The sequence below is a fragment of the Electrona antarctica genome (genome assembly GCF_951216825.1).
Source record: "Electrona antarctica genome assembly, chromosome: 14".
Taxonomy (NCBI): Eukaryota; Metazoa; Chordata; class Actinopteri; order Myctophiformes; family Myctophidae; genus Electrona; species Electrona antarctica.
Window position 1 is genome coordinate 35,944,684 of NC_136795.1, and position 137,132 is coordinate 36,081,815.

A 137,132-nucleotide genomic window follows, 5' to 3' on the forward strand; every position below is an offset into this window, starting at 1 on the left:
TGTAGTTTCTGAGTTATTTAAGTTAAACGCCCAATGCATTCCCAATGGCAATAGCACAAACTTTGGCATGCTACTTCAGAATGGGGGTCAATGCAGATTTTGGCAAGTAAAGATTTGAGTGGGGTTTGAAGCCACAATCTCCAGGTCATGCAGCCAGTGTGCTAAGTCACTGATCTACTTGCTACCTGCCACAACACAGTCTGCTGTTCCCTTTGAGTACAACATTGATACAAAAATAAAATAACAGGAGATTTGTCTATTGTTTCTTTTGCTGTTGTTTATCTCTAGACGTTTGAATGTTTATGAACCACAATGGAAACAAGTCTCTGGCTCTTCTGTCATTATCTATTCTGCCTTTTAAGAACAGCATGCACAGTGGCTTACTGGGTACAGAGCCTGCCTGGGAATCAGGAGGCTGCAGGTTCAAGTCCTGTCTCTGACACAGTGTCCCAAAATCATGAAAATATGACAAACCATGGACTATAGTATGTCGTTTTTTCATGATTTTCATCTTTTTTTCAAATAGTCCAAAATCACGAAAAACGACATGCTATAGTATGCCGCCCGAAAAAAAATTATAACTTTGGCATGCTACTAGTCCTACATACTTACACCTAGAATCCCCATTCAAACCTATTTAGGTTCATCTTACGGTGGACATGTTTGCCTGAAAAGGAATCTTTGAAATGTTTCATAGTTTTAGAAATATAGTGCTTTAAACTTGAGAAATTTATAATGGCAGATAGTGGCACGTCAAAATCACTTTCACCTAGAAACTCCATTCACACTTTTTATAATTCAGCTTTCTGTGGAGACACATGCTGGAACTTTTTACTTTGAAATGTTTTGTAGTTTCTGAGTTATTTAAGTTAAACGCCCAATGCATTCCCAATGGCAATAGCACAAACTTTGGCATGCTACTAGTCCTACATACTTACACCTAGAAACCCCATTCAAACCTATTTAGGTTCATCTTACGGTGGACATGTTTGCCTGAAAAGGAATCTTTGAAATGTTTCATCGTTTTAGAAATATAGTGCTTTCAAATTTGAGACATTTACAATGGGGCTCAATGGCAGATATTGGCACGTCAAAAAAGCACTTTCACCTAGAAACTCCATTCACACTTTTTATAATTCAGCTTTCTGTGGAGATACATGCTGGAACTTTTTACTTTGAAATGTTTTGTAGTTTCTGAGTTATTTAAGTTAAACGCCCAATGCATTCCCAATGGCAATAGCACAAACTTTGGCATGCTACTAGTCCTACATACTTACACCTAGAAACCCCATTCAAACCTATTTAGGTTCATCTTACGGTGGACATGTTTGCCTGAAAAGGAATCTTTGAAATGTTTCATCGTTTTAGAAATATAGTGCTTTCAAATTTGAGACATTTACAATGGGGCTCAATGGCAGATACTGGCACGTCAAAAAAGCACTTTCACCTAGAAACTCCATTCACACTTTTTATAATTCAGCTTTCTGTGGAGACACATGCTGGAACATTTTACTTTGAAATGTTTTGTAGTTTCTGAGTTATTTAAGTTAAACGCCCAATGCATTCCCAATGGCAATAGCACAAACTTTGGCATGCTACTTCAGAATGGGGGTCAATGCAGATTTTGGCAAGTAAAGATTTGAGTGGGGTTTGAAGCCACAATCTCCAGGTCATGCAGCCAGTGTGCTAAGTCACTGATCTACTTGCTACCTGCCACAACACAGTCTGCTGTTCCCTTTGAGTACAACATTGATACAAAAATAAAATAACAGGAGATTTGTCTATTGTTTCTTTTGCTGTTGTTTATCTCTAGACGTTTTAATGTTTATGAACCACAATGGAAACAAGTCTCTGGCTCTTCTGTCATTATCTATTCTGCCTTTTAAGAACAGCATGCACAGTGGCTTACTGGGTACAGAGCCTGCCTGGGAATCAGGAGGCTGCAGGTTCAAGTCCTGTCTCTGACTCAGTGTCCCAAAATCATGAAAATATGTCGTTTTTTCATAATTTTCATCTTTTTTTCAAATAGTCCAAAATCACGAAAAACGACATGCTATAGAATGCCGCCCGGAAAAAAAAAATAACTTTGGCATGCTACTAGTCCTACATACTTACACCTAGAATCCCCATTCAAACCTATTTAGGTTCATCTTACGGTGGACATGTTTGCCTGAAAAGGAATCTTTGAAATGTTTCATAGTTTTAGAAATATAGTGCTTTAAACTTGAGAAATTTATAATGGCAGATAGTGGCACGTCAAAATCACTTTCACCTAGAAACTCCATTCACACGTTTTATAATTCAGCTTACTGTGGAGACACATGCTGGAACTTTTTACTTTGAAATGTTTTGTAGTTTCTGAGTTATTTAAGTTAAACGCCCAATGCATTCCCAATGGCAATAGCACAAACTTTGGCATGCTACTAGTCCTACATACTTACACCTAGAAACCCCATTCAAACCTATTTAGGTTCATCTTACGGTGGACATGTTTGCCTGAAAAGGAATCTTTGAAATGTTTCATCGTTTTAGAAATATAGTGCTTTCAAATTTGAGACATTTACAATGGGGCTCAATGGCAGATATTGGCACGTCAAAAAAGCACTTTCACCTAGAAACTCCATTCACACTTTTTATAATTCAGCTTTCTGTGGAGACACATGCTGGAACTTTTTACTTTGAAATGTTTTGTAGTTTCTGAGTTATTTAAGTTAAACGCCCAATGCATTCCCAATGGCAATAGCACAAACTTTGGCATGCTACTAGTCCCACATACTTACACCTAGAAACCCCATTCAAACCTATTTAGGTTCATCTTACGGTGGACATGTTTGCCTGAAAAGGAATCTTTGAAATGTTTCATCGTTTTAGAAATATAGTGCTTTCAAATTTTAGACATTTACAATGGGGCTCAATGGCAGATACTGGCACGTCAAAAAAGCACTTTCACCTAGAAACTCCATTCACACTTTTTATAATTCAGCTTTCTGTGGAGACACATGCTGGAACATTTTACTTTGAAATGTTTTGTAGTTTCTGAGTTATTTAAGTTAAACGCCCAATGCATTCCCAATGGCAATAGCACAAACTTTGGCATGCTACTTCAGAATGGGGGTCAATGCAGATTTTGGCAAGTAAAGATTTGAGTGGGGTTTGAAGCCACAATCTCCAGGTCATGCAGCCAGTGTGCTAAGTCACTGATCTACTTGCTACCTGCCACAACACAGTCTGCTGTTCCCTTTGAGTACAACATTGATACAAAAATAAAATAACAGGAGATTTGTCTATTGTTTCTTTTGCTGTTGTTTATCTCTAGACGTTTGAATGTTTATGAACCACAATGGAAACAAGTCTCTGGCTCTTCTGTCATTATCTATTCTGCCTTTTAAGAACAGCATGCACAGTGGCTTACTGGGTACAGAGCCTGCCTGGGAATCAGGAGGCTGCAGGTTCAAGTCCTGTCTCTGACACAGTGTCCCAAAATCATGAAAATATGACAAACCATGGACTATAGTATGTCGTTTTTTCATGATTTTCATCTTTTTTTCAAATAGTCCAAAATCACGAAAAACGACATGCTATAGTATGCCGCCCGAAAAAAAATTATAACTTTGGCATGCTACTAGTCCTACATACTTACACCTAGAATCCCCATTCAAACCTATTTAGGTTCATCTTACGGTGGACATGTTTGCCTGAAAAGGAATCTTTGAAATGTTTCATAGTTTTAGAAATATAGTGCTTTAAACTTGAGAAATTTATAATGGCAGATAGTGGCACGTCAAAATCACTTTCACCTAGAAACTCCATTCACACTTTTTATAATTCAGCTTTCTGTGGAGACACATGCTGGAACTTTTTACTTTGAAATGTTTTGTAGTTTCTGAGTTATTTAAGTTAAACGCCCAATGCATTCCCAATGGCAATAGCACAAACTTTGGCATGCTACTAGTCCTACATACTTACACCTAGAAACCCCATTCAAACCTATTTAGGTTCATCTTACGGTGGACATGTTTGCCTGAAAAGGAATCTTTGAAATGTTTCATCGTTTTAGAAATATAGTGCTTTCAAATTTGAGACATTTACAATGGGGCTCAATGGCAGATATTGGCACGTCAAAAAAGCACTTTCACCTAGAAACTCCATTCACACTTTTTATAATTCAGCTTTCTGTGGAGACACATGCTGGAACTTTTTACTTTGAAATGTTTTGTAGTTTCTGAGTTATTTAAGTTAAACGCCCAATGCATTCCCAATGGCAATAGCACAAACTTTGGCATGCTACTAGTCCTACATACTTACACCTAGAAACCCCATTCAAACCTATTTAGGTTCATCTTACGGTGGACATGTTTGCCTGAAAAGGAATCTTTGAAATGTTTCATCGTTTTAGAAATATAGTGCTTTCAAATTTGAGACATTTACAATGGGGCTCAATGGCAGATACTGGCACGTCAAAAAAGCACTTTCACCTAGAAACTCCATTCACACTTTTTATAATTCAGCTTTCTGTGGAGACACATGCTGGAACATTTTACTTTGAAATGTTTTGTAGTTTCTGAGTTATTTAAGTTAAACGCCCAATGCATTCCCAATGGCAATAGCACAAACTTTGGCATGCTACTTCAGAATGGGGGTCAATGCAGATTTTGGCAAGTAAAGATTTGAGTGGGGTTTGAAGCCACAATCTCCAGGTCATGCAGCCAGTGTGCTAAGTCACTGATCTACTTGCTACCTGCCACAACACAGTCTGCTGTTCCCTTTGAGTACAACATTGATACAAAAATAAAATAACAGGAGATTTGTCTATTGTTTCTTTTGCTGTTGTTTATCTCTAGACGTTTGAATGTTTATGAACCACAATGGAAACAAGTCTCTGGCTCTTCTGTCATTATCTATTCTGCCTTTTAAGAACAGCATGCACAGTGGCTTACTGGGTACAGAGCCTGCCTGGGAATCAGGAGGCTGCAGGTTCAAGTCCTGTCTCTGACTCAGTGTCCCAAAATCATGAAAATATGTCGTTTTTTCATGATTTTCATCTTTTTTTCAAATAGTCCAAAATCACGAAAAACGACATGCTATAGAATGCCGCCCGGAAAAAAAAAATAACTTTGGCATGCTACTAGTCCTACATACTTACACCTAGAATCCCCATTCAAACCTATTTAGGTTCATCTTACGGTGGACATGTTTGCCTGAAAAGGAATCTTTGAAATGTTTCATAGTTTTAGAAATATAGTGCTTTAAACTTGAGAAATTTATAATGGCAGATAGTGGCACGTCAAAATCACTTTCACCTAGAAACTCCATTCACACGTTTTATAATTCAGCTTACTGTGGAGACACATGCTGGAACTTTTTACTTTGAAATGTTTTGTAGTTTCTGAGTTATTTAAGTTAAACGCCCAATGCATTCCCAATGGCAATAGCACAAACTTTGGCATGCTACTAGTCCTACATACTTACACCTAGAAACCCCATTCAAACCTATTTAGGTTCATCTTACGGTGGACATGTTTGCCTGAAAAGGAATCTTTGAAATGTTTCATCGTTTTAGAAATATAGTGCTTTCAAATTTGAGACATTTACAATGGGGCTCAATGGCAGATATTGGCACGTCAAAAAAGCACTTTCACCTAGAAACTCCATTCACACTTTTTATAATTCAGCTTTCTGTGGAGACACATGCTGGAACTTTTTACTTTGAAATGTTTTGTAGTTTCTGAGTTATTTAAGTTAAACGCCCAATGCATTCCCAATGGCAATAGCACAAACTTTGGCATGCTACTAGTCCCACATACTTACACCTAGAAACCCCATTCAAACCTATTTAGGTTCATCTTACGGTGGACATGTTTGCCTGAAAAGGAATCTTTGAAATGTTTCATCGTTTTAGAAATATAGTGCTTTCAAATTTTAGACATTTACAATGGGGCTCAATGGCAGATACTGGCACGTCAAAAAAGCACTTTCACCTAGAAACTCCATTCACACTTTTTATAATTCAGCTTTCTGTGGAGACACATGCTGGAACATTTTACTTTGAAATGTTTTGTAGTTTCTGAGTTATTTAAGTTAAACGCCCAATGCATTCCCAATGGCAATAGCACAAACTTTGGCATGCTACTTCAGAATGGGGGTCAATGCAGATTTTGGCAAGTAAAGATTTGAGTGGGGTTTGAAGCCACAATCTCCAGGTCATGCAGCCAGTGTGCTAAGTCACTGATCTACTTGCTACCTGCCACAACACAGTCTGCTGTTCCCTTTGAGTACAACATTGATACAAAAATAAAATAACAGGAGATTTGTCTATTGTTTCTTTTGCTGTTGTTTATCTCTAGACGTTTGAATGTTTATGAACCACAATGGAAACAAGTCTCTGGCTCTTCTGTCATTATCTATTCTGCCTTTTAAGAACAGCATGCACAGTGGCTTACTGGGTACAGAGCCTGCCTGGGAATCAGGAGGCTGCAGGTTCAAGTCCTGTCTCTGACACAGTGTCCCAAAATCATGAAAATATGACAAACCATGGACTATAGTATGTCGTTTTTTCATGATTTTCATCTTTTTTTCAAATAGTCCAAAATCACGAAAAACGACATGCTATAGTATGCCGCCCGAAAAAAAATTATAACTTTGGCATGCTACTAGTCCTACATACTTACACCTAGAATCCCCATTCAAACCTATTTAGGTTCATCTTACGGTGGACATGTTTGCCTGAAAAGGAATCTTTGAAATGTTTCATAGTTTTAGAAATATAGTGCTTTAAACTTGAGAAATTTATAATGGCAGATAGTGGCACGTCAAAATCACTTTCACCTAGAAACTCCATTCACACGTTTTATAATTCAGCTTACTGTGGAGACACATGCTGGAACTTTTTACTTTGAAATGTTTTGTAGTTTCTGAGTTATTTAAGTTAAACGCCCAATGCATTACCAATGGCAATAGCACAAACTTTGGCATGCTACTAGTCCTACATACTTACACCTAGAAACCCCATTCAAACCTATTTAGGTTCATCTTACGGTGGACATGTTTGCCTGAAAAGGAATCTTTGAAATGTTTCATAGTTTTAGAAATATAGTGCTTTCAAATTTGAGACATTTACAATGGGGCTCAATGGCAGATATTTGCACGTCAAAAAAGCACTTTCACCTAGAAACTCCATTCACACTTTTTATAATTCAGCTTTCTGTGGAGACACATGCTGGAACTTTTTACTTTGAAATGTTTTGTAGTTTCTGAGTTATTTAAGTTAAACGCCCAATGCATTCCCAATGGCAATAGCACAAACTTTGGCATGCTACTAGTCCTACATACTTACACCTAGAAACCCCATTCAAACCTATTTAGGTTCATCTTACGGTGGACATGTTTGCCTGAAAAGGAATCTTTGAAATGTTTCATCGTTTTAGAAATATAGTGCTTTCAAATTTGAGACATTTACAATGGGGCTCAATGGCAGATATTGGCACGTCAAAAAAGCACTTTCACCTAGAAACTCCATTCACACTTTTTATAATTCAGCTTTCTGTGGAGACACATGCTGGAACTTTTTACTTTGAAATGTTTTGTAGTTTCTGAGTTATTTAAGTTAAACGCCCAATGCATTCCCAATGGCAATAGCACAAACTTTGGCATGCTACTAGTCCTACATACTTACACCTAGAAACCCCATTCAAACCTATTTAGGTTCATCTTACGGTGGACATGTTTGCCTGAAAAGGAATCTTTGAAATGTTTCATCGTTTTAGAAATATAGTGCTTTCAAATTTGAGACATTTACAATGGGGCTCAATGGCAGATACTGGCACGTCAAAAAAGCACTTTCACCTAGAAACTCCATTCACACTTTTTATAATTCAGCTTTCTGTGGAGACACATGCTGGAACTTTTTACTTTGAAATGTTTTGTAGTTTCTGAGTTATTTAAGTTAAACGCCCAATGCATTCCCAATGGCAATAGCACAAACTTTGGCATGCTACTAGTCCTACATACTTACACCTAGAAACCCCATTCAAACCTATTTAGGTTCATCTTACGGTGGACATGTTTGCCTGAAAAGGAATCTTTGAAATGTTTCATCGTTTTAGAAATATAGTGCTTTCAAATTTGAGACATTTACAATGGGGCTCAATGGCAGATACTGGCACGTCAAAAAAGCACTTTCACCTAGAAACTCCATTCACACTTTTTATAATTCAGCTTTCTGTGGAGACACATGCTGGAACTTTTTACTTTGAAATGTTTTGTAGTTTCTGAGTTATTTAAGTTAAACGCCCAATGCATTCCCAATGGCAATAGCACAAACTTTGGCATGCTACTTCAGAATGGGGGTCAATGCAGATTTTGGCAAGTAAAGATTTGAGTGGGGTTTGAAGCCACAATCTCCAGGTCATGCAGCCAGTGTGCTAAGTCACTGATCTACTTGCTACCTGCCACAACACAGTCTGCTGTTCCCTTTGAGTACAACATTGATACAAAAATAAAATACAAAAAATAAAATAACAGGAGATTTGTCTATTGTTTCTTTTGCTGTTGTTTATCTCTAGACGTTTGAATGTTTATGAACCACAATGGAAACAAGTCTCTGGCTCTTCTGTCATTATCTATTCTGCCTTTTAAGAACAGCATGCACAGTGGCTTACTGGGTACAGAGCCTGCCTGGGAATCAGGAGGCTGCAGGTTCAAGTCCTGTCTCTGACACAGTGTCCCAAAATCATGAAAATATGACATAATATATTATGCCGTCCCAAACCATGGACTATAGTATGTCGTTTTTTTCATGATTTTCATCTTTTTTTCAAATCCTCCAAAATCACGAAAAACGACATGCTACAGTATGCCGTCCGAAATAAATTATAACTTTGGCATGCTACTAGCCCTAAATACTTACACAATTCATAGGTCCAGGGAAAGGCCTACATACTATCCAAGAGTTGGGAAAGAACATATCAAGAGAGTGGAGTGGTAGGCCTTTGGATTGACCAGTGGATGCAATGTACCCCACTTTGAGGTGTCACGTCTTAGGCCTAGATTTAGGGTAGGATTGAACCAGTCGCCCTGTAGCCATACAAAGGCCTAGGGATCCCAGATTGTAAAATCTTGTTCCTCCATCTTGGGAGAGTATGTAGGCTTTTCACTGGACCTCCTAGCCACTAAGATGACCACAGGCCCACCACTTAAAGACCACATGTTAGGGTGCCCAAATCTGAAGTTAGGTGGTCAAATGACCTGAAACTGAAGCAATTCAGTAAAGGTCAACGCTTCCTCATGGGGTCATTTTAGGGCCTAGGACCTCCAGTAAAGGGTAGAATACTCTTCTTGGTTGTGGGAACAACATATCCAACGATGAGGACCCCAGGCCCAAAGATGTCCCCCTGGCAACTGTTTCAACTTTGGGTCAGCCTACATGTAAAAGTGCCCAAAGTTGAAAGAAGGTTGTCAAATGAACTGAAACTGAAGCAATGGTGTAATTGTGCCCAAATCTGAAGTTAGGTGGTCAAATGACCTGAAACTGAAGCAATTCAGTAAAGGTCAATGCTTCCTCATGGGGTCATTTTAGGGCCTAGTAAAGGGTAAAATACTCTTCTTGGTTGTGGGAAGAACATATCCAACGATGAGGACCCCAGGCCCAAGGGGAGTGAGAGGTATGCCGAGGGGGTGACATTACGGGTCTGGGCTGCACGGCTGGAGGTCCGAGGCGGCTTTGTACAGGATGGCCTGGAGGCAAAGGTAGGGATGGGTGGCCGGTGATAGTATAATTTGGAAAGGTATACTCAAAGTTGGATAGCATTGATTATTATTTGTAAGAATGGCTTGCTCACCTCGGCGATTCTGGACAGCCAGAGTTGGGTCCTCTCTCCTGGCGTCGCGTTGGCTGCCGCGGGAAGGACCCCGGGTGACGTCATCCGTCCGCGACGTTGTTGTTGACACCGGACGTACTGCTGGAGAGGAGCATTGGACCAACGATGCATATAATTGGCCCTTGTTTAGGGTTCTGGCGAATGGGACGTTTTTCTCCCGGAGCGCTCTTTTGAGCCCGGCGACTGTCATGGTGAACTGACCGACCTGGGTGGTGTTGCGGAGGAGCGCGAAGCCGGGGGAGCGGTTGCTCTCAGGGACTCCAGGCGAGGAGGGGGCCGAGGTGGGAGGGGGCGCTGGAGAGCCGTCGTGGCCGGGGGTGCACGGTGTTGGTCGCGATCTCGGCGGGACCGGGATGAAGTTACCGGGGAAACTTCGTGGACGCAATGCACGAGTGGCTGGTGAAACAGACTGGCATATATACTCTTCCCTTGATGGAAAGAGGGCGGTGATAGGGCGGAGAGCTTGACAGTTGCCATGGCAGCGAGGCCTCGGTGAGTGGCGAGGGTGGAGCTGGGATCAGTAACCATGGCCGGTAAATGGTGGAGTTGATTGTAGCTGTGGAGAGGTTGATTGAGCTCGATACCTATAGGAATGGAATTAGCATGGAATGGTGGCAGGGGAAACCAACAATCTTATCTTGAAGGCGTGGTCTTCCTCCTGAACATATGTTGTACCAACTCCATTTAAGGACATGTACAAAAATTCAACAGTTGAGACACCTTTTGTTGCCATTCTTTTAGGATAAGGTGCTTTTTTTCATATATGCACCCGCCTAAGTCAGACTCCATTCGCATGTATAGAAATCTGTGATGTGGCAAACAAAGGCCGAAAAGTGGATTTAGCAAATCATAACAATTTACTCATCGAGAGATCTAAAGGTCAAAGGCCTTTTGACGAATGAGTGTGAGCTTCAGTTCCTGAGGGATCCTCACAACCCTCTACCATATTGCCGAATTTCGTGAAAAACTAAATTGCCACAGAATTGCCAAAACTGCTAAAATGGCGGACGTTTCACGAAAACAAAAGGGGTCAAGCCCAAAGGGCGTAGACCCCTAATTAATAATTACAGAATAGGCTACTTCCTATTACTTACAGGACTGTACAGAGGATGGGTGTAGTTCAACTGCAGACAGTGCATAACTGCATTGCCTATACTCTGACAAAGATTGCATCACAGACACATAATCTGATCTCATATTTTCACATTGCAGTTGCTCTAACCAGGAGAAGCCACAGGGGGTGGAGACTATAGTGGCAGCTGTGTATTCGCTACATGGCATGTCCTGACAAGACAAAGCTCGCAAGTATAGCATAGCATAAGGTGTTATGTCACCAACATAGGTATATATGTTAATGCACTGTACACTCCAGAGTTCTCCAACTTCAAACAATCTCCTAAACATGCACAAGCATGTGTTCACTCACATGCTATAGAGTAATCACATGCATGCGCGCACACACACGCACGCACGCACACACACACACACACACACACACACACACACACACACACACACACACACCGGATGTCTCATCCAGCTGTGGCAGACAACCTCCAAACCTCCCCGGGGGAATGGGAGGGGGGCATGTACACAAGCACACAGGGGGATGGAGTTTCCCTTCTCCAAAATGGATGTACATTACAATGTACAATATCTGTTTCAGCTTAGTTTCTTGTCGAAATGCTAAAAACTTTAACACACACACACACACACACACACACACACACACACACACACACACACACACACAGTGGATGGAAACCACAACAAGGCACTGTTCATTCACACTACAGTCTACACTGAAGAGAGAGAGAGAGAGAGAGAGAGAGAGAGAGAGAGAGAGAGAAGTGGGTGGGAGCAAGAGAGAGACAGAGAGAGAGAGAGAGAGAGAGAGAGAGAGAGGGTGAGGTAGATAGTTACTGACCATCAAGAGCAGATAATGTGAGAATTTGTTCCCCTTGGAAAGTGACTGGGACAAAAACGCTGTCGGAAGAAAAGGAAGAAGGAGAAGACGAAGAAGAAGAAAAATAGTAGTAGTACGAAGAGGAGGAAAAGAGACCCATAAGTCATCTGAAACAAGCAGCAGGGCCAGAGAAAGGGGGGAAGAGCAAAAGCGGTGCAGGACTGGTGGAAAATAGAGGGGAGCAAAGAGTTGGAAGAGTATGAAGAGGAGCTAGGAAGGAAAATATATCAAGTAGCGTGGAAAAAGATTTATTCAGCTGCCAAAACACCGGTGGGCTACAAGGAAAGGACCCCAACACAGAGGACTGAGAGGTACGTTTACAGATCTTACTGTAATCTTTACCCTAATGCCTGAAATACTGTAATACGTCTTGAAGATTTGATGGATGGAAGGATCAAAATCTATTCCTGCTCAATGATTCCATGTGTTACTATATAGAGTATTTCCTATGTGGGTGTGCATTGGCTTATGTGTGACAGTCGAAACAGGAGGGGTGGGGAAGACGAGAGTACGTGCGTGCTGCCACAGCAGTGCAAGCTGTCAGGGTGGAGGGGGTGGGGGGTGACCGGGGGTCTACATGGAAGTTCACAGACAGGCTTTTTCAGTTCAAATGAACTTCGTCTGAAGTTAGTGTTCGAAGACATATTCATTTAGGAGTACTTGGGAATCAGCTCCTTAGATACCTACTGTACACTGTACTACAGATTCTTGATATAGCTCAAAGCAGCCACAGGTTTACCCTTGAGAAGAAAAAGCACTCGTGTGTGATCCTGGTGGATATTATTAAAGCACACTTGAAAGGTCTGGTGAGATCAAATATAAACTGGTAGATGGAGAGTTGTATAATATCTATTTATTATAATGATGGTTACAATATCTATACATGTCGTCATCTGCTTGCATCTTCTCACATTATCTGATATGATAGACCAGAGGGACAGCAGTGTTCTCTTCCCCCCACATGTTTCTGTGCCCTGGGGATAGTCAGCCAGTGAGGGGCAGGAAGTGGAGGTCAAGGGTTAAAAGGGAAGCAATTCATTATTTTTTCGGACATCCTGCAAAGAGAGGGATCATATTGTATACAGTATGTATGTGTGTATACACACACACACACACACACACACACACACACACACACACACACACACACACACACACACACACACACACACACACACACACACACACACACACACACACACACACACACACACACACACACACACACACACACACACACACACACACACACACACACACACAAAACTCCTTTGATTTGTGTGACCAGTCCACACCACATTTCTTTCTGTAAGATGCAGCAGACAGAGAGACAGAAGCAGACGAAAACTCAGATGAATAGACACACAAGCATGTGACATCCCATGAACAGAGGGAGGGAGATAGAGGAAAATCATTTAATCTAATTGTGTTTCTGTCAGGGCCACGAGGACAGAGGGGTAGACAGGGAAAACAGGCTCTCTGCTCCCCTACTCACCACCAATGGTCTTGTGATTAAAATCTGGAGTGTGGTTTATTACATTTTCTACATGCCTTTAGAAAGTGAGCTTGCTGGGGGAACATGCCTGTATAAGGTCTTTTCTCCCCCAATCTCTTGGCACATGGCCATTCACTTATGTGTTGTTTGTTTAGGAGCATGTGGATGTGCATTTTAACATTCCTATGTTTTTTGTTGTTTTGTTTTGTTTTTGCAAGCTGGCGGGGGGCGGGGTGGGGGGGTCAACTTAGCAAGGTAAAAGAGGCCGAGTGCGACGCCGACCCCCTGTTTATTTTGAGATAGCTCAAGTTTCAATGCTGGGAATTCTGGGAGATGGCATTCCATCCTTGCTGATGCACTGGCAGTTTAGAGTAACAGGCCTCTGAGAGTCTGCCCTGTGCCCTCATTTGACTAGGCACTTTCTGAGACAGCATTTACTGTCCTGCATTTATGTTGAACCCCAAAACCTACAGACCTTTTCATTAAGCAATACACTGTACAATTGCCATATTCTGCACTTTAATTCCTACAAATAGGATTATTTTCAGATATGACCATTAATTCCTTAAAATGAGAAGACACTTTATTAATACATAATTATAGGCCGAATCTGTTTTTTCATTAGTCTACATTTGAGACCTTGCCAAATAAAAATGTTTTACAGATCACTGCACAGATTTAAAAGCATGGTTATAGACTTGTTTGATTTCATTTCACTGATTAGTTTATTTGGGTACAATTCCTTTCAAGCAGAGAGAAAATATGCTTATACAATATCAGCTACCTGTAGTCCCTGCTGGGCAGGTGAACAGAATCAGTAAAACAGTGAAAAATCTATCATCCACTAACCTGTCATACATAGCCTATATAACCTAACATCCATGCAAGTACCCCCCATTCCCAACAAATACAAAGCCCACTACAAAAACTCCACCTTGGCTAAACCAGTGGTTCCCAAAGTGGGTCCGGGGACCCCCAGGGTCCTTGAGGCAGTTCCAGGGGATCCCCAGCTAAATGATAGTTTGGAACCAAATGGACCCTTATGGGTCTGTAACTCTGAGAGTGTACAAATGGAACCAAATGGATTTGGTTCCATTTTGTACACTCTCAGAGTTAAATTGACATTGATTTACAATGATTTTACAATATAAATTGAGGTCCCAGAGATATAAATGCCATTCAATGGGGGTCCGTAACCTAATGCCCAACTGGGAGTGCTTCAAATTAAACGGGTTGAGAATCACTGCTAGAACCGTAACCCTGACATATCTTTTCAAATGGGGGTCCGCAGGCTAATAAATGTCGATTTAGGGGTCCTTGACAGTGGTCCTTTGGGAACCACTGGGCTAAACATATCCAGAGTTATAACATTTAATGCTGACAAGACTGGTTGCTTAAAATCAAATGTTTTGCCTCAAAGTGATGTTGATGGTAAATATCATTTTGATCACTTAGGGACGAGGATGTCGACTATCTCATCTGAGAATGGCAGTGAAGATGCCAACCACCGAAGCTTCTGGATGGTAAGAGGAGAGAGAGTGTGTGTGTGTGTGTGTGTGTGTGTGTGTGTGTGTGTGTGTGTGCGTGTGCGTGTGCGTGTGCGTGTGCGTGTGCGTGTGCGTGGGTGCGTGGGTGCGTGTGTGCGTGCGTGCGTGCGTGCGTGCGTGCGTGCGTGCGTGCGTGCGTGCGTGCGTGCGTGGTTCTCGCTGTCTACCATAGAATGCCAAAGTCCCGACGTCACTCGCTCATTCCCTGAGTCATTTCTCCATGGAGAATACCATTGGATCATCTTAAAATCGTCTCATATAAGAATTGTGGTCCAGAAATAAACAAACTGTCTCGGTGATATTGTCGGGAGGTGTCTCTGTATCGTTTACGACAATACAGTCTGTGGAAAAATTGTGGCAATCTTTAATATTCAAACACAGTTCTTATATGAGGCGATCTAAGATCCCTCTATGGGGATTATAACTGGCTACAAATAAAAAATCACACCTGTGTGAACTTAAGTGAGGGGCGCTAATATATTAAAGTCAGTGACAAACAGGGACAAAACAAACGTTAAATTCTCTTTATTGTTAATGGCATTTAACAAACATACCAATACCAATACCACTACCAATAACCTGTCATACATAGCCTACATGACCTAACATCCATGCAAGTACCCCCCATTCCCAACAAATACAAAGCCCACTGGAAAAATTTAAACTCCACCTTGGCTAAACCAGTGGTTCCCAAAGTGGGGTCCTTGAGGCAGTTCCAGGGGATCACCAGCTAAATGATAGTTTGGAACCAAATGGACCCTTATGGGTCTGTAACTCTGAGAGTGTACACATGGAACCAAATGGATTTGGTTCCATTTTGTACACTCAGGATTGTTCAGGATTGTTTGAAATTACCAAACGTAAACCATGCAGTGTCATGGTCAGTACCATGGTCAACTCAGTATCATGGTCAACTCAGTATCTATCATGTCAGTATCATGTCAATATCATGGTCAGTATCCTGGTCAACTCAGTATATATCATGTCAGTATCATGTCAGTATCATGGTCAGTATCATGTCAGTATCATAGTAAATATCATGTCAGTATCATGGTCAACTCAGTATCTATCATGTCAATATCATGGTCAGTATCCTGGTCAACTCAGTATCTATCATGTCAGTATCATCTCAATATCATGGTCAGTATCATGGTCAGTATCATGTCAGTATCATGGTCAACTCAGTATCTATCATGTCAGTATCATGTCAATATCATGGTCAGTATCCTGGTCAACTCAGTATCTATCATGTCAGTATCATGTCAATATCATGGTCAGTATCATTGTCAGTATCATGGTCAGTATCATGGTCAGTATCATGTCAGTATCATGGTCAGTATCATGGTCAGTATCATGTCAGTATCATGCCAGTATCATGGTAAATATCATGTCAGTATCATGGTAAATATCATGTCAGTATCATGGTAAATATCATGTCAGTATCATGGTAAATATCATGGTCAGTATCCTGGTCAACTCAGTATCTATCATGTCAGTATCATGTCAATATCATGGTCAGTATCCTGGTCAACTCAGTATATATCATGTCAGTATCATGTCAATATCATGGTCAGTATCATGGTCAGTATCATGGTCAGTATCATGCCACTATCATGTCAGACATCTCTGTGACAGGGCTGGTACATGTTAACATGACACGGCCTGTGACAGGGCTGGTACATGTTAACATGACACGGCCTGTGACAGGGCTGGTACATGTTAACATGACACGGCCTGTGACAGGGCCATGACAGCCCTGTCATTCAGTGCTGTGAGAGGGGCCTGATGTGACAGAGCCTGCCATCCATGTACAATTCAACGTATAATCGCAACAGGGAAGAATGCTAATAATTACATTTAATCACAAACTAACAGTCTAGTTTAATGTAAAATCTGATGGAAATCAATTAGATGTTTTCTAAATTATATAAGCAACACTAATACACAATACAAATAATAAAGTTTACATTTTAATTTGATGTGGGGGCATTAAGGGATCTGGACAAGGACTGGCCCAAAACAGGTTGAGAAACACTGCTCTAGACCAAATACAGTCAAAACGTCTCTTAGCTCTACCGTAAAGATTGTGCTTCATATATATATTTACCAATTAAATCTGGACCTATTATGATATGCCCAGACTTGGGATTTGTTACCGTTCATGTGGTTAATAAACCCCAAATCAGTATTCTCCATTATCAATATGGAGATAAGCGGTTTCATTCATAACTCCTTTTGTATAGTTACAATACAATAATAATGTGTGGTTGTCACACCATGGTACACTCGGCGGCACACTGTTCGGGAACCACTGGTCTACACTGTCCTAATAATAAAGCTCAGAAAAATATATTGAGTGTTCAAACAAACAAAAAAAACCCAAGAACAAACATCAGTAACCCTCAAACTAATGAAATTGTAGTATTGGGTCAGGACATGAATGAGATGAGGTACATGATGGTTCAGCTTTGTTTTCTGTCTGGTGAGTGATTCATGCTCAGCTGTGAGTGCCACGCTCTTTGTTCACAGCCCACAATCTAGTGTTTCCTCCATGTAAACACTGCGTTCGTTCTATGTATTTTGCCATCCCAATTTGTGTGAACTACCACTTTAATACCATGGCTCTGTCTGCTATTGGCCCGATAGCGGCTGCCCCAGTTTTCATCCCCTGCAACCCACTAACCCACCCCCTGTAATTTGGCAGACTCCTGTTGTGTTGGATATATTCACCCCCAACACCCCCTCCTGGGCTGTCTGTCATTATGGTGCAAACGTGTGCCCTACTACTGTGCTGTGTTTGCACAGTCATCTCCATCTCGTAAGGCATCCCATGATGGTACATACAGTAGACCACAGTGCTATTCATTTACACTAGGATCTACCTGTTCTAGTGGTTACTGGGACAGTTTCCGTGCATTATTTTGAGAACAGACTTGTTAAAGTCCGGAGCCGGTCATAGTTATGCACATGAAATTTGATTATCGAGCCAGGACCGTGGCCATTTTGTTTAATGCTATGATTGGCTAGTTGGGACAGCTTCTCTTGTAGCGGTTTATGTCTGCCTACGTGATTGGCCAGCTGCTGTTCTGCAGTGGTGCTGTTGGCCCCAAGCAAGATTCCTCAGCTGTTTTCATTTAAATTTCAGACGAGTGCGGAGAGTCAGTACAAAGTAACCGCAACAGAGAAAGAAAGAGACGGGAAAGAGAGAGGGAGAGAGGGAGGGGGGGGACGACGACGACGACACCAAGTCAAGTAGAAAACAATAGAGAGCATAGAAAGCAGGTGAAAAACGTCCATTCAAACTTTCACTTGAAGAAAATAAGACGTTATGTACTAAAAATTTAAGTTTGGACAGGTCTCCACCAGGAGGATGTTTTGTGTGTGTGTGTGTGTGTGTGTGTGTGTGTGTGTGTGTGTGTGTGTGTGTGTGTGTGTGTGTGTGTGTGTGTGTGTGTGTGTGTGTGTGTGTGTGTGCGTGTGTGTGTGTGTGTGTGTGACGTGGCTTGGCCTGTTGTAGCGCCACCATGAGGCTGATTTGAAAACTGTCAAGTGGCATTTCTTCCTCAGCCTAGTGGGAATATGCATGCACAGTTTCACCGCAATCGGACGCTGCGTTGAGTAATTGTGGCAATTTGTACAAAACGGGTACAAAGCTGGCTACTCCTGAAAGGTTTAGAAGCCAATCGTAGGCAATGAGGGTGGATTATGAGAAATCAAACAAACGCGTCTTGATCACATGACTATGGAGAGCATGTGTACCGATTTGCGTGAAATTTGGATAAAATCTGAAGGAGTAATATTAGAAAATGTGTTTTACATATGTCAGCCTCCTGGTGGCGCTATAAAGAGCAGATGTGAAAAATTCCAGGCAAAGGTTTTTCCTTGGCCTCTAGGGAGTTGGCATACAAAGTTATCCACAGATCCATGCAGTTAGAGGAAAAAACACTTTTCAGCGAGTTATAGCGCCACCATGAGGCTGAGTTGAAAATGTTCACGTGACATTTCTTCCTCGGCCTAGTGGGAATGTGCGTGCACAATTTCACGGAAATCACACGATGTGTCCATGATTTGCAGCATTTTGTTTGAAACTGAGCACTCCTGCGAACTTTGGAAGCCAATCTTAGCCAATCAGGATGGAGTCTGAGAAATCTGAAAGACGCGTTTCGATGAATGGCTCTAGAGAGGCTGTGCACCAATTTGCGTGATGTTTGGACAAAATCTGTAGGTGTACTGTCCAAAAACTTGTTTTGCACAAAGCGGCCTCCTGGTGGTACTATAACAGGCCGTTCTGGAAATTCTGGGGCAGAGGTTCATCGTTGGCATCCAGGGAGTGTGTGTGCAAAATTTGACATCGACCGGGTTAACGGTGCCGGAGATTAGCTGTTCACAGACGGACGGACACACACACGGACACACGGACACACGGACACACGGACACACGGACGGACGGACGGACGGAGTGCAAAACATACTCTCTCCCCATGCCTTCCCTTCGGCCTGGTGGAGACAATAAAAGGTTATATCATCAATGTGATACTCTTGGTGCAGTGTTGCAGCGGTGCAGTTCATGGAGGGACAGACAGTAGGCTGACAGGAAATGGGGAGAGAGATGGGGGGAAGACATGCAGTAAAGGCTGTCAGGATCGGGAGTTGAACCTGCGGCACACTGCCAGACTGGATTGCCAGCCAAGGTGCCTGGAACACTGAGCCATGGCCCAGGCCAATCTTGGTGCAGTGTTTTAACTCTTCTAATTAATTCAAGGGGGTTCGTTGTCCAATTGTGCTTTCTATTAGATTCAAGACTAATGGCTTCCTTTTAACATTTTATAATTTAAAGTCACAGCCTAAGGTGAGTTATATTATTTCAATAAGCTTTAAGGACAAAAAAAAAACATGAGAAATTATGCCACATGCTGGATAAAATGCTACGTAAAAAGAAAAACATATGCAAAACATTTGAAGGTAAAACTAAAAGTAAGAGGGACCACTCTAAACCACACAGATCTTTTTTACTAGAGACAAATAAAATTGCTTGGTTATTTTCAAAATCTGACTGGGAGAGACAGATGCACAGAGACATTTACTGCTTGTAAACGTGTCAGTGTTTGTGTGTGTCTCTCTCTCTCTCTCTCTCTCTCTCTCTGTGTGTGTGTGTGTGTGTGTGTGTGTGTGTGTGTGTGTGTGTGTGTGTGTGTGTGTGTGTGTGTGTGTGTGTGTGTGTGTGTGTGTGTGTGTGTGTGTGTGTGCGCGCGCGCGCACGTGCGACCACAGAAGCTGCTAGAGAGAAAGAGAGAAAGAGGTACAGCGTAGGGGAGAGAGTGTGGTGTGTGTGTAGGCGAATGCAGTATGGCTGCCAGGAAAATTGAGGAAAGATTTCCAAACTCCACATCCACAAACAAAACACTTGCTTTGGATTTGGCCTTTGCCATCCTCTGCCCTCTTGCTCTTCATCTGTACTTTTACAGCTCGCCAGCAGCTGTCCACACCACACACACACCCCAATGACCCAGTCAGCAGCAGCGTTTTACACAGCAGAGTTTTACACAGAGTAACCCAATGCTTTTTAACAGCACTTCTGACAGTTTGAGAGTTGACCTCTGACGATAGAATCACGTCACAGTGGTTTTAAAGGTGTGGAAGAGGAGAGACAACCTGTGTCTTATTAAGGTTGTTTCACAACACAACTCAGAGAGCTTGTGTTGTGATGTCATGGTTCAGGCTAGCTCTGGTCCATACGGGTCAGGCTAGCTCTGGTCCATAGCCTTATGCCGTTGCATTAGGGCTATGGACCAGAGGCTAGGTTCAAGCTAGCTCTGGTCCGTAGCCCTAATGCCGTTGCATTAGGCCGGGCTATAGACCAGAGGCTAGGTTCAGGCTAGCTCTGGTCCATAGCCCTATTGCAACGGCATTAGGGCTATGGACCAGAGGCTAGGTTCAGGCTAGCTCTGGTCCATAGCCCTATTGCAACGGCATTAGGGCTATGGATCAGAGGCTAGGTTCAGGCTAGCTCTGGTCCATAGCCCTATTGCAACGGCATTAGGGCTATGGATCAGAGGCTAGGTTCAGGCTAGCTCTGGTCCATAGCCCTAATGCCTTTGCATTAGGGCTATGGACCAGAGGCTAGGTTCAGGCTAGCTCTGGTCCATACTATTTAGGCTAGCTCTGGTCCATAGCCCTAATGCAACGGCTTTAGGGCTATGGACCAGAGGCTAGGTTCAGGCTAGCTCTGGTCCATAGCCCTAATGCAACGGCATTAGGGCTTGCATTAGGGCTATGGACCAGAGCTAGATTCAGGCCAACAGACACTCCTGTCTTTGAATCCCATGATGGGTCCAACATCTATTCCACATTTATCGACTATCACTATACGGTTAACCCCCCTCTCCCCCGCTGTCCTCTCACAGCCTGGGAACTATCAGCGGACAGTGAAGCGCACAGAAGATGCCTTCCAGGCATGCAATGACGTCGTGGCATGTTTCCAGGAGCGTGCGCGCGTTGAGAGGCAGTATGCCCAGCAGCTCAGTGAGTGGAGCAACAAGTGGAAGCCCCTAGTGGACTCCAGTGAGTATACTGCACCCACGGTTAAGAAAACGACCCACTCAGGCAACCATCACGTCCGTCCACACACCACATTCCCCTTATCAAATCACTGGGATACTCTTTTCACTGGATGACAATTCAGTTCAAGTTCTAGAGACACAATATCAATATTTTAAACTATATATAATCTCAATTAACATAGAAATGCTTTCCATTTTCAACAATCATCACAAACAAAAAATTGCAGCTCTGCATAGATAAGATGAACAGCAGCAATATGTAAGGCAAACAATTATTAGTATTATTATTTTAATATAAACCTACTTTGTGCAAAAGCATTACATGTCACTGTGGCTGAAGGCCAAGCAGAGTTTGTATGTCTTACCCCTCAAAAGTAGACCAATCATAAATATTTAAACAAATCGATTTGCCCAAAGGAGACATATATACCACCACACACTACTAGTCCACGTCTGCCACAAGCAGCCAGTTTGTCAATGCAGGGACAACAAGTATGACTTCACCACTGATTTGTGCTGTTTTGATAACTCTGTATGCATATTGTGAACAAAGCAGCACAGGGAAACCATGCTGTTATTTGACTCTAAGTCTTATTGCAGGTCCTCTGTATGGGTCCCTTCTTAAGGCATGGCAGTGTTTCCTGTCCTCCGCTGACCGATTAGCCTCTTTACACTCGACCGTCTGTCGCGCGCTGGTGGCAGAGGACGGGGACCGTGTCAAGACGTGGCAGAAGGACTCCTTCCAGAAAAAGTTATTCGGAGGCTTCAAGGAGTCCCAGGACTTTGACACGGGCTTTGCACGTGCTCAGAAACCCTGGGCCAAGCGTCTTAAAAAGGTCTGCATGCATGCTTCCTTCTCTCATAATATAAAACTAAGCTTGTACAACATTGTTTTCTCACTTCACAGTCTGACACTGTTATAATGTCGCCTCAGATCACATTCTCTGAGATACATTTGCAGAATATAGATCCAAATCAGTCCAATACTGCAAGTAACAGTTTCTCCTTTGTGCCCATCCCAAGTACTGGTTGACAGCTAGGGTGACTGTTTTGTTTATGTCATGCCTGTCCCAGCTGGACAAAGCCAGGAGGGCATATCACAAAGTCAGTCGCAAGGAGAACTCTGCCCTGGAACGTGAGGCCCATGCTAAGGGAAACCCAGACATAGCCATCGAGAAACAAAAGAAGATCCAGGAGGAGAGAGAGGTGGCTCAACAGGAGGCAGAGAAAGTAAGCAGCGGTCATTCAGGGTCGGCGTATGTGTGTGTACGTGTGGCACCATTTGGGGTAGACAAAAGTTTGAAAGACTTCACGGGCTCTATAGGGAGGCCTTCAAAAAGTCAAACATGTTTTTGTATGATTGTATATCATACTGTATACTGTTTAGATATAAATGTGTACATACACACTGTAACACGTACAACAGGGCTCTGCATGTCGGTGGTACATTGTTCCAAGCGCTCATTTCATTCTTCCACAGGTGCGCCTGCGCTATGAGAAGGTTCTCGAGGAAGTGACCAGGTATGCCCCTCGCTACATGGAAGAGATGGAGTCTATATTTGACCAATCACAGGAGGAGGAGAGGAAGAGGATCAGCTTCCTCAAACAGGCCTTCCTCTCCATTCACAGACACCTGGATGTCACCACTAACGAGAGGTACCCAGAACACATGTGATTGTCTGCTGATGCTCATGAAATGGTATATAGCGCCTTTATTGAAGACGCTGTACATAGATTGTGCATTACATTCACACATACATTCACACACCGATGGACGGGGGAAACCATGCAAGTCACCAACCTGCACATCAGGAGCAATTAGGAGTCTTGCTCAAGGACACTTTGACACTAACACTCTGGGGGGCCGGGATCTAACTGGGAACCTCCCTGGTTCCCATCCAGCTGCTCTACCGGCCACTCTACCCCTGAGCCACTGCCGCCCGCATGTGTTTTTGCTGTCTGTCAGCATTTGTCTGTTTCTGAGAACAAGAGAGGGGGAGAGAAAGTGAAAGAGTGAAAGACAAAGAGAGAGGGAGAGAGACAGAGAAAGAGAGTGAGAGTGAGGGTGTTTGTCCTTTATAAATAATCCCTTTTGCCCTTCCTAGCCCTGCCTCCTGGCAGCAGGACATTTTACAGTTAAACAATAAACTGTATTCATTTAGACACTTCAGTTTAGGATGAACCATTTACCAATTATTGCAATGATATTGCATTCAGTTTGGTGGTGTGGCTCTGCTCATGTGATATTACACAAATTACCTGTGCAAACATGACACAGAATCTGAGATCACAATCCCCCCAGAGCAGAGCAAAAAATACAGAGATTACATGAACATAACACTGAACCTTCAATTACATAATTAAACTACCACATATCATAATGCAAGCCACAGTACAATCCACAGAATCATCCTAGTAACAATATAGAACTAAATGCCACAGGGAGGAGGCCAGGAAGTGGAGGAAATTTGACACTGACAGCTGTACGACCGGCTTTGACAGACCGCAGAGGGAATGAGGGCGTGTGTGAGATAGCTTGTAGCGAATTAGAATGAAGATATTGAACGTGGAGAGACAGACTGACTTGAGGGAGTATGTATGAATTAACGGTTAGTGAATGAATGGGGGGTGGGGGGGGTCTGGGGAGAGTGAGCTTGAGCCAGCCTGTACTGTAAGCCTCCTGCCTTCCGTGCCTATAATGATAATGAATAATGACACCAGCGACGGCTCCAGAACATTGTGACTGGGGGTGCTATATGCTGTCTATTTAGAGAGGGGGGGCTAATGCATCTTGGTTTACATAGAAGTCAGTCAATTGGGCTTGTTTGGAGGGGGGAGGCTTAGGGGAGCCGTCCCTGAATGATAATGTCCAAAATGATGTCAGTGAAATGAAACGAAATAAAATAAAACACAAATGGATTTCTTTCTTTGTTTACTTTCCTCAAGTATATTTTTCTGCATAATAAAAAAAGAAGGGCCAGTACTAGTGACAAATTGGTCAGCCTCTAATTTGGTATTTGTTGATTAAGGGTTGTTTGGATTTATTAATCGCCACTTTTATCTTGCTGGAAAGACCAGCGACAGCACAGAGAGTACAGTAGAAGATTTCTCACTGAATGAATTAGGTACAACACCGCCGTCTCCTCTGACTGAGTGTGCTCTCAGAAGGATGTTACATCAACTACGAGAGGACTTTTTGCAGGCCCGTTTCCTTCAGCTTGTCTTTGACAGTCTAATTGGACCGAACTATGGTAAAGAAATCAATAATCTGAGCCCCAATTAAGCCATTCCAAAAATTATTAATAGATCAGGGTGAGGACCCGGCATCAACGCTCCCCTCTGTGATTTTCTCAGCCGGCTGTGATCCATACATTTTGGTTTAGACTGCAGCTAAATTACTTTAACAAATCTGCAGAGGCTAAGGGGAGCAGTGCAGGGCCAAATACTGCATGGTAAAATTGTATCCTGTATTGATCTGTTTACTGCTCTGTTATAACTTAAATTGCCTGGTGTTTTGGCAAAGAAAAAAGGAAAATATCAATAAAAAAAAGCTTAGAACTGACAGGAACGGAAACATTTAAATACAAAAAACTGTGGGAATGAGAATTCTTCTATAGACTCTCTCTCTTTGTCTCTTCCCTGTCAGTTTGTCATTTTGAATGTACCGTACATGTAGTGTTTGTGTTGATTGGTGTGTAATGCCCATCCTTGTTCCTGTACTATAGTGTGAAAGCAGTGTACAATGAGCTCCACAACACGCTCATGGCCATCAATGAGCAGGAAGACCTGCGCTGGTGGAAGAACACACATGGACCCGGAATGCCCACCGACTGGCCTCAGTTCCAGGTCCCGTGCACTCTCTCTCACTGTGTATCTCACTGTCTATACTCGCTTGCACGCACGCGCACACACACACACACACACACACACACACACACACACACACACACACACACACACACACACACACACACACACACACACACACACACACACACACACACACACACACACTCACTCACTCACACACACACACACACACACACACACACACACACACACACACACACTCACTCACTCACTCACTCACTCACTCACTCACTCACTCACTCACTCACTCACTCACTCACTCACTCACTCACTCACTCACTCACTCACTCACTCACTCACACACACACACACACAGCCAGCATAATACAGCTCACTATGTTAGATGTAATCCTGTTATAGTTACTTGCGCAAGCAGAGCGCGCTATAATGTTGTTTGTCCGGTGCTTCGATGCGTATGCCGTGGCTGATTCTGAGAGTGACGTAATTAAGATATGTACCAATGCCAGGGTATAACTGGCTCTCGATGGTGACGTAATAAAGATATGTTTCAGTGTCGGGTGGATTAAAGGTAATGCCTCTATGTAATCTGAAACCTACCTTTATTACGTCACCATCGAAAGCCAGTTATACCCTGGCATTGGTACATATCTTCATTATGTCACTCTCAAAATCAGCCATGGCATACGCATAAAACAACCCAAGTAACCACAGTATAGTACTTATCAACTTACAAATTACATATACATATATACATATATAAGGTAATGCCTCTACATGTTGAAAGTGAAACCTACCACCCGAATTTATTACATCATTACATGTTCATTTCAATGTTTTACACAGAGGCTAAGATTTGAAAGTTCGTAGCGGTTGACAGTACTTGCGCGCTCTGCTTGCGCACTAGTAGGCCATTTATGGCCTACTAGTGTGCAGGCAATCGACAGAGTGCAGTTCTAGTTGTTCATGTGTAGGCCTATGCCTCTGCTTCTCTTAGTGCTTGTTTTGTGCATACAGTGCAGTGTATTATTTTATGTCTACATGTTTTTTCTGTGAAATTCATATACACACTTCATGCTTGATTTGCTTGTGGACAGGAGTGGACACCTGAACAGAAAAGCAAAAAAGGCAAAAAAGGAACAGAAAAGAAAGGAACGATAGAGAGAAGGTGAGTGGACGCAGCATACAGTATATCACTGTGTGCCTGTTGATAGTTTATGGCAGGGGTTCTCAACCCGTGGGTCGCGACCCCTCGGGGGGTCGCCAAATTATTTTGGGGGTTGATTTTTCAAAAATAGTAGACCTACAAGTTCGTAGCGCGCCACTCGGTGGCGCGCTATGAGCTTGTAGATCTGCTATTTTTCAATAGCTAAATTATAACGATGCTTAAAACATCAAAAGGGGTCCCTAACCCAAAATGGTTTAAGGTTATTGTAGCAGTCAATTTATATTGGGGGTCGGGAGGGGGCGGGGCGGGGGTCCCGAGACATTGCCAAAGCATTTCCGGGGGTCCCCGGCCAAAAACGTTGAGAACCCCTGGTTTATGGGGGCAGCCGTAGCTCAGTGGGTAGAGAAGATGAATCGGAAGGTCGTTGTTCAATCCTCGGCTCACACAGTCTCACATGGTGAAGTCTGCCAGGAAGTGCGCAAACCTTAACCGCTCCCCCTGAGCACTCATCTCAGCCAACTACTGGGCAAAGCAGTAAAAGCCTCACCCAGCTGATGCATGCATGTATGTAGCCTATGTATTTTTACGAGTCCCTTTATTTTTTGTTTGCTACATTTATTTTTTAATTATTATTATTATCTCTAAACATTCCCAAAAAAGCCCATACCGGAGGCGGGGTTGGCGAAAGGGCTTTTCTGTGTGGAGTTTGCATGTTCTCCCCGTGCCCCCTAGGGTAGGTACCCTCACAAAAAACATGCAGAAATGCAGTAATCCTGGTCTCTAAACTACCTCCCCCTGGCCAGCCAGGGCGCCTGATGGGAAAGGAACTGGTCGGAATAACCTGTTCCTTCCACGTGCTACGTCCGGCCGGGGAAACTCCCCCCTGTCAGGTGAAAAGAAGCAGCTTGTACTCCTCATGCATAGAAGGAAGCATGAGGTCAGTCCGCTGCCCCCCCAGGTTGGCAGAGGAAGTGTAGCGCCCAGGATTACATTAGATAAGTGACACTGGGTGAAGAAATAGGTTGCAAAATCATGGGATAAAAATATAAAAGTAAAGAAAGTCCATACATTATAAGACAAATGTTTCAGAAGTAATGAAAATAGCTGATCTACAAGCTTACAACGCATCGTCCGGGACCCTAGTCCCGGGCAAACGTCAACGTAAATGTATGATTGACTGTACACAGCGTGGACCACTCTGCATGGGCCCCATTTAGACCTGAGGCAGTTTTCTGAAAAAACGGTTTCTGTCAGTGGTGCTCAACCTTTTTCAGGTCAAGGACCCACGGAATTATCTGTATTTGGCTGCGGACCCCCATCTGAAAATATGTAGTTACTGGGACCCTAGAGCTTGTAGATCTGCTATTTTTCAATAGCTAAAGTATAACATAATCCTTAAAACATGGGTTAAATGTTGTACATGGCTGTCTCTCCATCACGTGTGTTTTTGTGTTTGCTCACCTCCGTCAGTGTGATGATAGGAGGAGTGAGAGTCAGAGCCCTCTATGACTATGTCGGCCAGGAGACAGACGAGCTGTCCTTTAAAGCAGGTGAATAAATGTAACATGACATGACATGACAACGTGACATGCAGCAAACGTTCGGGCATGTCAGGCATTTTTGAGTCCATGTGGTACTACATGCCCTAAGTAACCTCGGCTATCGAGTACTACACATTCTCCTGTGATTGGCTTTATATTTGATGTTTTAGGACATCTTCAATAAAACACTATTCACATATTCTTTAGTTTTCAAATTACTCATGCACATTCATGTATCAAAGATATTTATATCAAATGATGTGTTTGGGTGATATCTTTTTTTTCTTTTCTTTTTTACAGTATCCTATATTTTTAGCACTGTGTGCAGCTTATAACAGTACAGTATTTGTCTTCAGAAGCGTTTATATTGTAACCTCGACACAGCATAACCTCAGAAATTACCCCAGAACGTTCAATCACGGCGGATGGCGCCTACATTCCGAGAAAACACCCTTTTAAAACGGGCCAGAAACATGAACTCGACTCCGTTTACCTGCGGCCGATCACGTGACACACGCGTCGACACACTGCAAGGCATGTTGGGCTACAGGTCATCTTTAACCCATTTAGGCCTGACGTCGAAATAAAAAAAACGTTCGCTCTGAAAGAATATATATTCAAAGATTTGTGCCGCATTTTTACGATTTTTCAAAAATAGCAGACCTACAAGCTCGTAGTGCGCCACTCGGTGGCGCGCTATGAGCTTGTAGATCTGCTATTTTTCAATAGCTAAAGTATGGGTTAAGCTAGACACGTGACGTGAACCTCTAGTATTGATATAGTTGTAGAACTTGCATCATAATATCCTGTTTTTAATTTTCTTGTCTTAGGTGAGGAGTTCTTGAAAGTGGAGGATGAGGATGACCAGGGTTGGTGTCGAGGGATGAAGGATGCCGGGCGAGAAGGACTGTACCCTGCAAACTATGTAGAGGCGGTCTAGTGGTATTATAGTGTCCGTATTATGTAATGAAAATCTGCATGAGATTGATGGCGACTGAGCTGGCCTGTATGTGGCCAGTATGTATGATGAATGCCTCATGACAAGTTGACAACCACAACATGGAACCTGAAAGTCTGCCAGTCTCGTTTATAGTAGGCTGCTGTGTCCAGTTCTTATCCTATAAGATATTGGCTGTGCTGAAAAGATGATCGCAGTGAGGTGGACATTTTGGCATAGAGATTTACATAAAGGACCTATCCAGGTTGTGTAGCCTATTAAAGATAAAAATGCAAATGAATGCAATAATAGGAAAAGTAAAAGAAATATGCTGGACTCTGAAGGTACCGAACACTACATTATTAACCACTGCTGAGAATAAATTATATCGCAAGACTGCTATTTTAATTGTCATTACTTTTCCTGCACACATAAAATTGCTCACGATACATTTTCATATGAAGGGAGTGAAGCTTTTTATGTGGTCATAATCCATCATCAGTAGCATTATAAATTAAGTTAAGCTAATTAGATAGATTGCTTTATTACACGATTTGTTTTTTGTTCCTGTTTTATGAATAATATACTTGGGTAACACATATGTTTTCCCGTCCATAATTGTGTCTGTCTGTAGTATTTAATCACTATGTGGCACCTATCCTCAGTAGCAGCAGCTTAGTACAGGACAGGCGCGTTGAAATTCCTGCGCTTGCCTTGCCTTTGCCTTGTCCAGTTCTTTGCCATTATGAATGTGTGTGTAAGCACTGTATGTATTTGTATGTATGGTAAGAACCACAAAACTGCCTTTGTCAAGTTTGAAATAAAATGTGGAACTTGTTATACTGTCAGAATCTCGAAGCTTTATGGAATTTGCCATGAACTCTAGGTGATTTGTGTGTACACATTAATTTATCTCTGAGTAAATGCCACAAAGGATTTTACTGTGTGTGCGTGCGTGCGTGCGTGCGTGCGTGCGTGTGTGCGTGCGTGCGTGCGTGCGTGCGCGCACCTGCGTGTTGAGAGAGTGCAGATATGAAGCCAGCTGTGTTTAGGTCAAATGGCACTGCATGTGATGTCATCAGAGTGGAGGCATCAGTCAAGCAAGCATCAGTGTTCATGTTTCAGCTCGTCAAGATGAAGACAGAGATATGATGTGAAGTTTTACAGCACATTATGTATTATTACACTCCAGTGCACACATGTATACATGTATTCATAACGTACCCACCCGCCCTCATATAAATACACTCATGCTTACATGATGCAAATACATATGTCATACATGTGCGCACACAAATACATGTGTACACTGCACACACACACACACGCACGCACGCGCACGCACACACACACACACAGTAAAATCAAACAGACAGGGTCCATTGGAGTGTCTGCTTTTTCACAGAAGTAATGGAGTTAATGATGTCACCCTGAAAGGATTTCCTCCACCTGACAGCTACTGTCAGAGCCAGAGAGAGAGAGAGAGGGAGAGAGAGAGAGAGAGAGAGAGAGAGAGAGGGAGAGGGAGGGAGGCACAGATCCACGAGTTTGCGTTCACATCATGAAGAATGGGGCCACATCTTAAAGCCCTGAACTGTGCGTGCGTGCGCGCGCGCGTGCGTGCGTGCGTGCATGCGTGCGTGCGTGCGTGCGTGCGTGATTTCAAATCACACCACATACCTGGGTTCCTAGGAGACTCGCCATTTCATTTATAGCCCTACTCCGTAGTATGACGGTGTCTGCAAGCCAGAAAATAACCTTTTATTTATAAGCCTATAGTAAGTTTGTAAATGAATTACTGTTGCAAATCACGGCATTCCATCTTTAATAATGTAAATATAAATGGCTCCCATAATGACCATATATGGTAATGAATGACCCCTGGGCACTGTGTGCGATGTGCAACAGAGTGTTGAGCCTAATTTATACCGTGGCTGAGAATAGTTGATCTACAAGCTCGACGTTGCATTATATCTGCTATTTTCGGCTATAAATTAAGCATTTCCTAGTAACTTATGGTCCGTTACAGACATTTATATCCATTAAGCAAGCTTGTCTAAGTACAATGTAACACACACACACACAGCAATTAATGTTAACTTATTTGTCATAAAGCAATTAGACTGGAAACAGCTCATTTGCATGCTAATTATGCTTGACATTAATTGCAATTTAGATGCCATGGAGATCTCTAAAGATAAACCGGTCATCCATTTAATGTTGTGGGGTCAGTAAATGTTGTGCACCCTGCAGTTCAGAGTCAGAGCCTCCTGATGGAGGTGTATTTAAGTAACACATGGGGGGCTCTTCACATGTACTTTCACTCTGAACCAATCACATGGGTGGACACGGCAGTGCCATTTACATGCATATCCTACACATTGATTGCACCACTCACTGGTTTAGGGTACATTGTGTCAGGTCAGCTCATTAAGCACAGTTTATTGGCTGGTCATTTGTAAGTGTATCCTGGTTAAAGAGGTTTACCTTACATTGGGCATATCAGTCAGCAGAGGGCGCTAAAGGACTGACGGAGTGGCACACAGTGTGCCTGTCTTGAGGAGAAATACTGTATGCACACTGAGGTGGTGGCATAATGAGAAAATGTCTTTATTCCCTCATCTCTCATGTTGTGACAAGCAGAACTTTGGGTTGCCATGGAGAGAGCTGCTGAAAGGAGGTCATAATTAAAAGAGCTGGAGATGCTTGTTTGGCTGGCTCCCTACATTTCGAGACATTAATGAGGAAATTGCATAGGCCCTTCAAGGCAATGAGTCCATGTATGTATAATGAGCATATGTATGATTACTGTTTAGTGCTGTGAGGTGAAGACTCAGTACACGACCAGTGCCACTGATTCTGTAGGGGGATGAGTAGCCTATATACAGTATGTGGTTCTCAAACATTTTCGGCATGGCTGTGGACCCCGATTTGAGAAGGTTTTGTACTTTATAGGGATAAGAGAAGATTTGTCGAGAGAGAGAGAGAGAGAGAGAGAGAGAGAGAGAGAGAGAGAGAGAGAGAGAGAGAGAGAGAGAGAGAGAGAGAGAGAGAGAGAGAGAGAGCGCGCTTGCTTGCTTGTTTGTTTGTTTGTTTGTTTGTTTGTTTGTTTGTTTGTGTGTTAGGGTCCCCATTAAGTAGGCTACAGCATTGCAATAGATTCCTTTTTTCCTTTTAACATAATAAACAAAACAAAAAAACAAGGTAACAAGGTTGCAGATCACTATGCTGTCAGCACAATAACCTCAGCAACACTGGGCAAGGTGATAACCTCTACTGCTTGTTTATTATACATACAAGTAATCTGTTTTGGACATACAACCAACTACCAAGGCAATTATGCATCGCATTCATTCTGTATTCACAATGGAGAGCTGTATGAGCTGCTCTGATTTGTACCATTTGTGATGGATTTATCTTTAGCATTTCCACTGTAACACTAGACCAGACCGTGGCGCTGGGCAATATTCAAGTGTAACAGTGTCTGGCAGCTAACTCCAGATGTACTCAAGTGCACTCACTCACTCTCACTCTCTCTGCTTTCTCTCTCTCCTTTCTCTCTCACCATGAGCTCTACATCCCCGAGGGAAGCATTTTGTCCCAAAAGGCCAACAGAGTGCCAGTTGAGGGGGTTAGAGAGTGATGTGGAACATGGATAAACACCGCCCCACCACCTGTAGTCACATACCCATGCCAGGAACACTTAAGCCTAAACCATCGCTTACAGTTTTTTCTGAAGGACAATAACCAAACCCCTATGGAATTCACCTTACTTCACCGGTAAGGCTGTGGCCCACACAGACTAACTCTCAGCAGACTGACAACGCAGAGTTATGACTGATTCCTTTGTTGTGTGCCAGTGTCAAGCACTGAAAATCGCATATCTACAAGCCCACTTCACATTGTGATGCAAAGTACAAAGTAAGCATTGGAGTTATACCCTGTATATGGCTGGAATTAGAAAGTTATAGGGGTGCACGGATGTCAAAGAAATCCATGTCTCCATACAAGCACGCTCTGGCCCTGCCGTGGGCCAGAAAAAAACAACTAACTAATTTATACTTGTACAAAGATATATCTCACAGAAGATCTATTATTTCTGGCGTGGATGCATCATGTTTTCACCATCACGTCATACGATATATAAGAACTTAAGAAGCATAATAAATTCCCTTTTAAGATCCACTGGCGCAGCGGGCGTGCAGCCAGGTGCAGGGCCCTCATGAGGACAAGAGAGAGCCGGTTTTGTCTACATCAGGAAATAGGGTCATCTAAGGAGATACTAGGTAGTGCTGACTGTCTTGGCCTCCATGTGTATGAGTATGCTATTCCTTTCAAACTGCCCGAAAATAATGAGCAATCAGGAAAATGGTTATTCTCGCATTTCAATTAGCCTAATTAAAGAGAGGGCAGCGCGGGCTACTCATAAGGATGACTGGCACAACAGGGCTGTGTTTGTGTGTGTGTGTGTGTGTGTGTGTGTGTGTGTGTGTGTGTGTGTGTGTGTGTGTGTGTGTGTGTGTGTGTGTGTGTGTGAGAGAGAGAGAGAGAGAGAGAGAGAGAGACGATTCCCCAAGGGGTACAGCCACAGCACTGCATCAGCAGTTCGGATGAGGCATTAACTATTTTCTCTCCACAATCCCTCCCATTCACTGCCCACAGAGAACAACAGATAACCAAACCTTTGTCTGACTTATGATTGCTTCAGATGCATCTCCAGATAAGCAACCTGTCTCTCCATCAATCTCTGGCTGATTATTGACATTATTGATCGTACAGCTGTCCATTTGTTCAATCGAGCGTAGAACCTCCCAGATAGTTGATTCCCCATAACTCTCAGAATTGACTGACATAGATCAATGAGAATGAGAGTGAATGAGAGGATGAATTAGTGTAACCCCCCCCCCCCTCCAAAAAACAAAACAAAACTAAAAATAGTTCACATGAGCCAGTTCTAGGGAAAACCACTCGTCCGATCGACTTGGCACTTGACACGGCACTTCCTTGGGTCCTCAGCAATATGAAGTTGATCAGACAGACAGACAGACAGACAGACAGACAGACAGACAGACAGACAGACAGACAGACAGACAATGCAGAAAGACAGAGACAACATAGCATGAGTAAATATTTGATAAGTAGCACATCGTCTGTCGTTTGCGTGTTTCTTTTTTGTAAATGAATGAATGCCCTACTTTGTTGTACAACAGTGTCACACAAACGTAGAGAAAAGAGCCGATCTACAAGCTCATCACACATTGCTTATCCGCTATTTTGGAAAATAATGAATATAAATCAATCAATCAATATCAAACCAATGAAAAGTATTAACAAGTACAGGTTCTTTTTTTACCATGTCCTGAAAGAGTTATAACCGTTTTTGACACACAACCTGACAGCGACAACGACGTGCAATAATGGTTGGAGCCGGCAGGGTGCCCACATCAGTGGTTCCCAAACTTTTTCTTGTCAAGGACCCCCAAATTGACACTAATGAGCCCGCGGACTAACCTGACTCTGCCAGATTGCGGCAGTATTGAGTTCACCAGTTCCCTCCTTGAAAAATATATGCCAGGGACCCCCCATAACCAAGAGAAGATTTTGACGGCTCTAGCAGTGATTCTCAACCCGTTTAATTTCAAGGACCCCCAGTTTGACATGCATATTAGTCTACAGACCCCCATTTAATGGCATTTCTATCTCTGGGACCCCCAATTTATATCGTAAAATCAATGTTAATGTAACTCTGAGAGTGTACAAATGGAACCAAATGGACCTGTTAGGGTCCATTTGGTTCTATTTTGGTCCATCTGGTCCTCTTTGGTACTCCCTGGGTCCCCGGACCCCACTTTGGGAACCACTGGCCCACATCCATGTTTGACATTGTAGCTATACCTACCCCCACGGTACCGTGGAGTGAGTCCACGGTACCACGGCTAACAGTAGGTAGGCTATCAGTGCCAGACTAACAGTAGGTAGGCTATCAGTGCCAGGCTAACAGTAGGTAGGCTATCAGTGCCAGGCTAACAGTAGGTAGGCTATAGGCTGGCAGTTAGAGAGTTAGTAGAACTCCAGCATCCATTGTGACAGTGAGAGAGCCAGATGGCCATGTAGAACACACACAGTGACACCAGCTTACACACAGCTCCCCCTGCTGGAACCCACACGCACGCACGCACGCACGCACGCACGCACGCACGCACGCACGCACGCACGCACGCACGCATGCACGCATGCACGCACGCACGCACGCACACGCACGCACGCACACACACACGCACACACACACAGGGCAGTGGCCGGATGGGAACCGTGAGGTTCACAGTTTGATCCCGGGCTCCGTTAGAGTTTAGTGTCGAAGTGTCCTTGAGCAACACACTCAATCCCACGCCTAATTGCTCCCGATGTGCAGGTTGGTGCCTTGCATGGTTTCCTCCGCTGTCGGTATGTGAATGTAAAGCGCCTTGGATAAAGGTGCTATATGAATGCACCATTTACACACACACACACACACACACGCACGCGCGTGCACAAACACGCACGCACGCACGCACGCACGCACACACGCACGCACGCGCGCACACACGCACGCACACACGCACACACACACACACACACACACACACACACACACACACACACACACACACACACACACACACACACACACACACACACATTCAAGAGAAGCGACACACCAACATCACCTGATGTCTGTGATTCCCTGGTCATTTGTCCCACTCCCTTCATGTCCCTCCACCCTCCACCGCCCCCCTTCTTGCTTCTCCTCCCTGCTCCTTCCGTTTCAGTCTGATGGCCATAGTTAATTGGCTGCTGTCTAATTGCAGCTCATTATCTTGGGCAACCAAACATGTGAGATGTAGCAAACAAAATATTTCTCCAACTTTCATTCTGTTTGTCTATTCCCACTCCAAACCCCGTGTTTATGCCTGGATGTGTTCACCCGATTTTGTTTTATCTGTTTACCTTTCAAATGTCTCACTTCACCCCTCCCTAATTGTCTACCAGACACATACATGAATGGAAAATGGTGCATTTATATAGCACTTTTTATCCAAAGCGCTTTACATTCACCCATTCACACACCGATGGCGGAGGAAACCATGCAAGGCACCAACCTGCACAACACTTCGACACTAGCTCTGAGGGAGCCGGGATCGAACTTGGAACCTTGCGGTTCTATCAAGTGTACTTACCGGCTACTCTACCACTGAGCCACTGCCTATCTCCACATATTAATACAACAACACACACACACCCATCCTGAAGATGCGTATGCATGCATATACACACACATAATGTGCACACATCCCACGCTCTTCTCCCCCGTACTCTGTTGGCGTTTGGCAGGGTCTCTACGTTTGGGTTGCCCCTATAGTCGCCCAGCCCTCTCAGCTCCCCTCCCTGTTTAATCTATCTCTGAAAAACCTCTGGGGTTTAATTCCCTTCTCCACGCAGAGTGCTTTGCTGGCATGGTGGCCAAATCCATACAGAAGGAGTGCATCAGGCTTTAAAATGGACATCTCAACAGCAGGGCAGTTTAGGTAAAGTGACGTGATATATAGGCCACACTGTATCACTGTGCAAAAAATATGCCCACTTCTGCTACGACCGCTAAACATTGACGTTCCTCACTGAACGGCACAAATATGATTTGGATTATAAAAGTCTCCTGGTACACACACACACACACACACACACACGCGCACGCACACGCACACACACACACACACACACACACACACACACACACACACACACACACGCACACACACAGTGAAATGCCAAGAAAATCTGCTACACAAGAACAGACTCGTATGATTAGATTAGTATACAGGGTCCTGAACCCATTGTAGAATTGATGGCATGAGACAGAACTGACATTTGTGCACATAGCGAATTGTGACCATTAATACAAAGCAAGAAAGCAAGAAAGCAAGAAAGAAAGAAAGAAAGAAAGAAAGAAAGAAAGAAAGAAAGAAAGAAAGAGTTAAGGAAATGAAAAGCAATGGAAGGAGAAGAGAGAGAGGTGTGGGCGACTCGTCCCATGAAGAATCGTAGTCATGGAAACGGATGATGATGACAGGATGAAGAATGAGGAGACTTTTGGAAAAAGAGGGAGGCCAAACACATTGAAAAGAAGGGAGAAAAAAAAGTTGCTAATTAGATTTGACATTAACGGCCAGCTCTTACAAACCAGCCACACCTACCTCAAGTCTCTCCCCTGGGCTCCACTCACCCTTCTACTCACCCGCTGTCACTTTAACAGTTCAATTAACACTCCGCTGTCCAGACTTTACAGTGCATTATAGTTTAGATCAGAGGTTTTCAACCAGTGGTCCAGGGACCACCAGTGGTCCTTGAGGGGGTTCCAGGTGGTCCCCAGCTAAATGATGGAGAGTTGGTAACCAAATGGACAATCTTTAACTCTTGAGAGTGTAAAATGAAACCAAATGAACCCTGGTTTGATTTTATTATTGTTGTGTTATTGTTAAAACATCTGCATTGCTTCATTTAGAAGAAGTCTACACAATTAGAGAATGTAGAAGAATTGTTATTTTGATCCATGTTTGCCTGTTCTCTCTCCAAGTGGTACCACGTCAATACAGCATGGAATTGTGGACAAAATCTAATCCAACGACAACAACATATTCAGTTTTGGGTCAGAGAGGCAAAATATCATCAAATGGTGCAGGTCCGTGGCTCAAATGCAGAATAAATAATGGACCTATACATGAAAAGGGTTGAAAACCACTGGTTTAGATGCTTTCCCTCATCCTCAGATGACCAGGTGCTTGTTGTGTGACTATTTTTGATGCCTGCCTGCCCACTAAATATTGTATATTATGTCCACCGACTCTGCCCCCAAGTGTGGGAGATTTGTTACTTCAGCGTGCGTTCTAGAAAGGGACAAGGAGACTCCACTGCTCTTCTCTACTTACTTCTTTCCTCTCTGACAGTCAAAAGAGGTTACTGTTTTCTCATCAGTCAATCAATCCTCGCTGCAGGATTCTACACAATCATTTCCCCATCCTCCTCTTGCCCCCACTGTGCCTGTGATGGTGAAAAGATCAAATAAATTACTTAGATCACGATTATCAAACCCAAATTGCCACTGTTTATATCATTGCTCTTAAGTCTGATCTCACACTTGTAAGTCATCTGGATAAGAGCATCTGCTAAATGCCTAAATTGTAAATTGTCAAATAAGTTTTCATTGTTTTTCCCCTTATCGAGACAAGGAGTGTGCACTGTTCCTGCTAGCGTATGCCCCATTAGCTGTTGTTTTGGTAGTCTGAAGGAATAATTAATTCATCAATCAGATACACTGTAAACTCCTGTGTGCTAATTAAATTCGGAGAGTGTAAAAACGGTTACATTTTTTGCACTCAGAGTTAAATGAACACTCAGGATTTGGCCGTGCAGCTGTGTTTAAATGGAGGCTCTTGCCTCTGTCTTGATAATATGACTCACAGGAAGGAATAATTAGTCCTCAGCTCAAAGTACCAAAGTGTCTCATTTATCCTTGCACATACATGACCCCTATCTTCACTGTGATGCAGAGCATTTGATAAAAGGCCCCATTTGGAAAGTCTGAGGAGAGGAAAAATACTCCAAAGATGACATTTAGAAGATGAGATAATGCTAATGCAAATCAGAAAGTTATAAAACCGTGTGGCTGAATAATTAACGGTCATGATAGTAGGCCTATACTGTCTCTCTAGCATAACGTCTGTGCACATCACAATACATCAAAACAAAATCAGCTCATTTACATAGGCCAGGGCTGGACTGGCCACAGGGCATACCGGGCATTTTCCCGGTGGGCCGCGACCGTAGGGGGCCGCCATGATTTTGACAGGCAGGCAGGCCAATAGGCGGCAGGCCACCAGGTAGCGCCCCCCCTGACCCCCCCGGCGGTGCAGTGCAGGGGTGGGGCCACATAATATTATGTTGCTTGTTTGTGTGTGTGCCTCGACGGAGTGGGTGGTAGAGTTTCTGCTATCTGCGCGCTGGTTGTGGTGGGCCGGTCTGGGCCAAATTCACGCGAAAATGCCCGGGCCGAATTTTTGTCCCAGTCCAGCCCTGACATAGGCTATAAGTATAAACAAAGTACAGAGGTTTCATTTAACATGCCAGTATAGAGTGGCTGTGAAGATGCCATGGCCCATGGGCAAACAAACGTACTTGATTTTCACCGTGCCCAGTCAGAGCTGCTGAATACCAGTCTGTAGTCAACTGTCTGCAATGTCCAAGCTCATCCATGGCTGATCACACAGCATCCTGCAGACAGAAGAATAAGAGAGCATCAGCATAATTATCCTCCTCTTGGGCTGCCGATGATATTACCATAAAATAGAGTTAACATTTTTAGTGTCCCTCCTTATGAGGCGTGCTACGGAATACCACTATCTAATCACACAACTCCAATACTATACCTTATCTCACACTCTATCAAGATTGTGGCCTCCATGAGTTTTTCGTATAACCCACCCTTTACCTGTATGATGTGGGAGCAATTTGATAATCGAGTCTATAGGCCCATGGCCTATTTTCCTCTCAATGCCTGGCTACACGGTTCAACAAGCCTACCCTAGTTCTGCCCCTCTCCCTCCCTGCGCTAGAGCAGATCAGGCCTACAGAAGGCTGAAGGCCAGTTAGGCCTACAGAAACCAGGAAACATCATTATGATTATTATTAAAGAATGACTTTCTTAAGGTTGAAAGACAGTTCAAAAATAGAAGCTACGGCCTAGCCTATATTCAATATTTCTAATAGCCATTATTATTTAAGGCATATGATAGGTCTATATTTATCCCAAATTAAAATTCAACCAGCCCTGCATGCATGCCTGCATGCATGCATGCATGCAAGCACACGCAGGCTAAACCGGGCGAACCACAATAACCGTCATCCCGCGGCTCGTGTCCAAGCAACACCTACTCCTTGGCTCCTTCGCACACTGCCTCCCCTCTCGACCCCCCCGGCCCCCCTCTCTCTCAACACCCCCCCCCCCACACACACACACACAGACACACAGACACACACACGCACACACACATTCTATCCCACATACATCAGTATGTCTTTAGCACTGGTCGCTCGTCTGTACAGTCAGTGTGAGGCTGAGCGCCGGAGAGAGACGGAGCCCGCTTAGTATTCCGAGCACAGGGGGAAAGCGAGAGGGAGGGAGGGGATAGTGAAATATATATAGAGAGAGAAAAAACGGAGACTAAGCATAGATTGTAAGAACAGAATAGAGGTGTACTCTATGGTACTACCCCTCCGCCTCATACCGTCATCCCAGGTGCAGTACGCTGTGCTGCTCAGCCCATTTTCCCGTCTTGGGGGAGAGGGCGGAATGTAGGCTACATCATCTACATCTACACGCGTCGCATCTGAAAAAATAGCACTGGAGAAGATCGGATTTGAAAGGAGAGGGGACTCTCTGAAAAGCGAAGGTAGGAACATATTTCATTGTTTTCCCCCCCCAACCGTTTGGCTCTACGATGTGCGTTAGATCTGTGTTATTCACAATTTCGCTTTATCTGCATTACGTGCAGGGCATATAGTCTGTGTTGAATGTGCCCTAAATCTGATAGGATGCATGTCTGTTTCAAATAAATATTTTATTGTTGTATTCGTGTCTTGCTAGCCTACAGGGCCTTTCATAATGAATCATTTGCGCCTATGTGTCGAGCGTTATGGAATGCACATTGTGAGAGACAATCCATAGCCTAATAGGGTTTGTTTGTTTTTCATATAAATATATATCACCAACGATGCTGCAAGATTATTAAACTTTCTTCAATGCAAATGTATTACAGGGGCTTTAGAATCTAGATAAGATAAAACAGTGACAGAAGGGTGTATAGGCCACACACACACACACACACACACACACACACACACACACACACACACACACACACACACACACACACACACACACACACACACACAGACACACAGACAGACAGAGGACAGCTGAAACGTGTGTAATTCCTCTCCACCCATACCAAGCTGTTCCCCCATCACAGACTGTTGCACTGACTCCCCAAGATAACCATATTTTATGCAAATAGTGAATGTATACCTCCAACAATGATGCATCCATTGACTGACTGACTTTGACACAGCAGTGGGTGGAAAATGAACTGAAGGTGGCCAATTGTGTGTGTGTGTGTGTGTGTGTGTGTGTGTGTGTGTGTGTGTGTGTGTGTGTGTGTGTGTGTGTGTGTGTGTGTGTGTGTGTGCGTGCGTGCGTGCGTGCGTGCGTGCGTGCGCACACACACGTGTGCATGTGTGTCGTGAGTGTGTAGTTTGATCACGTTCCCCTTATTTCTGTACATAGGTCCAGTTCTGCAGCTCCACTGGCAGCAGAACTAGAAGAAGAGTATAGCGCCAATATCCCAGGGTTCCTACTTCCTTGCTGGACTCTTCTTGCTCTGTGTTTCCTGTTTTGATGTTATAGATAATTTAGACACTGGCAGAGACTAGTGCAGGGCCAGAGTGGTAGGGGGAGAAGAGACTAGTGCAGGGCCAGAGTGGTAGAGGGAGAAGAGACTAGTGCAGGGCCAGAGTGGTAGGGGGAGAAGAGACTAGTGCAGGGCCAGAGTGGTAGGGGGAGAAGAGACTAGTGCAGGGCCAGAGTGGTAGAGGGAGAAGAGACTAGTGCAGGGCCAGAGTGGTAGAGGGAGAAGAGACTAGTGCAGGGCCAGAGTGGTAGAGGAAGAAGAGACTAGTGCAGGGCCAGAGTGGTAGAGGGAGAAGAGACTAGTGCAGGGCCAGAGTGGTAGGGGGAGAAGAGACTAGTGCAGGGCCAGAGTGGTAGAGGGAGAAGAGACTAGTGCAGGGCCAGAGTGGTAGAGGGAGAAGAGACTAGTGCAGGGCCAGAGTGGTAGAGGGAGAAGAGACTAGTGCAGGGAGAAGAGACCCCACTTTATATTGTAAAATGAATGTTGATTTAACTCTGAGAGTGTACGAATGGAATGTGTACATTCTCTGAGTTACAGACCCATAAGGGTCCATTTGGTTCCTATCTATCATTTAACTAGGGACCCCCTGAAACTCCCTCAAGGACCCCTGGGGGTCCCCGGACCCCACTTTGAGAACCACTGTGCTAGTGTGCCTATCTGCATGATGTGTATAGGCATGTACAGTATGTCAGTGTGTCGTATTGTGTCCGTGTTTGTATGTGAGAGAAAGACAGAGAGACAGCCTGTGTAGGCCTACTTGTATTTTTGACCGTATGCTCGGCGCTGCACGTGCATTGTGCACTCCTGTGCCTTAAAGTGGGCATTCTTAAGAGGAATATGGTCATTAAAAGATATTAGAATGTCTTGACCAAGTTATTTATTTGCTGAAAAGGTGTCGAGGCCCTATTATATAGGGCGGCCTAAATTGGAACCACCTCAAGGCTTAGCCTCAGCAAAGCTATTACCTTTAGTCAATAGACATTAATACCCCACGCTCAATCTTGGCCTCGTACAGGGCCTCTGTCACAGCAAAACACAACAGCGGTCCAGTGGACTAACCAAAAGATGCATTGTAGTAAGTAGCCCCTATCTGTTAACCCTGCTGCATCAATCCCACACAGTTGAATGAGTTGAGAGCAGCGATAGCATTGTCTCAGACAGACACCACTTTGCCCTCAGAAAGGAAGTGATGTGCCGTAAAAAAAAAAGGGGGGAAAAAAAGGATATGCCAGACCCAGTGAGGAGAGGTCACGACCAAGTGTGAATCAGCGACAGTCCATGCACACAGCCAATGATCTCATAGCATAGAGCTACGCTGGATAGATATAGTCAACATGACAGTCCATGCACACAGCCAATGATCTCATAGCATAGAGCTACGCTGGATAGATATAGTCAACATGACAGTCCATGCACACAGCCAATGATCTCATAGCATAGAGCTACGCTGGATAGATATAGTCAACATGACAGTCCATGCACACAGCCAATGATCTCATAGCATAGAGCTACGCTGGATAGATATAGTCAACATGACAGTCCATGCACACAGCCAATGATCTCATAGCATAGAGCTACGCTGGATAGATATAGTCAACATGACAGTCCATGCACACAGCCAATGATCTCATAGCATAGAGCTACGCTGGATAGATAGTAGTCAACATCACGGTACAACGGAAACACAAAGGGAGGCCGGGGGCAGAGAGACTTAATTAAATAAATAGCTGTTCACTATGTGTCACACTGCAAGGTGTTGTTAGCTTGTGCTATCCTCCATATTAACATTGGCTTATGGGATCACCGGCCGGCCGGCGGACCTCTGACTCTGACTCACTGACTCAGTGGGCTATAACCATAAACAAACCCCATACGCCCGTATATAGGCAGGACCGCGGCCACGCCACTCTGACTCAGACATAACCATTAACAAACCCGATACGTCGCCCATAGGCATGTCGCTACGACTCAACTCTAAACCTCTGGTTCTAGATGCTGCACAAAATAATAGGGACGCCAGGGTTGACGTGATTAAATATTAGTTTTGTAGCAATTATTATAAAAGTAAAGACATAACAAAAATTAAACATTCATCACATTTCCAATGCATTAAGAAAACACAAGGACAAATCTTGGGGAATAATGATGATGATACAGGGGATAGTAACCAAGAGAATAGACAGAGCAACAGATAGGGGGAAGTGAAAGCAGGTTCAGTGGGATCTAACTGAAACATCCTATTAGGCACAGCTAATGGATTAGCTGCCTTTGTCTGTTGAAGCATTTATACTCACACACACAAAAAGCGTCTGACTCTGCTCATTTACATTTTCCAATTATAAGCACGCTTTCAGGTTTACTTACAAAAAGTGTCAAGCGATGAATGGAGGAAAAAAACTGTAATTCCTTTTAGAACAAGCCTAAGTACTGTATAGAGTACTGTAGGAGTGATGGTGATGCATGCGAAATGCAGATAAAGTAGGCCAATATAGGATATAAGATGAATAAATAATAGAACCAAATAATCATCCTGAAGAATTAGAAAAAACAAATTAGGGACGAATCTGATGATGATGATGATGATATCACCAACAATGAAAATTATAAATATTAAAGCATTGTCAAAACACCTCTGATACATTTGCCTCTTAAGTGGAGAAAAGTCAGGTTTAGATGACGTCTGTTTGATCATTCATATATTGTGAAAAGGATAATCTGATTTCTACCATGACTTCTAATGCCAAGGGATGATATCGGTTTACAATAACACAAGGTTTTATTGCAGGCAGCGAAAGCTGGTTGTACTGTAGCAGTTTTATTCAGCAGACATACCTTTCATGTTCTTTATCATTGTAATTCTCCACCAGGCTGAGGTGTGTGAATCATTCCTACGAAGATGATTCCACTGCCAGATTTGAGATTTCAATCAACTAACCTAATCTCATGCTCACTGAAATGTACACCTTCCAGGTTTTATCTTGAAAAGACAAAATTCACATTTCCGCTTCTTCGAGTTGTGTTTGTAATGACAACTGTTGAAAGTTGGAACTGGGCCGTGGACAATAGTGTGTCACTCTGTGTCAAGAAAACTATTTGCAGGAGAAAATAGAGCAAAAACAAAAACAAAGCACCAACTGACCCCTTCAGCTGCCTTGACAACGTTTACTATATCATTGACAATAAATGGTAAATGGTATCAGCCAGGGAATATAAAGTTAGCAGGTTGGGTGGTAAGTTAGAGTGTTAGTTAGTGTCTTTATTAACTCCATGCAGATAAACCAAGGTAAAAAAAGAGAGAGAAGAAAATAGTCAAACCAATAACTATAAGAAAAAACATATCCTTAGCCTATCAATAAACACAAACAAACTATGGCATAAACAAACTTAATTATGTTCCAACTCAACAAATCACATAAATTCAAATAAAAAGAACACAACTTATACTTCATAAGAATGCATCAGGTATATAGAGACAAACACTAAAGGAGTTATTCTCTTCAAACAACTTCCTCAGTCCTCAACCCTCACCACAGACAAAATGGATATGAGCATAGACATAGAAAGGTAGACGCCGACTCCGGGGCATGTGTATCATATGGCGGCTGCCATATTGAGCGTCATCACTTCCTCCTCAGTGACATCACTTCCACGTGCCTACATATATAACTCTATGGACCGCAACAGAGGCCAGCTGTCTCAAGCGAACCGAGGCCACGTGAGACACCACTGAGCGAGCTAAAGCGAGCGACTTGCCGTGCCGAACGTTGCGAATTTCGGTTAGCCGACTCAGGGCCGTTAAATTTGCGACCCGATAGGCAGAGAATAGTAAATAATGTTCTGGCGAGAGCGTTTTCCCTTGACTGCCACTGAAAGTGCACTGGCCACAGTGGCCAATAACAGCGCGTCCTTGCATAAGTTGTATAGAGTTTCGAAGGACGCCGCTGTGATAGTCACTTTGAGTGTCAGCCGTGCCTCTGCCATATATTGAGCACCCTCCATAAGATACACGTCACTCCAATGATCTGCAGCGGTGAACACCTTTCTATGTCTATGGATATGAGTCCTCTATCTGGGCCTATATCTATCAGGTGTGCGCTGTTAGCCTGGGAATAATCTCACAAGACAGATTCAGACTTCAGAGCTCTGCATCAAATTCAAAGGATTTTCCCCACAGATTGGCCTGGGACTAAACACCAACCACCAATAAGTGAAGATAATTAGCTGAGTAACCCCAACTCCACCCACTTACAATTTACACCCCCCCCCCCCAATCATGATTGGGAACTGACCTCCCTGGCTGCCTAGTCTCATGAGGCTCCCACAACATGATTGGGAACTGACCTCCCCACTTGCCTAGTCTCCAGAGGGGGATAGTACACATACCCCCCCCCCCCACGCATCGCTGATCCTCCATCCTCTGTAGTGCGATCAGACCGGTGACCTTGCATTGCTGTCCAGTCTCTATCGTCCAATTGGACAGTGACCTTACTGGTTGACCGGCCTGTGTTGTGGCCTATTAGTCGCCCGAGCATATCGATCCCTGGCAAAACAGCCAGTCAATGGAGCGTCTGTTGGAGGTGTTGTGTTGCGTAAGGTCCTTGCGTTTTCCAGATTTTTAGCAGCGTTTTGCAAGGACCTTTAGTGGGTGGGGATGGCAGTGTCTCATGGCAGGTTGTTACCTGAGGCCAAATAATACTTATAGTGCATGTTTCGGAAGGCATATGTTTCTGAAAGCAGGGTAATAACTTATGTAAACATTTATCTCCTCGTAAATTGCACAAGCCGCTTCTTGATTATTATTGTTGCTGTGTCACCCCTGCCGGCTGCTTCCTCCCTTTTTCTGTCTCTCTTTCTATTCCAATATTTCCCCCTCCCCCCTTATCTCCCGCTTCCAAATTAATGTCAGCATCTCTCTTATCCCCCCCCCCCCCCCCCCTTCTCTCTTTCCCTACACAGTGTACACACACACAGTCTTTCTGTCTGTCCGTCTCCCCTTTTCTTTTGGCCTCCCCCTCCTCCTGATCTTCTCGTTGGCATTTCAGAGGACTGTTTTTGTGCCAGACAGCAATTCCTCAGATTGAGATATCCTAGGTTTTAAAGTCACTCAGACAGATTTACTATCTTAATGGGAGGGAGTGAAGCGGCCGCTATAAGAGCTGGCATGGGATGTTGGGTCTGGTTAACGTTTTGATACTCTAATTTCAGAGTCATTCCCACAATGAGCCGAGTGGAGATGGACAGATAAATAGACCCTTGTGTTAACCATGGTTCCTTTAGCCGCACAGCCAGAGAGACAGACAGAGTGTCCTAATGTACCAATCAGGGTGTTTATGTCTACATCTATCTGAGGAGACAGAGGAAGGGTGAGAGAGAGGGACCGAGGGGGGTGCAATAAAAAGTGAGTGGAAACGTCAACTGTCCTGAGAGTCCTCTGTGGTGTGAAATATCTTTGCTTAATGCAGTGATTGATTGATGGATTGAGCGTGAGATAGATGGACACATAAGGAGCACTTTGCTGGGGAGGTGCCAGTCAATGTACAAAGACTAGCGCTGACATTTCACAGAACACCATACGTCAAATGATCAATAGCCCTTCCCCTCGCCGAGCAGGTACTGCGCGCTGTTTGAGAGATAGATCCTCTACCCCAAGAAGGACAAAAGCGGCTCATTGGACAGTTCAGTTGACCTCTCAGTGAGAAGCAGCATATTGTTCTGCTGGTGATTTGTGTACCCGTTATACAATGACCCACTAAAGAAATGTTCTGTGGCAAGAACCATTTAATACAAACCCTTTTCGTTTTCGACAGTTGTGTATTCTTAGACACAACTTTACATACATTCTACTCAGTCAAAGTCCCGGCAGGCCTACAGGCCGTGAGAATCTTGAGTTTGTGCATTGACCTGTTTTTAGCGAGACAGAATGGGCTCAACAACTAAGAGAGTATGCTAACGAGGTCTATAGAGTTTTACTTCGATGAAAGGACAATGAGGACACCGTATCCAATGCCTGTGCATTTAATACAGTTAATGTGTGCTTTCATCAGCAGAGGCTTCATATAATATTATAGGCCAATATTATGTTTCTCAACCAGTGGTGCACAGACTATGACCATGTGCCCCTTCTATAAACAGCTTTTGTCCCCACACTTTTGTCCCCGTCTCAATATTTGCCATTGACAATGAATGAGAAATGACGTCAGAATCCCGCTAAATATGACGTAAATTAAACATCAAAACATTAAACGCCATTGACATTGAAGGGAAAACGTACGTCATGTAAACGAGCAAATCGGCTAACCAATCTCCTGTTGGTGGGAGCGCTTCGACAATAAGGGACCACCTTATGTACCTTATGTAGCAATGCAATACTATCCCATTGGCTGAGAGGTCGGCTAGAGGCAAAAAGTGTCTGGTTGCCTAGAGACGAGGCAGCCAATCAGAAAGATAGGTGACTACGGCAGCCAATTAAATGATAAGTTGCCACTACCAACCTGATAGATTGTAGGCCAGCCTGCTTCGCAGCTGGTAAAAAAAAGTAATTTTGGGGGTGAACTATCCCTTTGAGTATAATATAAATCCAGCATAAGATCAATATTAAAACATGTTTTTATTTCAAATATATATAAGACTTCTTAAATATATACAGTACAGTATACCAGTAAGACGCCCTGAGGGCGAGAAGTGACATCGCCCTAAAGGGCGAGGTTGCGTGCCTGCATCCACCTGGGTGACAGCAGACTGCTGGGCAAGCGCTGGCGCTTTTGGCATGTCAGATCAACATATGGAATTCATTCTGTACTGGCCATATACAGTATTGAGAGTGTCTTGAGTGTACAGGGTTTGATGAGGTCAGATCAACATATGGAATGTCAGAACAGACCAGCTCCATATATGGAGATCTAAGGGTTGCAGCAGGGGCAGTGTCTTGAGTGTACAGGGTTTGATGAAGGCCCAGGTAGGGCTGGGCCTTAACTTTCGGGCCTGTTGAGAACTCTAGTTTTCGGCTGCCGGGCACAGCTGCACTAACAACTTTGGGGCGGGCCAGTCTAGAGTTTGAATAGACAGGTATCAGTCAAAAGGGAGACATCAAAGACGAAGGACGGGTGGGGAAGGATCACCATATGGAATGTCAGAACAGGTCAGCTCCATATATGGAGATCTAAGGGTTTGAGGTTTGAGGTCAGATGTTGGGTTGCTGGCCGGCTCCATATATGCAAAACTAGGTGATGATCCAGTCTCCATATATGGCTATCCAGGGTTTGATGAGGTCAGTGTCGTGATCTTCATATATGGAGACGGCCATATGTGGTGGTGTGGCGTGTCACGAGGTGTGACGGGCTGACGGCCATATATGGTGGCGTGACGGATCGACTGCCGGATTGACTGACAGGTTTTGCAGGTTTTCATAGTAATCAATAACAATATTGATATAGCTCAAAAGAGCTCTGGACCACTGAGAACCACTGTTTATAGGCCTAAGGCCTCTGAACACTGTAGAAAAGGATTTCATTGGCATGCCAATGATGACCTTCCTCCCTTTCTCCTCCTCTCTGTCCTTGACATCGCACGCCTCATTGACGGGTCGATTCTTGTTGTTTTTCAGGTGATGCTGGAGCCGCTCAGAAGACATTCCACAAATCCGACTCTGAATCCCAGTCCAGCTCCATACTGATGGTTTGGGACCATCAGGAAGCCCAGTGGATTCCATATGGAGCTAGATGACTAAGAGCTTAATGCTGTCCACCACTCACTGTGAAAAAAGGCCAGCTGTCAGCATGTCGACTCGCCACTGACTGGTCTTTGAGGTGTTGTGAAAATAACAAGTTAAACGGTTACACACACACTGGAGGTATAGCTCACTATTACACTGACACATCTGAAACGCAAAATAAAACATTTAATACAGAGTGACTCCACGCCGATTTGAAAATTCAGCATGCCGCTGCACCATAGAAGACAAGCTGAATAAAGGTAATAATATATGCTATGCTTCTATTTAATTTGACTAACAATCAATATTGCTACTTTGTCCATATGAAATAAGAAACAGAATTACATAAAAAGCTGCATAGTGAAATTAATTTGACACATGCTCCATGGTTCCGTTTCTCCCATTAACCACTTAAAACCTAGACTTTGTTTACTGGTCTATCCTTGGCACACTCATTTTCTCCCTCTACACCAAATCTCTGTGCTGAAAATAGCCCAACCTCAAGCTTGTAGATATATTATAATGCTGTCGGTAGGAAACCTCCTAACTCCATTTTTGATTTATTTTTTTGCATAAATCAGTGCTATTGAACACCCTTTATGTCTGTGTGTTGTTTCGAAAATATTGAATGGAAAGTAGTAAAAAACGCTTTGGACAAAACCTCTTAACTCCATTGGACCCTCAAACTGTCTGCTAAAGCAACTCCACTACCACTCTCATGCAAGTAATTGACAATATATAAACTCACAACACCAACTTTGATGAGGCAGTATTGCTTTGTTTTGAAAATATAAGGTTTTCTTAATTTCCTGAAAAATGTATAATTTTCATTTCCTGAAAAATGAACATTTTGGAGTTAAGAGGTTTCTTCCCGACAGCAGAGATATATGATTATGTTCGCCCCATAAATAGGGACACTAGGGTTTGTGTGATTAAGCCTATTATTTGCCTGACCTTGGCTGAACATTTAATGGTCACAGCATTGAACTGGATTACACCTTGAGAAAATCTATTACAAATGGAGACATTGCTAAAGCCAGGAGGTCTCTGTCTGTCCTTCAGTGTTAAGAGAGCTTATAGGGTAACACTTATATAAGAATTTTTCTGTTTCTTAGGTAAACTGAGAGGGAGGATGTGGCTCGATCATTCAGGCATGTTTTTCTTTCTGGTACCGTCCCTCCTTTGATCAAGACAAAAACAAGACTCCATCGGATCCTCGTTTATTGGCGTAGCAGCTACAGCAGGCTTCCCAGCCGCCTCTCCCACAACCGGCGCCCCCCTCGAAAGGTGGACGGGGGCCGATACTCTGCTCACCCCAACGCCTTCCAGTAGGTGAGGGCGGGGCGAGGGCTGCGCTGTCATTGAGCTGACTGCTGGTGTATGAGTGTGCGATGCGGATTGGAAGATGTCGGGGGACTGGGATGAAGACCTGTGTAAAAAGGCGCTAGTGCTGGTGGAGGAGCTGTGTTTCAACTCGCGAGGAGGCTACAGCCAGAGCGAACGCTGCCAGGAGTTCAGCTACCTGCTGAGGGGTCACAACAGACCGCTGGACCCAGGTAACACATCAACCATTAAGTCACACATTATACTGCTGAGGGGTCACAACAGACCGCTGGACCCAGGTAACACCGGGGCTCCACCGGGCGTGTCAGCGTCTCCGTCACCGTCAGGGAATGTTCCCTTTTTAATCAATGAAGGGTGGCTCCACTGCCCGCGTTGCGTGACATTAACGCATGCATTAAAATTGAACCGGTGCGTTTTTTGACGCACGCGACGCAGACGCAACACGTCCGGTGGAGCCCTGGCGTTACACATCAACCATTACGTCACACATTATACTGTGCGTCATCAGTTTTTTTTGGGACGAAAATCGTAGCGAATTTCGGAGGATGTAAAAAAAAAATAGGATTCAACCTCACTTTATGTCTATCACGTTTGCACACTGCCGCCAAATATCTTTCTGTATGACGTTTTTTCGGGACCGCGGTCTAGTGGGGTCTAGGCTGACAGCTAGTGATAGCACACTACTTTCAGATCCTCAAAACGCAGCGAAAAAAAACGCACCAGTGTGCAACCACTTAAAGTTATCTGAAGGTGCTGTGCTCTCGGAGCACATAAGGGACATCAGAATTATAAATCCAGCTACCGTATGTACACCATGAAATATTCATGTGCTATATTGGATAGGCTAATATATGGCCCAGAAGACCATCAGCGGGGTTCACTCTGTGACATTTACCGTGATGCAATGTATTTATTTATTTTGTTTTTCCACACAAAAGCTACAGCGGCGCCATAGGCTATGGCAGGGTGTGTGTGTGTGTGTGTGTGTGTGTGTGTGTGTGTGTGTGTGTGCACACATGTGTGTTCACTACTCAATCATTTAGAAGTGCAACATACTGTGGCAGAGCCTAGACATATGCGTGGCTCAGTGTGCTCTGTAATGTAGATTAGCCTGGGATTGGCTGTGTGCGTGCTGCTGCTGCTGCACATTTGTTATGGCTGTGTGCAGAAATGTCATGCCATGGTTTGTGGCATCGCCCGCTCCCCTCCCCCCTCTCCCTCCCTCACCAGCTGAGGTGTATGCCGTTTGCTGATGGCAGTTTCCAAGCCCTTTACGATTGGTTCTCAAAGCAAAATTAGTCAAGCATCAAAATCACCATGAACCACTTTGGACCCCTTTATCCATCTGCTATTTGGAAAATAGCCGATCTACAAGCTCACAACGTGTCGCGATGGGATGCGTTGTGAGCTTGTAGATGCGCTTTTCAGATGGTGGGATATAGGATTGGTGCAACGCCTGCTGAAGGCTGTCAGCCCGGAGCCTTGGTGTAGGCAGGGGGCCTGTGTTTGATGCCGAGGCTGTGTGATTCCCGGCGGGTGGTCGCTTCAGTCTCTGATTGACAGGGAAGTCCCACCCCTCAGCCCCCGATGAGCATCAGAGCAGACCCCCTGCCTGCCCTTCCACCTGCTCTTTTTTTCGCTCTTGTGTGGATTAGCCATGGATCTTTAGAGGGATCAGTATCGAGCGAGGTAAAGCACCTGGCCTAAAGAGAGACAAATGTAGGAGAGCGGTTCGCCGCCCGACAGTCCCCTCACGCCGTTTGATCCCAGCCTCGTGTTATCAGTGCCCCCTGATCTGCCAACCACACACACCTACCACTTGCCCTTCTCGCTTTGTTTTTCCCCACACGATCAATATATTAACCTTTCCCATCCTAAACCACTCCCCTCTGAGGTCCTCTCCTTAAATCACTGTCGCCTCGTTTCTTTTCACCTCCGACTCCGTTTCTCTTTCGATCAACTCTTTCCTTTGGGTTTTGCTGCGCTCTATCACTGTCTCATTCTGTCATCTCTGCTCCTTGGCTCCATGTTGTGGTGACTTGCTGACTTTATCAACCCCTTATCCCCCTCCTCTGTGGCCACGCCAATGGAATCGGGAGTGGAGCCAGTCAGCCAATATGTCTGTTCCAACATGTGCACCAATCCGTTTCCCTCTACTCCTCCCCTCTCATTTCTCTGCCCAACCTCTGCAGCCTAGCTGTGACGAAGGTTGAACCCCAAATTGGTGTCACCTCTCCCTGAACATCACTACCCTGGTTTGGCGTTTGTCTCTTCTCTTTTATCTCTTTCCGCCCCCCCCCCCCCCCCCACCCCTCCAGCTCATCCCTCCTTTCCTGCTGTCTCCAACAGCGACAGATCAATGTCCTTCCCCCACATTCCTTTTCTCTGCTTGTCTTTCATTCTCTCTCTCTCTCTCTCTCTCTCTCTCTCTCTGATCATATCTTTTGAACAAGTGCTGATTAATGACATACACAGACTGATGAATAATTCACCAAAGAGAGAGAGTGAGAGAAGAGAATTAAGACATGGCAACATGGGGGAGAGAGAGAGTGAGAGAGAGAGAGAGAGAGAGAGAGAGAGAGAGAGGGAAAAAGAGAGAGAGAGAGAGAGAGAGAGAGAGAGAGAGAGAGAGAGAGAGGGAAAGAGAGAAAGAGAGAGAGAGAGAGAGAGAGAGAGAGAGAGAGAGAGGCAGGGAGAGGCAGGGAGAAAGGGTGAGAGAAGGTTGGAGTGATGAACAAAGAGTCTGTAGCCTTGGAGAAGAAAGGCACACAGAAAAAGGAGAGCGAGGAATACGGCGTATGGGAGAGGATGAAGCAGAGAATGTGAACCAAATTCTAATCTAGAAAATGTATCCCAGGATTGGCTACTCTAGCTCTCATCTTGTTTGCTCTCATTCTCGTCGTCAGTGTGTTAGTGTTAAAGACACTTTAACCCTGGTGTCCCTCTTGTGGGCGTGTTATTATACTAGGGAAACATTTTCCAATTGTTTTCATAATAACAAAAATAGCAGCTCAAGCTCATCTACAAGCTCACTTGTAGATCCACTATTTTAATCATATGACACTGTTAGGCCTATACAACAAAGTGTAAAAGAGAGCTTTAATGGTTAAAGAAATTAAAAATGTAAGTGTCCTTGTTGTGATTTTTGCAGAATGTGTCTTTTCTTTGTCATGGCCACAAACACGCCTCAAATGGAATGATATTTATGTAAAAAATGGGCATGTGCCAGTTGGAGAGAAACATAAGACAGTAATTCTACTATGAGATGATGACGGCAAAGCGGAGTCATTGATTGGCAGCCCTCTGGTTTGGATGGTGCCCAAGATGACACGGAGCAAGTTGAGTGTGTGTGTGTGTGTGTGTGTGTGTGTGTGTGTGTGTGTGTGTGTGTGTGTGTGTGTGTGTGTGTGTGTGTGTGGGTGCACGTGAGGAGGGTTGAGCTAGGTCGGCTAAGCCTGTAAGTTATCAGTATCTCCTTGACATTATCTCCTACCAACATTCCTATAAATATTCATGAAAAGGGCATGTTACTTGTTACCCAAGTCATTCACCATACCGAAATGAAACATTGCTAATTAGATAGATTTAAATAAATATGTATCAAGTGGGATTAATTATCAAGTGGGGGGGGGGGGGGGGGGGGGGGGGATTCATTTTGAATATTCATTTATTGAGTTTACGCACCACAGATGCTACCGTGTTTGCCAGTGCACTTTGAAAATATAAACAGAACTACAGAAGTTCCCAGGCCTGTAATTCGTGTCAGCTATCTTAGTCTCGCATTCTCTTTGATGGAGCCCGCTGCCGGAGCTGTCCAACAGTCTGGTGCTGAAACGGCGCTTTTCTCCTCTGGCCGTTTTTCATTCGGATGACTCATCCCCCCCCCCACCTCCCTCCTTCCCTCCCCACAGACACAATCCTTCAGCCGTCAGAGATTAAAAGCTCATAACCACAAGGAGATGCTTCATAATATCCCATAGAAATATCATTGTGGGTGTTTTTATTGTTTGCTCCCCTTAGATATCCATTTCGCCAGTGTTTGCCCCACTTTATGCGCAGGATTTCAATGTGGAATATGAGCTGTGTATGAATCTACTCTGACTCCAAACTCCCCTCAAACCACCACCTCCACCCGTCTTCCTCCCGTACTGTATGTAGAAGGACAGCGTGACATTTGCAGATCTTGGGGTTGTATGGGTACTTCTTACGCAGTAACATCCTCAGTGTTCATTTGTCCATTTGTAACTCTAAGTAAGTAGCCTTGCCGAGCCATGAGGCCCATAGGGCAGGAGCCTATCTCCTGTTTCTGTAGCGTGAGGCAGCTTGATGTACAAGTACACCCCCTGGACATGACGCTAGTATGTCGCAGGGACTTACCCCCAATCCAACCCTTGATGCTGAGTGTCAAGCAGGGAGGCACTGGGTCCCATTTTTTAGAGTCTTTGGTATGTAACTCTAAGCTAGTGTGCAAATGGTACACTAACTCAGAGTTCAATTGAAAGCGCTGTAAGTGATTTTTGTTCCTGTTAAAACAAAATGGTATTTTTTTTTGTAAATAGTGTTATCGAGTGTTTGTTCAGTAGCTCCCTATCTCTCCAACTTTTTAATACACATAATACATCTTCAGGGTGAGTCCGCAATTTTATCCAATCAGGAGAGACAGCCCATTTATCAGCTTACATTTTATATTGTTCAATATTTGTCCAATTTTACCTGCTTATATTTTGTTTCATCAAATCTAATTGCATGTGTTTATCCTGTATCTTGTACTAAGTTCTCCTGATTGGATGAAATTGGTATCCTTACCTGAAAATATAGTTTGTCTCAACTAAAGAGCTGGAGGGACGGTGATGAATGATTTGGGATTTTACTTCCGTGTAATGCACGGTAAGTGTACGTAGCGTGCGTCCATTTCCAAAGAGCTCGGTTCAGTTGTGTGCCCTCTCTCTCCCCCTGCCTGCAGAGATCTCCGTCAGTCTGCTCTCGGTGATCGTGACATTCTGCGGGATCGTCCTCCTCTCGGTCTCTCTCTTCGTCTCCTGGAAGCTCTGCTGGTTGCCATGGCGCGACAAGGAAGGCGGCGGCCTGAGTCTGACATCGGGCCTGCTGCCCGGCGGCGGCGGCGTCGGGGGGATGGGCGGGGGCTCGCTGCTGCCCCCGCTGCTGCAGAGGAAGGAGGGCCACTCGTCCTCGTCGCTCTACCCCACCCTCGGCCAGCAGGGCCAGCACCACCCACACTTCTCTGACTTGGTGGGGCTGGAGAGCGGGGGCGTGGGGGGCGTGGTCGGTGGGCCACAGGACACCCAGGAACATTCGTACCTGGACATGGACTCCTACCCCAACAACGCTGGTGAGATGATGACAACAGCACGTACAGTGTTACCCCCACAGAAACGAGACACTCTCCTTCACACTCAGTGTAACTGTAATATTATACATTAGTCAATAACCCTTCATTTTTTACCACATGAACCCAAGCATCCCCATTCTGGGGCTGAACATTCAGTCAAGATAGCAGATCTACGAGCTACGCATTGCTTGTAGATCGGCTACTTTCGACAAAGATATTAGTAGATGGAAAATGGAAGTGGGCCTAGTATAGACCCTATACAAAGTATACACAGTAGGTTTAAGTGGTTAATATACTCACACAATATTTCATAGGTCTATCTACAAGCAGAACAGTAAAATGATTTATTTGTGGAGCGTCAGTATGATGAATGTTAAGCGTTATCTTATCTTATACTAAAAGGTGTTTTATTTGATTCGTACTCCATTCAAGCAATATTTTATGTCAGGGAGGAAGTCTCATCGATTCGCCTGTACAAAATGTATGTACATACTGTAACTGTATGGATTCAGACCCACACTCGCACCCATCTTTTTATGTTCCTTTCCGCTGCACTACACTGTGAACAATCTGTAAAATCAATGAGATCTATGCCGCCTTCGTAGCTTTACAAAAGCAGCGTCAGAATCCCGCTAACGAGCCTCTAACAAGCGACAGCTTCATGACAATAACAAAGGCTGTGGAAGAGTTGCTCAGCAATTCCTTTTAATCCTTTTTTTCCATCTTGTGGTGGTGGTGGCAGGTACTCTGAAGTTGGGCCAGACGTCTCCAGATGTTCCCAATCCAGACGGGGGAGCCCAGCCTCAGAAAGAAATGCCTCTCTCTCACCAGCAGCAGCCCACCGCACGGTCAGTACTGTGTGTGTCCACTCTCTCAGCAGCAGCCCACTGGAACTGTCATCTGGAACTATATATATATATATATATTAAATATATATATATAAAGTATATCTACTGTATATATATCCATCCATCCATCCATCTTCAACCGCTTATCCGTAGTCGGATCGCGGGTGCAACAGCTCCACCAGAGAGCTCCAGACTTCCCTCTCCCTATATATATATATATATATATATCTTTCTTTCTTTTTTTAGGGCTAATGAAAGTTACAGGTACCAAAAGTACTCGTTGTGCAGACATGTCCTATGTTTCAAGTTTTCAAATTTGTATAAAAATCTTTTGAAAATAGCAGATCTACAAGCTCACAGCCAAATAACTAAATGTATTGCCACTACACAGGATTAAAGCCAACAGCACACATTTAACCAAATACACCGCACTCAGCCACAAATACGTTTAAGCCATTTCTATTAACAAAATAATAACTAAAACAATTAACGTACTACAACAACACAGGGTCACGCAGAGGCTCAAGCTCAGGGGTCCCCTGGGCCTGGACCCACTAGGCCTATTGGGTAATCGTCCCCTGTGTGTGTGTGTGTGTGTGTGTGTGTGTGTGTGTGTGTGTGTGTGTGTGTGTGTGTGTGTGTGTGTGTGTGTGTGTGTGTGTGTGTGCACGTAAATACTATAAGGCAGTGCAAGGCAGGTTTATTTGTATAGCACATTGAAACAACAAGACAATTCAACACATTATGCATTGAGACATTAAGACAGACAGAGCATTAAGACATAAAAGAAACACATTATAAAAGGACATTTAAATGCAATTAAAAACGGGAGGAAGCTAAAGTAAAACTGAAAGATATATGAATACAGTGACAATATATACTGTTTGCATTGCTAAAACACATTATAAAAAGGACATTTAAATACAATAAAGAATAAGATGAAGTTAACATAAAATAGAAAAGCATATTCTTTCTGATACAGTGACAATGTGTTTTGCTTTTCTCTTTACCTCTGTGTATGTGTTTTAATTAGGCCCAAGCCCATGACTCATCAGCTCTCCAGCCCTGACTTCCACGGGGAGGAGAAGGAGCAGGTGACCAGCATTGGACAGATCAAGCCAGAACTCTACAGGCCCAAGGGTGACCAGGGGGAAGGGAAACAGGGTGACACCTGCGGCAAGATAAGCTTCCTTCTGCGCTACGCCTTCAAGTAAGCCAACGGGTTCACAGGAGGCAACCTACTTTCTGGCAGCTTCCAAATGGCACTCATGTTAAATATGAATGGCATGCAGGATTCCATTCCCCGCCCATACCATACAGTTGGGTGCCACCGATATTGTCCCTTATCATTTGACCCATTTAGGCCTGACCTCAACATTTAAAAAAATCCTTCTAAATCCTCCAGTTTTCTGAAATAAATATTTTCACGATTTTTCAAAAATAGCAGACCTACAAGCTCGTAGCGCGCCACCTAGATCTGCTATTTTTCAATAGCTAAATTACAACATAATGTTTAAAACACCAAAAGGGGTTCCCGCCCAAAATGGGTTAACTGTCCTTTTGCGCAGATCACGCAAACCTCAGCAAAAAGAAAAGGACAATATCGATGGCCTCCAACTGTAGACATACTGTATAGGCATGTTAACCACTGAAACCCTGTAGTTGCACGTCAAATCATTTACAACATGATGCATTGTGAGGTTGTAAATCGGCTATATAAAAATAAGGACAAGGATTAAACTATTTGGATTTCTTTGAAATGTTGACATCTCACACCAAAATAGGGAGGGACGCAGAGTAAAACTAGATAAAGTGCCCCTCAGGGGCACAGGTCTCCACCAGGGCAGGTCAGGTTGTGGCCTCAAGGTGGCGCTATAATAGGCCAATGTGAAAAGGGTGCCATTTCTTCTTACGCCTTGGATGGTTATTGGATGATTTGAGGCATTTTGTTCCAAAAATGTGTCTTGCAAAAATCCACCTGTTGGTGGCCAATGTGAAAAGGGTGGGATATATTCCTCAGGCTAGTAGGAAAGTCCGTGAAAGATTTCAAATCTTGCACGCTGTGTTCATGATTTGAAGCTTTTTGTTCAAAACGGGCCAATGTTAGCCAATTAGGATGGAATATGAAATATCGGACAGATCCGTCTTGAACAAATGACTATAGAGATAGTGTGTAACGATTTGCCGGATTTTTGGACAGAATCTGCATTATCTGGAGGAGAAATATAAAAAAATGTGTTTTTCAAAAGTCGGCCTCCTGGTGGCGCTATAACAGGCCATTCTGGGAAAAAAAAGAGGTTCATCATTGGCATCCAGGGAGTGTGTGTGCAAAATATGGCATCGACTGGGTTAACAGTGCCAGAGATTAGCTGGTGACAGACGGACGGACACACGCACGGATTCACACACACACACAGACGGAGTGTAAAACATACTCTATCCCCATGCCTTCGGCCTGGTGGAGACAATTACAGCCTTTAGCAGACAGCATTTAGTCCAGAGCAATTTACAGTATGCAAGAACACCACATGGTAATACATCAAATACATAGAAATAGTCATCAAGGATCATAAGCAGACTAAGAGCCTAACATCCGTAGAATATCTGTACAATGAATGGAACAAGTATACACTATAGCAGTGGTTCCCAAACTTTTTCATGTCAAGGACAAATTGACACTCATTAGCCCGCGGATCCCCATTTGAAAACATATGCCAGGGACCCCCATGAGAGAAGAATTTTACGGCTCTAGCAGTGATTCTCAACCAGTTTAATTTCAAGGACCCCCAGTTTGACATGCATTAGGCTACAGACCCCCCATTTAATGGCATTTATATCTCTGAGACCCCAGTTTATATTGTAAAATCAATGTTACAATATAACGGGTCCATTTGGTTCCATTTGTACACTCTCTGAGTTACAGACCCATAATGGTCCATTTGGTTCCAAACTATCAATTAGCTGGGGACCCCCTGGAACTCCCTCAGGTACCCCTGGGGGTCCCCGGACCCCACTTTGGGGACCACTGCACTATAGCGGGCGATGTCTACATAAAAATGCTATCTAAATGACGTAAGTTTAGCCTTTGCATATGCCTGTAAGGTCGTTGAGGCTAGTGCAAGCGCTATGGCAAGTGCTATGGGCTAAGGTGGAGTCTGAAGAAGAGGTGAGTGTTCATACTACAGCGGAAGATTGGGAGTGAGCCTGCAATTCTGATTGCAATGGGAAGTTCATTCCATAGTTTTGGAGCCAGAAGGGAGAAGAGTCTGGGATGTACAGTATGGTGATTTTGCTCTGATAACTGTAAAAAATTAAAAACGACTTAAACTTGGTCAATTGCTCACTGCAGAGCCGTCCAGCAAGAACTTAACCAATGCTTTCTACCCTTGCGAGCCAGGAATGCTTATTGTAGACTACTAGTGGAATATGATTTACAGTTTGGTCTTATTGTACAACTACTAGTGGAATGTGATTTACAGTTTGGTCTTATTGTACAACTACTAGTGGAATGTGATTTACAGTTTGGTCTTATTGTACGACTACTAGTGGAATATGATTTACAGTTTGGTCTTATTGTACGACTACTAGTGGAATATGATTTACAGTTTGGTCTTATTGTACGACTACTAGTGGAATATGATTTACAGTTTGGTCTTATTGTACGACTACTAGTGGAATATGATTTACAGTTTGGTCTTATTGTACAACTACTAGTGGAATATGATTTACAGTTTGGTCTTATTGTACGACTACTAGTGGAATATGATTTACAGTTTGGTCTTAGGATCTTTGCTCTAATTCAGGGGTTCTCAACCTTTTCTGGATGGGGACTGCATGGGCCCACTTGACATTTTTGAAAGTGGGCTACTCAGTGTGTGTGTGGGCTACACACAGGCTACACAGGCTGCCATGCCGAGTGGTCGGATTGGTGGGCAGACGCCAGAGTGCATTTTCAGAGCATGTTTACATTAATGACCAATCAATCAATTGTGTTATGGCTTGAATCAGTGGAACTAACCTAGTATATTTTAAACAATTAAGACCTGAGGCCAATTAAAAAAAAAAATTATAATAATAATCTTCTAAATCCTGACCGTTTTCAGAAAAAACTATGTTTCCATATCAGTGGTTCTCAAACTATTTCATGTCAAGGACCCCCAACATTATCAGCCACTGGAGATCAGTGTGTTTCTGCAGGTAAACGCCACCACACTACTCCAGTGGCTGATACAGTTGGGTGCCACCGATATTGTCCCTTATCATTTGACCCATTTAGGCCTGACCTCAAAATTAAAAAAAATCCTTCTAAATCCTCCAGTTTTCTGAAATAAATATTTTCACGATTTTTCAAAAATAGCAGACCTACAAGCTCGTAGCGCGCCACTCGGTGGCGCGCTATGAGCTTGTAGATCTGCTATTTTTCAATAGCTAAATTAGCTACACCCTTTTGGTGTTTAAAACACCAAAAGGGGTTCCCGCCCAAAATGGGTTAACTGTCCTTTTGCGCAGATCACGCAAACCTCAGCAAAAAGAAAAGGACAATATCGATGGCCTCCAACTGTAACTGCCGCTAGTATAGAGGGAAATGCACATGGCATAATGGCGGCGTATGCACTTTTATGTCTCTCAGTTACTTTCCAACTGAAAGATTTCAAATTCATTGATCAGCATGTCGATGTCCATGTGACGTAAATAAACTGATTGATGTCAGTCAGCTATAATGTAACACAGTTACACTGCCTTAGCTTCCTCATTAGCCAGACGATTAATCCGATTAATTTCTTACAGTATGTGCAACATGCAGCATTGGGTATCACAGGACCTTCTGTTTGGCCACATGTTCCTCGGTCCTTTGCTGCAGTAGTGCTCAACCTATGGGTTGGGACCCCTAGGGAGGTCCCCACATAATGTTGGTGATAGTGATAGTGTAGTGACAAAATAAGGACCTTTAAGGCAAAAAAACATATACGTGTGTGTGCGTGTGTGAGTGTGTGTGTGTGTGTGTGTGTGTGTGTGTGTGTGTGTAAGAAAGAGGCGAATTGTAAAAGTAGCTGTGAGGCATTGTGAGCTGGTAGATCTGCTATTTTCACAGTATCTGTGACAAAAAAAATGCCTCGACTCCTAGAATTCTAGATAACAAATTCCAAGTAATTGTTTTAGTTTTAGGTAAAAAATGTGAAAAGCTGCCTCATGGTGGCGCTATAACAGGCCGTTCTGGAAAATGTGGGGCAGAGGTTCATCGTTGGCATCCAGGGAGTGTGTGTGCAGAGTTTGGCATCGACCGGGTTAACGGTGCCGGAGATTAGCTGTACACAAACGGACGGAAGGACGGACACACACACACACGGACGGAGTGCAAAACATACTCTCTCCCCATGCCTTCGGCCTGGTGGAGACAAAAACAAATTGAAATTGTTTAAATGATAATTATGACAATTATCTCCTTCGTGTGTCAAGTATGTGAACAAGCCTCTATTCATGAAATCCTGTCTGGAGAATTTGTACAAGTCATTTTGGGTGCCATGCTGTTAGTAGGGAGTAGGGACTGAAGGGAGAAAGTGTGGGTGTGGGGCTTGGGTCAGTGTGTGTACAGCTTTCTTGCTCAGTCTTACCACAGGACGAGCATGCATGGTCCCCTATTTCTGCCTGCCATCACATACAGAAACATTACAATGGGTGGGAAAGTGCTGATGGTCGAAAAACAAGGGAGTGAGAGGCCGTTTCAGTCATGAATTATATATGGTGTGCCACTTTAAACAGCAGACCCTGTCAACACATAATAACACCACACTGTGTTATGGCCTGAATTACAGACAGAAAATTAGCTGGGGCGTCTGAGGGAGAGGGAGGTTGATGATGAAAAGTACTCATGTGCTCCTTTTTCCCATTTATAAAAGGCACGATATTATTTATGTGGTGTTGTGCATTGCCTGTCGTTACTGGCGGGGAGTTAGCAAGAGAGAGACGGAGAAGGCTAGGTTAAAAATACGGCTGCACAGTAAAAATCCCCCGTGTGTTCTGTCAACTATGAGCCTGTGAAAAATGGACACTTCCAGTTCCTTTTGAGTCCAACACTGAGGATTTTACCGTGTGCAAGACCTTGTGAACACGTCGTGTGGAGGCACACGCGTGGGACTTGGGGTGTTGCTTTGTGTTGTCACCTGCTGCTACCACTGTCAGAACTGGAATTGTGATGTTAATGTGTGAGACCCGGACTAACAGCCAGAGCAACAGTGTCAATCTTTCCCAGCTCCTCGGAGAAATGCAGTTCTATTGACACCCCTGTTAAAAGCTGACATATTTCTGCGCTGGGAATAACAGCAAGCTTTTCAGGCATTGTCTGCAAGAAGTAGGCCTGTGAATTCTACTCTGCTGGAAGGCAATAGGCGTGTTTGGTGCTGGATGCCTTGGGGGACTGAAATGTGTTTGAAATCTTGGTTTTCCTTTTCGTTCATGTCTTGCTTTAAAATGGGTGACACAACATGTGATCGGGTTTAATGTTTTTACACAAGCAGTACTTGTCATTCTTAATAATGTCTGAGTATTATTTTTGCATTGTTTTTGCATTGTGTGCAGCTGTCTTGCCATCATAATATATTACACACCATGACACGGATCATAGATAATAAGATAATTGGTCAGGATTTCTTATGAAACTGTTTATCTGGCTGCAGAATCAGAAACAAGCAATTTCCTAATTCCTGTGATTGCTCTGTTTATCATTACTCTGATTTGGTAAGATTGCAAGACGTGCAGGTTTATCCAATTTCCTTAATTGGATGTGATTCAGAGGTAAACACGTGTCCTGATTGGGCACGGCCATGTTGTCAGTAGGCCTGTCACAATTATTACATCATCGCCTCATCGCAATAATTTTAGATAATCGCAATTATTTTGCATAATCATCATAATCGTTTCCATGTTGAAAAATGTTCATACATTTTCCAAAAATAGCAGAAATAGCTGATCTATTTTAATTTTATTTTAATAAAATTCTTAAATGTGCCAGTAATTCAGTGGCGTATCTACAATACGGCGAGGACAGGCCTGTCCAAATCCATTTCTGGCCTGGCCAAAATCCATACACTGAGAAAAAAGAGAGGACAAAAACAAGACCTGAGAACTATTAGTGGACAGCGGATTGGCTGTTGCGCATAGAGCGCATAGACCCTCAATCACCCACTGGAATGTAAATGCATGCCTTTCAGCCTTTGTATCCTACTGTCTGGCAGGTATATCTCTTTGAAAACCTTTAGTGCTACTGATTGTGCGCGGGGGACGACAATGACTACATCTTGCCTGCCCAAAATGTAATTCCTGGAAACGCCACTGCAGTAATTTCAGTAAAGTTATTTGTCATATCTGACCTGTGCAATTTGTGATTATAAAACCCAAACATAAATTAAATTTGTGTAACAATGAATTGTCAACTTAAATCTGTAATCGTGACAGGCCTAGTTGTCAGCAAACATGTTTCTAATTCATAATTAGGGCAAACAGGCCATCAGCATGCCAACATTGGCTTCAGCCTGTCGTTCCCCCCCCCCCCCCCCCCCCCTCCACCCCACATGCCCATCCCCCACCCCGCCCCACCCTCCAAAGTTGGTACCGCTATCCTAAAGGACCTAATGAAGTGGCGGTGACATGCTCGTTAACGCGGGGAGACACATTCTAACGAGGTCTGATTAAAGGCCTGCGAGCCATCTTCAGCCGTTAATTAAATACTTCATAAGCAGTCTGTGAGATAGGCCCAAGACTGTGAGAGCTTCATTGGGACGTAAAGACAGTGTTGTGCAGCTAGCGTGTTTGCATGTGCATATTCTTGGTGTATGTGTGGGTGGAAGGTGCACTATTCAGAGACTGGGTGTAATGTGTGTGACCATAATTTGTGAGTGTGTTGCGTGTGGGTGTGCATGTTTGTGCATTTGTGTAAATACCCGTTCATGGGTATGTATGTATGTATGAGTGAGTATTGTGTGCTGTTCAAAAACTAGGGATTGTGTGTGTGTGTGTGTGTGTGTGTGTGTGTGTGTGTGTGTGTGTGTGTGTGTGTGTGTGTGTGTGTGAGTGTGACGTGTGTGTGGTGGTGATAAATGAGTGAATAACAAAAGCTCACCCTTTACGCATTATTAATGTCTTTGGCTCAGACTGTCTCCTCAGTGCCTGTTCATCTGGGCTTACTGTGTCCTTGCATATTATACACCACTGATAATGCAACTGTGATGGGGCTGGAGGGAGGATGAGACATGAGCTATTCCAGAAATAAGCTTTCACAATACTATCTATAATACAAATCCAATAGAGGTGTGTGAGTGTGTGTGGGCTGCTGACCCTGTCTGCAAAGTAGTTTGGTCTGTTATGGGTCTGTATAATGCATGTGTGTGTGCGTGCGTGTGTGCGTGCGTGCGTGCGTGCGTGCGTGCGTGCGTGCGTGCGTGCACATGGTGTGTGTGAGAGAGAGAAAGAGATAACGATTTGGCTGCGTATGTAAGTACTCACTCTGGTAGTTTTTTTGTGAGCATTTTTAGCTCTAATCTAGATTTCTATTTGTTTTTATAAACGTCTTTCACTCATGCTCTAATAAAACATATAATACAACAACCAATGAAGGAAAACACAAACACTGCGCAGACATTTCCAACAACCTTGACTACTGTACATTTTGTAACTAAGAAAAGTTCAACATTCACAATTATCAACTCTTTACCATTACAACACAGTTTTATTCCAATCATCCAGTCATCTCCCAATCTAATGACATTAACCAACTGGTCATATTTGTTATTCCACAGAGTGGCAACTCCCCCCTGGAATCCTCCCTATAGAGCACCGAAGTCCTGACGTCACTGTCAGTAGAGGGCGTCAGTCCACAGGTTCATGTACTTTGTATTTGCATTGTAATCTCCATAGGGGGATTTTAGATCGCCTCATATAAGAACTGTGTTTGAAAAATAAACCGATCACCCCGGCCTTTTCACTCATATGGATATGAAGCATCGACTGAAGGTGGAAATGTACAAATATACCCAAAGAGTAACAAAATTAGCAGTGACATTGCCTTCATATGTAGTTTCAAGGCTTTTGCGGCCACATTAATTCCATTTTCTCCAGAAACTGGCTGTATCAAATATGAATGGACATCATTAACGACGCACAGCCACTCCCCTGACAGAAAGGCCGGGGTGGTTCTTATATGAAGCGACCTAAAATCGCCCTATGGAGACTTCAATGCCAATAAAAAAATACATGAACCTGTGTATTGGTGCCCTCTACTGAAAGTGACGTCAGACTTCGGTGCTCTATAGTACCACTTTAGAACTTAGTGGATTCCCCCGCCCCATGGAAGTCCGTATGGATAGAATGAAGCCCTTCCAGGTCTCGTTTAGCCAAGAACGTCTCCTGGACACACAAAAGTCACATCTCTCCAACAGTTTGTCCACAACAATACGGCGTGATTTATCAGCCAACAACACAGAGCCCTCATGCCTTGTAAGACACAACACAGATGTTCATGTTCATAGAGAGATTAGTTCATATCACTCACAGTGAGTATGCAGTCGCAGACTGGCTCTCAAGCAGAGCTGCAGGTGTACCTATAGGCATTACAGTTACACCCCCCCCCCCCCCCCCTCCGCCCCCTCCCCCGCTGCCAGTAGCCTTGGTCCCACGAGTCTCATAATAGCGGCAGACATAGGTTCAGGCTGGCCACAGTTTGTGATCAAACATATCCTCAACATTATTACATTCAGTATTAATGTGAAACGAACGTGTGTGTGTGTGTGTGTGTGTGTGTGTGTGTGTGTGTGTGTGTGTGTGTGTGTGTGTGTGTGTGTGTGTGTGTGTGTGTGTGTGTGTGTGTGTGTGTGTGTGTGTGTGTGTGTGTGTGTGTGCGTGCGCGCGCGTGTGTGCGTGCGTGCGTGTCTGTGTGCGTGTCTGTGTGCGTGCGTGTGTATCTACAGCACGGAGCAGTTGGTGGTGAAGATCCTGAAAGCTCTAGACCTGCCAGCTAAGGATGCCAATGGCTTCTCTGACCCCTACGTTAAGATCTATCTACTGCCAGACAGGAAGAAGAAATACCAGACAAAGGTACCTCCCACACACACCACCATCTCTCGTCTAGCGTACATACTATATTATTGTAGTATTGCCTGTGGCAAACATCAGTATAAGGCTTTGAACATTTTCAATGATCGCTTAAGTTATCCTACGTCGATTGAAGGCAGAACGTATGTCATAATTGGCTTCAGACTGCTGAAAGGAAAACCCCCCTTAATTTAGGAGTTCACACATTCTGTGGTATTCTGGTCGGGTTCTGGCTTTTGGAGAGTTATTCAGGATTGCAGATATTACCCTTGCGCTACTCCTATTTCTCTCTTTGAGGCTAGATGATATGTGCCAATTGATTAAAGAATTATCCGAGTGTGCAAACTGAACATTCAAAGGGTTATATTAAAGTGGAGTTATGCTAAATTGAAATGCCTTCCCCGTCTCAGCCTGAAGGAGAGCGTTTCCTGCACCCCCTTGTGTGTGACTGTCTACTCTACTGTATGGCTTTGTCATAAAACCTCCTCTTTTCACTCAGAAATGTTAGCGTCTTAGTCATTTCCATAATACTGCTTTCCTATTGTTTAATGCAGATGAGTGCTGAATTTCAATCAAATACTCAACTTTTAGCTTTTAGAAACCAGATTATATTACCAAAATATCCACAAATTATCAATTTTGTCACTTTTGCTGACTACCGTATATTGATTTTTATTTTATTTTGAAAGAGGAAAGAAAAATCTTAGTTGATGTTTCTGTCACATCCAGACTCTGTTGTGATATGACAAGAAGATGGGATGTCACTTGATGTCAGAGCTTAGAGTTTCTTAAACCCAGTCCAGACCAAAGATTCGCAACACAACAACTTGCAATCCCTCAAAACAGAATCCTAAAACTGGGGTTTTTAAACAGGACATTCCACACCTGCACCAAGGTGTGAACAATTTCCACAGCAAATCAGCCTGTGATAAACAACAGACGGGGCCTTAGTGACAGACTAAGGCGAGGAGCAGAGATAGTTTACCCATTCCATAGCACTTCAATGAGTTATATTATATTACTAGTATTATTATCTTGTATACATTTATGAAATAGATGGTATGCGCATGCATAAAGTGAGTGGCAAATTGAGTGGCAAAGTGAGTTTAACGTTGTTTAATGGCAATCAGCTAGGTCTTTTCTGTTTGGATGTACAGTACGGGCTGTCAATGCCAGAAAGTAGTTTTTTGCTACTCAGTAAGTGTTCCCGCATAACTTCTGGGTATGTGGATGATGTCACGAGCGTACCCTCTATAGCGCTCTTGACCTTTCGCCCATTCACCCGCTCTATTTTTCTCACTCTGTGCGGGTGTTTCCAGAGAGTGCAGTACATGCTCACATTGGTTAAACGTTTGGTAGCTTCTGAAAGGTTTTGCTTGCGATTGGACAAGCAGAATCACTTGCGACAAAATGAGCCGGCATGCACTGCCCTGCAACGGGGTCATTCAGAGCGCTGCAACTGTCCCTGCATCGTTCTGCAACGTTTCGTCGCATCAACGCATGTAGGTTTAATGCGAAGCAGAGTCAAATTGGACAGATATCAGGCTAGTCGTCAGCTATTAGTAGGCTAGAGTGGAAAAAAGCCCTTTCACTCTGCTAAATGGTGTATTTGAAGTGGAACATGTGTCATATCATATCTAATTTGTAACTGGCATCACCATATGCTAGCTTTGACAGCAAATGCTAAGACAGACACACACACACACACACACGCGCAAAAATCCTGCTACAATTTTTTCCCACTTTCAGAGTTAAATTATCACTCAAGGTTTTACTGTGTGGGATACCTGTGTTAACTTATGCTGCATTGCATTCATATTACTGATGGGAAAGCAACAGGCTACAAGTCATTTTCAATGGCAGCCAGTGAAATGAAGCTTACATCACTGCATCACAGTCGAACCTTTTTCAGAGCTGCAGTGACACAGTGAAGCATTAAGTTATGTTTTTGTTTCACCATTTCCATCCCCCCTCGCCCTTACAATTCCTGCTCCCCTCTCATGGAATAAAAACAAATTCCCTGTGCTATAACAAAAAACACGTCAACGAGCATGTGTGCAACTGTTCGCGACTTGTCAACAATGTAGCTGGCTATGCTTGGCTGTTTTATAGCGTTGCCCCCGGTGGTCTGAAGCATTATAATGAACTCAATTATTTTTAGGCTAAAAGGCTGACCTGACTGAAATACATTATTAAAATTATAAATAGAGCCTATAGTGAATGGATTGAAGAATGTTGGGTAAGAAATCACAGCCATGTCGCCTCTGTTCTCTGCATTTTAACCTATATTAAACTTGCCTAGGGGTTGGGCGGGCGGGCAGACGGATGCTGGATGTCACAAACGTAACATGCAGACCTGCAAGGCTCCGATACATACAGTAACCTACTGTGAAGCTCAAGCTGTTCACTAAAAGGTTTACCTATGCTACTACAGGGAAAACATGCACATGTACATATGTCTAGCACTCTTTATTCTATCCCTTTTTTGTTGTTGTTTTGTTATGCTATCTATGCCGCTGCATTGTCTGTAAGAAAGCCAAACAAAAATAAGTTTTACTCTTATGTACCTGTACACAAGATGCAACAATAAAGTCCAACCTTGAACCTTGAACTTGGCACGGAAATAACCAAAATCCATTCTTCTCAGAATTCACCTGGTGAAATGTCTTGCTTGTCAAAGAATGCTTTTCATCTACAATTGTTAATTGAAAAGTATTTAGAGCAATGTGTGTGTGTGTGTGCGTGTGTGTGTGTGTGTGTGTGTGTGTGTGTGTGTGTGTGTGTGTGTGTGTGTGCGTGTGTGTGTGTGTGTGTGTGCGTGCGTGCGTGCGTGCGTGCATATTCAGGTCCACAGAAAGACCTTGAACCCAGTGTTCAATGAAACGTTCCAGTTCGGTGTGCCCTTGGCGGAACTACATTCCAGGAAGTTGCACTTCTCTGTCTATGACTTCGACCGCTTCTCCAGACATGACCTGATTGGTCAGGTGGTGGTGGACAACCTGTTAGACTTCAGCGAGGGCACAGGGGACAAGCCCGTCTGGAGGGACATTGTTGAAGGCATTTCAGTAAGGACACCCCTCGGCTCGGTCACTACAAGGCCAGCTACACTACACTTGCAGTGCCACTGCAAATTAACCCATTCTGGGCGGGAACCCCTTTTGGTGTTAGCATTATGTTATGCTTTAGCTATTGAAAAATAGCAGATCTACAAGCTCATAGCGCGCCACCGAGTGGCGCGCTACGAGCTTGTAGGTCTGCTATTTTTGAAAAATCGAAGAACCACTGACATAGAAACATAGCTTTTTCAGAAAACTGTCAGGTTGTAGAAGACATTTTTAGAATCTGATCTCAGGTCAGAATGGGTTAAAGTCCAGTGGTTTTCAACCTTTTTCATATCAAATTATTATTTATTTGGCATTTTAGCCACAGACCACCACGATAAGATTTAGCCTTGCAGAACCAAAACTAAATAATATTTTGTTATCGTTGGATAAGATAATGTCCACAATTCCATGCTGTATTCATGTTGGTACCATTAGGAGAGATAACAGGCAAACATTGCTCAAAATAACAATTCTTCTACAATCTCTAATTGCATAGACTTACTGTAAATTAAGTAATGCAGATGTTTCACAGTAATTAAACTCTTGAGAGTGTAAATATTTCATTTTACACTCTCAAGAGTTAAAGATCCATAAGGATCCATTTGGTTACCAACTCTCCATCATTTAGCTGGGGACCACCTGGAACCCTCCCAAGGACCACTGGTGGTCCCCGCACCACTGGTTGAAAACTGGTCTTAAAGGGATCTTCAGCTTTTTTACGTTCCGTTGCACATACCATATTTCTTGTAAAATAGGATCAATTGGCTACCAGTACTTGGCTAGTCAGTGGATACTGACTCGCTGACCCCATTTATAAGCCGGGGTAGGGGAGAGACCTTTGTTAATTCTGCAGGGTAAATTCAGTTTACAGTAAGGGTTAAGTGTCTTGCTCAGGGAATTCAATATGTAGACATGGGCAGGCTGGGAGGCAAACTGGTGACCATATGATTACCAGATGACCTTGTCTCTACCGACTCAGCTAGGGTTGCCCCGCACTAGCTTCCCAATAAATGATAACAAGCTTCCAGTGGACATATTAGCATAGTGTAGTTTTTTTAAAACAATTGTAAACATTGAGAGAAACCTATATCAAACTAAAATGCAACTATGAATTTAATGTCATTACTGTGTCCAAATTACGCCACAACATTACAGTAATTGGTCAAAAATGCTCGCAAAGTTGCACCTCTGCAAAAGACACTGTAAAGTGAGCAAGAGCAACATTACTAATGCACATGCTGTACATCTGAAGTGCATGTATCATATTTCATTCACTAATAGTTTTGACTCAACCTCTCAGCATCTCTCAGGGGTTCACACATTTGGAAACAATGATCCGTGAGGCCCCTGTGCGACGTATGAACCTACAGTGTCACTCGTCGAGTGTCATGAGACCATAACAGTGAACCCTGACATAAAAAGGAAGCGCAAGCGATATAAACAGCCCGAAGAAATGTCGCCTCCACTTAACACTTTCTTGCTCTTGGGGACATTGACAGATTGACATATGATTCATTTACAATGATGGCAACTTCCCCTCTGCCTAAACACTCTGCCCGTTCAGATTAGAATGCCTGTCGTCAGCCTGCATCAGATGCCGATGATGTCGCTCTCTTTTGGTGACAGAGTGAAGTAAATCATAGGAAATGATCATCAGTCTATCCAGACAGCCTCAGGATCAACTATAAAGACAGAGATGTCTTTACAGTTGATCCTACAGCGGTTTCTCTACTTGACTCGTTTGTGTGTGTGTGTGTGTGTGTGTGTGTGTGTGTGTGTGTGTGTGTGTGTGTGTGTGTGTGTGTGTGTGTGTGTGTGTGTGTGTGTGTGTGTGTGTGTGTGTGTGCATGCGTGCGTGTACGTGTGTTGTAGGAAAAAGCTGACCTTGGGGAGCTCAACTTCTCGCTGTGCTACCTGCCCACCGCAGGCAGGCTAACCGCTACAGTCATCAAGGCCTCTAACCTCAAAGCCATGGACCTAACAGGCTTCTCAGGTACAGGATTAACATGTGTCTCATGCTGTCTGTCTTCAGTGGCTGGCTGTGTGGCCTCGTTCCAAAACCCATTCGCTGCACATAAACACTGTTGCCAGGTTAGCAGCTCTGCTGAAGGTCGATACCTTAACCCAGGCCTGACCTCGAAATTTAAAAAAAATCTTCTAACTCCTCCAGTTGTCTGAAATAAATATTTTAAATATTTTTCAAAAATAGCAGACCTACAAGCTCGTAGTGCGCCACTCGGTGGCGCGCTATGAGCTTGTAGATCTGCTATTTTTCAACAGCTAAATTATAACATAATGTTTAAAACACCAAAAGGGGTTCCCGCCCCAAAATGCGTTAATAAAATGACTAAAATGTTACTAAAATGTGTTATAAAGTTACGAAGATGTGTTACAATGATATAAGCCAAATTCAACCCAAAGTATGTAACTTTGTAATGGCTGTAATGTAGTACAAACAAAAACGTGTAAACATTTAAATTGTGCATTTTCACTGCAAAACATCTACAATAATATTACTTGTGTCAGGTTGGAGACTGATTACTGCTGATACTAATATAATCATTTGATTAGTGCAACTTAATTAGCGTGGGCCGAACTGAGGTATTTGCATGATCAATCAATCTGCTTTGAAGACGTTGCAGTACGCTTCCACTGATTACGAGGTCTTTAAACGATAACGACGCACGTCACAATTACAGCCTTCATGATCACGGGATGATTGTAATGCCCAAAAAGATGCTTCAAAAACACGCTGTAAAAATCTAATCCTCATGGGTATCAGTTTTTCCCCTGGATGCATCCACAAAGCTGCGGGTGTAGAATGGAGTGAATCGGCCCGTGTTGGTTCTCTCCTTTATGTTCTTAATCCAGCTTTGCCAAGGTGACTTGATTTTCATGCCTTTTATGTGCCACAGACAGGTGCATGTGAGGGTAATGCTTAATAGCGTTTCTAGGAGTGCACCCCTTATCTCTTTCTGCCCACAATCCCTCTCACTCTCTCTTTCTCTCCACGTCCAACTCTATTTCTCTCCTCTCCTCTCCTCTCCTCTCCTCTCCTCTCCCTCTGTATTTCAGACCCGTACGTAAAGGCTTCTCTGATCTGTGACGGGCGCAGGCTAAAGAAGAGGAAGACGTCCATTAAGAAGAACACGCTGAATCCTTCCTACAACGAGGCGCTGGTGTTTGACATTCCTAATGAGAACATCGAGAGTGTGGCCATCATCATTGCAGTAATGGACTATGACTGGTGAGAGCCCAGGACGTTTTGTTGTTGTTTAAGGCAATTTGACCTGAGATCAGATTCTAAAAATGTCTTCTACATCCTGACAGTTTTCTGAAAAAGCTATGTTTCTATGTCAGTGGTTCTTCGATTTTTCAAAAATAGCAGATCTACAAGCTCGTAGCGCGCCACTCGGTGGCGCGCTATGAGCTTGTAGATCTGCTATTTTTTCAATAGCTAAAGCATAACATAATGCTAACACCAGAATGGGTTAAGGCAATTTTATAGTTTGTTGTTAGTACAGTGAAACCCATTTAGACCTGTCTTTATTTCAATCCAGGACGTTTTTCTGAAAACTGTTAGAATCGGCCTCAGGTCTAAACTGGTAATTAACTGAGTACATTCAATGGAGGTATAATGCATTCAGATTCTACTCAAAAGAAACACAAAGATAATTTGAACTAAAACAAGGCTATATGTGAAACCTATATGGCTGGACTGTGTGAAATTGTGGGCAATTTGTTGTTAGATAGCCAGTGGGCGTGTCTATAATGGGAATTCTTGGTTATTAAATGCCCATCTTCATCTATAGTGCTCCCAGTAATATTGTTAAAGTGGCAGATCATGATGACATGGTTAAGCTAGATTATATATATATATATATATATATCTTGAAAATTTCAAATCATGTGGATCTCGGGAATAGCTTGTGTGAAGTTGTCTCCAACGTGGATGCACAGACACAGACATACAGACAGGCTCTCTTTTGAATAGCTAGACACCAGCCATAAACCTACACACGCTAGAAATGCAAGGAGAACTATTTATTTTGGGTGTTGGAACAGTTGATTAACAACCATAAGATTTGGGGGGAAATTATAAAGCTACTTTAATTGCAAGAACACAAATATGTCTAATTCATAATCACAATAACGTTGACTCGCACGGAACCAACTATTGTACCACTTTACAATATAGTGAAACCATGATGAATACATACAAAGACCTATAAAATAACAAATCAGGAAGTAAATATTCTGACAAAGGAGAATTTGAATGTAAACAGAGACAGGATGTGTAGGCTACATGTGACAATGAGATGGAGAGAGAGCTTAGTCTCAAGCCACTGACAAGCCATTTTACGTCTGGCAATCAACTGAAAGGTGTCCATGCCTCTCGTCATTGCTTTTTGAAGCGACATGGTCTGGCATATAATATTGATCTAAATTGGGATGTTCCAATCAAATCATTCAAAACATGTAAACAAATCTAACATGGCATAGCACAATAGCAGGCATCTCTAAATGTCTGTCATTTCAAGACAGTGCACTCAAAACCGCAATTTAGCAGATTACATCAGAATACATTCAAAATATGCTATCCCTAGTTAGTTTCACATTGGTGAGTGCGGAAGGAACCATGTCTGTATTTTGCACAAAGCAATTTCTCTGGTGAGAACCTGAACTGTTTACCTAACATGCATAAAGTAGGTTCAAGTTTTTTCAGGTTAGACTAAAGGTGCATTCAGACTTGGATGGTTAGAGCGGCGCGATTCCATACAAAGTCAATGCAAAGACGAGAATTGCACAAACGGGTACAAACGGGTGCATTCAGGTCTGAACGCACCTTAATGCAGACCCACCAACTGAATGTCAACCGTCTCTCTCTCCAGAGTTCCCCATTGACAGTTGGTTAAATGCACATAATTATATGATGTCCAACATTAGTATTAACCGAACAACTGATCTTTATGTTCTGCCGGGACCGTGGCTAACGTAAACAAAGCTGTACTCCAGGAAGACAATCGACCGTATACAAACCAGAGCCTATACTTGTAGTACTCCACTCACTACTTCCCAGAGCCTGGAGTGATGATTGATCTGCAATTGGATAGTTAGTTATTATAGGCCAAATGCGGATTGATTACATCCCACAGCCAAGAGGGATGATAGGTCTGCGATTGGCTAGTGCACCAACTGGCTGACCAAGGCTACAACGTAATTTGAAGATTCTGTTTATTTGTTACTCACAGTAACTCATACAAGTACAAGCAGTGAAGTGTGTTGGTGTGACATTCTCCACAGGCACAGACTAATACAATGTAACAGAGTGTACAGGAGAGAATAATTTAGCAATTGGGATATATAGAATATACAGTAAATAGTATACATAATGCAAGTACTATGTGCAAAGTACAAAATGTGCAGGCGGTTTTGTGCTAAAAAAGACAGTCACAGTATGCTCTGGTTTGCCCAAAAGGGGACTTTACCGATTGAAGCCGTTTGACCGACTCAATTGGAAGTTTTGTTTTGTCAAAGTTTAGGGCTCTGATGGCCTCTGGGGATAAAAAACTCTTCCTCAGTCCCATTGTGCTGAGTTTGCTGACCCCACAGGTGCTCGCCTTATTTCCGCATCAGCACAAACACAGTCCATTGTACGGGTGATATTTATGCTTCATAATCCTTTTCGCTCTGAAAACACCTACTGTTGTATGAGACTGCAAGGACCTGTGGTGTGTTCAGCCGACCTCACCACCTTCTGCTGGGTTTTCAGGTCCTGGGATGAGCTATTCCCGTACCAGACGGCAATGGCCCCTGCCAGCGTGCTCTGAGTTGGTAGCTAAGAAGAAGGAATCATCTCAGCTGTCTGAGGCGATACAGGCAAATTGAATTGCCTAGTCCTCTTCTTTGCCACAGACTCTGTGCATTTTCATCACACAATGACTGATGTGACTCAGTCAGTCAGTCAATGATCGAAGGCCATGTCCATTTCTAGGGCTGGCCAAAAATGCCAGATGCAAAATGTTGCCTTCTTTTCTTTTTAGCATGTTTTTACGTGGTGTGCTGCTGCTGTTTGCTGTCACTTTAGGGGTGGCTCTGTTTGATCATGGTACTGCTACGTTGAACACGATGAGCCTGCCACCCCCCTCCTTTATGAGTCAGACTCCTGCTGGACGTCTCCTGTTTTACATAGAGGACAGGAATCTCATGAATAAGCATTAGCATATGCTAATGCCAAAGGAAATAGTGTCGGATGGTGAGACACACTGCCAGCGTTTCTATCATGTTGCGTTCGGTGCTCAGCGTTGCCACGTCACAATTTAACATGGGTCCATTTTACGCCCTCTGAGTTCAATCATTTTACTGTGCAATAGCTAGAGGATGCTAGCATATGGAGTTTGGCATCTGCATGCACAGTGAAATCCCTGTGGTAATGTTTCTATTTGCAACTCTGTGAGTGTTGAAGTGTGGAGCCCTACTCTTTACACTTTCAGAGTTAATGTCGGTAGCTTTTGGAGCGGGTTTCCGCTCCCCACTGGCGTGCCGCCCCTTTGTAACAGCCTGTGTTTATTTGTGAGCTGCTATTCAATATCCTACCTCTGCTGCTGCATTCAAGGTTGATAAATGGGGCCCACTCTGCCTGTTCCTCAGCATCTCTGTCTCTCTCCGTTCCATTATACCTTCCCTCAATCCCTCCTTCTGCCTCTCCCTCCTCCTCTCTCCTCCCTCCATGGCTATAGTATACCCTCCCTCTCTGTCTATCTCCATCTGTCTAAGTTATTGTCTCTCAATCTTCCTCTGCTGTTCGCTCTTCTTGCTCATTTTGCTTCCCATTCATCTCCTTCTTTTTCTTGTTCTTCCTGTGTTCTCTCTCTCTCTCTACTGTATGTCAGTATTGGTCATAACGAGGTCATAGGGATGTGCCGCGTGGGCAGTGACGCAGAAGGTCCCGGGAGAGATCACTGGACAGCCATGCTGGCCAATCCACGCAAACCCATAGAGCAATGGTATCAGCTCCAGGAGGTAATGTGCATACAGTATGTGCTTAGTGATAATGTACTCTGCCTGTTCTGTACTGTTCTTTTGTTCTGACTATTTCACCTTTTGAACCCTAGTGTGCCTATTCCGGGCATATCACAATATGCGAACATTTTAAAAATAGCTGATCTACAAGCTTTTTTTTCTTCTCAGAAGGGATTTGGTGTAGAGCTAAAATATGAGGCACACCGGTCAACTGAAGTGTATAGGCTTTACTTTGTTACGCCACTTAGATTCACATTACTTTGAGTGACCAGTGATCAGCTTGTGACTAGACAGTATAATACCGTTAATGTATCCATTTACAACTCTGAGGTAAAGTAACCAAATTGACCCTCCATTTGGTTACGTTTGTACACTCTCAGAGTTAAATTAACACTCGGATGTTTAGAGTGCATGTAGTGTTTGTCAATGAATGCAACCACAATGTGTTTTGCTGTCCAGGAGAAAGCGATGGGTACATCATACTCAAAGAGTGCCACAGAATCCGAAGCCAAGCCTCACATTGTGGTGGACAGCCCTCATTCTGAGTAATACCGTAAGTCTCCCATTTGTTTCAGTGAGTCATTTACATGTGCTTCCAAATTCAAACATTGTTCTAGTACATTGTTTATTGTGTCAACACCCCATCCCATAAAATGACTGACGCATAAATGTCTGTCGTCTTATTTTGATTCATATGATTTTGTTTTGTGAGAATATGACACGCATCCAACAATGCAAATTGGGTCATTTAGCAGATGCTCATATCCAGAGCAACTTACAAAATGAAAGGTCAGAGTAAATGCATTGAACACTTTGTCAAACGACGGGCCCTGTAGGTGGTCAAGGGATAAGAGTCCCCAGAGACAGAGAAGTAACTGGGACAACAGAGAAGCAACAAGCGAGCCTATACACAGTAAATAAAGGAGGTGCTAGGGTGGGTTAACCTGGGTGGGTAGTGGGTACCCTCACAAAAACATGCAGTAATCCTGGTCTCTAAACTGCCTCCCCCTGGCCAGCCGGGGCGCCTGATGGAGGGGAAAGGAACTGGTCGGAATAACGTGTTCCTTCAACGCGCTAAGTCCGGCAAGGGAAATTTACCCCGTCAGGTGAAAAGAAGCAGCTTGGACTCCTCATGCATAGAAGGGGGCATGAGGTCAGTCCGCTGCCCCCCCCAGGTTGGCAGAGGAAGTGTAGCGCCCAGGATTACATTAGATAATTGGCACTGGGTAAAAAAACTGGGTTGCAAAATCGTGGGATAAAAAATGAAATAAAAAAAAATAAAAAAATAAAGGAGGTGCAGGGTCATTCAGGATTTTACTGTGCAACATATGTCCGTGGGCAGGAGGTGCAGACACAATATTGTAATAAATCTTAGAATTATTTCATGAATCTTAGGTCAGGATTTAGAAGGTTTTTTTTAGAATCAGCCTCAGTCCTAGTTTAAATGGACCCTTACAGTACATTTGTACATTTTGGTTACATTTGTACACTCTCCGAGTTAAACGAACACTCCTATACAGAGTTACTGTGTAGAAAGAAACCGAACAGCTAGCTCACGTGTAGAGGCTGCAAGGCAGAAGCATCTGTATAATCTAGATGTTATGGGTTATGTAATTCTACACCCCACCCCCAACTTGCAGGGCTGCATACCCCCACCCCCCCCCCCCCCCCCCCCACCGCCCCCTTCCCAACCACTGTAGTTTCTGTCGCTTAATCTGCCTGTTTTCCCTGATTCCCTGCTCTCCGTCTCTCCTCAGGTCATTATCATCTTCCCTGCGCCAGACTTTCCTTTCTTCCCTCTCATCTGTGAATAATTCTCTCCATCAAAGAAAGAGAATGAGGAGGCACATCCAAGCGCTCTCCCTGTTAATGAATCCTCCAGGTCCCGTGCAGCAGAGGGGGGAAAACACATCTCTCACTGATGGCTACACTTTGAGCATCACACTACACACTTACAAACACACTTGACACAAAGGCTAGTATTGATATTGGTTGTACATTTGTGAATTAGAAAAAGAGCGCATGCGTGCGCATACAGTACAAACACACAATCTCGCACGCGCGCACACACACACACACACACACACACACACACACACACACACACACACACACACACACACACACACACACACACACACTTTGTATTATGTGTGTACTTGACGTGTGCTTCAGATTAGTGTAGTATTTCATCTAGGAGGAGTGTGATACATTTTCTTCCTCAGAAAAAAAAAGAGAGCAACACATCATGTGGATTGGGCATCTCCAAACCGGACCAAAGGTTCATGCCATTGTACAGACTATAAAAGAAGAAAAAACAAAAAACCCCGCCACATCATTTTTCTTTCTTTGCAAGCCTATACGGCATACTGTATGAGAAAACTCCCAATGTATTGCTGTGTTTTCAACAGGACAAAACATCCATTGTGGATTCTCCAGGACATGTTGGAATGCCTTGTTCAGGCTTAATATCCTCTGAAATCAGACTTATCTCGCTTATTTTGTATCTGTCTGGAGGAAAGACAATGAACCATTCAGTGGTTTGCTAATGATGTCAGAGGAGGGAGAACTGAGGATGGAACTATTGGCCGAAGCATGTTGTGCAACCTTGAAACGTGTCCCTCTTCCTCATCCCTTTTTGTCACCTTTCCTCATGGTGCTCATCAATGTCAATTAGTTTTTATTTTTCTATTAATTTGTCTTTCGGGGTTTGTGTAATATATATATATATATATATAGTATATGAATATATACTGTACATAATACAGTATATATATATATACACACACACACAACCATCAAGAGAGGAATTTATCCATACCAGTTTTTTACAATCCACAAAGGAAGAGACGGTACTGGGAGGTCTGGGAGATGTGGACTATTTGCGTGTCTGTGTGTGTGATAGAAATAGAATTCCCAGATTGTTGGCCAAACTGGCCGGACGTTTCCCAGTTGGACAACAGGGGACCAGTGTTTCACATGGACCAGCATCGTTCTGCGTGCACTTGCTGGAGAAGTATCCTGCAGGGAAGGATTTCACCATTATATATATCGTTTTCTTCTTCTTCTTTTATTTCCATTCCAAGGACATTTTTGCTTGTTTTTCTTTCTTCCAAAAAGTCATTTCCTAATTTCAAAAGAATATTTGTCTTCAGACCATCACGTCCTTGAACAGGGCGTTGACTTGAGAAGGACACACAACATTTTTGTTGCTTTTCTTTGTGTGTGTTTCCGTGTTTGTGGGTGTGTTTTGTATTTGTGGGCATCTGTGTGTGTGTGTGTGTGTGTGTGTGTGTGTGTGTGTGTGTGTGTGTGTGTGTGTGTGTGTGTGTCATTGTGACATTGTGTGTGATGCGTTTCTGTACTCATGCCTCCCCCACTTCCTTTGCGTCCTTGTGACCCCCCATCCTCTCCCCCTTCCTGCATCCACGGACTGAAACACTTGTCTTGGAACAAAAAAAAAAAGTCTTCTGTCCTGTGTCTTAGAACAGCCATTGTTTTTCATGTGGTACTCATTGCACTAATAGTTGGGAAATGGGGGTTTTCACCCATATAAACAGTCTGTCTCTCATAGACAGTTAGGTTGTATTGTCTATGTTGTCTCCTAAATTGGCTGTCAACCATTTAAAAAATGTCCCCTCTATCCTTTGCCTGATGTAAGTAACTGTGTTGACTGTGTACTTTTCAGTAATTGTGTACTGTACTGTATGTATGAGGGAAAAAATACACAGATGGTTCAGTGAAAAAAATAATAAAGTCAGTATGTTTTCATTAATTAAGAAAAAAAACAACAAAAAAACAAAGCAAACATCTGAGGTACATTTGTTAACGCCTACAGAAGATGAAATTGTTAAATAGGCCCCACAAAAAGGAGACAGGGAGCTCTCAACGGAGTGGGGGAAAAAAAAAAAAACTAAAAACAAAAACAAAACAGGAGAGTCTGCATATCCTGTGTGTGAGCCGATATAGAATTACAAGCCATGTCTATCACTGCTACTACTACTGTAACCCCAGAAATACACTAGTACAACACTTTCACTACAGCTACTTGTATTGCTATCGCTGCCATTTCCCCTCGTGCCCCCCCTACGCAAACACATTCCAAGAGGGATCTGGTTTCTATTCCATATAGCTTCAGACCATGGATATACTGGGATTCAAGCAACGATGCCCGACTCACACTTCATCGTACAATGGCATTGCTCGCCGAAAATAGCCAATCTATGAGTTTGTAGATCTGCTATTTTCAGCTGTTCTCACTGTCGCATGATGGAGTATGAAATGAAGCGTCACTGGTATGCTCGCCGGGTACACGGAGGCAATACGTTCCATATCATTCCAATAAGCATTCCGTGTGGTTAGTCAGCTCAGGACCTTATTGATCAGCTTGTAGAAGTAGATATGTTATTGATCGATTGGTCTATAGGCCCTGTAACTGTCCCTCACACAAAACCCCCTAGTCTCTGCCCCTCTTAGCCCCTGTGTTGCTGGCTGTTAGCGGTGGTGGCGGTGGTGGTAAACCTGTAGTACAACCACTTACTTCATTGTTTCTCTCTCATTATTTCTCTCTGTCTCCGTCTTGGTACCTTCTTGATCCCTTGTTCCCATTTTCTGAAAACCTCTCCGTCTCTCTCACTCTCTCTCTCTCTCTGTCTGTCTCTCTCTCTGTCTCTCTCTCTCTCTCTCTCTCTCTGTCCGTCTGATTATTGGTACTCCTACCTTAACTCCCCCCTCCAATCTATTTCTCTCCTCACCTCTCTCGCTCTATATTTTCACTACACGACCATACGCCCCTCCCTCCCTCGGTGCTCTTCCATCCCTCCATCTTGCCCTCCTATCTGTGTATGACTCTCCTCTCTCTCTCTCTCTCTCTCTCCCCCCCCCCCTCTCTCTCTCTCTCTCTCTCTCTCCCTCCTTGTGTTAGTGCAGTTCTGAATGGTCTTGGGGGAAACGTGTTTGCATGCTTATATTAACATGAATGATGTCAACTTGATGCAATGAAAATTATATAAGTGATGCTTTAAGCAAAAATCTGACAATGAACTTGATACTAATACTACTAATGACAAAAATGGAGACATAGCAATTAATGTTAATCTCTGTGATCAAAACAAACAATGAGAAAACAACATTGTTTATGCTGTATATCTTCCTTGAATTGGCATTCTTGTTTTTAATTTTCAAGATCGATTTTTTATATATATCATTTATTTAAGAGGTTTACTTTTTTATGGGTTTAAAGCTGCGAATTTGAACACGAGTGAGGCATTCAGTCAGGGTGACTGTTTCAGTCAGGACAACAATACCAGACAGGAGGATATAGGTGAATGTTTAAACGGTGTGGCTGAAGCAATGATAAAGAAAATAAAGGATATTGTATCATCCAGCCTCACTCTTGTCTGTCTCTTTAAACTACTCTACATTGTCGGAAATTGCATCACCTGACTTGGTGTGTCTGTGGAATTGAGGTAAAGTTGCACACAGGAGCCGGCCAGGCCTGTGCACCTTATATAAAAGGCATCTTATGAATTTCAAATGTACACACATTTGACCTGGGGAAGCCTTCCACAACTCACTCTACACTGGATAGACGACGCCTCAGCACGTTTTGTTTTGAATCCATGGATTAAAAATGTCTGTCTCTGCCCTCCTCTCTCTGCTGTGCATTAAGTCATGTGTAATTATTCTGCCACTTTATCATGAATTCTTTATCATGGCCGCATTTTACCGAAATGCAAAGTAGAGCATTCCCCACCCCCCTGACACACACACACACACACACACACACACACACACACACACACACACACACACACACACACACACACACACACACACACACACACACACACACTCTCTCTCTGGCTGGCCTCTGCACTCCTACTATGTCATGACATGTTATGTTGTAATAGTCATATTTGTCACATGGTTATTATCCTCTGTTAGAGGGAACATTGCTGGGTGTCGGGTGAATGCCTGCTATCAAAGAGAGAGAGAGAGAGAGCAGGAGGGCTTGTGCACATAGACAGCAGTGGGCAAGGCTAGAGAGAAGGAGAGGATTAAAAGAAATGAAGGAAGATGATGCGAGGAATTTGAGGAGGAGGACAGGAATGAGAGCACATGGAAATGCTATGTGCATGCAGCGTATGCGAATGTGAGCGGGATGGATGGGGAGGTGAGGTGGAGGGAGGCTGCGTCCGCATATAGACACACTCATCGTAGGGGCACCTACACAACACTCGACGGCGTCAAACTGCTCCAGCGGCAAAGGCAGCGTGTGATGTGCACACATGTGCATATGCATGTGCAATCTCTCTCTCTCTCACACACACACACACACACACAGGTCAGACAGACGGACGCACGCACACATGCACGCACACACACAGAGACAGACAGACGCACGCACACATGCACACACGCACGCACACACACACAGAGACAGACAGACAGACAGACAGACACACACACCAGGCATATGAGGATATGGACCACTGAAGAGAGAGAGAGATGGAGGGAGAGAGACAAGTAGCGAGAGTGAAAGATAGAAAGAGAAATGGGAGGAGGGGCTGGGGGGCTGCTGTCTCCATGGCAACATTCCCGCCGTGCAAAAAAATAAAAAAAAATCATTTAGTCGGAAAGACATTTCACTCAGTTCAGTGAGCTGAAAGAGGCGGGCGGTTTGTGTGTGTGTGTCTGTGTGTGTGTGTGTGGGGGGGGGGGGGGTAGATGTGGGGGAGGTACTGTGTGTGTGTGTGTGTGTGTGTGTGTGTGTGTGTAACAGATTGGTTTGTGTCGCACTGGACAAACCTATTTCACAAGTAGTTGACAGGGATACATTATATCCTCACCACTGATATATCTGGTTATTATACAGGATGATAATGCATTCTGTTAAGCCATTAAAAATGAATGCTCATTGTTTTCGGTGAGAGTTTGGTGGCAAGACCATCGGTATGAAGTAGACCTACATGCACACAGTGAGCCACAGTAAATCTCAGTTTATGTAACACCTCAACATTAACGTTATTACTTAATTACTTACTCCTCTTCATGGCCTCTATGGTAAATTATGGCTTCAATGAGCCCTCTTTATCACATTGGTCCTTGGCAGCATGTTGTGCCTCTCATCATGATTGGTTCGTCTAGTGCAGCTCATCTTTCACAGCGCTTTGCCAGCTGGATTTGCACCTCTTGGCTTTTCTTTTGCCTGGTGGTGTCCATCTCAAATCAACTTTCTGGATCAGGCCCCGCTCCTCCTCTCTCAGCAGTCAGCACATGGCCCTGCAATCTCAAATGTGCAATGTGTGTGTGGTGATGTTCCAGCTACTCCGATTACATCCACCTACATCTTTGTTTTAAAGATGTATTGCCTGGACTTCCAGATGGAACAGAGTTGGTAAACACGGGACTTCTGTTCCATCCTTCCCTACAACATACTGGCCAAGAAAAACACAATGACCCCACAATCACACACACCAAGTCAGGTCTGCCGACTCACTTCCCATTTTCCACTGCAGTCTGAATACTCACTTCTTCAGACTCCACTTCAAACCCTAGCACTTCTTATTTCGTCGTATCAGTACTGGTTTAGATACAGTTGGAGGCCATCGATATTGTCCTTTTCTTTTTGCTGAGGTTTGCGTGATCTGCGCAAAAGGACAGTTAACCCATTTTGGGCGGGAACCCCTTTTGGTGTTTTAAACATTATGTTATAATTTAGCTATTGAAAAATAGCAGATCTACAAGCTCATAGCGCGCCACCGAGTGGCGCGCTACGAGCTTGTAGGTCTGCTATTTTTGAAAAATCGTGAAAATATTTATTTCAGAAAACTGGATTTAGAAGGATTTTTTAAAATGTTGAGGTCAGGCCTCAACATTGGCTATGGCATATATGGCAGCGATAGCAATAAAGTAGCTGTAGTTAAAAGTGTTGTATTTCCGGAGTTAAAGTAGTAGGCTAGTAGCAGTGATAGACTGCATTATTTACTAGCCTACATTACTAGACTGCATTACTAGTCCACATTATTTAGATATATGTACTGTATGCTGTACACCGTTATTTGGGTAGTATATGCTATTTAGATGCTACGATTGATGTCTACCTGCTATGTTATTAGTTAATTTAATGTGTAGCACTTAATTGTTCCCCAGCACCCATCCTCAAGGATGGGTGCTGTGGTGGTGGTGTTTACACGCACTTGAGTTTTTAGAATTGTTCATGCCGTGTGGCAAAATGAATGAGCCTGTCAGTTTTAGCCTGTATGACGTCAGTGTGATGGGTGGTAAGGATAGGATAGGATAAGATTGTAGTGGGCAAATCTTAGTCAGCATCTCCCAGTCCAAGGTCCACTGGATGCCGCTGGGATTGTCTGCTGTGGATTTGGTTGTGATCCAGTCAATTCAGAAGCAACATCTAATGTGCTGAAGCAACTATTGAGTTCCACCACACTCCGTATTTTCGCTGTTGTGGGACTGACTTTTTCAATTTGCACTTGATGGTGACAATGCTTAGGTTGTGGTCATTATAGGTATCTCGTATCTGCACCACTGAATGCTCAAACATCTTGTCGTGACAGACCTGCTGCCATTGATGATGATGATGATGTGGTCCATTTGGTTGATAGTCCTACACCATGATGTGACATGTGGGCGTATGGAAGTTTGCTGTGTGGGAAGATGGTTAAACCAATCACCATGCTATTGATGTCACTCACCACCAGGAGCATGATGCTTTGGGTAGAAACTGCTATTTGTCTTGTGTGGGAGTTCCCATGGCCTGAATGGAGGATGACAGATCCATCATTCAGCACTTGACATCCAGAAACACTCCAGTGACTTTCACTTTTCCCCAGGATTTCCAGGTGGTATCTCTTCATCTCACTGAGGGTTTGCGACATGAGGGTTTGCTTTCATCTTGAGTGGAGTGACCATTCTGCCACTCAAATGGTTTGCTATGGACTTTGATGTATACTTGATTATGTCTACAGTCTTGATCGTGATAGTTTCTGCAACAGTAAAACATATTTATGGGGTGGCATTGTTAGCACCTAACCCAGGGCCGGATCTACCATATGGGCACTTTGGGCATGTGCCCAGGGGCCACAGAAAAATTCCCTTCCAATCCAAATGAAATAAATGGTGTCTAAAAAGATTAGTTTTATTGTTGGTGAGAAGGCAGCTTAAAAGTGCAATTGTGTGTAAAGCAGCAACAATGCGCTAGATTGGCTGTTGTTCAAGGTGGGTGGGCCCACTGCGGCTGTGTGAGGTTAGGTGATTGGCTGTTGTTCAAGGTGGGTGGGCCCACTGGGCTGTGTGAGGTCAGGTGGAGAGGTGATTCTGGTGGAATAATAGACGTACGTCCACCATCCAAAAATAATGAGTTTGTTACTGCCTGGCTGTCACTCTGGGGCGGGGTAGGCGACCGGGAATAGGCCAATATAACGGCATAAAACCACCCCAAAACGGCCCAAAACAGCCAAAATGTTGCGTGCACGATATGCGCGCGCACATACACGTGCATGTGAAGGGGGGCCCTTTGAGCTTCAGTGTCCAGGGGCCCTCAGAGGTGTTAATCCGGCCCTGTCCTAACCCCAAAAACCTGAAGGTGACTTTCATATGGCACACAGCTAAAAAGCAATCTGGCTTGGTTAAATCTGCCAGGAGCTTCTCCCAGGACATAGTAGTGATCTGGGTCCCTTCACAGCACAGGGAGAATGCACAATCCACATTATGCCCATGGAATTGTACACAAAAGCGGTCCCCGGTTTGATCCCCAGCTCCTCCTTGCTTTGTGCATTAGTGTCCTTGAGTGTCTGTTCCATGTTTATTTGAAATTTATTTAGAGGATAAGCCCCTTGAGATGCATCATCTGAGAGAGATGAGCCTCAGATGAGCAGGTTCCATGATTGTCTTTGCTGTCAGTGTGCAAATGTGTGAGTGAATGGGTGACTGAAAAACATTGTGAAGTGCTGTGGATATCATATAGTCTATAGAAATGCAAACCATTTACCATTTGTCATTGCAGGCATACAACAAAATACAAAATTGTTTGGCAACTCAAAGTCCAGCAGCAATAGAGAACAAGATAAAAACAAGATAAGTAAACAAAATAAATATGATGAGGTAAAATCCTCTATCCATATAAATAAAGGCAAGGCACTTTGGTAAGGCAGGTAAACAGTAGGGGTGGGACGATATGGGTTCCTCACGATACGATATATATCGCGATATTAGGCCCTCGATAACGATAATATCACGATATTCGATATATTGCGATATTTGCGATATATCGATATATTGTATGAAATTTCATCAACGATATATCACGATATCTGCAACTACAAAATACTTGGAACTGAAAAAATGCAGCATTTTGTATTCCCACAAAGCTGTTTGGAGACTTTGGACAAATCACCATCCAGTAATTCAGTACTTCTGGTTGCTGTGGAATCTGAGTGGGATTTGCTTTATTTTAGCTGTCATTTCCTCCTTTTCTAAACATGTTGTTCATCACTTCATTATGAACAACATTTCAAATTTCTAAAAAAATAAAAAAGTTTTTTTCCCCCCCGATATCGATATTTTAATAATCAATATTGATTATTTATCGCGGGAGGACGTATCGATATATATCGCCATATCGATATTTCAGCACACCCCTAGTAAACAGTACAGTGCAAAGGGTGCACTATTGCACAACAAATTAGGCAATTAAAAATAATACAGTCTTAAGACCTCACTCAACTGAGGAGTAAACATTCAGTCTCTCTTGCTATATCTGTGCTTAGATCCTTGCCTTTTAAATAGCTATTGGCTGGGTACGATGCTAGTTTGGTAAATACATTGTACTTAAACCTTGGCATTCCGATGTGGTTTTACTCTGAGAAAGACAAAATTTACCGTAATTTAAGAAAGAAGAAAAAATGTAACAGTTGCTTAAATCCCTGAAAGGCAAATTAAACTGATCAGCCGTCTGTATGTGTAATATACACATTGCTTAATTGTCTCTGGAACAAACTCAGAGTAAACTGCAGGTCTGCTACAACTCTCAATTATTTTAGCAAAAAGCTTCTGTTCGCCATACATTTACATTAAGTTATTGTGTCATTATGTGATTTTCTTCTGCACTGTAATTTCATTCTCTTATGTTTTTTTGTTTTCTTTTTTCTTATTGTATTATCATAATGTGTTCCTAAAAATATATATAAAAAAAAGAAACTATATAAAAGGTATAATTCAGGTATAATTCAGTATGGAACACTCGGCATGTTTTTTTCTTTTGTTTTTTTTTGTGACGAATGGATACGTGTCTTATACGGTAAGAAAACAGCTTGTGCACAACTCCCCTTTAATGCTCTGTGACCTAATGTCTCAATGCTTAATGTTTTATATGCAGAGGGAAAAAATAAGTGGGGAGGAAAAACAATCAGAATGTTCTCTGTGCATTCTATGTAACAAGTCGATTCCTATACAATGCAAGTTCCTGAGCGTCAAGAGTTAGGGCCGATTCATACTCCTATTTTACCGCTGTTTCGGCGCTGTAGTGCCGAAATGATTTCGGCTCGTCAGAAATTTTCAGTAGCACCGAAGAGCCGACTTTAGGACGGTACCCGCCCCCCCGAACCTCAAATGACGTCACATTGTAGGCTCTACAGCGCCGAACCGACTTTTATTCGGCTCTAAAATAGGAGTATGAATCGCGCCTTAAACTGACACTATAACTGACAATATATTCCTGGCCATAAATGGTAATCCCATTTTTAGCTATATTTGAATACTCACTCTCCAGCTACTGTGCAGAGTGTGCGCATGTGTGCTATACGTTGTGCCAGACTAAAGACGAAATACCCATGGGACTGGCTGAGAGCAGGGTACCATCACAGTATTCCAAATGCAGTGTTGTTCTGGTAACCCATTTGTGGATGTCAGTGTATCAGTGTGCTGGTTGTTGTGATTACCTGTTGTGAGCCGACCATCTGGCCCTCAGTATCCCCATCTGGACACATGCCTGGGAGACCGATTGTCTTTACCACCTGGACCCCCGCTCAGACAAGTCGAAAGGAAGAACCGACCATTTCCCCATTCATATCTCGTTAGCTCATTCTCTGGGAAAGGTGAAAAATAAGACATCACTACGTGTATTCGTACAAAAAAAAAGAACATACTGTCCGGAATTGCTTTTCAGAATACACTCTCTGTAGTTCTTGAGAGCACACCTTCTATAATTGCTTGGGAACTGCCTTTTCTGTGTGTTTTTGAAGTTCAAAGTACACGCAACACAACCCTTTAAGCAAATGGGGATGCCTAGATGCATGCACACACATACTCTCATTTGTGTACAATGCATCAGTCAACACACAGGCACACTGTTTCAATTTAATTTAGCCACAGTATTTGACTCCAAATGAAAGACGCCGGTGGGAGTTTAATAGCTGGATCTTGTATTGGGTTTGACTTCTGAGATATTTTTTCAGATGTACCTTTCTGATGCCTATAGAGGCCTTATGCCTAAATGGTAATGGTGTTTAATGACTGACACACACACGCACGCACGCACTAGAATTTGTGTTAAATTGATTCAGAGCATTGCTTCTGTGGGAGGTTTTGGGTCTGAAGCCCCTCGCTGAGCACTGTGTGCTGCACTGGCTGGCTGGCGCCGCCACCGGGGAATAGAGGCTATTGTTGGACCGCAGAAACACAGCGCTGTTGTGTTCAGACCGCCAGTTAAGATGCTGGCTTATTATGCTGATTTGACAGCAGGTTAGCTTGCTGATGGCTGCCCTAGTAATTACGCTCATGTAGTTCAGTGTAAAGGGGTTTGGAGAATTGGAGGGGAGGGACTCGTCCTGGAGAGAAAGGTCATACAATAAATGAACCTATAGGAGTGCATACTTTGGTTAGACATAGCCTACTAACAGTCACTAACATTAGTCCGACAACGCTGTCACTTCTGACATGCGTGGCCGGTTACAACTATTAAATCAGTGTCCGGTTAAAACTCACGCGTGGCTCCCGGCATGCGTGGTGGGTTAAAACTAACCAGTGGCAGGTTAAACTAACCTGTGTTTCCCGACATGCGTAGCAGGTTAAAACTAACATGTGGCAGGACAAAACTAACCTGTGGCTTCCTGTGAGGTTAGGTTTGGGTTTTGGGTAAGGTGTCGGCCTATTGCCTGTCAGACTGTTAGTATGTTGGACCAAACAACCCAAAACTATAGGATTTGGCTAAATCTGTAGGCCAACTATACTACAGTATTTGACAGCACAGATCATGCTTCAAAAATGCTGATATTTCTACAAGATGCGGGACAATGCATCTTTGCAGATAAAGGGGTACAAAATACAAATCAGATCAGATCTTTCCAGAGCATAGTCGACTCAATCTTCATAGACTGTAGACGTCTCCATATACAGAATAGAGCAACAACCAACCATTTTTAATTTAAAGGACCCCACAGACCCACATTTGATATTATTTTTTTAATAAAATGTGTTTTAAAATCTCTGGGACCCCAATCCAAGAACTATTTTATGGTTACACGATTTGGTCCAATATAATCTCTCATTTGGTCCAGAATTAATTTACTATAGCATAGAGATAACAGTGGAACAGAACTGAGATCAAAATAACCATTCTTGGCCCGGGCCGGCCTAGCGGTCTGAGCACCTAGGCTGGTAATCCCGACAACCCTTTCTGCGTGTCTCCCCCCCATCTCTCTCCCCGTTTCCTTTCTCAGTCCCTCTGACCTTTTCAGGTGTATTTTATCGATGGAGTCACCAAAATCTATTTTTAAAAGCTTTTTATCATCAATTAAAATCTTCTCTTTGATATTGTGTAAATATTACATACATTTTATCTTCATATCAGAAATTAACTTGCTTTCTTTCAGTACACACCCTATTTGTACGTAGCGTGTTCCTTCCACACGCTACGTCGGGCCGGGGAAACTCTTCCCTGTCAGGTGAAAAGAAGCAGCTTGGACTCCTCATGCATAGAAGGAAGCATGAGGTAAATCCGCTGCATGGATGCACCTGGGACGTATCCTCAGTGATGTATCCCAAGGTCATCTGGGTTTCGGGTCTCGCAACATCATATCCCTCACTCAGGTGACCCAGCCGGGCCCATTAGGGAAAGACCAGGGCAAAACAATCCGTTGCTCCGGAACTACTCTGCCGGGACTGGGAGGTAGATCAATCTGGAGTGTGAAAAGACTATAGGCTATGTGGGTTGACTCCTGTCCGGGCCCCTCCTACATCTCACCAGGTCCACTCCTGCTCTCACCGGGTCCAGGACCTGTGCGTTGCACCAGACTCCCAGCACAAGACACTTCATTCAGGAGTGGTGGATTCTTGAGCCGCAATGGTTCTGCAGGCTCCACCTGGGCAACGGTGGTGCTGCAGGCTCCGCTTGGGTTTCGTTGGGTTTGTTGGGCTTCCTCCTCACAGAAGACACAGGCTGGAGCGCCAACCCATACTGCTCCCAGGTGCCGTCTACGTCTACATTTCTACATCCCGTCTCTCCGGTGGTGCTCTTAATCACCACAGGTAGAGTAGTGTCCATCTTGAGTAAAAAAATCACAACCCACCCCATTATTGATATTATACAATTAAATATATAAACATATTATTTGAATGCCTGCGATGGGAAAATATGTTTTTCTACTAGTTAAAGATGCATGCCCTTAATATTGTGGGGTATTCAGAAAAGTAAAACCTTTCAAACCTGTCAAAAATGTAAGAAAAAAAAAAGTGGAATCGTCTATCAATAAAGGCAAAAACCCCAAAACATATATTGAACCCCCAACAACTGGAACCCCCTCAAGGACCCATGGTGTAGTGCTCCAGTGCTCCCCAGACCCAACATTGATGATAACGGTTTCTACAGACCATAATATATAACCCCATCTCAGCCATGATGGAATGGAACAGAGATACACTGATGCACTGTAGATATGTGCTGACATCTGCTGGACATCTGCAAAAACACTGACACTATGATTGAAAATTGTAGTAGAGCAGTGGGCTAAACCAAAAGTTTCAAATATTTGGTTGCAATTGACAACCTACAACTCAATATAACAATATGTTAATTCAAAGCTTACAATTATGTCAATGTTTCACAATGAAATCAAATCCAATATTTGCTCGACTTTCGATTGGGCAGGCTGCGGTGGATAATGGTTAGGCGAAGGAGACACTATCGATAGCAGAACGTTATGCTCCATCCGCTTTCTTTTCAGTCACAACACAACAGTTTATTTAGCTACGCGGTGGCGTTTGCTGAATTTTCTGGACTTAGCCGATTATGCGATTTGGGAGCCGTATGCAACACGGTGAGAGACAATTGTGGGGGCTATTTATTTATTTTATTACGAGCTATGCCGGATCATGTTAGCCACTAATGCTAAGTCTAATTGTAATCATGTTAGCCACTGACTAGTAACGCTAACTTCAATTGTAAATGTATGCTGACTTCTCAAGCTATTCGGGCTAAAACCAGAGAATGATTACAACCGATGCATTCATTAAACTGATGTTAGGGGTAACATATTAGTTGGATTGGAACGAGTGTTTTGGTGTTTTGTTGGCTGGCTAAAGAGATCACAGATTAAGCTCAGATGAGGACAATGGGTACAGGTCCACCCACCCGAGGCACCTAAACATTGTGGGGCAAATGTATGCTTTCGAAAATGGTTGGGAAATAATGTAATTTTAACATGCACGGCACACGTTCAACTTCTTGTTTATTTATCCCACAAATGACTGGCTACAACAGGTTTTGTAGCAATTTGTAGCCGCAATTTGCAACAGTAGATTTGTTTCATTTTATAATGGGTTGAATCTAGAGTTGCAAGTTTGCAACACCATGCCATTGATTGACATCCAAAGTTTCAAACAGAAAAGTCCGATCTGATTGTATTAAACGACTTTAAACTCACCAACATTTAAAGCTTGGATTCAATCTGCAAAGTGGTTCATAAAAATCCACCGTAGACATGTTATGAGCTACTTTCTGCTAAGAAATTCTGCCAGATGATAATTGGGAGTTTGGAAGCCTCGTCGGAAGTCACTCAATGGTACCACCTGTTTCGAATTTGCACATAATGCTAGGAAGCAGCAGCACGTTGCATTTCCAACACAAAGAATGATCACCTGCACAGAATTTCTTGACAGGAAGTAGAGCTCATAACATGTATGTCTTTGCAGTTTGAAAGAGGATAATTCAATGTGTCAATGGCTGGTGACTGCAACTCTAGATTCATTCAACCTATAACAATTCTATTGTTACAAATTACAACTATAGACATTTGTAGCATTTGTAATATAAATGTAATTAAACAAAAAATAGATTATTATAGTATTTGGCCCGTCATTTGTAAAATAAATGTAGATCTAATCTAAAAAATGAATCAAATCAATAGCAATCAATCAAAAATAATGGTGGCCACTAGTGCTGCACGATTCTTGCTCAAATGTGAATCTCGGATTTCCTCCACAAGAATTGAGATCACGATTCTCATTTCTTCGAAAGAACATATTTATTGTCTTTAGTCTTTAGTTGTTACTACATTCAAAATGTGGCACCTGGAGCCAACTACTGGGGCTTTAAACTGGCAACATCAAAGCTTGACTTAAACATCTCAAGTCTCTCTCTTGTAGCAAAAACATATAAAATGAATTGGACAGCCAACTAACTAGTGCTGCACGATTCTTGCTCAAATGAGATCGCATAGGTCTGAATTTAGATCCCGATCTTTTTTCGATTAATTGTGCAGCACTAGTGCCCACTGTCCTCAGTGTCCCACTGTTCCGGTTACCAGGACAATCACCTGGAATACTTGAATCAACGCTCCTTACTGCAGCTCTTGTTTCGGAAATACAACCCAACCCTGCTACGAGCTCTGCCTCTTGAAATGAGAGATGTACAGCGTCATGTTAAAAGTGCATATTTCATTGTGCCTCCTCCATCAACACAATGCCACATGGACCTGTTGTACATTCAGTTACATTTGTTGTACACTCACTCTCCAAGTTATAAATTAATAAAATAACACTATTTTTTTAACTTATTTTTTTAATTTTAACTGTGTGCTCCTCTTATAAAGAGACAATCTTTTCATTGCGACTGAGTAGCTATTGTCTAATTTAACAAGGAAGTTTCTCAAAAATGATATGCCCCCTTCTCTGTCTAGACTGATGGTGGTGGCGGGTGCTGCACTCATGGAGCCATTAATCAAGTCTGGAGCCAACCAGGTAGCTGATGTAGTATTCGTGATCGAAGGGACGGCAAACCTCGGCCCCTACTTTGAATCTCTTCGAAAGAATTACATTTTGCCCGCTATTGAGTAAGTGTGCATGGATCATCTCTGGATTTTGGTGATTTATACTGAATTATATTTAATTGGTGCCTGTGTCTCGAAACAACTGATCTTAAAGCTTACAATGTGTAGCAGCGGTCCATTGTTGTGAGCTTACAAATCTGCTATTTTCACGTGGGAGACATGATGCGCAACAAAGTATCTGTGTTCATTTTTATTTCGTTTTAGTCATAGTGTTTTGAATAAGATTTCATTTAGTTTTAGTAATATTTATCTGAAAGGCAGACCTTGATGGCGGCATAATGGCTGATTTTATACTTTGTTGCATGCTGAAAATAGCCGATCTACAAGCTCACAACATGTCTCAGCAATAAAATTAGTTTAACATGTCTTGTAGTTCTACGGGATCTTTTCTCCCCTTGCCCCGCCCTATCATTTTAGTCTAGGTTTTATTTATCAAAATTGTCAATATATTTAGTATTTTTAGTCAACCAAATGAACACTGCAAAGTATTCAGTTTTCAGTTTTTATCTGTCTTGACTCATCAGTGATTACTGACTACCGTAATTGACAGACTGATATTTAACACAGATACTTCAACGGAGGCCCCCCAGCAGAAACAGACTTTGGTGGAGATGTGAGTATTTCTAGCGGATTCGACCGTTATCACCCGACAAGAACGCAGTTATCAGTTAGGATCAGCACGACTTTTTCGGATGAGTATGGGCATGCTCTGCCGACTGAGGTCGGTAGTTCTCCGTGAGTATTTCGCTTGATAATCACTGATGTCCTGGTCAAGGTTTCCCCCTGGTGGACGTGTCATTTCCAACTATTGTCGGGGCATGGAAACTAGGAGCTACTAATATATACTATATTCTCTGCCTATCGGGACGTAACTCGGACGGCGCTGAGTCGGGTCTGGTGGCCTTCGCAACGCTCGGCACGGCGACTCGCTCGGCTAGCGCCTCGCTCGGCGGTGCCTCGCGTAGCTCAAGGCCACCAGACACGGCGCGCCTCCGTCAGGACATCAGTGATTATCAAGCAAAATACTCACGGAGAACTACCGACTGAGCCGTTGGGTCGGCAGAGCATGCCCATACTCGTCTGAAAAAGTCGTGCTGATCCTAACTGATAACTGCGGTCTTGTCCATTGATACCAGTCGAAACGGGTGGTATTTCCCAACTACTTTTGCTGAAAACATAAAAAGACGCTTTTTGCTAATTTGTCTCTTTCTCTCTCTTGCTTTCTCTCTGTAGTATGGAGGAACACAGTATGGTCTGGTGGTGTTCAACACAGTTGACTGTGTTCCAGAGTCGTATGTCCAATGCCACGCACCAACCAGCTCGGCTTTCGAGTTTGTGTCTTGGATTGACAGCATACAGTAAGTTATGTAATGTCCAGCGGTTGACTACAGCGCTGACACTCGTGTGAATTAACTTTAAAACAATAACAACAATCATTTTGTGAGAATTCAAATGACCCCATCTTTCCTGACACAGATTCATGGGAGGTGGAGCAGAGAGCTGTAGTCTGATCGCAGAGGGCCTCTCTGTGGCCTTGCAGCTCTTTGACGACTTTAAAAAGATGAGGGAACAAATGTAAGCTAGTCTTTCTGTTGTACACCACACCGCTGGTTCGTTGACATAATGCATCACATTTCAATGCATTATGTCAACATAATCGCTACGCTACACCAGTATCGCTACTGTCTGGTCGTGGTGCAAATATTAATGTATACCGTGTATACCATTACCTTCCCCCGTGGGGAAGGATTTACCATATACCTTTACTCACTATACAGTCTCTCTGTACTAAATACCCATCAATCTTGAGAGAAAGTCAGCTGCCAGTTAGTCTTGCTTAGCCAGACGACTTGAGATCTCAACCTACCGATAGGTCTGGTGGTGAATTCTAAATTTAAGCGGCTAAGATTGGGTAACGCAATTCAGAGATTAAAAAATATATATCTGCAATGCAAAGACTTTAGGACACCATTATGATCACTTTGAGAACCACTGATATAGAAAGTTTTTCAGAAAACTGTTAGGATTTAGAGGACATTTTGCAGAATCTGGTCTCGGGTCTTAATGGGCTAATCTCTCCCCAGAGGTCAGACACACAAGGTGTGTGTGCTGTTGTGTAACTCTCCGCCGTACCTGCTCCCTGCCGTGGAGAGTGTTAGCTACACCGGCTGCACTGCAGACAACCTGGCTAAACTCCTCAGAGATGTGAGTGACCTCTGAGACCTTGTGTGATTTGGTAGGAAAGTTGTTATACAGTCTTTCTGCCATAGCCTGGCTAATAAGCCAGACTAATATCACACAACACTGTCGCGGTATATTAGTCTGGGCTGGCTCCACTTGGATTTCATTTCCCGGGGGGCGGGTTCAAACATTTTCTCTTTGACGCAATTGGTCAGAGCTACTGTCAGTCAAAAGTCTCAAGCATTGAACGTCACTGTACCAAAGCCCGCCCATATTGCATACCGTGTCCCGATTGGTCCGACCTGTTCTCGGTTGTAGGAAAGAGGCGTGCTACTGAGCCTCGCCAGACCGTAATCCGCTGGTAGGCAATTTTTTTTGCCAACGGCTGATTCGGTCTGGTTTATTAACCAGGCTATTTCTGCCAACCCTTAAAAACCCTTGCATTCATGCTTCAAATGTCTTAAAAATGCCAGTTTTCTTTTTGTTCTTGATAGTCTTAAGCAGCTAAACCCTGTAATACATGAACGACGGCTGTTATGTTTGTGAATCTTGTCATTTCTGCAGCGAATCTCTTCTCAGAAAATAGCTGATAATGTGTAGAAGCTCACAATGTGTTGAATTTCACCAAAACACACCCACACATGGATCATGTGCTAACCAAGAGCTGTTCATCCTTTTAGAGAGGAATTCATTTCTCAGTTGTGGCACCACGAAAACTACCAGCTTTACGTGCTCTTTATGAGAAGGCCTCACCAGTTGTGGGGCCAGCGGAACAACATCCAGACTACAGTCAAGACCCCTTCCATATGGTCTTAGTGAGAGGCATTGCACTTCCAGGTGAGAACTGAGACATGACCCACATAAAGCAGACATGCACTGTTATTACACTGCTAGTGTAATTTAGTTAACTTTGTCAGCATAAGTACCATGTCATGTAGGGCAGGGCAACGGATGATTAAATGCCGGATATTTAAATGTCAAAAAATAAATAAAAAGCAGTTGTAATAAATGTTTCACTTTCTCATAAACAATATGTTAATAATTCTGGAAAAGGTTGTTTGATCAGCTAAATCTGCCCCATAATTAATTTCAATATAATTATATGAAGAAATATTGTTTACATATAGACTAGTACCTATTTATATGTCACACATGGTCCCTTATCTCTGTTGCCCTATTTTTTAATTCAGAGTTATAATGTAACTTTGACAAAACAAATAGCCACACAATGACATTTTGTATGTTACTTAGATTACAAGGAAGGATTATTTTGTATCTGTTTATCTGTCTCCAGTTTCTAATGGTGGAGGACCAGGGCCTCTGAAACCCGTGCTGCCCCCCCAGCCCCTGCCTGTCCAGCCGCATGGACCTCCTTCACAAGGCCCTCCTTCTATTAGTCCAGCCCATCCGTATCAGGTAATAACTGAACAGCAACACATAGGAAGAATGCCCCACATTTGTTAATCTGAGAGTGTAACCAAATGGACCCTACGAGTCCATTTGGTAACACTTGTACACTCTCGGAGTAAAATCAACAATGAGTATTGTACTGTGTATAGTAGCTCTTTGGCTCCATTTTAGGCAATAGTGGAACTTGAATTCCTTTCCCTAGCATTTTGCCCTGCATTGTTCTTGTTTAATCTGTATCCGTCCAGAACCCCCCCTCGATGACAGCCGCCCAGGCAGCTGCACAGATGGCCGTGGAGGCTGCCAACAACCAAAAAAGCAGATGTGAGTAGTGAGGCCTGCGCTCTCTGGGTCTTGGTCTACAATTTTTGATATTTGCACAAATGAAGATCATCTGAATCTTGTAGCCTGAGTGCCATGAGTTGTTCTCTTTGTTTCTTCAGTTCCAGTGATGGTGAATCCAAGTCCTCCGTTCACTGCACAGCAAACTCTTCCATCCGTGGCTGGAGTTAAGTTGGCCCCGCCTGGTCAGCCTAGTTTATCAACAGTCACCACGGCAACACCTACCATGATGTCACAGCAACAAGTCCCTCCCAATCAACAGCAGCAGCAGCAGCAGGTTCAACCCCCAGGACAGCCACCACCCATTCAACAGCAACAAGCACCTCCCCAGCTGCAGGCTGCAGCCAATCAACAGACTCCACTTTCGGCACAGCCTGGCATCATGGTAATATACCCATCTCTGCACATATTTATGATGTGTTGTGTCAATTATTGATCAGGGATCAATCAAAGGATAACGTCGACTGATTGTATTCAGACTACTGTCAAGGCATGGAAAAGTATACCAGTAATGCAGTTAGTTGTGCTGTGAACATGCTTACGGGAAACAATTGTGAATGTTTACTGATAACACTGACTGAAGTGATAATTTACTCTCGCATTTCTATTCTATGATGTACTAATTGTGCTATTATTGTAATATGAACATAATGGGACACAATTTATTTAGCCTCGAGGTTAAGTTGGATATGTAAATTGGAACTCCTGCCAAACATGGATCAAACTATCTCTCCATAACTATCTAGTAAGTCTTACTAAATGGCAAAGGCTTTGCTATTTAAAAAAAAACATACTATTGATTTGCTGTTCTCTAAGTTGTGTTGTATATTAACTGTACCAATAGTACATACTACATCAAGTACAAATGATTTGCTATACCCTCCTATTTCCCTAATAGACAGTTGGCTTGACAGTGGCTGGAGCACAGGGCAATGCCAATCCAATTGGACAGCAACAAGCAAATAAGATTGTCGCATGGAGTGGAGTTCTTGAATGGCAAGAGGTAACAATTTAATTATACTTTATTACTTAATGTAATATTATTACACTCATACAGAGACATCATTATTTGGGATATACTATACTTACTAAGATTTGTGCTAAAGTGAAATTTCATATATATTCTGTAACATAATTCATTATTGGAGGAGTTGGTCTTCATGAGGTCCCAACAGCAAGTCTAAGAGCAACCTGTCACATATTGTTATCTAGTGTGATTAATTGCTCAGTTTGCCTCATAATGCTAGCATTGATTTAGCTCAAGGTCAAAACACAGATTTATTTGACAGTGGCAAAATGGAGTCAGGAGTTAATGGCTTTTCTTGTGACACTTGTCAACCCAGCTCAGTGTTTGTGTTGTGAAATGCATGTTGGTGGAAGATCATGAAAGCTTGCTGTTAATTTGATTGAATGATTGAATACTTTATTAACAGTTTGCAAAATAGTGCAGAGGTACAATTATACAATAATGCTAACAGTAGAATGAATTCAACCCCATGTTTGTGCAGAATTTTGGTTGAACGATATCACTTTATGCTGTCCAATGCATCTCATATATACTGTATATGCCATTCAACTTAGGCTGAGCTTGGCCCAGAGTCCATTTCTGTCAATATAATGCATTCCGTTTTGGCTTTATTGTAAATCAGCAATCTCTTAAAAGGTTTTCCCAAACATGACAAGATAAGCTAGTGCTACCTACTTGTGATAGCTTTGATAACCTTTTTATCCACTCACACAAATGCTAGGTACTGTAGATGCCTCAGCTTAGGTGTGGGCGATATGGTGATAATTCTCAATGATACAATGTCTCCACGATATGCCTTTTCAAAGATATTGTATATATCGTGTGCAGTGAATACACATTCTATGATTTCCAGTTCTATTACCTATTTATACTTCTGTAGAACAACTTTTGTTTTTTTGCCAAAAATAATAAGCATTTTGGTCTAAATTATCTGTTGCTGCGGATTGCATTCACACCTGCACCGAATCGCAATCAAGTGCGATTGGAAGCGAAGCGAAACCCCCGTTTTTGGTCGGAGTAGAATGCGGTTCTTTGATGTGCATTAGGATTCGAATGATGCTTCACACCTGCCAAACGAAGCGCACTTTCTGACAATGTGCAGCAGGATTCGTTTAAAGCTTTCTGGTGTGAAGGTCACCTCAGATACATTTTTTAACATCGTTGCGGTTTTCGTTTTCTTCTATTGAGCATCAGGCTCATTCTGAACCTGTCTTTACACACTGGATTCATTTCCGTCTCCTCCATGGCATGCCATGAATACATACATTGGGTTATACATTGACCCAAATGGGTTATACATTGACCATGAATAACCCATTTGTCTTCTAAAGAAAACCTAGCACAATACATTTATAATCGCAAGCAGAAAGCCTGCCCAATATGGGATTGATTAATTATTGATCCTGTATTGATGCCCCAAAGAAGAATGCTGCTGGTTATTTTCCCAGTGGGAGTGGTGTATATTGACCCTCCTAAGAGCGTTACATTCCGTGGTTGTCAGAACAATTGCTCATGTTCTAGGGGGGATTCTGCTTGGAGATTCTTATAAAATAACGTATCAAACCCCCCCCGGACATGGAATGTTAGCCACATTGTTTTCTGTGTATAGTTTAGCTTAACCATTTAGACCTATGTTTCTTCAAAAATAGCAGACCTACAAGCTCATAGCGCGCCACTCGGTGGCGCGCTATGAGCTTGTAGATCTGCTATTTTTCAATAGCTAAAGCATAACATAATGCTAACACCAAAAGGGATTCCCGCCCAAAATGGGTTAACTTAGTAACCATGTCATCTATCGCTGTCATTTCGGCATTCGGCACCAAACCCACCTCTTCTTCTCTGTATTCATACTTCCTGCAGAAGCCTAAAGCCTCGTCTATGGATTCTGCTACCAAGCTCACTCGCTCTCTGCCATGCCAGGTTCAGGTCAATCAAGGAGAGAATCTGTGAGTTGCCGAGCTACATCAAAAACTATATAATTAGCAGTACTAACTGTTATTCTGGTGCTTATTTTCATACTATTATATATATATCAGTGGTTTTCAACCCTTTTCATATCGAGGTCCATTATTTATTCGGCATTTGAGCCATGGACCACCATTTTGACGAGATTTAGCCTCTCGGACCCAAGACTTTTGTTATTGTTGGATAAGACTTTGTCCACAATTCCATGCTGTATAATACCAGGAGATATAATGGGCTGTTGATCAAAATAACAATTATTCTAATTCTCTAATTGTGTAGACTTCATGTAAATAAAGTAATGCCGGTGTTTAACAATTATTTAACTCTTGAGAGGTTGATTACCAACTCTCCATCATTTAGCTGGGGACCACCTGGAACCCCCTCAAGGACCACTGGTGGTCCCCCCTCAAGGACCACTGGTGGTCCCCGGACCACCGGTTGAAAACCACTGCTATATATATATATATATATATATATATATATATATATATATATATATATATATATAATGGTGTGTATAATATTGCAATATATCTATGTTCTTTCCCTTAACAGAAACACAGACCAGTGGCCACAGAAGCTTATCATGCAGTTGATTCCACAGCAGCTGCTGGTGAGTCTTAATACGTGTGTAGGAGTGTAGGATGCATCACCGTTTAAAGGCATCACTAATTCATGAAGGAACGAGGAAATGTCTCTGTCTTACACTCTCTCTGGCTCTCTCTGTCTGCAGACAACCTTAGGTCACCTGTTCAGAAACTCTCGGATGGTTCAGTTCACCTTCACTAATAAAGACGTGGAGTCTCTGAAGGGCCTCTATCGTATAATGGCCAACGGGTTTGTAAGTTGTCCAGCGTGTGACTCCCACAAAACTCTTTTTTTTTGCACTGCCCACATCCATCAGTCTGCACCACAATGCAATTTACATGATCGTTTGTCTTTGTTAACTAAACTAACCATCCAACCGTGTCATACATGGATTCAAATTATGCAATAGCAGACCCCAGCAAAACATGTCTGGGTCAAAAATAAATTGACACCTACCACCTACCTACGGTCCCACAAAGTATTGGCTTGGCATGAAACTGTTTCGCTGTACTATCGCAGACAGAAAATCGGATTCTGCTAGACTTGGCAAATGCGGGTGATTTTAACATGCTTTAAAAAAAAATCACACCCATGTGAACTGAGTGGTGCAATCCCCCCCCCCCCTTTTTTTCTCTCTCTCTCTCTGTCTCTCATTAGCAGGCAACAGTGCAATACTATCTCTCTGTCTCTGGCACAACATCGCCCCTACTGGTACTCATGAGTCACACACAAACACACAGTCACAAACATAGGTGAACAACACAGACATTGCTGTTCCTTGGAGTGGTTGCACCACTCAAAAATAATTGCACAGTAAACGCGATAGGCATCCTGAAAACAAATCCATTGCATTTGTCGACAAATAATGGAAAATGATGCCTTAGGCCCACTAATTATACTGACCTGCAGTGCTGTGTTGAATACACTAGAGGGTGCACAAGGCCAAACAATGAATCATATAAAGTCAATCAAGATAATGGGATTTTTAAAGGGTTATTCATTGTTCTGGTTTGATTCGGTTCCAGGGGGCTACTAGCTGCTTGGAAGGATTTTCTCAATGTGGTACACTGTCTTTGAATGTTAATCAGATTTGACTACTTTGAAATGATTAATTGGTCTGCATCTTCGCCTGTATTTGGTTTGTGCTTTTGGAATTCACTGTATGAATCCGATAAGTTGTGTTTTCATGTAAACAAAGCTTGACACAAAACAAATGCTCTGCATCACAATGGCTCCCAAGGCTTCACGCTAGTATGTGTTGGACTGTCCTGCAGGCTGGATGCGTTCACTTTCCCCACACAACGTCCCCCTGCGAAGTGCGGGTGCTGATGTTGCTGTTCTCCTCCAAGAAGAGAATATTCATGGGCCTCATCCCCAATGATCAGAGTGGCTTTGTCAACGGCATCCGGCAGGTCATTACCAACCACAAGCAGGTCCAGCAGCACAGAGCGGTAAGTTGTACTGAAGTGGCGTGTCACTTCAATCTTCACTCTGTATGTCCTTCCCCACACAAGTGCTGATTTTTTTTTCCACTGAGCTAATAGCACACCTACTTACGCAGCACAGAACCAGTAGTGGTCTAACTGGTCATACCCTATCACAAGATCTCAAATACTCAATAGACAAGCAGGAAGAACAAATACAACCACTCGTTAAATTGTATTGAAAATACTCTTATCTTACAGATTGGCCAAAATGTCACTATTATATATATATATATATATTCACAAAGAAGTGACATGGTGTAGCACCCATGCTTATCTGCCTGGCTGTCTGTTTCTGATGTGATTTTGGAAATCATACCAGGCAGAAACATAGCATACAAATATTTGTTATGGTATAGAATTTGCCTCTGCATTGGGAAATTGAGTATGCACCACCAAATATGGATGGTAAATCCACTGATTTAGTGAAGGCACAAGATGATTTAATGAAGACTTTTTACATATTCTGTGCGCATTTGTAATGGTGAACAATCTTCGCATGATTAAAATGTGTAGTTAAGCTTTCTGTAGCAGCAGCAGATTTTTGGGCAATTGCACAGGCATGATTTTATTTGTCACATTTGCTCTAAAAACTGTATTTTGTATCATTTAAATTGTGTTGATTTAAAAAAGTATTTAGGTAGGAAATGGGGAAATGTCTGAAGGGCTCAAAGTTTCTCCTCCTAAATTTCTAATTTCTCCTCAAAATGCCCAACAGCTGCTATAGTATAGATTACATTTCCATCCATCTTCAACCGCTTATCCGTAGTCGGGTCATGGGGGCAACAGCTCCACCAGAGAGCTTCAGACTTACATTTGGATTACATTTATGTCAACCAATTTTGTATTTGGTGGCAATATACTGTACACAATCCAAACTATCCAACTGTGAATCCGTCTATGGGCTGAATTTCTGATGCATGATCCATAGGAGATTATGTGGAATGTAGAGAAATTTGGAGGACAAATGCATTGCTAGTTCTTTCTCTGTGCCTCAGTGCCTTTGTTTTTCCCCATTTCAGTTCAATGTGCATTTTCGGCATGAAAGAAAAGTGACCGTCGTCACGTAAAATTTGAAAACACCAATCACGAATGGTCAAATGTATAAATGGATGATATCTCTCTTACTCTGACTCTGTCTGTGTTTGTGGTCCTGCAGCTGGGCGGTGCTGGGGGTCCGATGCCACCGGGCCAAGTCCCCACCAACCAGAACTTCCTCAACAGGCCCACTGGCCCCATTCCCTCTGTCGCTCATGGCCAAGTTCAGCAGCAGGTAACGTTGACCCACGCTGGCCCGTTTGTCTGTCTGTCTGCACACCCCCCTCCTCTCTGAACACTGCTCCTCCACCTCTGGCTGCTGCATTGCCACCCTGTTCAAAAACCTCTTCTGGTCCGTGACAGGTGTCCCTGGATGTCTGCATGCCCTGCTGTGTTAACCCTTTCCTTCCCTTTGTTTTTTCCCACCCACACCTTCTCCTCCCTCCCCTTTTCCTGTCTCTGGTCTGTCCTGTGTCCAGTCTGTGGTGGTGGGCATGCCCTCCGTTAGTCAGGTCACTATGATGGAGGAGCAACAGAGGCAGAACAACCTGGTGAGACCTTTAAGTCCAATTTGCACTTTGTCGTCTCAAGACTGCCAAAATAGAACGTTAACAAAAAGTGATGCCGCTGTACGACAAAGTATAAATTAGCCATTAGCCTTGCAATGAACCGTGCAAGGTATGAAACATGAAGTGTACTGGTGTTGGTAGAAGTACAAATAAAAATACATTGCACTCACTCGCACACACACAACCACCAGAGTCACTCTCCTTCACTGTTCAGCAAAAGTCTTTTGACAGCTTATTTCCACTCAACAGCATGTTTTCTCTGTTTTCTCTCACTGTTGAATACTCACCCCATACAGCATGTCTGTATAATGTTTGGTTGTTATGAGAAGCACATTTATTCCTGCATCCATAACGTCAGGCATCTCAAGTCTCTACATAATGACGACCCACACAAGACTGCTTGAACTGCCACAGTTATTTAGTTCTTTATTCCACACATTATCAGTGTAGCCCAGTGGTTAGTTCATGTCCTTAGCCCTATTCTAATTAGGGATGTCCCAATACTGTATTGGTATCGGAAAAGTATCGGTATCGGCCCTTTTTGGTCATATCGGTATCGGCAAATATGCCAGTCTAACCACCGATCCGACACAGGAGTAAGGGACACGGGTAAGGGGTTGTAAGTTGGGGTTGTAAGGGACACGGGTAAGGGGTTGTAAGTTGGGGTTGTAAGGGACACGGGTAAGGGGTTGTAAGTTGGGGTTGTAAGGGACACGGGTAAGGGGTTGTAAGTTGGGGTTGTAAGGGACACAGGGGTAAGGGGTTGTAAGTTGCGCCTGTAGTTGTACCCCAGTAAAACTACATGTGTGACATGCATCCAGATGACGATGAGAGCTACTGGACCGGCCAACCTGCAGCCATCCGTCACCGGCGTGCCGCCCAACCAGGTCGCTCAAGGCGGACCGCCCCAGCCCCAGGGCCCCATGCTCCGCCTTCCGAACCCGGGGGCCAATCCACAGCTGCGCAGCCTACTCCTCAGCCAACAGCAGCCAGTAAGAGCTCAATAACATAACTGTATGAGTAATCTAATGTCCATTACATGCATCAGCACACTTTAATAACTCACCATGCAGTATGTGTCTCAGAATATCAAGTGATCTTTAGGGTTGCACACAAACTAAATTAAAACACGAAGAATCTTTGAAGTTAAAGGAACTACAACAAAAACGTTTTTTAATATTTAATATCATATTGTTTATGTCCCTCAAAGTTATTTCTAATGGTTTGAGCCTAAATAACTAGTCCATGTCATTTCTGTTTGGCTTCTAAAGCTTTTTAGCTGCAGTACCACACATCCACAATGTGGGGCGCTGTGTATGCAAATAATTTTCTCTGCCACACCATCATCCCAGCTACTCCCTCCCACATATTTGACTCATAATAATAATAAGGCTCTAAAGAAGAAATGCAGATTTGGAACTGAAGAGGGGGATATGACATCACAAGTAGCACCAAATCAGTTGGCCTGTTGTGAGACTACTGAACATAAAAACACATATGATGAGGAAAGTCTCATATTTGTGGGGCTAGAAGACACGTAGGAAAGCCCCCCAAAAAACGTGTTGTAGGACCTTTAACATATTGTGGTCTGTGTGTGTCTCTCTCAGCAGGGTGGGGTTTCTCACATGCCTGGCATGATGCCTCACCAAGGTTTAGGGCAGCAGTTGGTACACCCAACGCCAGGAGGCGGGCCTCCAATGCAGGGCCAGTGGAGACAGCCTCTATCAGGTAGAATGTTGTTAACTGTACTCAAAACATGCCATGTGTGTTGAGGGAGTCTCAAGTTTTAATTACGTCAGTAAAGTTCTACTCTGCAAGTAGTTTATTGCTTGCAAATGACAAAACATTACGATGTTGCCAGATCCCAATTACGTGTAATTACTTAGTGTATATTCTTAAAGGTAAAGCCTATTCAAATAGAAGCAAATATTCTTAATTCTCAAAATGAAGTAAATGCACAGTGTCAAATAAGTATAAAGTAAGGTAGAATTACACTAAGAATCAATAAACTCACAAGTCCCAAGCAGTCGTTTTTTATGTTCTAAACAATTTCACATTTCTGGTTTTTCAAACCACTTTACCTCTAACTTAAGTCAATCAATACATCTCCCTCTCTCTCTCCATCCTTCCATCATTCTCTCTGCAGGTCAGATGCTGATGGCTGGAGGTCAGAGAGGAACCGTGGCACAGCCAGGAATGCCCCAGGTCTCCAGCGTTATGGAGGATGAGATTCTCATGGACCTTATATGATTTTTGGACTTTTCCCCCAGTGTTTTTAGTTTCACCTTGGCATCTGTTTGTCTGTCATTTAAACATACAATGACAAACAAATGTTCTGTTACTTTTGCCACCTGCTGTATGTTCAACTTAAAGGCACACTTTTGCAACCAAAGATCGTATTTTAATGATGTTTGGGAGACAAGAAACACTTTCCTTGGGTTTTTATGTGGGTAATCTGTGTTTTTAGACATTTTAGTATTTCAAAGTGTCCATGATGTCATGGACACTGGGCTCACTTCCTTCCTGGACTACAATTCCCATAATGCACTCCTCCTCCTTGTGGATAGAGCGTCGCAGTCCCGCCCCCTTTCAGAACGACGAGGGAACCAGAAGAGAATTCCCCATTATTTTTTCCCATAGACTTTTCAAAACGTATTTATTTAAAGACCTGTAAGCCTCGTACAAAGCCAACGGCTGAGTTGACAAATCATTACAATTTCATTAGAATTCCCCATTATTTTTTCCCATAGACTTTTCAAAACGTATTTATTTAAAGACCTGTAAGCACGGCTGAGTTGACAAATCATTACAATAAACACATTTTTTGGGCCGAACAAATAATTAGAGGAAAAACTGTACACTGCCCTGTTTTTCTTCTTTCTAATTATTTGTTCGGCCCAAACAAATGTGTTTATTGTCATGATGTAAATAAACTCGGCTGTTGGCTTTGTCCGAGGCTTACAGGTCTTTACGTTTTGAAACGTGTATGGAAAAATGAATGGGGAATTCTCTTCTGGTTCCCTCGCAGGGGGCGGGACTGCGACGCTCTATAGGGGGGGGGCTGTCTTACTGAGAACATGTAGTCCAGGAAGTAAGTGAGCCCAGGACACTTTGAAATACTAAAATATCTAAAAACACATTACCCACATTACATAAAAACCACAGGAAAGTGTTTCTCGTCTCCCAAACATTAAAATAAGATCTGGTTGCAAAAGGGGTGAAGTGTCTCTTTAACTCCTACACAACCATTTTCTGTTTTGCTATGTTAATTAGTGACACACATTATGAACATAAACCTTTCATTTATATGGTCAAACCAGCATTCACATACAGACTCATACTTCATGGTAATCCACACATTGAAGCCAGACAGCCCATTGAATTCAGCCGTTGTGCTTCTGATAACTTACCTCTTAAAATACCTGTTTTACATTTTATTACTGAAGTATAGAATATTTTACTTTGCTGGTAGATTTTTATTTTAATTGAGGTACATTTTATTGAGATTAAATAAATAAATACATGTTTTGTTAAGGCACATGGCTCAATGGAAAACTCATTTTCATCACGGTGAGAAGATTTTTTACAGCGTGGCCTACCAGGCCTAGGGCTGTGCTGTCTGCAAACCTTAACGTCTCTCAGCGACAATGTTACAGCATTGCATTTACACAAGGACATGATCGATGGTGGGGACCAGAGTTACAGGATTGGTCAGCTGGTTGGCGCCTAGAAACGGACTAGTCAATCACAGAGCACTCGTCCCTCCAGGCTTTCTGGCTTTGTGCAATGTTTTTCATCAGGCTGCACGGGTTCAGTGAAGTCAGTGTTCATTTAACGCAGATTAACACTTCGCGTTTGTATGGAGGATGGTAACACAAAGCACAGATCTACAAGCTATCGGTGTGGCGCAATGCTATGCATTAATGGCTTATATATATATAGTGTAGTAAGTCACATCAGAGTTGATCCGATAAGGTGGAGAAAAAAGAAACCGAGGGTTACGGCTAGCTGATTTGTATATAGGGATACAATTCCGCAAGTATTATAAGAATCTTAACCTATTGGCCAAAGGGTGGTGCTATAGCAATCAATTGAAAAATACAATCTTTGAACAGGCATAGCTCATGAACTGTTTGACCAACAGCAATAAAACGTCAATACACACATATGCATCTCATGAGGAACAAATGTGTCACTTTGACCTCTGACCTTAGATCGCCCACCATTTTGAATTGTATGAAAAACTTCATACAAGTTTGATCAATGTGCATGAAACTTTACATATAAATAACGGTAATGGGTTGCACACACCAAGACTGCATTTCAGTAATTTATTCTTGCATTTTGGACAGGAGAAAAACGTTTAGGCTACACACTGATGAAGGCTGGATAGCCGAAACGTTTGTCTCCTGTCTAAATTACTGAAATGCAGTCTTGGTTACCGTTATTTATATGATATGATTTGAACGGGTAACGCACCTTAAGTCAGAGCGTGGTGGTCACATGAAGAGTTATCACAAAACTTTACACAAACTTTGGACATTGGTAGATATTGATCTATAGAAAATGTTGGGTTTTTGTTTTTAAGTTAGAAAAAATGAAGCTTTTATGAGACAATAATGAAAATTGCAGTTTTATAAATTATTCTTCTGCCCCTAACACATGCAGAGTCATATTTTTATGAAACTTTGCAGTATGGGTCTAGACTCTAGAGCGTCATTCCAAATATCAATTGAAAATTTTAAGTCATGGATCGTTTGCCCAACAGCCATGAAACTTGCTTACACATGTGCCATCAGGATGGAATATGAAAAATCTGAAAAGCTTGTTTTGTTTAATGATATTAGAGATAGATAGTCCTACTGTGTACCGATTTGCATATTGTTTGGACAAAGTCTGTAGGAGTACAGGCCTTTGGCCTGGCAGAGACAATTCAATCATGAGCACTTTTTAAAGACGTTTCTGTTTTATCAAGACATGGAAGGACGGGGAGACCTGTTACTGAACAAACACTCAATACCAATGAGTACTATCAGTATAAATCAATTTAACACTTGTTTAATTAAAAAAATCACTTACACTAGTTCTTTAAGCGGGAGGCGCACTTAGTTTAGACTAGTCATTGGTTAGACATAAGGTTGGTGAGGGGTGCGTTAAGACGACCGGATAAAGGTTGGTGAGGGGTGCGTTAAGACGACCGGATAAAGGATGGTGAGGGGTGCGTTAAGACGACCGGATAAAGGATGGTGAGGGGTGCGTTAAGACGACCGGATAAAGGATGGTGAGGGGTGCGTTAAGACGACCGGATAAAGGATGGTGAGGGGTGCGTTAAGACGACCGGATAAAGGATGGTGAGGGGTGCGTTAAGACGACCGGATAAAGGTTGGTGAGGGGTGCGTTAAGACGACCGGATAAAGGTTGGTGAGGGGTGCGTTAAGACGACCGGATAAAGGATGGTGAGGGGTGCGTTAAGACGACCGGATAAAGGATGGTGAGGGGTGCGTTAAGACGACCGGATAAAGGTTGGTGAGGGGTGCGTTAAGACGACCGGATAAAGGTTGGTGAGGGGTGCGTTAAGACGACCGGATAAAGGATGGTGAGGGGTGCGTTAAGACGACCGGATAAAGGTTGGTGAGGGGTGCGTTAAGACGACCGGATAAAGGTTGGTGAGGGGTGCGTTAAGACGACCGGATAAAGGTTGGTGAGGGGTGCGTTAAGACGACCGGATAAAGGTTGGTGAGGGGTGCGTTAAGACGACCGGATAAAGGATGGTGAGGGGTGCGTTAAGACGACCGGATAAAGGATGGTGAGGGGTGCGTTAAGACGACCGGATTAAGGTTGGTGAGGGGTGCGTTAAGGTTAGGTTTAGGTGTGCTGCCTCGTGAGGGTTTGAGATAGGTTGTAGGACTAATGATGACTGGTCTAACCAATGACATACTACTAAGTACTGCACTTCTTTAAGCTTGTCTTGCCACAAAAACATTACAATTTGTTTTTATCATGATATTCATATTCATAACACTACCAAGATCTTCCTGTTTGAACAGGAAGATTTAGTAGGATTGGTACATTGACCGGAATTCCCGAACTACTCTGAAAAGAACTCGCAGACCAGTTGTGTGCTCTTTGGTTTAGGACTATCATAGTTTATGATAACTATCATAGCATATTCAAACAAAGATAGGTATGTTCATGTTCCTGATAGAGAGATAAGTAGTTTTTTAACTGGTATTACCATGGGCTCATATTCAATTCTTGATGTGTTTCATACAGTCACCCATCATTTCTGATATGTTGTATAATGTATAAACACCTTCACTGGCTTGATATCCAGTACTGTAGATGACCACTATAAGCCAGCTGAAACCAGTATTTTACCAGCTCAGTGAGCTGTTTTGGCAGAGATCTGTCCTGGTAAATAAAAGTTGGACAGATGTTGCTTATCTTGTGTCAGACAGATGGTTTTGTGGTTTGTAAGACTTGGAAAACAATTTCAGGTACTAACAGTAGATACCAGAAGAAAAATAATAATAAAAACATATGGCCCATAATTATATGCTTTCATAATCTGAAAAGCATTTAACCAAAGCACTGGGTCACCATTATTTACTCCCCACTCTTAGAGACCTAACATGTAGGTCTTCATATCCTTGAGTAATCATATTATTCTGCTTATACTTGTTCTCTTCCCACATGCTTTACATGTAGGAGGACCGTGTCAATAGATTTCAGGGCGTTAACTAATTTAGGCTACGGCTGATAAAATTGTGTAGGCCTAGATATTGATTAATATAATATTTAATTAATAGATATTGTATGGACAATCTATTTTGGCATAGCCCCTTATTTTCAGAAAGGAGTCGGTCATATATTCAGTGCATTTGATCCAGTGCAGTATAACCTCTCTCTATGATAAAAACATGACACCAGACCAGACAGACCTCTCCTCTCGTGGCCTCCATTCCTCTATGCTGTCACTTAGTTGTATAGATTTGAATCCATTGTCGTTCTGTTTGTCCTGTCAGATTGAGAGGGAGAAGTGGGAGCACCTGGAGGCTCAGAGGGATCGAGAAACAGAAGGACCTCATTGTCCAGCTGAGTGAAGACTCAGCTGGATGACCTCGAACGCTTTGCCTACCAGGAGGGAATCTAGAGTTGGTAAATTCAATCCTAAACTGAATTTAAACTGTAGTATAAGCTTTACACTACAAGACAAGTGTTTGTTTAAGCAAAATTCATAGTGAGCATTCAATGTGGTATTGCTTCCCTGTTATTTTGAATGTGTAACAAATCACGTGTCACAGTTGTTCGACTGTTTTGGCTGCTCCAACCACCTGTTTCAGATCCATCTTCATTAGGCTGATTGAGCTGATTTAGACATACATGGTAATATGCTCATTTGTGCACATATTTGTGATGTGTGTTGTGTCAATTATTATTGATCAGGGTTAACGCTCTCAAGGGTCGCCACATCATTTTGGAGTGTTTTTTTTAGACCTTGGCTGATTTTATATATTCAGATTACTGTGTCAAGGCCTTGAAAATACCAGTAATGCAATCATATTATGTTGTATGTTGTTGAACATGGTATGGGAAACAATAGTGACTCACAACTCTATTCTGTGCTGTGCTAGTTGTGCTGCCTATTATTGTTATATGAACATAACAGAAGATACTTTATTCATCTCTGAGAGGAAGTTGGGTAGGCAAAGGGCAATGCCTGCCAAACATTGGTCAATCATTTGTGTTTTTCTCTTATAAAGTAGTCTAGTAATGTGAGTAAAAGTCAATGCTTGCAAGATAAATTATGCTGTTAATTTGCTCTGTTCTGTTGTATATTTACAGACTACATCGAGTACAAATTATTAGCTATCCAACTACTGTAGTCCATCATTCTTGCTTTGTATTTATTCATCCTATTTCGACTGTTTTCAATTGAGTACTGGGCAATGCCAATCCATTTGGACAGCAAAAAGCAAATAAGATTGTAGCATGGAGTGGAGATCTTGAACGGCAAGAGGTAACAATCAGTCAAAATGTACTATCCTATGTAATATTATATGTACATGTATGAAGACATTTGTACTAAAATGACATACGGTATATATACACACCTTTATTTATTCTGTTATAGAAGTCTAGCAGGACTTAAATGTCTTTCTATAGCTAACGATATGTGATCACCACCACTATACTTTGGAGGTCCCAGCAGCAAGTCTAAACACAACCTGTCACATATTCTTATCTAGCGTGATTAATTGCTCATTTTGCCTCCTTATACTAGCATTGGTTTAGCTCAAGGTCAAAACACTGATTTATTTGACAGTGGCAAAATTGAGTCAGGAGAACACTAGCTAATGGCTTTCTTGTGACACTTCTCAGCCCAGCCCAGCCCAGTGTTTGTGTTGTGAGCTGGTGTCATCAATTGCCGCTATTGACTCTACAGTCTCATTCCCCCTCTTCGGTGAGTCAAAATTATCTGAGCAAGATAACAGGCCATGAGTGAGAGTGGGAGGCTAATGAAACCCTAAATCTATGCTCTGCAAAAGCAGAGTTCCAGACAACTGTAGGGGAAGCTCATGAAAGCTTGCTGTTAATTCGTTATTTATTTCATCCAATGCATCTCAGCAGGCTTTCAGCTCCATAAGTGATTCTTGTCCAGTGTGATCTGTAATGTTGGAAAGGATTACACCCCTGAGACAAAAAAAAACATTTAAAGAAATAGTTTATTATAAAAGTACTCAAAAGGGATGCCATTAAACTTAGGTTGAGCTTGGCTCAGAGTAATTGTTTGTCGTTATATGTTGTCTTTTGGCTTAATTTCAATCAGCAATCTCTTAAAAGGTTTTCCCAATAAATGACAAGGTAAGGTACTGACTTGTGATGGCTTTGATAACTTTTTTCTATTCACTCACATAATTCTATAGGTACTGTAGATACCTCAGGCTATCATTTAGGCTATTTGGTGCTTCTTTTTCTCTGGCTCATTCAAAACCTCAATTTCCCACTGACTGGATTCATTCCTCCATGGCATGCCTAAACATGGACCATGAATAACCCATGCCTTCTAAAGAAAACCTAGCTTAATACATTTATAATTGTATAATGGGCAGCACAGAGACAGCAGAAAGCCTGCCCAATATGGGATTGATTAATTATTGATCTTGTATTGATGCCCCAAAGAAGAATGATGCTGGTTATTTTCCCAGTGGGAGTGGTGTATATTGACCCTCCTAAAAGCGGCGCATTCTGTGGTTGTCAGAACAATTAGGTTTCTGCTTGTAGCTCTAATGGAACTAGAGGTTCACACAGTTCGGGGCGGCCCTCACACCTACTGTATGTTGCACCACAGATCAGACATCGTCAGAGGAATACGAGACGGCTCGCCCCTTTTCCAACTCGCCCAAAGCGGCGAAGATCGGTCGCCTCAACGGGAAGAGCGGTCGCCCCAACAGGAAGAGCGGTCGCCCCAAAGCGCGGAGAAGTCACCCCCAAAAGTCCGGAGAAGTCGCACCCAAAAGTCTGGAGAAGTCGCCGCAACAAAGAGAGAGAGAGATTTTTACATGTAGCTGTTATGTCTCACTGACAGCTGTTGAGGACTATATGGACCTGTATTGAGGTTGGAGCATTTGCATAGTACCTACCCGTTGTACCCGTCTGTGTCCCTTTTGTGCCTATTTGGAGATGTCTGTTTGAGTCTCGCATTCATCATGCCCATATATTGGGATGCACATATATGGGCATATTGGTTGGATCAGCGGTTCTGCACAACTTGATAACCGAACTGCTCAACGGCACCACATGACATCTATGACTCTGGACAACCTTAACTTAGTAGTACCTAATTTGTCAGTCTGCTGTCCTGTCTGCACCAGTGCACCTTACCCCTCTTTTCCTCTCTGTATTCAAGCTTCCTGCAGAAGCCTAGAGCGTTGTCTATGGATTCTGCAACCAAACTCACTTGTTCTCTGTCATGCCAGGCGCGAGTCAATCAAGGAGAGAATCTGTAAGTAACTAAAAGTGAAAGTGATTTTTTTAAAGGGATGGAGAAAAAAAAGAAATAGCCTGTAGACATCAAACGGGAAGAAAGGTGATTTAAGTGACTTTGAACATGGCCTGAACCGTTGATACAAGGCAGGATGGATCCATTCTTTCATGTTGTAGAGTAGACAACAAAATACTGACCCTGTCACCCTTCTGTCCGAATGTCACAGCAGAAAGAGTTATCAGACCAACGTTTTTTCCTATCTGTAATTGTCCAATTTTGGTGAGCCTGTGTGTGAATTGTAAGGAAGAACAAAATAAAACGCCCAAGGGCTCCAATGCGACAGATGCTTTTTATTGCACACAGAATGATCTGTGTGACATTTCGAGCACAAGACTCTTCTTCAGACTAATTATGAGTGTGAATGAATTGTAGCCCCGCAAGAACAGAAAACTGTTGACAGGAGTGCATGGCACCTGTTGTGGTCTTCTTCCACGGTTTGACGTGTTGTCCTTTATTTCAGTTACTGTTGCCTTTCTGTCAGCTCAAACCACTCTGGCCATTCTCCTCTGACCTCTGGCATCAACAAGGCATTTTAGCCCACAGAACTGCCGCTCACTGGAATTTGTTTCTTTTTTGCTCCATTCTCTGTAAACCCTAGAAATGGTTGTGCATGAGAATCCCAGTAGATCAGCAGTTTCTGAAATACTCCAGGCCATTTGGCACCAACAACCATGCCATGTATTCAAATCCACTTTCTTACCCATTGTGTGTGTGTGTGTGTGTGTGTGTGTGTGTGTGTGACGTGTGTGTGTGTGTGTGTGTGTGTGTGTGTGTGTGTGTGTGTGTGTGTGTGTGAATAGTAATCACTCATTGTTCATGAGTGATTAGAAGTGGATTCCAAATGATGAAACAGGGAACAAGCCCACATTTCTCCTCAGAAATACTGCCCAGTTCTCTCAAGTAGCCAGTTTTTTGGTTACCCCCTTTTGCCCATGTTACTGACCTGCAGTGCTGTGTTGAGTACTCTAGAGGGTGCACAAGGCCAAACTATGAATCACATAATGTCACTATCAAGATAATGGGACTTTTAAGGCTGCATTAATTGTTTTGGTCGGGAAGGATTTTGTCACTGTGGTGCATTGCTTTTGATGTAGAGTCTGAGGCATTAACACTTCTGTATTTGATTGTATGAATCAGATACTGTACTGTTTTGCTTTCAGAAAACTATGATTTATGTGGACACAAAAACGAACACCAAACACCAAAACAAATGCACTGCTTGCCTTGTTGTAATGGCTCCAAATAAAGGCCTCATTCTCTGCTTTGGACAACCCCCCACCTCCCCCTACAGGCTGATTTCACTTTCCCACCACCACATCCTTCTGAGAGGTGCGAGTGCTGATGTTGCTGTTCTCCTCCAGTCCTCCAAGAAGTGAATATTCATGGACCTTATCCCCAATGACCATCGTGGCTTCATCAACAACAACCGGCAGGTCATTGCATAGCCTCTGTCCCAGTCTTACTCTTCTGCAAAGAGAAAAGCCTGGTCACAACCTAAGGCAGAGTGTGTATCGGTGTCGGGCCGGAACATCCGTCAGATGTATTTCCCCCGGATACGATATTTTTCGACCAGTCACAACACTTGTTTCATTCACAGAGATTGTAAATAAATTTGTAAAGTGTCAACGTCATTTCCTTGAGCGGTACTTCCGCCAAAATCCCGCTACTCTACAGCGTAGTAGGTCTTGCCCACCGTGGTCATTACCATGTCACCAATCTGAGAATCCCATCAGGCCGTGACCCCCCCAAAATACTGTGGACCCCCACTCTGACAAGCACTTGGATTGTAGGAGTTGAGGCATTCAATTTTGTTTGACTCGGTAAGGTTCCACAGATGTGAAAATAGCAGATCTACAAGCTCAGATTGACTATTTTAATTTTTTTTGTCTTTCTCATATTATTCGACCAGTTTTTATAGTTTGTGGATTACCGTAATTACAGTAATAATCTTTTTTTTTCTTAAGAAAAGGTACGTATACAAAATTGTCACTTCACTGTCATCTGGGGATTATTTTTGTATTATTATTTTTTTTACCTGCCATGCATTTCTATGGTAAAGTTAAGACTGGGTCAGAGAACTCCTCTACTCACATTTCAGGCATAGCATCCTGCAGCTGGGCGCTGCAAGCAGAAAATGGTTCACAATTTAGGCCAGTGAAACTCTTACAGTGATGACCTCTTTTTTATATCTGTATTCAATGTCTCTATTTCAATGTACGGAATGCGCATCATAGCATTGCCCATGAAAAGGGTCAAAAACAAATGTGTCCACACAGATTTCGTGTCATGTTTCTATTACTGCCGATTGGACCTGGAGTCGATAAATGCCTGTGACTACTGCAGAGTCATTGGAATGAATTGTGATTGTTGTAACCTTAACCACTACGAAGAATGCCAGATGTTAGTGGGTGTTAGTGTTTTTTTTTTTAATCCACTGGAAAATAGGTTTAAGATTAAAATAAATATGGTCAATAGAGAGAAAATATTGATGTTCCAGCCTAGAAAGGGGAATATGTAATATAAGATAATACAAGGAGACAGTGGTAGAAAAGAGATAAATGCACAACAGGGAGGCCAGAAGGACGAGGGATAATGGGATATGTTGTGTGATCAAGGAGCATCGATCAGAGAATAAAGTTAAAAAAGAAAAAAGGAATCAGGGTTCAGGGTGCAGGGTTCTAAACTAACTAAAAGGAATTCTAGTGACAAAACAAGCGACAAAACAGGCCCTGGGTGTTGTTGTTTCTGTTTCTGTAGCTAATGCTATACTTCCAAGATGCCTTAATTGGCACACTCACCGCACCACACCACCCAAGAACAGACACTCACCGCACCACACCACCCAAGAACAGACACTCACCGCACCACACCACCCAAGAACAGACACTCACCGCACCACACCACCCAAGAACAGACACTCACCGCACCACACCACCCAAGAACAGACACTCACCGCACCACACCACCCAAGAACAGACACTCACCGCACCACACCACCCAAGAACAGTGCGTAAAGAAAACCTTTGTTTGACATTATCTTTCTTTTAACTTCAGGTCCTCACATTAGCTTGCTTGGATCCTGTAGCGCAGTGGTTTTCAACCAGTGGTCCGGGGACCACCAGTGGGCCTTGAGGGGGTTCCAGGTGGTCCCCAGCTAAATGATGGAGAGTTTTAATGATAACCAAATGGGCCCTTATAGATCTTTAACTCTTGAGAGCGTAAAATGAAACCAGATGGACCCGTAATTTGGTTTCATTTTACGCTCTCAAGAGTTAAATTATTGTTACACATCTGACTGCATTGCTTAATTTACAAGAAGTCTACACAATTCAACGTGTGTGTGCCTGTTATGTCTCCTAAGGGTACCAACATCAATACAGAATGGTATTAGTTTGGTGGTGTTAGTTTTGGATTTGGTGGTCCGTAGCCCAAATACCCAATAAATAATGGGCGCTGTAGCGGAATAGCTCTGTGGCTCAGTGACAATGTGGTATGTAGTCACAAAGAAGGATGTAGGCCTACAGTACTGAATGGCTCAGTAAAAAAAAAGTATTTGTTTATATTAGTTTAAATACAGATTGATTGATTGATTGATTGATTGATTGATTGATTGATTGATTGATTGATTGATTGATAACAAGCATATGCACAAAAGAAAAAGAAATTGCACATTTAGATCAAAAGGATAACAAAATTATGCCTGAAGCCTTGTTTCCATTGTGGTCCCATAAATACAGTTACAAATAATAACTTAAACGTTACAAAATGTATGGCCATTGTTTACTCATCCTGCAAATTGTATTACTTGCGGAAGAGTGTAAACCTACTGCCTGCATATTTGTAACTTGGAGACTTGAATGTGCGTCAATGCATTTAGGGATAGCAGAAGATATCAAATTATAATGAAGACTTATTTTTCTTATTTAGCCTCTTGTGTGCAATTACAGATTCAACGCAGCATTGCTAATGGGGAATTGCTACAGAAATCTTTACATGATTAAAATTTCAATTTGGGGGTTGTTGTTAACTGTGGATGGCCCAAAGCAGCATTTTTTGGGCAAGTAGATTGGAAATTGTTCTTTCCACAGGAAGACCAAATTGAATTTTATTTCCTGAAATGTAATATGTTCTCTAAATCTCTATGAAAGAGGTTTTTCTTTCTTGAGGTTACTGGGTTAAAAGAGAAGATTAAATGTTTACTGCTAAAGAGAGAAAGGGGCATTTTTGTCTTTCCATTTCCACGTGTTGTGCTGTAGCTATATTAGGGAGAAAATATAGTACAGTATGTATTTATATGGCAGTATTCTCATCCTCAGAGGCTCTAGGCTGATAAGATGAGCTATCTTATACATGTGCTGGTTGTCCGAGTTGTCCGAGCTAGGACCCGCTGCGGGGGTGTCCGTCTGTCCGATCCCAACTTAAACCAGGATGCCGAAACTTCTAATACAATGTTATCTGAGTTGCAAGGCCAAATATTCTGTCTCGTGCTAAGGACTTGGAGTATCTCTTGAGTCTTGAGTCTAGAGTAGGAGTTGCAACTGATTGAAGACGACCCTATTCTTGCCATTATGATGCACTATATGGTGAGGTATATAGGGTCATAAGGTCGTAATACAGCTGCTAAGGGTATCTGCTGCTCCTGGTTCTAGCTTAACCACATATCCCAAGGACTCCAGTCGTTCTATCTCAGCTCTGTAAGCCGCAGCCTGCTCCGGGGAGTTGGCCAATCTTCTCTCCGTAATTCTTAATTGTGGGAGTGCCGCCTCGTAGGGGGCACGGAGGGAAAGCATGTCAGACCTCCCCTCCGTAACAGTGGTGTTGCGTAACGATGTACGCCATCGACGTTAATGCGTACGGTCTCTGATTCCAATAAATCAATCGCCTGTTGATCCTGACGTGAACGTGTACTCAGTCTTTCGCTACGCCAAGTCAGTACATCCATCACCCTTCATCCGGTTGTCATTGCTGACACAAAGTGGTATTTTGACTCATGGGTCCTCTTCCAAAATTCCTGGGTTGGACCCTGAATAGTCCACCCTAATCGAGTCTTGATGGCTGCCGGGCCGCCGGATGGACCCCATCTTACAGGTTCTCTGAGGTCCTTCTCCTGATCTCTTTTATTAAATCACTTCTTGATACATAAGCCTCTTTTATTAAATTACTTTTTGATTCATAAGCCTCTGCCTCCTCGTTAGTGACAACAGTGCAGAGTTTGACCACTCCATCTTTCAGTTCCTGTTCTCCCAGGATGGCCACCAGCGGGATTCCTGAGCGCACACAGTTCTGCACCTGGTTCAGGTATTTCGGGCTCCTTTTGTACTCCGTCTGTGCCTTGATGCCAGCAGTCCAGAGCTCGGCCGTCAGTCGGAGCCTCTCCTCCAGTAAGTTCTTCTGTGCCGAGACCACCATGACCTGCACCTCTGTGGTACGCACGTTGTTAACCTTGGCCTCCATGATGGAGAAGATCCTCTCCATGCCAATGCTGACACCGACGCACGGCACCTGCCTATCCTTGGGGGAAATCTTGCCCACCAGGTTGTCATACCGTCCACCTCCAGCCACACTGCCCGTGCTCGCGGTTTTCCCTTGGGCCACCGCGCCCGCCTGGATCAGCACGGCCTCATATATTACACCTGTGTAGTAGTCCAGACCTCTGGCTAGGCTGAGATCACACAGCACCTTGTCTGTGACCTGGAAGATCTGCAGGTAGTTGAAGAGCTCCTTCATGTCGCTGAGGCCGGCGCGAACCTGGTCGCTCTTACACATCTCGGTGTCTTGAAGCAGAAGCTCTACCAGGTCAACACCACCCTTCATATTAACATATTTACCAATCTGATCGGCCACCTCCTCCGATACGCCCTTCTCCATGATCTCATTTTTAACATCTGACCAGGACAATTTGTCCATTTTGTCTACTGACGAACAGATGGTGCAAAACTTGCCCTTTGGAACGCCGCACAGGTCAAACATTCCCTCCAGAATACGTCTGTCATTGACCTTGATGCAGAAGTCTCCCAGCTCCAGCTCGCTGAGTATTTCGTAGATGATTTTCAGGCATTCCGCATCGGGGACCAAATTATCATACTTTCCCGCTATGTCAAAATCACATTGGTAGAATTCCCTGTAGCGGCCCAGGCCTGGGTTATCACGACGGTAGACCTTGCCTATTTGGTAGCGCTTAATGTTGGTGACGTTGTTCATGGCCAAGTAGCGGGCAAAGGGCACAGTGAGGTCATATCTGAGAGACAACACCTCTCCACCTTGGTCCTTGAGGTCGTATATCAGCTTAGCGTCCTCGCCGTACTTGCCTGTTAATGTCTCTTTTAGTTCAAAGACAGGTGTGTCAATGGTCTCAGCACCGTGACGTTTGAAACAGCCAGTGATGGTGTTGAGCACCTTCTCTCTGATGGCCATCTGCGAGGGGTTGTAGTCTCTTGTTCCCTTGGGAGTTTTAAGGACAAACTGGCGTTTCCTCCCACAGTCTCTTGCTTCCACTACTTCCTCCACCCCTTTTTCCATTTTCAGGACGATCGCCTTGTTCTCCATCTTGATCTCATCATTGCCCTTTTCCCCCTCTGTTTCCACCTTCTCCAACCCCTTTTGCATGTTTAGGATCTTGATTCTCTGTAGTCTTACTATAAGATAGCTTGAACTTGTGCTGGTTGTCTGAGCTAGGACCCGCTGCAGTGGTGTCCGATCCGAACTTACACTGGGATGCCGAAACTTCTAATACAATGTTATCCGAGTTGCAAGGCCAAATATTCTGTCTCGTGCTAAGTACTTGGAGTATCTCTTGCATCTAGAGTAGGACTTGCAATTAACTGCACTATAAACCCATTCTGATCCCTATTTTATATGATGCCAGCTACGTATCACCATGACGATGTCAGGCATGTATACCCATATATGAGGTTTCTACATTAGTCTGATGTCAGCGGTGGATATTGCTGTTGTCTCCATACATAGAGCTATAGGTTGTCCCCATATATGGAGCTCTAGGTGAAAGCCTGTCCCCATATATGGAGCTCTAAATATGAAAGCCTTTGTTACAGGATGGTCTTCTTCTTCCTTCCTGCTAGGACTGCCGCCCATGGTGGACTATGCATGGCAGGGGTGTCCCCTTCCCTGAGCCAGGGCTAAACCTGACCGCATATATCAAAAAGGAAGTCTTCAGCTGGAGGGTCTTCAGCTGCATGAGACCACAGTAGAATTGCAAAATTATCAATTCTTACAACTCATCCTGCTAAAGTAATTTAATAGCAACTAAAAGCGACCCCCCCCCCCCCACACACACACACACACACACACACACACACACACACACACACACACACACACACACACACACACACACACACACACACACACACACACACACACACACACACACACACACACACACACTCGCACACACTCTCCCCTCCAGTGTGTTGTTCCTGTCTCTGCCAATGTTTCCTCCGATACACTGTAGTCTGTATTGACCTGCTTAAGGTGCTATGTACTGTACTTGGTTGGCTACTCTTTTATTTTTGAGTGGTGCAACCACTCCCTTACGGAGCTATGTGTGTGGGTGGCTGGCTGGCTGGGTGGGTGGGTGGCTGGCTGGGTGGCTGGCTGGGTCTGAGCACGAAAACAGAATGGTTGTTTTTCACCACCTGTGCGCAACCTAACACACACAAAAACACACACGCACATATTAACTGTACATATACAGGTATGATGATTTTGGGTGTGCCAGTACAGTACAGTGACAGTACAGTACAGTACAGTACAGTACAGTACAGTACAGTACAGTACAGTACAGTACAGTACAGTACAGTACAGTACAGTACAGTACAGTACAGTACAGTACAGTACAGTACAGTACAGTACAGTACAGTACAGGAGTTGCACCACTCACTTCACGGGTGTGATTTTTTATCCTTGCTCATGCTATGTTGTCCTATGCTATGTGGTCACATGTCTGTTGTTGTTCTGTACTGTTTTTATGTTTCAAACCTCTATGAACTGCTGCAAATCAAATTGCCCTATACACTAGAATAAATCAGTCCTTATTTTTGAGTTTAGGTCACGATCGGGTCAGGTCAGTTTATTTGACTGGATTGGATTAGCAATGCCTAGAGGAGGGTGCAAACTGGTGACATTAAGAAGAGTGCGGTGCTTGTGCTCTGCGCACGACGTGTTGATGCTGCAATAGTTATTGTTTTCATAAAGAGGATATCATCAGCCTTAATCTTAATCATTAACTTGTAGATCTGTTGTTTTTTGCCGATTGGACGAGCTGAATACATTTCACATTCTTTTCTGTCACCACATTGCATGAACAATATTGTAAGTAATATTCTGTAACATTTGGAAACATCAATGATGGATGAATTGTCTCAAATGTAATACCGGTAAACGAATAAACAGATGATCTGTCTACCAATGTCTGTCTGTCTGTTCTAGCTAGGTAGTGCTGGGGGTCCAATGCCACCAGGCCAAGGTACCCCCACCCAGAACTTCAAGTGGGCCAGAAGTCCCACTGGCCCTAATGCCCTCCGTGTCCCATGGAAACGTCCAGTAGCAGGTAATGTTTACTCCCAACTGGCCCGTCTGGCTGTCTGTCTGCCTGCACACCCCTCCTCACCGAAACGGTGGTCACCTAACTGGAGTATGAATAGGCCTATAGTCTCACGTAGCCAGACAACTATTCCACAATCTCTGAATCCTATATAGAGTACGGAACTACACTTCCCGAAATCCGAGTAAGGATGCTGGCATTTCCAGTCAAGAAAATATATTTTAAAATATCTTTACATTTTATTTTTTAATTCCTTTTCTGCTAAGCAGAAAGCTTATGCTAAGATGATTTTGATTTATATTAGGGTACATTTGCGCGTTCGTAAAGACGAAACGGAAGTGGGGAGGAGGCAACACTTCCGCTCTATCGCTCGCTTACGCATGATCAGAGCTTCCATGCTCCAGACTGTATGACGGTAGCATTTGAAAATCTGGCAAGCGAGACAACACTGCTCCTCCTCTGGATGCTGCATTGCCACCCTGATCAAACCTCGTCAGGTCCGGCTGTCCCTGGATGTCTGCAATGCATGCCCTGCTTTTAACCCTTTCCTTCCCTTTACTTTCCCCCCCGCATCTCCACATCCCTCCCCCTCTCTTGTCTCTGGTCTGTCCTGCATGCGTCTGACCTGGTGAGGCTTCCAGCCCAATTTATACTTTGTTGTTGTTGTGCGATTGCCGCATTCAGGCCAAATAGAATGTTATAAACCCTGCTATTATTTTCACAGAGTGATGCAGTCAGTATAACTTAGCCATTAGTGTAGTCATGTACATGCACAGTATGCAGTGTGCTGATGTAGCTGGTAAACTCACATAATAAAACCACACACACACACACACACACACACACACACACACACACACACACACACAAACAAGTCAAGCATTCGGGATCTCACCGTCAGCCGTGCGCCGCCGCCCAACCAGGTCACTCAAGGTGGCCGTGCCCATGAAGCCCCACCATGCTCCACCTTCGGAACCCGGGAGCCAATCTACTGTACGCAGCCTTCAGCCAGCACCAGTAAGAGCACAACATAATAACTATTTCAGTAATGTCCATTACATGCATCAGCAGTACGTCATTAAATGACTCACCATGCAGTATATGTCTCTGAGTATGTGTCGTGACCTTTATGGTTCTGCAAAACAAAAACATTTTGGAGACTGTGTGTATCTCTCTCTCAGCAGGGTGTCTCCCATCCCTGGCATGATGCCTCACCAAGGTTTGGGGCAGCAGTTAGTACATCCAGCACCAGGAGGTATAGGGCTCCAATGCAGTGGAGACATGCCTCTATTAGGTTACCCATCTCTCCTCATATGTGGGCAGAGAGAGAGAGTTTTGAAAAAAATCTGCTGAAGGTATAAGTTCTGATTACCTCTCTAAATTGGTACTTTTCTGCTTGCTGTAAAGTTTTAAAGGTAAAACCTTCAGTATTTCAAAAGAAAAACACTCACCAATATTAAACTCAAGTCTCAAGGAGTACTTTGTGTTTTCTAATAATCATCTTTTTAATAATGGTCATTAAAGTCTTTTTTTTAACGGCGGTTATTATAGATTATTATAGGCTCTAGTAATAACTTCAATGATTAAAAATGAATTAAGAATAAATAATTGATAACTAGAAAAAGTGCCCTTCCGGGCACAGGTCTCCACCAGGAGGATAGGAGTGTGTGTGATGTTTGGCAAAATGTTTAGGAGAATTTTTTTTTCCTTCATTTTGTTGAGGAAATGCAGAGCCAGATCACTCATAGCATCTCTGAGGATAGAATTCTGGATGAGCAGGACATGTGCAGCATTTTGTACAAAACGGGCCACTCCTGAAAACTTTGGAAGGCAATCTTAGCCAATCAGTGTACAATCTGAGAAATCCAACAGACTCGTCTTGATCACATGACTACAGAGATCATGTGTACCGATTTGAGGCATTTTGTTCCAAAAATGTGTTTTGCAAAAATCAACCTGTTGGTGGCGCTATAACAGGCCAATGTGAAAAGGGTGGGATATATTCCTCAGCCTAGTAAGAAAATGTGTGAAAGATTTCACGTAAATTGCATGCTGCGTTCATGATTTGAGGCTATTGTTCAAAACGGGGCAATCTTGCAAACTGTGAAAGCCAATTATAGGCAATTAGGATGGAATATGAAATATCAGACAGATCCGACTTGAGCACATGACCATAGAGATACTGTGTAACGATTTGTGAGATTTTTGGACAGAATCTGGAGGAGTAATATCAAAAAATGTGTTTTACAAAAGTCGGCCTCCTGGTGGCGCTATAAAAGGCAGATGCGGAAAAGGCAGGTAAAAGGTTTGTCCTTGGCCTCTAGGGAGTGTGCATGCAACGTTTCACGCAGATCGGTGTAGTTTTAGGTAGAAAATGTGAAAAGCTGCCTCATGGTGGCGCTATAACAGGCCGTTCTGGAAAATGTGGGGCAGAGGTTCATCGTTGGCATCCAGGGAGTGTGTGTGCAAAGTTTGGCATCGACCGGGTTAACGGTGCCGGAGATTAGCTGTTCACAGACGGACGGAAGGACGGAAGGAAGGACGGACGGAAGGACGGACACACGGACGGAGTGCAAAACATACTCTCTCCCCATGCCTTCGGCCTGGTGGAGACAATAACAACAACAGCAGTTTTAATACCGAGCTAGAGTAGCCCTGCTGCATGCCGCTGGCAAGCGGAGGGGGAAGCCACAGACACGGCTAGTGTGAGAGCAGAAGTGGGAAGAAAAACAGCACACTGCCCAGTGTGGCTGTCACATGACATCACAGGGACTATGCTGATTTTCGGGGGGCCTGTTGTTGTTGTTTTTCTTTGCCCTTGAATAAGACAAACATTAAAAGTCCATAGACTTGGCTGCCACGTGACATCATGTCTGAAAGCCAGAGGTTGGATGGGCTAGCTTGGATTTCCTTGGAAATGTACTTGAGTAAGAGTAATAATTATAAAAAATAATCTAATACTCAAGTAAAGTACAGATTCTTAAGTAGCTACTTCAGTTCTGTATAGCTACTTAAAAAGACCCCTGGCTAGTGGCTAATAAGACAAATATGCCTTAAAACATTATACTTGCTCTCTATAACTAAAATTAAAAGTTTAAAACACTACATAAATAGAGAATCTTTAGGCCCAATCCCAATTGCCTCCCTCAAGCCCTGAGCCCTGAACCCTCATTGACTTTAGTGACGTGAGACGTCAGCTGTAAGTGCTTGAGGGTGAGAGGCTGCAAGGGCTCCATATTGTTGTGAAAGAAATGGGACAGCACTTTGAAGATCATGAGTCCGCCTTTCATGACACTTTGCATCACTTTATAAAAACTGTCCTTATTCACAGCCAGTGCCTACATGCTTGGCCTATATGTATACATGTCTATCATGTCTATTTTAGTATCGTTTTATTATTAGTTTCATAAATACACTTTCCTGTGTGATAGGGGTTGTAATATTCATATATAATAATATTCATTATAAATTGCATTTCCATATTCTTTTACTTTGCTCATTAGTCATTTCTCATCATGTTTCCCTTATTATTATTTTTTTTTTTATGGCTTTCGCCTTTTTTTATTTTTTTACATTTTTTATGGAGGGACAGACAGTAGGCTGACAGGAAATGGGGAGAGAGATGGGGGGAAGACATGCAGTAAAGGCCGTCGGGATCGGGAGTCGAACCTGCGGCACACTGCCAGACTGGATTACCAGCCAAGGTGCCTGGACCACTGAGCCATGACCCAGGCCGTTTCCCTTATTATTATTATTGTTATTAAATATATAGCCTATCCTTCCATTCCGTCTCCCTTTGAGAACAGTGAGAAAGCACTATTGTGTTTGTTGACATTCTAACCGCGATACATAACTAATTTGCGTACTTAAATGATTGACGTTCGGAGGATCCCCCTCATTCCCCTGGTAACGCTATGAACTGTGGTTAATTTCTTTGCCAAAGTCAGCCAAAGGCCCAATCCCAATCCACTCCCTTGCTGACTCAATGAGCCCTCACTGACTTAGCTGCGCGTTCATGTGAAGTCTGCGAGGGCTTGAGGGATGTCCCATTTGAAATCGGTAAATCAGTGAGGGCTCAGCCCCGCCCCTTTATGTGCCCTTTGCTAAAGTCAGCATCAATGCTGACTTTGGCTGACTTTGGCAAAGAAATTACCCACAGTTCATAGCGTTACCAGGGGAATGAGGGGGATCCTCCGAACGTCAATCATTTAAGAATGCTAATTAGTTATGTATCGCGGTTACAATGTCAACAAACACAATAGTGCTTCTCACTGTTCTCAAAGGGAGATGGAATGGAAGGATAGGCTATATATTTAATAACAATAATAATAATAAGGGAAACATGATGAAAAATGACTAATGAGCAAACTAAAAGAATATGGAAATGCAATTTATAATGAATATTATGAATATTATTATATATGCAAATTACAACCCCTATCACACAGGAAAGTGTATTTATAAAACTAATAATAAAATGATCATCTTAAATACTAAAATAGACATGATAGACATGTATAAATAGGCCAAGCATGTAGGCACTGGCTGTGAATAAAGACAGTTTGTATAAAGTGATGCAATGTGCTGTCCCATTCCTTTCACAACAATTTGGAGGCCTTGCAGCCTCTTACCCTCAAGCACTTACAGCTGACGTCACTAAAGTCAATGAGGGTTCAGGGCTCAGGGCTTGAGGGAGGCAATTGGGATTGGGCCAAAGTCAGCATCGAAAGGGCACATAAAGGGGCGGGGCTGAGCCCTCACTGATTTACCGATTTCAAATGGGACATCCCTCAAGCCCTCGCAGACTTCACATGAACGCGCAGCTAAGTCAGTAAGGGCTCATTGAGTCAGCAAGGGAGCGGATTGGGATTGGGCCTTTCTCTCATAGGAACTGCTCCTGTCGCAAGTTGCTGATGTCATATGTCCATGTTTGGTCCAGCGCTATGGAAAGAATGGAATGCACATGCTAATAAAAAGTATTTAAAATATTGCTTTGATGCTCATATTATCCGTAGGAAGCATAAAGTTGTTTTTTTTAGCATATGCATTCCATACATTCCATAGGGCTGCTAGACCATATGGGCATATGACATCATCGACTTGCGACAGGAGCAGCTCCTATTGAGTGAAAGATTCTCTAATTATGAAAGAAATACAATATTTAAGGTGTTTTAAAAAATATATTTTAGTTGTAGAGGGCAAGTATAATGATTTTAGGCATATTTGTCTTATTAGCCAGGGATCCTTTTAAATAAATGGTAAATGGTGCATTTATATAGCGCCTTTTATCCAAGGCGCTTTACAAAGATTGTGCATTACATTCACCCATTCAGACACACATTCATACACTGATTGGTGGAGGAAACCAGTGTCATGGCCGCCCCAATGCATTTCCAATGGAAGTCACATGGTTTGTAGTCCACATTTTGGACTACAAGCTGTTGTATGGCTTTCGGCTGTGTTTCGACTGCGCCCCTCCCCCTCATACAACACAAATGTTGTGTCAAACCATGTGACTCCCATTGGAAATGCATTGGGGCAAGCTGTGTCACACCCTTTGTATACAACAAGCATACAGCAATCTGTTGCGACCGTGTGAGTGAGGCCTATACCCCTGAGTCACTGCGGCCCCGAGTACAGTACTCAAGTACATTTACTCAGTTACTGTCCACCTCTCCTCAAAATCAATATTGATCAAAACATCAAATATAAAACCAGAGAATATAACCTTTTAAAGTTGATGTTGTAGTGGTATAGGCCAGAATGTAAAATGCCATTAGAAAAGAAAAGAATTTGGGATAGATTGAAAGGGGAAAGGAATTGATTTAGACTTAATATAAGCTATATCTACTCAATAAATGAATGAAATGTCAGAAACATTAGCTGATTTACTGAGCCGACCTGTTGATGGCTGTAGAGCTCAGCCACAGACGTGTGGAGAGGCCAACACAAAGATTCTGTATCGTGTCATCCCACGATGAGTAGAAATCCACTCTGTGGTCACTGGTGGGTGTATAGGGCTGTCAAGTTGCAGCAATGTTAGCTGCTGCTTTCTCTGTTGAGCCTGGTTTCCTTGAGGCAGACTGACAGTGTTCTTATGTTATTGACAGTAGTATAGGGCCTCACGCCCGGTTATGGTTCTGGGGTGAACTATCTCGTAATCCCGTAATGGATATGGACTGTCTGGTGAAAGTGGAATTTACACTGTAGTAGTAATATGTTACAAAGTAATGTGTTATAATAACTTGTTTTAACTAGTATGTAATGCAATTCTAGCACTCAGTTACAGTACTTAGTTAGGTTTTCAAATACATTACGTAACCTATTACTTATTACTTGTTATTGTTATTATTATTACAATTACTTTTAAAAATGATTTCCCTGTTCCTTCTGTTGCCACAAATGAAAAAGACACAGACACAGTCACTGTTTCTGTTTTTGTACTACTTCTTGACAAGGGTTCCATCTCTGTCTGGGATATATATATATCCTTCTACCCTAATGGAAAGGGGATATATTGATATAAGTATATCAATAAAGGCATGGTACGTGATATGATTGTACCTACAGGCTTTCATACTACATCTTCCTTCACAATCTTACATTCCTGGCTTTTCATATCAGTAACTTTACCTCTAACTTAACTCCATCCATCCATCCATCCATCCATCCATCCATCCATCTTCAACCGCTTATCCGTAGTTGGGTTGCGGGGGCAACAGCTCCACCAGAAAGCTCCAGACTTCCCTCTCCACAGCAACATTATAGTAACTTCATTCTGGGGGATCCCAAGGCGTTCCCTGCAGATTCCCGAGGGAGACGCCAGAGAGGCATCCTATAACCAGATGCCCGAACCACAAACTGGCTCCTTTCCATGCGAAGAAGCAGCAACTCTACTCCGAGTCTCTCTCGTATGACTAAACTTCTCACCCTATCTCTAAGGGAGATGCCAGCCGTGCACCCGTCTGAGAAAACTCATTTCGGCCGCTTGTATCCGCAATCTTATTCTTTCGACCATGACCCACACTTCATGACCATAGGTACAGTTGGAGGCCATCGATATTGTCCTTTTCTTTTTGCTGAGGTTTGCGTGATCTGCACAAAAAGGACAGTTAACCCATTTTGGGCGGGAACCCCTTTTGGTGTTTTAAACATGTTATAATTTAGCTATTGAAAAATAGCAGATCTACAAGCTCATAGCGCGCCACCGAGTGGCGCGCTACGAGCTTGTAGGTCTGCTATTTTTGAAAAATCGTGAAAATATTTATTTCAGAAAACTGGAGGATTTAGAAGGATTTTTTTTAATTTTGAGGTCAGGCCTAAATGGGTCAAATGATAAGGGACAATATCGGTGGCACCCAACTGTAAGAGGAGGAGCTAAGATTGCTCGGTAGACGGAGAGCTTTGCCTTCTGGCTCAGCTCTCTTTTCGTCACAACACTGCGGTACAGCGCCTGCAATACCGCCTCCGTCGCTCCGATTCTCCAGCTGATCTCCTTTCTCCGTCCTCCCCTTATGCGTGAACAAGACCCCGAGATACTTCAACTCCTTCACCTGCAGTAATGTCTCATTCCCTACTTCAGGGGTTCTCAACCCGTGGGTCGCGACCCCTCGGGGGGTCGCCAAATTATTTTAGGGGGTCCCAAAATTATTTTCAAAAAAAAAAAAAAAAAAAGATTTTTTTTTAAATGTTATTTTCACGATTTTTCAAAAATAGCAGACCTACAAGCTCGTAGCTATGAGCTTGTAGATCTGCTATTTTTCAATAGCTAAATTATAATAATGCTTAAAACACCAAAAGGGGTTCCCGCCCAAAATGGTTTAAGGTTATTGTAGCAGTCAATTTATATTGGGGGTCGGGAGGGGGCGGGGCGGGGGTCCCGAGACATTGCCAAAGCATTTCCGGGGGTCCCCGGCCAAAAACGTTGAGAACCCCTGCGGCCTACTTGGACTGCACAATCCATCGTTTTCCTAAATTCTTGCAGAGAAACTTAAAGGAATCGTGACATAAAACATTTTCTTTAGGTTTTCTGAGCTCAATTGCACCCAAAAAACCTGAACTTTTAACATTCAGTAGATTTTCTGTGGTCTGGGGTTTTCTGGCTCAAACAAGTGCTCTGATTTTCCTGTGGACTGTGATGTACAGTAAGAGTCCACAAATCCCATATATGACATAACAATTTGCCAGCAGATGTCACTGTTGAGGCCTGTTTGCCTGCATGTCATTGCAGCTCAAAAGGCTTCAGAACAGACAGAGACCACAGAAAATCCACTGAATGTTCAAAGTTCAGGTTGTGTGGGTGTAATTGAGGTCATCAAACCCAAAAGAATAAAGAAAAAGAAATGAAAATGAATGTCATGAAACCTTTAACATTCCTGCTAACTTAACTGAGAAACTTAACTTTCCTGCTAACTTAAGTCAATCAATACATCTCCCTCTCTCTCTCCATCCTTCCATCATTCTCTCTGCAGGTCAGATGCTGATGGCTGGAGGTCAGAGAGGAACCGTGGCACAGCCAGGAATGCCCCAGGTCTCCAGCGTTATGGAGGATGAGATTCTCATGGACCTTAGGCTATATGATTTCTGAACTTTCCCCAGTGTTTTTTAGTATATCGTGCTTTATAACAAATAATTGTAACTCTGGGCCGGGGACCACCAATGGTCCTTGAAGGGATTCCAGGTGGTCCTCCCCGCTAAATGATGGAGAGTTGGTAACCAAATTGGACCCTTATAGATCTTTAACTCCTGAGAGTGTAAAATGAAACCAAATGGACCTGTACGGGTCCATTTGGTTTCATTTTACGCTCTCAAGTTAAATTATTGTTAAACATCTGCATTATTTCATTTACAAGACGTCTACACAATTAGAGAATCCAACGACAACAGATTATTCAAAGAGGCTCATCAATCAAATGCCAAATAAATAATGGGCCTTGATATGAAAAAGGTTGAAAACTCCTGCTCTATGTAAACCATATGGACATACAGAATATCCCCACCTTGCTACCCATTCTTTGTTTGATACCTGTTTTTAAGGATCACTGGAAGACAGCTCTGTGGTGCTGATCTAGGTATGAATGAAAAATCAGGTATGGATGAAAAATGAAGTAATGAAATAATTTGTGCATCACTGCATTGTGTAAAAACAAGAAGTTAAAGATGGAGTGCCGTGATTCCAGTTTTTCACGTGTTTATGAGGTGACAGTACTTAATTAGAGCCCTTGGTGTGGTTGTTATGTGCAATGATGTCGTCCCTTTGTATTTAGGGTTTCTTCCTGGAGGCTGAAACCTTGACAGTCAAACATGCCAATGAAAAAAACAGGTTTAATAATTATACTACTGTCCATTTGTAGGTCCACATCTATCTAAAAGAAAATCGTATATATAATATCTCTAAAGTATTTTCCTCCCTTTTGTATTGGTGCACAGTGCACAGTGATATGTGTTGTTTGATATTTGACCAGTCTCCAAAATGGAGTGTTCCTTTTGAACACAGTTATGTCCCTTCAGGTGATTGAAAGACTAAAATAGAGGCGAAAATAGTTTTTTCCCCCACTGCCAAACGGTGTCACAGTGTTAATGTTAACTACTCCAATATGTCGTGGAACCATAGAGAGGGCTCTTGTGCCAAGTAGTCCTACCAGATGGCATCACTTGGCCATGTTTTCCCTGGCATATAACGTACAATCAGGCTGACCGCATGCGCACAGGACACTATGTCCACACGGCACACATTGACCAGAAATAGATTTTCACTCATTAACAAAGACTACCACAGTGGCTCTCTTTGCACATAGTGGTAGACAGTAACTAAGTACATTTACTTGATTACAGTATACTTAAGTACATTTTTGGAGTAGTTGCTTTTTTCTTTGCAAGCAAATGGCTTTCACTCTGATGCCTTTCAAATAGAAATATTGTACTTTTGACGCCACTGAATTTCTAAAAAGGGACTGTTCATGGAACCCAAACTCATACAAATATATGTACTTTTGAATACTTGAGTATTCACACAGCCCAGTGGGCTGTGTGCACTGTGCACGTGTGCGGGGAGATAATGCACAGTCCTGAAGTTTGCTCAATCCTACAAGCAGATTCACAAATCGGTTTGTACCATTTTATTTTTTATTTTTTTTAACACTTGCACACTATGTATAGTATACAGACTTGGATTCTCACACGCAGCAACAGGAAGTGATGTCAGTCCCTGTCACCTGGGAGACAGAGACGGTTGCTAAGATACCATGACAGTGGGTTCTTGTTTCTGAGCTTTTCCTCAGCCTCGCTTTCACATGGACTCACATGCACAGATAGACACTAGTCCCTCAGTGGCCAGGCAGCGATCTTCTCTGCCTTCATCACTGTGCCAGTCTTCTAAGCTCTGCTCACAATGTCATTTCATCAGCCTTATTTCGTCAGAATCATACTTTGTTACACCGGCAATAGCAGATCTGCATCTCACCACGAGTTGTGAGCTTGTAGAATCTATCCATGGTGTGCGACACAAAGTACAGTAGATCAAGCCCTTGTCTTTCTTGCATGTTTCTCTGACACTGTACATTTGTGAGTATTGGATTAACCATAATGGACCCTTTTGGGTGCCCTTTCCCTAAACTTTAGGGCAAGGGCATCCAGAAGGGTCCTTTAAAGGCTAAAGGACCCCTGTGGGACCATTTGTGCCCTCAGAATTACATTTTCACTGGGGATTTGACTGTGTAGCCATCTCTATGTTACTTATCTGAGTTTAAATTTTGCAGACCCTTATTTTATTACTACCGGTACTTTCGGCATGATTTATTGTTAACATGCATGCATCCTGAACGTATCGCGTATACATTGTGACATTTGAATCTGACCAGACAACTGTAGGGAAGACACCTGTCAAGTGCAGCAGAGTGTCTGGCCTTCCTCTTGGAATAGTATGTGTTTGTGTCAGGCGGGCGGCTATAAGGGACAAGGGCTGGGGGCTATAAGGGACAAGGGCGGGGGGGCATTGGTAAGGGACGAGGACTTGGCGTGGGTGGGTGTATATAGGCTGGAGACAGAGATTATATAGCCTGGTGCAGAAGTGCTGTTCAGCGTAATGGGGTTTATGAGCCTGAGGGCAGAGTTTGTTTTACGGCCTACCGGAGGAGGTGTTGACAGGAACGAGCAATGTTAAGAGCAGAGAGAGAGTGGGCCTTATTATAAAGCCTGGGTCCCAGCAGTGTGAGTGCAGTGTGTTGTGATGGACACGGAGTAGATGAATTTAGCCTCCAGGTGAGGGAGTTGAGGGAGGGGATGTTTGGAGGGTTGGGGGCTGGAGGTTGAGGACTGTAACATCTGGAAATTGGATTTGTCCGCAGCAGCCATATAGTGGTCGAGTTCCACTTGGCCTGTAGGTGTGGGTATGAGATCAATGTGACTTGCCCTAAATGGATGTGGTTGCCAGGTAGGATTGTCTGATAAGAAAGGCCCTGTTGGCTTCAGTGAAACAGACGCCACAACAAGCTTGGTTAACTCTGTGTTAGAGAGAGGATATTTTCTTTCGCTGCGGAGGAAAACACAGCATTAAGAGAGTACTAAGCTAGTAAACTGTGCAGCGATTCACATCCTCACTGGCTCGCTATAATCACGACAGCTGGAATGTTCAATTTAGTATAGTAACATATGGTTGCTTGGGCCATGCGGTCTCACCATCAGATAGAGCTGAGGTCGCCTAAGGCTTTGAAGGTTGTGGCAAGTTCTTGGCTAATTTATACTAAGTCTTACAACTGGTATCGCTTACCAGAAATAACGATTTTCAACATAAACACGTGACAATTTGACATGCATCACATTTATCTATTGAACATCAGTTCATTTCAGCGACAGTATTGTACGAAGTATAAATTATGCTCCAACATAGTGGTAACTGCACACAGACAGCGTGGAAAGCCAATACAAAAAAGAAAAGAAAAAAAACAGCCACACAGAAGCCCTGGGACTTGAACATATAACCATGGGCAAAAGGCACAAGTGAGCGCCTCCCCAATATGCCAGCACAGCACAATGCACACAGGGAAACACCACGAGCAACGCTTCATCCACAGAGCAGAAATACTTCGATAGAAAGCGTTCTATCTTAATGCAAGGTGCATTAATCCTCACAGTGGCTCCCCATCTTTATTCATTTATTGGCCTGCAGTGTCCATTCAATCAGTCACTTAAAGGCTGGCCTAATGGACACACAACACAAATGGGGGGGGGGGGGGGGGGGGGGGTATACTCCACATCACAGCCAGAGTGGGCACTGCAGTATAGACACAAATAGAGAGTAAAGCCTAATTTATACTTCCTTGCACAACGGTGTGGTGCAAGGAAGTATAAACTCGGTTTAAGAGATAAACATTGGGGCAGAAAGAAGGACATGTGAGGGGCTGTTTAAAAGAATACGGGGGGGGGGGTGAAGGTGACACGAAAGCAGATGAAGAGTGAGCAAGATTGAGAGGTTTAAAGTGTGTGTGTGGGGGAGAATGGTCAATATCAGAGACACGATAGGGAGAGATCCAGGCCGACAAGTCCACGCATTGAGGTGTGTGTGTGTGTGCGTGCGTGCGTGCGTGCGTGCGTGCGTGCGTGCGTGCATGCGTGCGTGCGTGCGTGCCTGCGTGCGTGCGTGCGTGCGTGCGTACGTGCGTGTGTGCCTGCGTGCGTGCGTGCGTGCGTGCGTGAGAGAGAGCGCGCACGCGTGCGTGCATGAGAGAGAGTGAGAGAGAGAGAGGGGGGAGGGAGCGGTGGTGTGTGAGAGTTAGAGCGAGGGAGGGATATCCACTGCACTGTTGTGTGACTGGAAATTTAATAGAGAGAGAGAGAGAGGAGGGAGAGAGAGAGCGAGGGAGAGAGGCAGGCAGGAAAGGAGCAGGGGAGGGAAGAGAGAGATGCAATGCAAAAGCACTGCAAGTCATTTCACCCGTTTGTATGAAATTCCAGAGGACTAACATTTAGGCTATACTAAGATAACATTAGTAAACCTTACTGCATGAGGGGGTAAGTGGGGGTGGGGGGAAACAAACATCCAGTTGTGACGAGCCAGTGTCAAGCAGGTGCGCATTGTGTAGAAAGTGGAATAAGGGGCCAGCATGCAGGCAGAAGGGTAGCTTAAGGACAGAAAGGTGTTTGCTGTGCAGTGGCATATGCAGAGCTATATGTTAAATGAAGCCATGTGAAACTCTGGGTTGGCTATCCTATCTGCCGTGGTGTGTGTGACTGAATATGTGCCCGTGGCAATGAAGTGCAGGGGGGGGGGGGGGGCGAGCCTCTGAGTCTCAATATAGAACGCTATCAATCCACTACTAATCACGCGTCTGAATACCTCCTCCCTTTCGTTCTATTCCTCACCCTCCCTCCCTCTCTCCTGTCCCTCCCTCTATTTTCTGCTGGACGAACACACACACGCACGCGCACGGGTGTGCGCACACACGCACACGTGCACACACACACACACACACACACACACACACACACACACACACACACACACACACACACACACACACACACACACACACACACACACACACACACACACACACACACACACACACACACACACACTTTCACCCACTCATACAGTATGTACACTTACACATACTTAATTGTAATCCAAGCCACAACATTATGCCATTAGTAGCTTTTTGATATAATGAGTTTTGTTTGACACTGCTCAAGTGACAA

The 137,132-nt window shown here is 43.3% G+C and overlaps 4 protein-coding genes across 5 annotated transcripts; 3 read left to right on the forward strand and 1 right to left on the reverse strand.

Annotated features, from left to right (window-relative positions):
- Window positions 1-11,749: 11,749 nt before the first annotated feature.
- LOC306936716 (protein kinase C and casein kinase substrate in neurons protein 3) lies at window positions 11,750-29,755 on the forward strand. The gene is made up of 10 exons (XM_079520328.1): window positions 11,750-12,152; window positions 14,792-14,859; window positions 21,288-21,444; window positions 22,044-22,279; window positions 22,518-22,673; window positions 22,924-23,099; window positions 25,169-25,289; window positions 26,369-26,439; window positions 27,910-27,989; window positions 28,811-29,755. Exons 2-10 carry the CDS (start codon window positions 14,800-14,802, stop codon window positions 28,918-28,920), a joined length of 1,167 nt encoding a protein of 388 aa, XP_079376454.1. The 5' UTR covers window positions 11,750-12,152; window positions 14,792-14,799; the 3' UTR covers window positions 28,921-29,755.
- A 20,778-nt stretch (window positions 29,756-50,533) lies between these two features.
- syt3 (synaptotagmin III) lies at window positions 50,534-77,429 on the forward strand (the record flags this gene model as incomplete). Its single annotated transcript, XM_079520515.1, has 10 exons — window positions 50,534-50,684; window positions 55,436-55,822; window positions 56,565-56,670; window positions 57,704-57,880; window positions 66,630-66,756; window positions 69,600-69,818; window positions 71,730-71,850; window positions 72,933-73,104; window positions 76,751-76,880; window positions 77,340-77,429. The coding sequence occupies 10 exons, from the start codon at window positions 50,534-50,536 to the stop codon at window positions 77,427-77,429; spliced, it is 1,680 nt and encodes a 559-aa protein (XP_079376641.1).
- Window positions 77,430-92,068: 14,639 nt separating this feature from the next.
- On the forward strand, window positions 92,069-108,364 carry med25 (mediator complex subunit 25). Of its 2 annotated transcripts, XM_079521681.1 has the most exons (20): window positions 92,069-92,215; window positions 94,076-94,228; window positions 94,793-94,838; window positions 95,459-95,583; window positions 95,702-95,800; window positions 96,310-96,430; window positions 97,087-97,243; window positions 97,701-97,822; window positions 98,062-98,137; window positions 98,257-98,540; window positions 99,054-99,158; window positions 101,043-101,128; window positions 101,703-101,760; window positions 101,881-101,988; window positions 103,010-103,186; window positions 104,379-104,492; window positions 104,737-104,808; window positions 105,648-105,818; window positions 106,434-106,554; window positions 106,973-108,364. In XM_079521681.1, the coding sequence occupies exons 2-20, from the start codon at window positions 94,080-94,082 to the stop codon at window positions 107,074-107,076; spliced, it is 2,295 nt and encodes a 764-aa protein (XP_079377807.1). In that variant the 5' UTR covers window positions 92,069-92,215; window positions 94,076-94,079; the 3' UTR covers window positions 107,077-108,364. The 2 variants fall into 2 exon arrangements, with proteins under 2 accessions (XP_079377807.1, XP_079377808.1); XM_079521682.1 differs by lacking the exon at window positions 104,737-104,808.
- Window positions 108,365-119,956: 11,592 nt separating this feature from the next.
- LOC306937165 (histidine--tRNA ligase, cytoplasmic-like) lies at window positions 119,957-121,480 on the reverse strand (the record flags this gene model as incomplete). Its single annotated transcript, XM_079520830.1, has 1 exon — window positions 119,957-121,480. One exon carries the CDS (start codon window positions 121,478-121,480, stop codon window positions 119,957-119,959), a length of 1,524 nt encoding a protein of 507 aa, XP_079376956.1.
- Between the last annotated feature and the right edge of the window lie 15,652 nt (window positions 121,481-137,132).

Coding starts and splice junctions, on each gene's coding strand:
- LOC306936716 (XM_079520328.1), top strand. CDS start 14,800: ATGTCGACTATCTCATCTGAGAATGGCAGTGAAGATGCCAACCACCGA. Junction 22,280..22,517: donor GGGCCAAGCGTCTTAAAAAG/GTCTGCATGCAT, acceptor TGCCTGTCCCAG/CTGGACAAAGCCAGGAGGGC. Junction 25,290..26,368: donor CCGACTGGCCTCAGTTCCAG/GTCCCGTGCACT, acceptor GCTTGTGGACAG/GAGTGGACACCTGAACAGAA.
- med25 (XM_079521681.1), top strand. CDS start 94,080: ATGGTGGTGGCGGGTGCTGCACTCATGGAGCCATTAATCAAGTCTGGA. Junction 101,989..103,009: donor GTATAATGGCCAACGGGTTT/GTAAGTTGTCCA, acceptor ACTGTCCTGCAG/GCTGGATGCGTTCACTTTCC. Junction 104,493..104,736: donor ATGGCCAAGTTCAGCAGCAG/GTAACGTTGACC, acceptor TCCTGTGTCCAG/TCTGTGGTGGTGGGCATGCC.